This window comes from Melozone crissalis, unplaced genomic scaffold (genome assembly GCF_028551555.1).
Source record: "Melozone crissalis strain CALT ecotype California unplaced genomic scaffold, PUWL_Pcris_2 ptg000008l_1, whole genome shotgun sequence".
In the NCBI taxonomy this organism is placed as follows: domain Eukaryota; kingdom Metazoa; phylum Chordata; class Aves; order Passeriformes; family Passerellidae; genus Melozone; species Melozone crissalis.
The window spans coordinates 455,134-599,312 of NW_026535786.1; the positions used below are offsets into that span (position 1 = coordinate 455,134).

The following is a 144,179-nucleotide window of genomic DNA, read 5'->3' on the forward strand; positions in this document are numbered from 1 at the left end:
TTCTGAAAAAGATAAAGGCTAAGTGGGATCTTGTAAGGGAGGGGGCAGTGTGTGTGTACACATGTTTATGTGAAGGGAGTAGGATCATCCCTAGCAGTCCAGCAATAATGATGCTCCCAGAAATCTCTGGGTCCCCACAAACTCGAGTCCTGAGTTTGTGGGTATAAAAGTTCTGGTAGGAAGACATCCTTAAATTTTTTCATTGAAGACCCCACTTCTCTTCTCACTCTTTTGCAGTTCAAAAATCCTTCACTATCTCTGGCCCATGAACACCCAAGAGTGGTTTTAGCCAAGAATTTTTGAACAGCTTTTGAATGTGTTTCTGCGATCCAGTCCTACTGCTCTCATCTAGCTCACCAGCCATCTATGCCTAACTCCTCATCAAGCTCTCCTTTGAAGAAAAAAGCTTCCTCTGTAATTTCTGACTGAGTGATTAAAATGTGCACTTCAGTTTCATACATTTATCCAGGCAGCGTTCTGTGTGAACAAAAGGGGTACAGCTATGAGAGCCAAGTCACAGAACCATAGAACAGTTTGGATTGGAAGGAACCTTAAAGATCATGACGTTCCAAACCCCCTGCATGGGCAGGGACACCTTGCACTAGACCAGGTTGCTCAAGGTCAGATCCTATCTGGCCTTGAACATTTCCAGGGATAGGGCACCCACAGCCTCTCTGGACAACCTATTCCAGGGCCTCTCCATCCTCGTAGTGAAGAATTTCTTTCTAATACCTAACCTGAATGTGAAACAGCAGGTTGGATTGGGGCCAGAAGAGACTGTACAAAGGAAGAATTTTAGAAATGGGGAAGGGTTTCTGGTAGGCACAACATGATTCTGCCCTCATTCACATTTAAAGAAAGGCAGAAGGCAGCTGGGATTAGAACCAGTAGTTGACAATGGTTATTCCATTTATCTTATTCAGAGAAAAACAAAATTGCTAAGTAGTAATGATTCCATTTTCAGGCTTTCTAAAAGCAAGTCGAGAGTTCTGCACTATAGAGCAGAGAAGAATTCCAACTCCAGGCTGTATAGCATTCTTCTATTCTTTCCAAGTGATACTCACACCCACAGCAGTGACACTGCTTAGCCATTGCACTGCTGAATTGACTTGCACCTTTCCTGGTTTATTCAACTGTGGTTTTGATAGTATTCCCATGGCAGAACAGAAAGCCACAAAACCAACTGTGGCATGTGCTGGAGTACCCTTGTTATGTTAGTGCTTTCCAACCAGCTTACACAACAAGATTTTGGTTAAATGTGAGCAATTAAATATCACTGTATGAATCCTTGAAAATTTCCTTGGAAGTGGAGGTTGATGTTGCCACTTTCTCTTGTTGCTGAAGAGGTTTAGATTAGTCTACAAGTTAGCAATACAACTGCACCTATATATATTCCAATATAAATCTTTGTAAGTTATGCAGTGAGGCTGAATCATGGTACTGTGCTGTTCTGCATGGCATCTTTTGCAGCTTTCATTGCCATGGCACCCAAGTGACTTGTAGTAGTGCATTGAGCAATGTGCCTGTCACTCATTAGGCAAGCTCACTCCATCTCTCATCCTTTCCCCTCCCAGGAGCTTTCAGCTTTTGTTTTGCATCTTTGTGAGTGATATATCTCAGTCACTAGACTTGATTGAGTGAATGATGATGGAATAGTTTGTAACTTGCTGTCTGTAAGAAAACCAATTAAACCAACTCTAAACTACACTTACACTTCACATTAATTCACCAGTTCTTTTTATCTGAGAAGACAGATGTATTTTCTGATAATGTACTAAAAAAGGTGCACAAAGGAAATATGAAGCATGTCAATGCGGCAAATTTTTTTGGTCAAGGTTAGGTATTTTTTACCTCTAAAGCATGAAAGTTTAATACGTGCAGGTGGATCTCTGCTCCACCATGAACCTCCATGGGCTGCCTCACCATAGTCTGTGCACTAAGGGCTGCATGGGAATCTCTGCTCTGGCACCTGGAGCACGTCCTGCCCCTCCTTCTGCCCCAACCCTGGGGTCTGCAGGGATGTTTCTCTCACATACTCTCACTCCTTTCTCTGGCTGCAGATGTTCTTGCTCAGAAATTTCCCCCCATTTTTAAATCCCTTGTCACAGAGGTGTTCCCACCATTGCTGATGGCTCAGCCTTTGCCAGCAGTGGGTCTGTCTTGGAGCTGGCTGGCACTGACATTATCTGACATGGGAGAACCTTCTGGCAGCTTCTCACAGAACTCATCCCCACCAAAACCATGCCACACAAACCACATAAAGACTCAGGAAAAACAGCTGGGTTTTCTAGTTCAGTATTCACTCTTATTTTACATATAGATATATACACATATTTACAGGAAATAATAGAGTGAAGATCTGATAACTTTCTCCAGAACAGCAATTTCATTGTAATTCAATTTACAATTTAAATGTCTAATAGATGACTGCATAAATATCAGTAATGGTAAATTCATTAAAAAATGGCATATGTTCATCTTTTCAACAGAAATGCCAAGTCATTAGGAAAGCCAGAATAATATTTAAATGTCATTTGGTGTAGGAAAGACTTGCACAAAGCATAATGAGTAGTTAAAAGTTAAACTCTCAGCTAAGAATCTCTTTTCTTCTCTCTCACAGAAGGAAAGGACCACACCTTGCTTCTTCATTCCAGCATTTTGGCATCCAAAATAATTCTCTTTAACCTCAATAGCTTTCAGACAGTTACAGAATAGGTTATCATCCCTAGCCTAAAAAAAGAAAAAAATGCAAGTCCACTCCCATATCCTGAACCATTCCAACACAAACACATCAAAAGGACACGCTACCTTTAGCCAGTGTTCCCATCATATTGTAATTCTTGGAAAACCCACAGATTTCAGAACATCTGTGCTTATCTGACCTCTAGTAGAAGTATGGCCCGCTCCTATAGCGCTGCGTGTTTTCACCCTGTAACCAGGCAATGGAGACAGGGCAAGTATGTTGAAAGATGTCTTTTTATAATATAAATCAGGCTGAAAAGATTCAGAATTTCAGCTCAGCATCTTTTTTTTTTTTCCCTTTCAAGGGCATTGAACATTTTTTGTTCCTATAATCTATCTGTCCAATATTTCTGGAAAAATCACACAGCTGTGTCATCACTGTATCATCAATAACACCTATTGAGTGCACCTTCAGGATTTGTGAAAGTTTTAGGATTGGTGAGAAAGTAAGAGTGCCTTGGGAAATACCAAACTTATGAGGCTGAAATAAGAATGAAGACCAAGGAACGTTTGGCATCTAGGAAGAACACCAACTGAGAAAATGAGAAATGTCACCTGCAAGCTGAGAGAGAGGAGCAGGTATCATGTGGAAGATGGGAAATAATCTAGGGGCATTCAATCGGTAAGCACAAGACTGAAGGAAGCAGCAGAATGAAATAGAGATAGTGGCTCTTTTGGCTCTAGTACAGACTGAAAAAAATAATCAAGGGATATGAATGCCCGTCAACAAAGTAGGATGGTACTCACTTTGAGAAAGAAGAAAATATACCAGAGGGGAGAAGAAAAAAGAACAGAGGGAAGAAAAGGGAAAAAACAAAGGTACCTAAAAGAAAACATTTGAAACAATATCAAGCCTAATATCAAATAGACTACTTGAAATAAAAAGTAACTGCAAGGATTTGGGAAATATACGAAAAGCACCAAGTGGAGAGGTAATGTCTCTTCATAAAAAAGTAGAATAAATGAAATTAAATCGCTACACACAAGAGCAGTGGAAGACATCAAGATTCCATCACAAAGTATTCTAGAAAGCAATTTTCTTTCACTAAAAATATGAGATATTATCAACAACATATTTCTCAAATGCAAAGCCTGCACATAATTTTGTGTTATCTGTTTTTATAGTAATATGAAAGAAGTAGCAACATGAGAATTACAAAATACCCATAGTATCATTGGTACTAAACTTCCTATTTAAAAAAAGATGTCCTTTAACAGAAAAAAATGGTTCGCAAAGAAGGGAAGATTTCCAAAACTCATTAGAGTGTAATTTTCAGAGCCATAGCTAGGACAAAAGAAATTTTAGAAATTTGACTGCAGGTATTTCTGCACCTCCTCTAAAGACCACGTAAATGTAAATGAGCAGCAGGTTCCTTCACACAGCTCCTGCTCTGGCAGTTTCAGTGGGTGAGCCGATCCCAGCGGCCCAGGCAGGCACTGAACCCACGGGCTGGCTGGGGCTGCTGGAGAGCAGGGGCAGTGCCAGCCTGCTCTGCAAACGACTCTCCTGGGGCTTGCCCAGTTGTTTTCTCAGCACATCACTAAATCAGGGGAAGGTGTGCATGCCTAGAGAGTACAGGGCTGTGTGCTACTCCATCACAAACACAATTCAACATGCGAACATGGCCAGGAACGAAGGAGTGATTTTATTTGGATGCACTAATGTTTTAGCTATACATTTGCAACATTTAATTCTAAATATCCCCTTATGAAATAGTAAGTACTATGTTTAACGTGGAAGATACCTAAAGGTCAGATGTTAATTCTTCAGTGCCATGCATTTTTCCTAGAAAAGTTTGTAATTACTTATTTGCAAACTATCATCAAACAAAGTGCTACCAGTGAAGCAGGATTCAGAAATATAAGTCGACTGAGTTTCGCTTAAGTGCTATTACTGCAAAAATATTGTGTTGTTTTGGGGTTTTTTTTTACTATGATATTTGATATTTTGCCCCTGCTCTTAACTGATGTTATTAGAGGCGATTAAAAACTAGCTCTTCTCTGAAACAGGTGAACAGAGGATGTTTCGGAGATGAAAGAAAGAGCCTGAAAAGGAAGTAGAATTTCCAATGAAATTTTCCAGTTTATGGGGAAGACTTAAAGTTGCAGATTTTCTGGGTGTACTTGACTAGCATCCATTTTCATTGATGCTCTTCCTCGGCCACTTACACGAGGACACAAGTGCAGCGCAGGCTGTCCTACCAAGGCACTGTAAATCCAAGCAGGAGTTCTGTTCCCAGCCGCGGGGAGCCACCGCCAGCCGCGCCGCCGCTCCTGCCGAGCTCCCACGGGAGCGTTCGGCGGGGTTCCTTGCCGACCACCGCGGGCCGTGCCCGGCACAAGCGGCGGGAGGCTCCCTCGGTCCCGGCGGGGGGACATGGCCCCTGCCCGGGGCAGCGCTGCGGGCCCCCCAGCGCAGCGGGGCCGGTGCCACGGGCCGCAGCGAGCGGCGGCGCCGGCGGGGGAGGCGCGCAGGGGGCACCGGAGCCCCAGAGGAGGCGAGCGGAGCCCGCCGCCCTCCCACCTCCCGCCCCTTCCCTCCGGCCGGGGACAGCCGCGCCGCCTGACGCGCCGCAAACTTTGCTGCCCCCGCTCCGAGCTGCGCCTCGCCCGCGGCGCGGCGGGCGGCGGCTCCGGCTGCCGGGAGCCCCTCGCTGCCGGGGCGCGGAGCGAGCGGGGCCGCGGCGCTGCCGGCGAGAGCCCAGCGCGGCCCCGAGCGCCTGTGCCTCCGCGGCGCTGCCGGCGCGCCCCGAGGGAGCCGCCGCGCAGCTCGGCCGCGGGACAGCATGAGCCAGGCGCAGCCCTACGCCCCGCGCAAGGGCAGCTCCCCGGCGCCCGGGGCCCGGCGGAACGACAGCCAGGACTACCTGCTGCTGGACGCGGAGCTGTGCGAGGAGAGCGCCCTGCCGCCCTACGCATTCTACCCCGTGTGAGTCCCGCCGGCCGCGCCGGGGGTCGCTCCGTCCCTGCGCGGGACAGGGGCGGCGGGCGGGGGTCGGCGCTGGTGGGCAGCCGTGTGGGGACCTGGCAGCTTCCCGCGCCTCCCTGGGGCATCAGCGGGATAGCTGTGCTTGCCGAGGCGGAGGAGCAGCGTTGGCACCGCCGTGCCCGCGCTGGCAGGTCTCCTCAGAGCACGGCGTGGTGCCTGCCCGCTGGCAGGGAGGCGAAGGGTGGCTTGGGCTCAGCTGTGGAGAGCAGGGCAGGAGACGTCGGGTGTATGTAGAACTGATGGTGTCTGATGCGTTTAATGTAATTGCAGAAATTTTAATTCCAGTGATCGGTTGCTCCCACCGAGAGAGCGCACACTGAAGGTGTGTGCATAAAACCATCCTCCTTTCATTATTGCAAAATAATTACAAAAAACCCCATCCTCCTATCATTACCTTTGTCAAGGCCGCGTAGCCTTGTGTAATTTCATTATGTGAGTTTTGGCAGGTAGTTATCATTTAAAGCAGAGTGTAAGAACATATGCAATAAAAGCTGAATTATGTAAACATAAATTACAAAGGTTCCAGGAATCACAACTTAACATCCACGTCTATTGGCGTTCAGTGTTGGCAGTGTCCCTTTGGTTATGTGCTGTCAGCATGACTACTGTAATTACCACTTGTTAATGCTTCTGAGGAGAAGCTACCCAACAGAGGGAAAATGGGTATTAAGCAATGCAAGATGAGTCCTAAAATCTCAGATGATTGCCAGAAGATGCATACTTTCTTTTTTACAAATTATATTTTATTGCTTAAATGGTAAATTACAGTTATCAGGCTCTCCTAATATTTGCTGTTTTATCTGTGAGCCACCTACCAGACACTTGACAGCTACCTGGATATAGGAAAGGAATAACAACAGTGAAACTGGGAACACTTACAGTGCTTGAATATTTATCAACTCAGCTAAGAAGAACCAGAGTTTTCAAAATTTACTGCTGTATTGCTATTCTTGAGTGTCTTTGTGGATCACTAATTCAGTATGCTCATGGAGCTGTGTGTAACAGCATATATTACTGCACATTGGACTTAAACCCTGCATATATGAATGCACATATCTAATGCATATATCTAATGAATCCCTTCAGAAAAAAAAAAGTTTGTGATGTTTATTCAGATTGGTTCTCACTAGTGGACTAAAGCTTTGAACTAATATGGCAATTCTGAAGTTCTTTTGCCATCTACTCACTCAGAGTGGTTGTGCAGATGTGAGAGGATAGAGCTTGCGTGAAGTGTTTCAAATCATCTCTTCGAACAAAGTCTGCAGGTCTGTGGGGTGCTGAAAATTTCCCTTCAAGAATGAAGTGAAAGAAGTGCCTGTGCCTGCAGCTCCTGGTCCAGCACTCTCTCAATGTGGGACTGCTTCTCATCACCTCACAGTGGCCATAGGGACAGCCTGCATCCTAGTCCAGTTGCTTTGTAGAACCAGGGTAGCACTAACCACAGGAAGTTATCAAGGGCTTGGTTTTCACATCGACGTTAGGCATGGAGAAGTTGTTCTTTGGGGTTTCTCTGGATGTGGAAAATAATCGCTTCACGGAGATCCATAGGCAATGCCTACATGTGGCCACTGCCAGGACTTGGCTGGCAGGAATGAATGCAGTGAGTGAACAGGCTCCTCTAGGCTACAGTGGTTACCAAACAGTTTTTGAATTTTTCTGCCTAACTTCCAGCTATATCACATCTCAGGTACATTTTGTAGATATGCCTTTTCAACCAAAAGTCACTGGTTTTGCTAGAGGCCTTCACATGGCCAAGAATTTAATAAATAATAAGCTGGGCCGTGTGTGGCATGTGATCCTTATACTCTGGTTTTTTTAATCCTCAAATTACTTCTATTTCCTGGTGCTGTTATGGTGATTAATGGAGATCAGTAATGCAGAGTACAGCTGATAGCCAAAAAAAGCTGAGTTTTACCTCCTTTTAAACATTACTGAGAGGGTAACACACTTACTGGCATAATATGGCGCATGACTATTGCTTGAAAAGTAGCTTGATACTAAGGAATAGTTTTTCTCAAGTGGTGATTTGGTGCTAATGCTGATATTACTGAGGACACTGTTTGTAGCACATGCTTTTCATGTGTTGTTTTGTGACTGCTGTTAAGTGCTGTAGCTTCTGGATGATAATAATAACCCAAACCATTTACAGAGATATATTTCCTGTATTTTAGCTCCTCTTTCTGGAGAACAGCTTTACTGTATCCAAGGTATCTTTACTGCAAAAAAGATTTCAAGAAGGTACCTTGAGTTTATCAGCTGTGCCAAGTAGGGTCACACAGTCTTTTGGCAATGGATGGAAGGCTTTTGCCTTTATATGTGGCATGATGCAAACCAAAATTTCAATGGAATTTTGTGCTGAAAAATTCTGCTGTTCTTTTGAATTTAGAACCTCAAGCGGGAAATCTAAAATTTAGGCAATCTGTAGAATGTGCAAACTAATTATTTCCAAAAGATTACTTACTTACTTACTCCAAAGTCTTACTTTTTAAGACTTAGACTTCTAAGATGTGTTAGAAATTATATGCAAGTAAACACTTTCTTCCTAGTGCTATTCCATGTGGTCATTGAGTCCTGCCTCTTATGTATCAAGAAATACACTGCAATATACGTGTCATTAGATTGACTATTGCAATACAAAAATGTGTCTATGTTGGGATTTGTCCCTCCTGTGCAAGTATTTCATTGGCAAAAAGCCCAGTTTTGAGGTTTAAAACAGGATGGAAAGTGCATTTTAATGTCTAACCCCAAGTCTGAGCACTGATGTGCAGTAGGATTTGGAAGTGATTGCACTTGTATGTAAACTTCCCTGCTGGAAAAATGTTAGTGAAGGACAGATTGTCAGTGTACTAAGCTAGTGAGAAGACACTAATTCAGTCAGACATCTGGTTAGAATGCTTATTTATACTTCACAATATTTTGCACTGTGAAAAATAGATGTTTTCTTATAGATGTGAGGAGGAATAATTGTGTATTAAAATGTCAGTTGTAAAGTAAATGAGGCACACAAGTTATCAGATGAAAACATGGGAAAAGGGGTTCTGATGTGCATAACTGCCTTGAGACATAGACTGTTCCTCAACTTTTGTGGTTTTCCAGCTAAGTGTTTCTTGAAATTATCATACCTAGTACATACATAAAAACCTATTCTTTGTTAAATAACATGTTTAATGATTTCTTTCCTGTCTGCAATATAATGGTTTCTGCCATTGACATAATGTAATTTTTATCTCTAGTCTCAACTGTCTTGCTTGAAATGACCTGTAAAATTATTTTCCAGACTCTTCATTAGACATAATCTCTTCAGGGAGTACTGTACAATGTGGCAGCTGTGTTTCCGATTGTCAACCTCTTTGATGAGATGCTTTGTCTTCTGAAAATATGTTGCAATAGTCTCGTTGAAATCAAAAAGGTAGAAGAGTTGGTATGGAGGGGGGTTCATTTCCTTTTATAGCCTAGTGTATGGAACAAATGCACAGATCACCACGTGATTTATGTTTGATGGATCTAATTCATACTGGGCACTGGAAAAAAAATCATATCTGAATCTCTCATATTCTGGGTGACTGAATGTAATCCCTTGGGTCTCGAGTAAAAGGACAACAACATTGTTATCAAGCCCCCCAGCTTTTAATTCGCTCTGTGTATCCTGCAAGCAGATAGAAGAGAATGCTTCACTTTCCACATCACACATATCCCTATTTATTTCATATTAAGTAGACTTTTCCCCCCACATGTGTTCATTTTTGGTGCAGGCTCGTGGGATTTCTTGGGTTTAGTTGTTAGGCACTCTTGTGTTCACTGTGTACACTCAGTAATTTAACTGGGCACTTCTTTGGCCACCTACAATACCCAGTTTCCTATGCTATGATTATGAATAATATTTTTTTCTTGAGCCATTGCGATATATCTGTAAGTTTATTTATACCCTAACTCTCATTTAGTCACCGAACAAATGAAAGTTGCCTCCCTGGGGGACATAATTTTATAAAACTGTAAGATTTCCATAAAAATATAAGTAATTTGTTAAATTTGCATGAGGAAGGTGGAGTAGTGATTCAGAAATGTGTGGGATGTGTATGGCATACTTTTCAATGCAAATGTAATAACCAGCATGCTGTTTGTCAAACATTGTCCCAGCAGCATTTCCCACCACAGAAGCTGAAGGTTATAATAACTGGCTACTTGAAGAATTCTTGCCAGTATTGGTATCCCCAAATAAATGTGATTTGGCATGGTGGGTCTGCGTCATCAGGCTGTGTTAGACTTTGCAGCTCTGCAAACATGAGCAGAAGAAGAGTTTGGTGGTTAAACTGTGTCCATCAAATTGTTTTGCTTTCATACCTCAGGCTGTTGTGCGGTGTGAGGCAATGCCTTAGCAGAAGGCCTTAAACTTGAAGTGCACACAGTGAGTTTTATATACAGGTTTGTGCACTTACTTGTGGGTGTAGCCATTGCTACACAGAGTCCACTCAACAGGAGGCTTAAAGGATTTGTGTTGATAATCAGTGTTTAAATCTAAGTTTGGATAATTGAATGTGGACAAAAAGCTTAATGGTAATTAAATGACAGGCAGTGTTCTCTGGAATGGATTAACATTTTTGTCTTGAAGTAGAAAGTTTATTATTTGTTTAGCACTGACATACACAATCAAGTATACTATTTTTAGTAAAATAAAATGTGTGGAATATAATGTGAAGATGACTGACTAAGGTCTGGGTCTGGGCTTACCTTCCATATCCATTTCTGTCTGACTACATTTTTTCTACTAATAGTGCATTTGTCAGCACAGCTCTATTGTAACCCTTAGTCTGATATGTTTGAATACATTTTTGTCAATATTGGAAAAAACAGCCAAAAGGCAAGCTTTGGCAATAAGAATAAAATGTGAGATTTACTACAAGAACCCTGAATAAGTGAAATAATGGCATATCAAGTATTGTCATTTTTAGGTGCTTTCTCAAAGCTGTGTGGGAAGTAGATAAGTTGTTTCCTGAAGAGTTGAATGTAGTTCCCTTTTGTTTAAAAAAATTACTAAAATATCAATATTGTGGTTGTGAGCTCAGATTATGCCAGCTCAGAAGAGCATGACTGGAGTTCAGTTTGGTCTTAGAACTTGATTAAACACTGGGTTTGATGTCAGTATTTACCTTTGTGAAGAGAACAGAGAAGTGAGGATATTTAAAAAATATTTAGCATCTGTGAGGCCTTTCAAGCAGGTAGAAAGAAGGATCATAAACCAAAGGATCATGGTTGATCTGTAGAAAACAATGCGGACCACAAGGCCTGGTGCTGCTGCAGCACTAACAATTTTGCAGACTATTCAGTCTGGAGAATTTCCATAAAGCTTTGTGCTGTGTTACAAAACCCTAGAAGGGTTTGGTATGGGGGAGATCTTAAAGATTGTCATCTAATCCCAACACCCCTGCTATGGGCAGGGATGGCACCCATTAGATCGGCTTGCTCAGAGCTCCATCCAACCTGGCCTTGGACACTTCCAGGCATGGAACATCCACAACTTCTCTGGGCAACCTATTCCAGTTGTCTCAGAACCCTGTGAGTAAAGAATTTCTTCCTCACAGCTAATCAGCTCTCTCCTGTTTTAGTTTAAATTAAAGCCTTTTCCTCTTGTCCTATCCCTGTCTGCACATGTCACATCAGCTTAGCTAGCAGCTAGATAAGTGAGGGCCCAGCAGACTGGAGGGGTGGACTCAGAGCTGGTCTGGTGCCTCCTGTCATCTTCTGTCAGCACTGGGGTTAGTTCAGAGGAACACTTGGTTGTGCTGATTTTCCTCCTGGCCCAGCTTGGGTTTCTCCTGTTGTGCACATTGACTGACTTCAGGACTGATGACTGACTGCTTAGCAGCTTTTCAAAGGGGAAGATTCCCTTATCTTTAAGGAGTGATTTGTGTTTTCTTTTCCTTCTGTAAGGTGTTTGCCTGCCATCAACGTGTGTCAGCTTTGTAAAGGCTGAGTAAATCTGAAGTCATGATTTTCCCCCTTATTTGGAACAACTGGCCAGGCCAGACTGATAAACTTTGTTAGTCCTGTTCTGTCTGCATCTACTAGGCCTACCAAGTAGTAATAGCCCACAGTAAACTTCTATGAGAATTTTTCCTAAGCAACTGTTTTTCATGATAGAAAGTTATAAACCAATTTTCTTTTTTGCTTTTCAATGCAGTAATTGATTTTCTGTACTAGTTTTAATTCCACTATGTTAATCTTTAGTTATATGCTTTTCTTCCTTAGGATAACTTAAAATTACTTTCAATTTTCAAATATTATAAAAAATGTCTTAATGAAAGAAACACGCACTAGAAATTTCTAGTTTATTATCTTCATTTGCTAAGGTTGAGACGTTATGTTTCTTGGAGTTTTTTTCCGTCTGGATTTATTAATTTATAGTTAATTCCAGTGAAACCACAATGATCAAAGTATATTACATGCAAAAAGCTTTTGAAATGGTAATTGAAAGGTTATAGAGCTTTATTTGGGGATATGTGGGAGAGGAGTTTTTGAAAGTTACATGTGTGCTATACTAGTGGTGCTTATTCAAAGAGAAATCCTGTGCTCTGAGAACTCTCAAGCTTCTCTTATCCCTGAAGGATAATTCTGAATGCTGGGGGATCTGCCTGTGCCATGTCCACTGCTTGTCTTTTGCTTTCCTCTGTCCTGCAGGAGCACTCAGAGTAGGGTGGTTGCTCACAGGGTTCATTCAGGCTCTGCAAAGGATCATCCTGCTTCACTGGAGAGTGGGTTACCTAGTTATCCTGATGAATCTGTGGTAGGCTGTGGGAAGGCAGCAGGAACTCTTCCTCTCTGTAGATTTTATATTCCTCTCCCTTTAAGAACTCTTCCTCTCTGTAGATTTTATATTCCTCTCCCTTTAATTACTCAGGACAGTTTTTGAAGACTGCTGCTATTGTGGGTCTTGGAGTGAATCTTGTGCGTCTCAAGTGAGTTTTAGAATAGTACTTCTCCCCATACAAGAGAAAAATTTGTTTTCTCTCTTCTAAGTGTGGAAATCTGAGTTAAAAATTGCAGCAACCCTTGATAAAAATACAATTGAAGTGCAGTAGCACTTAAAAACCTTAGCTGATATGACTTCATTTTCAAGCAGTAAGCACGGGATGAAGCTTTTCAAGGATACTGGGTATTTGGTGTGGCTTCTCATCGTGAGATGTTCTCACTTCAGGATCAAAAGCTCTGGAAAACTTGGGCTGTAATCCATATTATTGTTCAAGTCCCTTGGCTGTCAGTGGGGCTGGGAGTCTGTAGCAAGCTCTTGCTGCCCCGGGAAGACTAAGGAGTTGCAACAACATGGCAGATATGGTGGAGCAAAAATAGCAATATCTTGAACTGACATCTAAGCAACAAATAAAACCACCAAAAATTAGGAGGAGAGAGGGACTTAAGTTTCTGAAGATAGAGTTTAGATTTTTTGAAACATTTTGCAGAGCACTTCTAACAAAAATGTCAGCAATAGCATTATCCCCAGGTCTGCAGAATGCATGCTGAATATGGTACAAAGCTGAAGAAGTTAATGTTTCCTACTTTTCTTCAGGAAAGAATTTCAGAGATTTAAGTTAGACAGCTATTTAATCATTTAGCAACATCTGATGTGAGCACATTTGTAGGTAAACAGCAAATGATGTGACAGTGAAATTTCAGAACTTCTTTGTATGATAAAATAATAATGATCTTACCTAACAAGTTGATATATAAAATATACACTGGGATTTCTTACCCCACAGCCACTTCCATCCTAGAATCAGCAACACCATTTAATGCATAACAGGAAGAGAAACCAAAAAAAAATAACCAGGGCAGGGATTTACAGAGACAGCAAGGCTAATGCCTCCCATTTTACAAAGCTGACTGAGGATCTTTCATGACCTGAGGTTTCTGTTTTACTGATTTTACATCAAATCTAAAAACCAGCAGAAATTTCTCTAGTTATCAGTGATAATGCCTTGGAGGCAAAGAATATCCTTTGTGGTTTAACTAGCTTTGTGCAGGGCATGGCTCAGTGAGGAAGGTGCTGGAAGCAGCACTGCTGGGTGTCTGTGTGCCTTTTTCAAACTCTATGACAAGATTTCTGACTGCATACAAGTCTTGATATCTCCAGAGGGCCAGAAAAGGCATGGAAGTACACATTGAGGAGGAGGGGAAGTAGAATCTCTGCAGAGGCATGTGGTCCAGTTTCTGTATGTATTTAGAAGCCTGAGGACACTTTTGGGGAATCAGAAGTGCATGACAGATTCAGCGGGAAAGTGTCTTTTGTTGAGTGAGATGTAATTTCTGAATAATTTCTATGTCTGGAATAATTCTTCTGAGTCTATCAATATTATATTGGCAGAGGGGGGATCTGGTTGCCCCAAATATGAATTTCCAACCAGACAGCCTCTTGGCAGTGGCACAGTCAGCTGAGTGCTCTTTATTCTAAGAAATATGGAACAAGATTAGTAGTGCTGAGTGCCATCTGAAAATGGAAATGTGCCCATCTGTGCAAGCTCTCATCCAGACTCAGCAGCAGGCTGCTGCTGGTGAGGGGCATGGGGTGGCTCTTTTTGCATGTGATGCAGGGTTGGGATCCTGCCTCTGCCTGCTGGGTTTGTACTTCTCTGCTGTGTTGTGATAGCAAGCAGTCAGGATCATTCCAGCTGTGTGATCATGTCACACTGCCTGTTTGTTCAGGTAAGCACAGCTTTTTGTCATGCTCCTTGGGCTGCTTCTCGTGTTGCTGTAGTCATAACATTTGTCCTGAGTATAAGCCATGGGTCATTGGTGGAATATGTTCAGATATGCTAGCAGGTGTCACTGTCCTGGCTGAAGAGTCAGTGATTGATGGGATCACCTTACCTCTCGCTCTGCTCAGTAGCCCCTGAGCCCAAGACTGAGACAAAAGTTAGAAGAAAACATCTAGTATTATTCCAATATTCTTCAAAGTACTACTTCTGAGAATATAAGAGGCAGTAAATATGAAATTATGACTGCTAAATACCTTACAAAAAAAGGCAAGGTGCTAAAAGCTATGTAACTGGAGGAGATGTTTAAAAGGAATCGAAAAAGTTATGAATGTACAAAATAAGACTGCCTTTTTTTCCCCACCTGTCTCCAGTCGTCAATTAGCATCTTCCTAGAAATTCAAGGTAATTTCCAAAAAGCAGTAAAGACAGATGTGGCTGCCTTATGTTCTTGTGTACAGGAATGGGACATTGCAGAGTGGTGGAGAAGGATAGTAAAGCTATTTTCATGACACTTTTCATGTGCAGCATCTAGAGAAATGATATGTCAACTAGAATAACTTTATATCCCAGACATTATTGCTGCATGAGAGCATGGCCCTCTGCTCATCACACTTTTGCACTTACTGCTGCTGCACTTACTGCTGCTCCAGAGCGTACATGGCATAACACTTACAGGAGAATCATGAGGAAAAAAATCCAATTTCTCAGTAAATAAAAATTTTAAGTAAAACTCTGAAAGTGTGTGTTCTGTCTTTTGGGTTTATTTCCTTCCCCTTCCCTTCTTCTTGGATGTCACCTTTTATGCCTGGCAAAAAAAAAAAAACAATTTCATTTTTCCAATACAAAATATAGAGGAAGGCTGTGTTCCCATTTCCCAAGTCCTATGTAAAAATGAAGGCTGAGTAAATCTAAAACTTCTGCTCATGTGGAATATTACTGGTGTAGTATCTGTTTTCATGGTTTAAAAAATCACTTTCATTCTTTTTTTCCAAATAAGTCTTGACAGCACTGTTCTCAGAAGTATTCTCCATTGGCTTTTTGATCAAAAGTGTTTCAATATGGCTGAAATAAGAATGGTTGCATTTGGTTTGTTGAAGCCACCATAAATCATGCAGGGGTTGATCCAGTATTAACTGCTTTTGAATCCCCCCCTGGGATGGCTGTAGAGGGCACAGCTCCAGCTCTGCTGAACTCTTTCCCGCTCTGCAGACGTGACTTGAGTCCCTGGGCAGTGCTCAGGCTGTATCTGCTTGTCGGTGTTCAGCTCATGGTGTTTTCTCAAGAGACCAGCCCAGGCAAAGCTATGGTGACCAAAACTGCAGTTCTGTCTCCCTTCAGTGGGAGAATGTAGCTGATTGTGCTGTGGAACAATGCAAAGCTCTACATTCCAGATCAGTTACAAAGCAACCATACAAATGCTTTCTTCTCCTCTACAGTGTAAAAGTTTGGATTCAGGGAATGAAGCCTTCCCTCGTCCCCTTAATTTTAATGTATTTGGTTAAAATCTGGTAAGTGAGGTTAGACAGTTAGACAAGCAAGATGAATTCCTGATGAGGTTTTTTTTTTCAGAACCTGTATACAGCACCAAATAAATGAAAAGGCCACTTTGATTCTTATTTCTCCTGATGTACTTTATTTCTCCAGGAGGAGAGTTCCCTTCCATGCCAACAAACTACTACTGTATAAGTCTTAGCTCTGCTGGTGCCCATGCAATTTCATGCTAAAAAATGGTGTACATTGTTATTCTGCTTTGATTCACTGGATTCTCTGGATGTTAAAATCATCATTCTTTATCACTTAACACTATTTAAATAAGGAAAGTTTTAATTAAATTACAGTTCTTCTCTGAAGCATGTTACAAATCCAGTATAATTTGATAATAAGTAGGACCATGTGAGAACTGGTTCTGATTGGTATTTACCATTGTACCCGAAGGTAAGTGCTCCAAATTCTTACAGTTTGAATCAATCTGTCAGTTTGAATAAATACCTCTTAGGAAAATTTCTCATGTCTATATTTCAGTGTAGTGAATTATTTAGCAGTAAGGTAGGTTTGTAGGGTGTCAAAGACCAAGTTGCAAGACCAGTTTCAACTCAGGAAAAACAGAAATCTCAATCCACAGCAGCTACCTGCCAGAAAAATATTAGCAAGACAGAACTCTTCTTGTTTCTCTTCCTTATGTTTTTTTCTTGAAGATAAAGGTCTCAAGGTTTTCTCTGTATAGTCTGAAACTTTATTTTCTACCTGTGAAAGCAAACTTCTTGATTTTAGCTATAATAACAGTCTTTGTCAAGTGATTGTAAAATTCTCCCCATGCTATTCTATTATTATTACCTGACTGGAGAGCAACAACAGCTAATAACATTGTCATGTGGCTAGTTAGTTCATGGATTTTTTCTGTTCTGTGGAATCAAAAGCAACATGGTGTTCAGTGGAGGCCAGGGAATCTCTTCTGAGTGACAATGTTTGCAAATGTCACATGTTCTGCAAAATATTCTGCAATTCTAAAGTAACGGTAGCTGTTAAAGGTCTCATTCTATGCCTTTGATCTATCAAATCTGATCACAGCTCTTTTGTAACTTGTGCTCTGTGCTGCAGTCACCATTACATCTCAGATCTGAGAAAGCCAAATTATCATTTCCTGCTGGAGTTGTGTGTGTGACTTGCCACCAATTCTGTTTTCTCTAAAAGTGTCACTGAGGTCGTGATAACAAGTACTTGTGCATATCAGGGAACAATAAACATCATCATTGTTTCTTTATTCTTATAAGGTAATTAATTTGCATAACAGTAATTACAAACATTATAAGTTAACCAAAGTAACTCCCTTTTTTCGTACTGCTTTCCCTTTTACATATGCACACATTGAAATGCTAAGATCTTCTGCAGGAACTCCTATTCATCCTGAAGTTGCACTGCTGCAGTTTTTATTGCGTGCGTGTGTGTGTTAAGGTAAATTTAATGCTACTGCATGGATTCTTTAAGTAGAAGTATATCACATATACATGATGAAAATGGCTTATTCCTAACAGAGATGTGGGAAGAGCATCAATAGGCACGCTTCATTATTTTCCTTCAAACACAGCTGTTAAAAAAATGGTCTCCTGGACATGAGCATTGTATATTGTGCAAATCTTTACTTTTTCTAGGTAGGAAAAGTTTGCAAAGATCTAATGTTCTCTCTAAAGTTGAATTTAGTGTCAGCCTTTCATCATTGGTTGAGTTACAAATGCAGCTTCTCAGTGAAATTTTAATTTTGTAGAAATACGAGGTCAGATCCAGATTCATATTAGATGATGGACATATTTTATTTTATATGGAGTATATGGAAGAACAAATGGATAGGCATGTGAAGTTCCTGAATCAGTTCAATGTGACTGTTGAAATAATCCTAATCATTACCTTTTTCTCATTTGTACTTGCTATATTATTGTATATCTCTGTTATTTGAAACATTATTATCTCTAAGTTGCTCTCTTTAGTATAATTATACTCTCTTCTACTTTTTTTGCAAAATAGAGACAACTCACTGTTCCTTGTTCCTCAGATGCCAAGCAGAAAATGCACATGCTGCTTCTGCAGAAGGAAGCAGCTCTGTCACTAAACCCCTGATGGCTCATCCAATTCCAATAGATTTTCCTATTGCTCTTTTCTATTCAGATGTTTAAAAGATCTTTAGTACTTTTTCCTGTACTCTGAGTAGTCCTGAGGTTGTTGCTTGTCATTTTCCTAATCAGTTGTTTACATGTTGTTCATTTCATATCCAGTCCCTTTTATTCACAATTGCATGCACTCATAAATTATTCCAGTTCTCCTGCAATCATGAGACATATATTCAGCATGGAGGATCCATGATGTTAAAATCCCTATTTTTCTCCCATCCTTATTTTATTGGCAGTTTTCTTCAGTTCAGAGCCCTCACCCATGACAGGTCGAGATTAGTGAGAGATACACAAAGGAGAATATATTGAAAGATATTATATTTATAAAAAGGAATAGCATCTGAAATAAAAAAAAACGAATGTACTCTGAATAGTATTTCACCATGAAAGATTCTGAATGTGGAGACTCTACCTAGGAATTTGATGAGATCTCAGGGCTGTTACATTTCATATTTGCAGTTTTCCTCAGATTTCAGTTATGTTTGATATTAGTAGTCAGATCTACAAGAAAGAAATACAGACTGAATAGATCTTCTGAGGGTAAAGGAAACACTCAATTTTTTATTACAACCCGGAAGCTGACTAATCTGATTAAGGCATAGTTTATTCCTGTGTTGGAGTGCTAGTTCAGTGCTGACTGGAGGGCATGTTGATCTGCACTGTTACAGACTCACTGTTTTGTGTCATTCACTGTAGGCTTAATGGTTAAACCATGTAGGTGTGTTCCCCCTCATTCAGTTAGCAATTTTTTTTATTTTGTTCCATTCTTTTCTATCTTTACTTGCATTGCATGTGGAAATATTGGAGTAATCTTAGTTACCATGTTGTTTCCTGTCTAGGATTTGTACTTCGCAACTTGATGGGGTTTTGTTGTGAACTCTGGGTTTTCTTATCCTTACATAGGATAAGAACAATCCTACTGAGGCTCTTGTGCATGTTTTTCTTAAAGGATGCCCAGTAGTCTTGGTTTAGGACAAGCAATTAAAAAATGTGGCTAGCTAAAATTAATAAACCTTTATAAAAATAAAGTGAAAGCAATGTATTTAGACTTGTTACCTTCTGCAGCATTCCTCAGACCGAGTAACAGAGGAAGCAGCTACCTGAAGAGGTGTCTTTTTAAGGTGTTTTGCATTACTTTGTTTATTCTTTTTCTAATCATTTCCAGGCCTCCTGTTCAAGATGGTTTTTGTGTTTCTCTGACATTTTTTGCTGATACCATACCCTATTGCCTGGAACTACAGCTGTAAAATAAACTGTGCTAAAGCTATTGGTGAAAATTGTGTCTGACTCATGCCAGAAGTAATTCATACCTCTAGAAGACCAGGGAAGAGGAATAAAACAAGACATTGTGAGTTTGGTCTGAATTCTGTTCAGTGCTTCAACTTGTGCTTGTATCCCCTGATGCAGTTCCTGAATTGCTGTATTGCAATTGGATTTAAATGCATTCAGTGTCTAGGATGAGCTCTGTTATCTCTACTATGTGATAAATGTTTGTTTTCCTTCCTTTTATAGATACGTATGTAACATACGCATGTGCTCATATATGTTCTCCCTTTTGAAAATAGATGGCATTAATTGGAATTAAAGGAAATTACCCCCTATCATTAAATGATCAAAGTAGAGAGTTCAGCAGAGCTCTTGACACTGCCAGCACAAGCTTGTGTTGTTATCCTATCACTGTATTGTTGTGTTTATCCTCACCTGCTGAAAATTCTGTGGGTGGATGGTTTCTGGACCTTACATTATATGAATTGCACAAAGGCAGGCAGTCAGGAGTTCCTTCTCCATCCTCATCACAGGGGATTAAGGTCCCTAAGGGACCTTCTGAGCTAAGGAAATGCATGGCCCTTCTGGCTGGATATCCTTCAGTAGGCTTACCCAGAGGTGCAGAGAGAGTCAGGGAGAAGACAGGACCATGTCTCAGTCCCAAGGTACATAAAAGGGGTGTCTGAAGTAGGCAGCCTTGTGGGGTGCACTGGCACACACAGAACTGTTTATCTGGTTTTGCGTCCAGGGAGGTAAAATCCCAGACGTGGGCAGCAGGCAAGCAGTGTTACAGAAGCTGCTGCTTCTTCTGAGGCTGGGTCTGAGTATAGGGGCTCCATTCAAGCAGAATATTATTAACTTATGACCAGCAATGCATGAAAGAATCGCTGTTAGCAGCTTAAAAATGAAAGGACTACAAGGCACTTAATAGCTATTAGTTTGTTGTGACAAATGGGATTCTCTGTGCTTAAATTGTAGTTCTTTAAAATTCTGAATTAATCTGTGCACAAAAGATATGTAGGGAGCAGTGGAAGTAATATGAAAATGTAAATTATCTAAGCCTACCCATAAATGTGTATTCAACCTTAAGACCCCTATAATTCAGAAAGCACTTTACCCTGTGATTAAATCTTAATAGTTCTAAGGCAACTAAAGTGAAAAGCAACAAACTACTTTTATGAACTTAGACGTTAGTTAAATAAATGGAAGTGGAAGAAACCCACCCTAATACTTTACTATTCTTCTACAAAAATATTTTTTCTAGTTTCACATATTTAGTATATTCATCTTACTGACCTTAAAAAATGGACTTTTAAATATACGAAACCAATTCATTTAACTTTCCTAGTTCACATATTGTATCACACCCCTAAACATGATTCTGGCATTCTGTGCTTCTAAATGTTTTTAATTATTTTTATGGGTTATTACATTTGGAAGCAATAAATTAAATTTTGTCTAGTATTTAATTGAATATTAATGAGTCATTTAATGGAGTTGATAATAATACGAGTGAGAAATTTCGAAAGGCATAAAAATTTAATTCAGGCATTTAACATTAGTGAACAGTGCTTATATGATTTGACAGAAGGATGGATAGGCATGGAACTATTTTACTTTTATTGAGCTAATCTGTTTCTCTGTGTGGATTTTATAAAGCATGTTATAAGGCATTAATGCCTTGACTTGTCACTTTTGCAGATTTAAAAGGGTTAAAACCACAAGATTATTTGCTTAAATGAAGATTGACAAATGATCTGGCATAGATGAACAGTAGGATTTTTATCTCCTAAGAGGTTTTATTGACTGTAAAGTATTAGAATGAGAATTAATTTAACAGTGATGCTTTTTTCTTGCTATCTGACAATTTAAATATGTCAGCCCTGAGTAGTGGTGTTAACTCACAGTAGAGTCAGTGCAGAGAATCATACACAATGTTTCATGTCTGGTTGAAGAGCAAGAAATTGAGAATAAGTCCTGCTGACTACAAGGAAAAAAAATCAGCTACTGAATTAATTTTGAAGCACAAATTGCAGTACTTATACACTTATACCTGGATATATCTGAGAAAGTCATTAAAAACATAGAGTGTATCTTGGCTTTACAGAAATTGTTGAAGTATCTACTGACAGAACTTCAGATATTCTTACAGATGACAGTCAGGATGGGAGAACAAGTGCTGTTGTACAGTTCTCCTGCAGTAGCCTTCAACCTCTTAAGTTTCAGCTTTGTTTATCCATCTCACATCCCTGCAGATTGTTTATTGAAGGTGAAGTGTATTTGACTGGGTATTGCCGGATTTATGTAACACTTTCATTTCTAGTTATAAAAATTGTGCTCTGTTTCCTGCACTTCTCCAGATACTGACTGGTTGGCTTTTCCTTGTGCAGGCTGAAGGGCTGTGTGGATTCTCAATTACCTGGATGACTTACATTCTTACTGATTAAACTGCCTTTTGTCTGTGTCTTGTGAGGGGTGTTGTGTTTTGATTTGACAACCTTAAAAATTTGCATTTTTTGTTGTTAAGTGGATGACTGGATGATTTTTAATTTGCAAAACTACAAAAAATAAGTTCACTGTAATCCACTTTCTTTAATGTCAGTTCAGGCCTCTTTATGTTTATCTTTGGAGTTCCTATCATTGACAAAAACAATTGTTGGGAATCATGGTACCAATGATGTCGTAAATGCAATTGAGACACAGATAAATATAATGGGAATAATGGGAATTTTTGCATGAGAGCATAACTGGGAAAAAAAGAGTGGTTTTGTAACAGCTTGCACCATCTTGAGATCACTCTTATTTAAGGCATTGACTGTGGGAAGGGAGCAGTGTTTGTGCAAAGTTTATATAGATGGATAACACTGAGATATATTTTATTTGAAGACTAACTTATGATGAACTTTAAAAAGCCATTTTTCATACGTGCAAAGCCCTCCAAATAGTAAATTTATTTTAGGAAAGTGAAGATTAATTTTTCTGATTATGGGTGCTCAGATTGTAACATCACTTACAGAATGAGGAACTTACTGCATGGGCAACTATACCTACTGTGAAAATAAATGTCTTTGATTATTTTTATCTGGCATTGGATTTAAAAGATTTTGTGACTTTCAAATTAATTTCCTAATGTGAGCTTCAAGGTTTGATAAAGTTGCCTGTGGATGATTGTGGCAGAATGTTTTTATGTTATCTTACTGAAAAAGTACTAGGTTGTCAGCGACTCAGTACTCATTTAGCTGTATTTTTTCCAGTTACAAGTGTAAAAACTTCAAGGAAAGTTAATGGTGACCTTCAAGCCTGAAAAGCACTGAAACATTCTCAATTTTAAAGTTACATCTCAATATGCATAGTACACTATCAGGCTGAGAGCTTTCATTAGAGACTTCTACACTGTGAGTTGATCACATTTTGATTTTGGGACTTTTTGAACCAGATAGAGGTCATGATTTATTTTTTTTCAATAGGGGTAGGTTTCCAACTCAGGGCAAATGGATACTGTGGCTTCCATATTGTAGGGCAAGTTTAGTGAAGCAGATTTTAATCTATGCTTTCTTTACTCTAAAATGTACATTTCAATGACCAAAATTCCCGTTTAGAGCCGGAAGGCATCATTGCACTTGACACAATAATTCACAATAGAAAGACTCTGTAACTTATTCTCATGTGGGTATTGAAATGTCAAAGGGTTGTGTAGATCACCAGCTGGAGTCCTTAAAATTTAGAAGCCCTTTCACCTTCACACAAGCTTAGGCATCCTAAATATGGCCAGTAACTAGAAATTTATGAAATACAATTGGTAAAAAATAAGCTACATTTCAGTCAGATAGATGCTCAGAGGAAGAATTAGAAGTCTGTCTCTTGAAATGAAATTTCATGTTTGTAGAGTTGATTCAAAATGCTATAAAAGGAATATGGAAAATATTAAAATAATTTTTTCAAAGCCTATCAGAAGCTTTCAGTTCTAAAGGCAAGCAATCTTTTCTTTGCCATTTCTGGTTTTAATAGCTCTATCAGATAGGGGTGATATTTTGTGACTACTGAATGGTAGATATACCAGCCCCATTTTAAGAACAGAATAAAAAGTTTTAGACAGAAAATTGAAGAAAGGAATAATATGACAAAATTAAATGTAGCAAATTGCCAGCTATTGCAAGATTAATTGTATATTAATAAGAAGGACAGTAAGAGTTAATGTACCAGGACTCAGTAATCTATTTGATATAATGTCATATAGGAATTTATTTGTTAAGTTAGGAAATACTGTTGTCATTGAAGAAATTGCTTGGTGGAAAGAAATTAGAGTTGAATTCTAGTTTCCAAATGTTTAACTTCTACAGTTTTTCATGATATAACTCCTTGCCTAGTTCAAGGAAATATTTTTTTCTTTTGTCTTTGAAGCATTGTGTATTTAGAAATTTTTTGTGCAGTGGAGGTCCTTCCAGATCAAGAAGCAGCAATTCAGTTCCTTCAGTTTTTTTCAATAGCTGTTTCCTTGACTTTTAATAATTTATTACCATACACCACACCTTTCTGGTGATGATTTGGTCCATATTCAAACACTTGTAACATAGTTGTCTCTCAGAAACAGTTCCTGTTTCTTATGTTTCTCTGCTTCCAAAATATACTTATTTATTATTCCCAAATATACTTATTTATTTCCTCAGAGAAGATCCAGCTACTTCATGTTGCACATGGTATTGTTCAGCTGAGTTTGAACAATTTCGGTCTCCAGCAGTGGAGACTCCACAAATTATTTTGTCAGTCTGTGCCACGGGGGAGCATTTTTTCTTTAAACAAAGTCAGAATATCCTGTGTTGCAACTTCTGCTTTTTGCATCTTGTCCTTTCACTGAGATGAGTCTGGCTCAGGTATTTTCATACCCTTCCAGCAGGTCTTTATAGAAAGCAGTAAGATCTTTACCTCAGCTTTCTTTCCTTCAAGGCGGTTAACAACAGTTTCCTCAATCTCTTCTTTAATTTCTTGAGCTCCAGCACTGTGGAGCACTTGCTGGCCTTGCCCTGTTATGTTCATGTCTTAATTTTGTCGTGTGAGTCCAGAACTGGACACAGTACAGTACAGTACTCCATATGTGCCCATCAGAGTCTCAGCAGTGCCCAGGAAAGGCTAAGGACGACTTCCCTTGATCTGCTGGTAGTGCTGTTACTGATACAGCACCGTACAGGGTTCATTGTCCTTGCCAGAGGGGCACATTGCTGAGTCTTCTTTAACTTGAGGATCTTCACATCTTCTGTGCAATGCTGTGTATTCTCCAGTTGTTCTCCAGCTTGCTGCATTGGTTTAATCTGTCCTGGATATAGATTTCACAACTGCCTTTGATGAAGATTGTAATGCTACATTTGGCCCATTTCTGTGGTCTACCCTTTAAACAGCAGCCCTACCTTCCAGGGCTCCCACCATCTTCCCAAAGGTGTGCTCTGCCTTGTCATCCATGTCACGCATTAAACACTATTAAATACTAGTGTTGTTCCAGGAGGGATGCTCTACTAACCAGCTGTAGCTGGGCTTTGTAGTGCTTGTCACTACCCTTTGAGCCCAAATAGCCTGGCATTTTTGTGCTCACATTATCCTGTCCCTCTCCAAACCATACTGCATCAATTTGTCTACCCTACTGTGGGGTCATATTGAAGGCCTTGCTAAAATCAAGGTCAGTGACGCCATAGCTCTAGCTTGGTGCAGGGAGACCAACATCTTGTCATGGAAGGAAGTCCAGTTATCAAGTGTGATTTGCTGCCTTTTCCACCTTGTTATCCTTCATGTGTGGCAAATGTCTTCAGGGAGAATTTACCACAGACTTCCCGAGATAGAGATTGGACTGATTCACCTGCAGCTGTGCACTGGTTACCTCTGGGGAAGTCTTTTTTTGAAAATGGGTGTGACATTTGCCTTTTTCTGCAAGAATCAGGAACTTTTCTCAAATGCCAAAACCTTTGAAAGATAGTACATGACAATCTTGCAATGGTATTGGCAAGGTTCCTCAGCAACTTCGCATGTGTCTGATGTGATCAGTTGTACTTATGTATATCCAATTGGTCCAATTTAATATTCTGGTAATGTAGGTAATGCTTTACTCCCCTGCACTCTGATATTTGGCTCACAGACTTGAGAAATTTTGCCTGTCAAGGCAAAGAAAACAAGCTCCTTAGACTTACTCATTCCAGTAGGTTCACTGCCACATTGAGTAATGGACCTATCTTCTCTTCATCCTTCCTTTTTTTCTATTTGGTTTCTCTGAAAACCTTTAGAGTTGCTTTTAATTTCCTTTGCTAATTGTAACTTTACCCAGACTTTGGTTTACCTAGCTCCATCCCTGTGTGGTTGGACAGTATCTTTGTATCAAATCAAATAGTTTCCTCCTTCTTCCACCATCCCTGTTCTCCCTTTTTACACCCTGTGCTCAGTCAGGACATTGTTGTTCATTCATGCTGGCTTCCTTCAATGCTTTTTTAATATATCACAAAGGGCTCTTTCCATACTTTTGAGGAGAGTGTCCTGAAAACCAACAAGTCCTCCTTGACTTTTTGCCTTCCTACAGGATGCTGTTGAGTAGCTTTCTAAACAAGGTCATGTTTGCTCTTGTGAAGTCCAAGATTCTTAATTCTGTTGTTTGTCTTGCTGCCTTCTTTCAGGGTTTTGAGCTGTACAACCTCACAGTTCCTGATGACAAGGCTGTTGATGACCTTTGTATCTTATACCAGTTCTTAGTTTGTGTGTAACAAGTTGGAAAGTTCCTTGTCCTGCTTTTTGCATAATCCGTATAAGTGTCTCAAACAATTCCCTTCATGGTTTAAGAATTGAGAGTGTTTCTGGACCTGTTTCCAAATGTTCATTTTCATGGAGCCACCCTGTTCTCAACAGTGAGAGAGTTTACTGGAACTGAGCAGAGTGGCTGTAGTAAAACATTCATTTTAACCAGTGCAGAGGTCGATGAGGATTAGCCTCACAAGCGTGCCATGCAAACAGTTGACTAAACTTGTGAAAAACGCTGTACCAGCTAGTGCCAATTTAAGGAACACATTCCTTTGTTCTGTAAAAGAAGACTTTCTTTAGCTCTAAAAAGGGGAGAGATACAGAACAAATGATAGAGAAATTTAAGTGTGTGTCTGGATGTGTTCTCCCAAGCACTCAGCCAGTCCCAACCTGGGAAAATTTTAAGTAGAGAGTTTACTGATAGTAAGAGACAAGTGGTCTCTTAAAACACCCTCTGCCCCCCATCTGCTATATTGGTTTTCTTTGCTCTAAGAGTCCATTTCCTGCTGATTCTAGAAGGAAAGCCTGAAGATGTAGCTGATGCTTTTTGATTAAACCTGTCCATGCACACTTCCAAAGCCCTGCATCTGACACATGCCCTGGAAGCTTCCAAGATCACAGTATCCATTCTCCATTTCCATCTTTCCCACTCCCTGCCTGTCTCCATTTGGCTTTACACTAAAGAACCTCTCATATGCAGGTTGGGAGGGAGTCGTATAACTCTGCAGATTTTTCAAAGCAGATTTTGGACTTGATCCTAATAAATAAATCTTCTCTGACAGTTTAATCTAGCTGCATATTATAGCCACAATGTAATCATTGAAAAGAATCTTCTCTGACAATATGCTGGAAGGCAGTATATTTATAGTTATACAATAGAGGTATAAATGTGTTCTCAAATATTTCTAATAAAATCAAAATGGGTCATAGTGGCAAAAAGAAATTGGCTAGAGCAACACTTACGAATTTATTGTATGATAGTATTTAATTGAATAGTTACTCACAGTGTATGGGGTTTTTTATGTTTTTAATTCTTTTTTTACTGTCTACAGTGTTTCTTCTGGGTGTTTTGCTTCCATGAACTCCTCTGGATGGTACTTCTGATCAATTTATTGAAATGATTTATGAAGGTTTTGTGTTTGTAGGGGTGGAATTTAAATCTGTGTATTGATGTAATTCTGCAGTGATGGGCATTTCCTTCTGGATGGAGATGTCATGACTTGTACTGAACTGGAGCTCTTCAGCCGGGACAGGTCAAAGGTGTCTCCTGCAGAATTCCCATCTCATCATCAGTCAGCGCTGCTGGAGACACGAGGTACTGTGGGTTGTGTCTCTGCCAGCCCACGTGTACTCCAGTGCTGCAGTCAGTTGTTCCTCATAATCCCAGAGTGATGGGACACTGCAGGAGTCATATGGACTCCATAGCTGCAGTTTTTTGCCAGCATGGTGGCTGTAGGCTGTTTTGTGCAGTGTAAATTCACAGAATCACAGAATATGCTGAGTTGGAAGGGCCCCACACGGATCACTGAGTCCAGCTCCTGGCCCTGCACAGCACCATCCCCAGGAGTCACACCATGTGCCTGAGAGCATTGTCCAAACACTTTCTGAGCTCTGCCAGGCTGGTGTTGTCACCACTTCCCTAGCGAGCCTGTTCCAGTGCCCAGCCACCCTCTGGGTGAAGAACCTTTTCCTGATACCCAACCTAAACCTCCCCTGACACAAATTCATGCCTTGGGTCCTGTCACTGCTCACCAGAGAGCAGAGATCAGTGTCTGTCCCTCCACTTCCCCTCACAAGGAAGTTTTAACAGCAATGACGTCTTGCCTTAGTCTCCTCCAGGCTGAACAGACCTCAGCAGCTTCTCATATGGCTTCACCACCAGCCCCATCATCATCCTCATGGCCCTTCTTTGGACACTCTCCAATAGCTCTGCCTCTGCAGCACACTCCCACTGTGTATGTTGTCTCAGCTTTTTCATCATCTTTGTAATCCCAGAGTGCTGATACACTGCTAATGAGAGTTTGGGTGCACTAACTATGTGGGAATATTGGTTTGCAAAAAATAAAAATGCTTATATGCCAGTAATCAGTGAATGAGATTTCCTGAGGATTTCAGTAGGAGCCAGTTCATGATTGAAAGAGGCATCAGCCACATGCATATAAGCCTGATGAATGTTTTTTTGTGCGGGGGTTACGGGACATTTTTCTTACGGGAATTTTTGTTGTTTAACACAGATTGTTTTCTTACTGTAGTGTCTGATATGTGCTTTCCCCACATTAAAAACAGGTGGAGAAAGGACTTAGTAAAAGTGTGCAAATAGTTACAGCAGAAAGACTCATCAGCCTAAAGCTTAATTCATCCTGAAGAATAGAAAACCTTGCTAGATGAATAGTGGTTTCTTTAAAAGCTCCTTACATTTTATCAAAATTGCCTCCAACATGAGAAGTCACATAAATTCCTCTTTCAATTCCTGTAGAAGAGATTTTTGAATATTTTATTAAATACTTAGAGTCAGTTTATTAACAGTTTTCTTTAGTTCCAACCTCAGATTTCAAAAGTAGGGTTTTTTTTTTAGTTTATAATTTTCATAGGTATTTGGGATTGAATATCTTGGAACTCTGGTTTCAGCAGATAAGTATGAAGAATTTTCATCAGAAAGTTGTTTGAGATTCCTCTTTTCATATAAATAATTTCTGTTTCATGAGGTTGTATTTGAGTAAATATGTTCGATGTTTCTTGGTAACGTAAGAACAAGCAGCATTCCAATAAATTGTGAAAACGAGACAATGAGAAAATTAGGAATCTTTCACTCCTCCAGTAAACTCACATCTGAAAAGTGAAGACAGGTTTCTTGAGCATTTCTCAAAATCATTCCCTGGATTACATAACACCAATGAGATTCCGTGGTGACAGGATACAAGGACTTATACTTGCGTACAACAGATTCAAATCTACTTTGTGCTGTTATAACTGAGGGGAAGATCCTTGCCTAACTAAAAATGGCATGCCTAATTGAACTTCAAGAGTCCAACTTCAAAATTATTAGTAGCCTTTTGCTCTTTGTTCATAAGAAATTACTTGGCATTCTCATTCTAATTCCATATATATTATCAGCATATATGCACTTAATGTTTCTGGCTGTCTACAAAAGCAGGTATTTCATATGGATTACATAAATAGCTTGCTGTACCCACAGAGAACCTCTACATGGATATGAATTCACAGTCCTGCCCAGGAGGATGCCAGCTTGGCCTGAACTTGCCCTTAACTCGTAAATGCCATTGGTATGGTGCAGCATTTGGGTTATGCACCCAGCAGATGGCTCAGGCTGAACTTGTGGCTTAGCTGTGATTACTCAGCTTTGCACTTGGTGGAGGTTCACATCAGGCCAGCGTAGAAAGTCAGCAGAATGAAACCTTGCCTCCAGGCAGGGATTCTACAGATGTCAGAGTGTAATTTTTATGTCTATTTAGTGTATTTGCCCAGGAACTTCCATTTGACTTTCTGCTGCATAAGGGAAAAGGAAAATCTTGCAGTCATTACAAGTATATGATCTATTCTATTTCTCCCATTGCCTTAAGTGTAATTAAGATACTACACTGTTGCTTATCAATAATATATTGATTACAATGTTTTGCTTCCACTAAAGTATTTATTTTAGTTTTATTTTGATTTCATATTTCAGAACACTTTGAAAGTCTTCATTTCTTCCCACTGCTCTGTTTCTCCATTTATCTCAGTGCTTACCTTCACAAACAGGTAAAAGATTGCAAATTATCTACATAGAAGGATTCAAAAGACCCAGAGGATCCTGATATGGCCATTAATTATAATGAAATTGATATGCTGCCCATTTTGAATTACTTTAACTCACTTTGTTTCATTTTCTAGAGAATATCTTGATGTAGCATAAAACAATTGTAGTCTTAGATATATCATGGATTGAAATGTCAGTTTCTTTCAATTGTTTTAGTTTTCCATTCTTCAAACTCCCTCCTGTTTTGGATTCACATAAGCATTAGTGCAGATCCATCCCAAACAGCTTCTAATTGTACAATAATATTTACATTTTTACATTGCAGACAACATGTCCAGTGAAAACAGATGGCTTATTTTTTTCTAATAGATCTAAGTCTGAATTGATTTTTTAAAAAAAGAGTTAAGGAAAACTGGGAATAAAAGCCTCTGCTTCTTGTACAAGGGGTTTTTTTGATTTTAGGAGCATCATACATTTGTAATGGATGCAAGACCTCAGGAATTTTGTCTCCCTCTCCTCCCTAAATTCGTCAATAATGACACAAAATTCTTTTCTTCTCTTTTTTTTTGTTACATCCACTGTCCTTGGAAGTATATGGGGGAAGGGAAATCTTGTAATTCAGCTAGCCATGTTTCCTGGGATATTCAAGGTTTATTATTTGTTTTGGAAACACAGGAGCTTTATTAGGGTTATTCTTGGGCATTTGCTCTCTACACATTTTTCTTTCAGGACCCAGTGTGCTATTTCCAACTTTTTGAATGTGCCCAGCAATTTCACACAACACCTGTAAATGGAATCAGTAACTACTAGGAACTGAATTGAAAACTTGTAGTTTTGTCACTTGTAAACCTGTTGGTCACAGAGGTACCGTTTTCTTACATGTCTGCACAGCATCTCACACAACAGGTTTCTGGTCAAGTTTTAGTCTCTAGGCTATGTCTGTACTAGTAAATAAGTGCCAGGGAATGTTCCTGGGCAGCAGATCTCGCTCTGTATGGCTAAATTATTAGAATGGTCCCTGGTATGTTTTTGGGATAAGCCAACTAGCATTCCCAAATATTCCCACGCACCACTCAGGAGTTAACCCAGGCCGTGGAAAATTTCCATTAGGTAGTCTGAATGCTGCCACTGTGTTTTTGTAAATAACAGGGTTTAATAAAGGGTCAAGGGTTGTTCAGCACCAGTTCACATTTTGGTGCAGATATACCAGTTCCCTTATGTGTGTTTCACATATACTCTAACTCATCATTTTCTTCAGCTTTCCTTCCCATGTCTTGAGTATTCCAAAGAAAGAAAATTAAGCTACTGGCTGAAAGGCAATCATAGCATGCTCCAGATGGGTCTTCAGTATCGACTGGGGGACAGGACCAGGACAAAGGAGAAAGGAGCAGAGAGCACCTGCAATTAATTCTCTTTCTCTATAACCATACATGATGTGTCCTGTTCTGAGCATAGAACAATTATTTTGACTCGTTTCCTGCATTAAAGGGAAGAGTCTATATTTTCTTGGGAAATTAGTTGTATTGCAGGAACGTGAAACCTTCAAAGACCCAGTGTGCCAGAGGCAGCTCACTAGCCTTCCCTCACTAGCAACTCATGGCACCTACCATATGAGATAAGAAGAGTGAATGAACAAAACAGAGTGGTGTGGTGAAAGCCAGGGAAATGAATGAGCTTCATCCTCTCTATCTGGGATTCCATGTGTGAACATTTATATCTTAGTTATAGAGTGAAGCTCAAGTACACACAGAAAATATGTTATGCAAAATTTGTTTGTATTTACGTAGGTTAATTTATATCCTACATCCTGCAGCAAAGCAGAACTCATTTTTTAAGAGGTTTCATTTTGATATACATACAGCCAAGTCATACAGTAAAATCCCAGCCTCATTAAAGTGAGCAACAGAGCTTTATATTGTCTTTGATCAAGTAAGAGTTTTATCCCTGTACATTTTTCGTGGATGTTTGTTCACTTGTTTAGTTTTTCAAAGACTGATGTTCTCATACATTGTGCTAACTCAAGTAAGATGGTGGCATATTTTAATAATGATTCATCTCTTCCAAATAGATAGCATTATTTCATCTCATTACAGGAATTTTCTGATCCTTTTGAACATTAAAGGTCCAGACCAGTTCCCACACCAGTCAGTAACATTTGGATCAGATTCAAGGAGATGTTTGGCTTTATCTAGCTTATGCTGCCATGGTGAAAATGCAACTGCCTGGGGAATTTTCACAGCATTATTTGACCTTTTGCTAGAGCTTAGATTGAATATCAGAAAAGTGTGTTTTCAAGAGGGCATCTGTTCTTACATAAATCTCTCAGATCTATGCTTTAAATCTGATTTCTGGTACAACTTCTAGCTAAATTCCCTGCATTCTGCTTTACAAAGTGGCAGAGTTTGGAAAAAATGGCATGCGTTAATTTACAGACAGTGTTACAGTCAGAATGATTTAAGGATGTTGGAAAGATAAGGTTTTGGGATGAAGGCAATACCTTCCTTAGACCAGTTAGTGTAGACCTGAATCAGAGCATGAAAAAGTTGTAATCCTCTCAGATAATTTTAGTGATGTATATGTAGGTATCTCCATCTCAACTGGCTGTGCTTAGCTCTTTTACAAAAAGTGGAGATAAACAGGCACTTCCAATGTGCAGTTCAATTTAGACATTTACTTGGGGCATTGAGTCATGCTGTGGAAGGGCTTATTTCTGTCCATCAGCAGCGTGGAGGGTTTGGGATGCCGAGTTCAGTTGCAGATGTCTGCATTGTGTGCATCTATATTTAGTCAAATCAATCGTGTCTGATTGTGTCACACATAATGGATATGATTAGATATTATCTCATTTCCCAAGTCAGTTCTGGTGTCAACATGAGTATACCCCATTAAAAGCATCAGATTGTTTTCTACTGTGCTGAGTGACTCATGTTTAAATTTTTTTAAAAGAAAAATAAACCATTCTGACATACATTGTCTTTCTTACTGGTGGGTTTCTTGCGTGGCTAAGGTCAGAAAGATCTTGTGTAGTGAGGTAAACTGTGCACAGCACGAGAGTGACTGCTTGACAGAAGAGTTCCTCCAGATGTAATTAGCGATAGAAATGTGAGTGAGTCGGTGTTCTGAGTCATTTTTCAGGAGTATTTGGAAATGCCCAGGGTGTTCCGCTCAGGTTTGTTGAAATCTTCTGTGCAACAGTATGAGAATCAGTCTAATTTGATCCTTCTAGGCAGAGTTGTTGGCATTCAAGCAGTCCTGCAAAAAATTCTGCAGCCATTCAAAGGAAAGTGATTTGCTTACTAACTCTGTCAAAGAAGCATTTAGGAGTAAAATTCAAAATAAGAGGTGGTAAGGAACCTCTCATTCTCTGAGTTGTGATTAAAAACAAAGTAAAACATAGAAGCATTGATTTAGAAATTAAAATTATAAAGTTATAGACTTAACCGTACCAAGCTCTGCTAAATCTGTGTCTTGAATTTGATGGCATATTTTGATATTTCTTACAAGTCACTGCCCAGTGTCTGAAGTTCAGTATCTGAACAATTACAGTACTTGTTCCTTAAACACCAGTTATTATATCCTGATTCCTTCAAACCCTGTTATCCACAAATGCATACACATCCCTTCCTTGCTCATTTAACCTATCTAAAAGTGTCCCTTTACGAGCTGAGCCACAAATTGGCTTGTTATTTTGAAAATTGAGATGACCAAACATTGTTATGAGAGAATGTTCTCTGAAACCTCTCCAAATGAAACCTACAGAGGGGCAAGGTCATTAATGACCATATGAACCCTGCATTTTCATACATATTTAGCTTTGCCATAAAATTGATTGAGGTGACAGGGCATGTATAGGGAACCCACAGACAGCTGTGATAGTTAATTACTGTGTTTGATTGTCAGGTTGCCATCTTTGAAAAAAGGTCATTATGACAGATGGTGCTCATAAAGGTAGAGCTCAAGATTCCTCTAAGTTCTTCTGAGGCTTCCTGGGTGTCTGTGGAGTAGCCAGAAAAATAGGGATTAGAAGAATTAGGAGCTACATCAGTAAGCAATCATAAGGGCAAAACCTTTCTTATAAGATGGGTGCTATTTATTTAGTTTTGCCTAGTATTTTCAAATAACTCCTGTCACATCACTGAATTCTGGACACATGAAATGGATGTGAGGTTTTACTCTGGCATAGTCTCAAAGGCTGTTTTGATGTACACAGTCATAACCAGATATGGGTAACTCATGCAAAGAGCTGTGGCTCCCTGTAACAAAAGCAATTTCAGAAGCTCAGAAAATAGAACACAAAAAGTGATGTTTTATGAAACACAGGACATTTATTAGTTCTTTACCAAGGGCATAATTTAGGACATACTTCTTAAATCCTAGCAATACAGGTTATTTGGGAGCATTATTTAGTTTCTGACAGCATTCAACACAAAAACACCCTAGACATAACAATGGCTACTGTAAAATGTGTTGTTTTATTCCAGATCTATTTTATGGTATTTATTATTCAGTTCTTAGTAGAGTTGGTTTTGCAAAAAGCCATAGTGCTCAGGGGTCTAGTGACACAATTATATTCTTTCCAGAAGCAAAAGCAGACAGAAATTAATGGTTACATCTTGGGGCCACTGACACCAATCATAAGACATAAGCAGTTGTTTTTCCTTTTAAGGCACAAACCCTACAATTTAGCAATTAGCTTGTGACCTTGAAGATCAAGATTAAAACGTGTCCTTTTGACACTAAGCAAAGCACTTGAGGCCTCTTTTGAACTTTGCACTGATTACCCTGCAGAGAATCCCAAGTTAATATTTGGGTTTTGCTCCATGCCTGAAGTCACTAAAACCTTTCATTTCCTCGCTAATGAATTTCAGAACAACTGAAAAAACAAGTTTCCATAGAAAATAAGCTACTTCATCCTTTGGTCTTACTCCAAATGAATTAACATCTAGGGGAATGTTTTCCTTTGTTGTCATCAGGTTTTGAATTTGAGTTTCTGCTGTTTTGAAGGAGGAGGACTGGGATTGAATTGTTACCTTTTTTAGGGAAACAGAATCAGCCAGCAGATATAAAGCCAAGTAGGTTATGGATGTTCAGTGTTCCACGTAGTGACATCTACAAGTGTCTTACTTGGAATTTACTTTCTTTTTACTTGCCCTGAAACATAAGCTCAGTTGGGAGATCTGCTGGCAGGTTTTCAGTATTTCTGTGGAATTTATAATAAGTGTAAGAAGCCTTTCCTGGGTACTAGGTAGCATGAATTTGTCAGTGTAAGACAGCCACATTTTCACATTGTTTCTTTATTACATTATTGATGCTGTCCATAATTTCATGTGAAAATAGTAATGAAAAAAATGCTTCACCAGCCGCCATTTCACTGCTTTTGGGTTTGGATTTGTTTTTCTGATTTTTTTGTTGGTTCTTTTTTTTTTTTTTTCCTACCACACAGACGCTGAATAGTAGCCGTTCACCTGGGACTAGAGCTGATGTAATCCTGTTATGGCAGACCAAAGCCTCAACCAGGATCTGCTGATTTTATGATGCAGAAGGAGAGGTGACATGCAAAAGAAAGGGGTGGGCAGCACGTTTTTCTGGATTTTGTATAATCCAAATTCAGGCTGCCTCTGACACCCATGGATTTTAGTATTGCAGAGAAATGTCCAAAACAGTGTCCTCTTTCAGGAAACAGATTTTGTGTTCCTGAGTAATTTCGTGACCTGAATTCCTGGTTAACTTTTCCTTTAATTTTCTCATGCTGTTTCCTATTCAAAAAACCTCTTTCCCCTTTGGATCAGCTGGCTGCCATCTTTTAATTTCTTAAAGTGCCTTAAATAACCCAGGTGCCAACATGAGAAGTATGTTTATGAGTCAGGTTTCTTGCATAATATTCTTTCTTGTCAGCAGGGCTTCCTGGTAGAACTGTGTTATGATAACACAACCCTTTTAGGTCATTCAACCAATTTTTTATGAGCCGGTTCAGTTAATCCTATTCAGAAGTTTCTCAGACTTCATTCAGGTTTTCTTTTCTCTAAGAAAAAATGTACCATTGAGAGTCATATTGTTGATGACTTTCAGTGCTATTGTTTGATATTTGATAATATCTATTTTGATTGCCTTTTTCTAATTTTAACTATTCTAAAAGTATTTTAATGTTTGCTTATCTTCTTTTAGTAATGGGAATTAGTCAGAAATTTGAGAAATTATGCCCCAGAGTCAGCAGAAGTTAAAGGAAACGTGTATTCTCTGTCATGGTATTGTTTTTCTTCTCTAATAAATTTGCAATAAATTTAGCATTCTTTCAACAAGTTCATTATTGCTCAGTATTGCCCAGTTCAGTATTTTAAAGCTGTTGTGATGGCTCTAGAAATTGCATAATACATGAGAAGTTATGCAAAGGGACACTGAAGAGCTAGAGCATGATAAATAGACTGTTATGTTTGATGACGCAGACAAAGGGAACATAATGTATTAAATTTATTTTTTCCCTGCCATAGCAATGAAAGCATTGATTTTCTTGGAAAGGATGAGACTGACACAGCAAATACTTTTGCTGTTACTGACCTGTCTAGAGAATGGTATAAACTAAAAAGAACTAAATCAAATTCTATTAAAACTTCTGGCCCAATTTTCAGAAGGTTTGTAAGACTCAGTTAGAGACCAGTGTAGAAACTGATGAAGAGGGGACAGGAAGAAATTGTACAACGACTCATACATGAAAACATGAGAGGTTTTGTATTTGTGTTTAATTTGGGGCACTGTTATTTATCCAAAATGCTTTAATCAGGATAAAGGTAAAATTGAGTGGTTTTTATAAGGAACATTGAATAGTCAGCTCTTTACATCTGTTTCCACTTTATTTCATCTTTTTGTTTTATTCAGTTTTGAAGCTATTTTTCATTTGCTCTGAATTCTTTAAATGTTGGTTTAAATTTTCTTGTTATGGGTAAGAGAAGTCTCTTCTACATAATTCTTCTCAGACTCCCAGAATGCCTGTCCCTTTTCCCCAGTAGTATTTTTCATGACTAAGAAACATATTGAAAACACAATATCCAAAATGCAGATCTCAAAAAGAAAGACTGAGATAATCCACCATATTTTTCATAGAATTTTCAACATCTGCTAGTGCCAGGCATTTATGGAGGCACAAAAGGTGCTTCAGTAAGAAATTAATCCATTCTGAAACTAGAGGTAGCATTAAATGAATCTGTTCATTTTTTTGGATAGTTGACCTAATTTTTCTACACTGAACTTGGCCCAGATGCTTCGTATCACTATTACTTATTTATAGGTAAAATGCAAAGTATTTTTAGAAAAAAAAGTAAAAGCTCATTCTTTACTTACAAGAATTTTTTATTTAGGTCACACAGAAAGAAGACAGTGGGAAATTTAATGTAATATAAATGAAATATGAATGAGGAAATCTGGTTTTGTCTGTGTTTCCCACCAAAGCTACCACTCTAGAATCGAGCAGCAATGACACTTGTGGCACACTAAGGCGAGGGTAGCAGTCACACCAGCCAAAAACCTCTTCGAGCTAAATTCTGAACAGCTTCAGGATTATTTCTGCTTCTGCAGATGAGATAATTTGATTATTGTTTTGCCTTTAGTACTAAGCACTGGAATGCTCTCACTCTACTCACAGAGTAGAGATCATTCCTGTTGCTTGTCTTGTATATGGAGATATCAGGCATCTCTGTAGGAGGTTTTCCTTTGGGCAGTGTGCAGTTTGTCTGTGAGGACATTTTGATTATTGGCATAATGGGCTGAGGACTAGACTTTGGGATACATCACTTTCTCTGCTCACTGGTAGAAGAAGCACTTCAGGGTGACTCTGGGCTATTTACCAGCTTGATTAATGTTGAAAAAGCAGGGAATAGGTTGATTGGATATCTTATAAAACAGTCCAGTACATTTGCCTAATATTCTTTATCAGTGTGGAACTAAAGCACTGCACAAATGCTCCTCTCCTTAACAGGTTTTTCAAATGTTTGAAACTCTATTTCATGACAGCTTGTGTGAACACAATTACCTTACTTCATCCCAGTCTGGTACATTTTTTTCAGAAGTTGAGAATTTATTTTCATCAAAACTGGCCACAGCATAAGTTCACAGTTTTTATTTATTCCTGAAAGATCAGGATTTACATAGATTTTAGGTAGATTCATTGTTTGCATTGAGAGACATTTTTTGTGCAATACAAGGTAAATCTCCTAAGCAGAACAGAGCTGGAGGTAGACAGCAGTTGTTCTCAAGTACAGTTGGAGCTTACACAGCCTGAAGTACTTCAGCACACCTTTTCCTTCCAGAAACAATTTCAGTCTGGTTCCTTTCAGCTTCCATATATCTACTTCATCTCTATATTGATAACAGTTGCATGTTTGTGAAGTGTATTCTGGGTAAAATCAGGAATTTGCATCAGGACAATCCAACTAAGAACCTGTGATGTTCTGATTCCCCTGCATCACCAGTGATCCCTGAAATCTCAGTCAAAAAAAAAAAAAACCAAAAAAAGAGCAAGAAAATGGTAAGGAATACTATTAAAAGGAATAGGTAGTGATTGTATTAAGTTTAATTGAGCAGTCTTCAAAAGTAAATGCTTCAGGTGGTTAGTGAATCTAATGAAGAATGATTCCCTTTTTTACTCTGCTGAAAAAGTAATGACTGTCTGGACTCAATACAATGCCCAACTTATCACTTAAAACAATGATAAGTAGCCCTAGAAGATGACCTGCTCTTTGTACAGATTTAGCACTGTTTACTGTAAAGTGTGTGAATGGAAATTCAGCATTCTGGCAAGTGGAAAGTGAATCCAAGCTGTGTATGACAGGACATATAGTTGTGTTAGTTCCTTGTTATTTCCAATTCTTGTTCTTCAATGACTGCCTTCCATTCTATTTCTGAGTTCTAAAATGGTTTGTGGAAAAGCAGGTATCTACACTGTGTATGACTATAATAATGACTTGTTTGTTATATGAACCCTCGGAAGTGTCTATGGTTCTTGGAGTTGGAGAGTCCCTGAAAATAAATTATTTGTCCATCAATAGCAGAAAGATTTGAAAACAAGGGAGCACCCTTTGTTAATTTTCTGAAGTCCTTTCTAAGCACCATAAAAATGTTGCATGAGATAAGTGATATGCCTTATGTTTTCTAAAATCACTTGACAGGATTCCTTTCTGGAGATTATGATCTGTAGTAAAATAGTGTTGAGTGAAAGATGAAATAGGATATTGGCCAATTTCCAGAAACCAAGAAACAGCCATAGATGGATCTTTTCCTAATGGAAAGGAGCTAAGGTTGGAGTAATCCAGCAGCCTGTTTCTGTCACAAGGGAGATTTATTATACTGCTGGGCTTCTTTATGTCTCAGGGGTTAAAGGAAGTTGAAGACTGGTAATAGCACAGACAGGAGAGACAAATGCTGTCCTACATCCTGAAAAAAAATGGTACCATGTTTTCTGGAAAAGTAAACATAGCTTCTGTATTTTAGAGAATCAGAAATAGAAACGGTAGATGAGCTTTTTTTATTTCATTTTAATTTAATCTGTTTTGGATTGTTGTATTTTAGGGGTAAAACTTCTACATTTATTCTATACCATTACAAGGCAAAGGATTTTGAGCCCTGATTATTTGAGTAGGTAATTGTCTGTCTGCTGGAATCTGGTGTATCCCCCTGAAATGTTTGTGCAACATTTTCACTGTATGTATTCCCTGAAAAATTTCTAAGTAGGATACCTTTTCTGCCTGATCTGGTTTAGTTGATTGTTATTAATAGGGATTTTCTATGTTCAAACCATGTGAAGTGCAGCCCATCAATGCCTTAAATACCTTTAATTTTGCACATGAAACTAGAACCCAGAGTATTGAGAAGAATGTTGTGGTGTTTTTCAGGTTTTTCCCTAGTATATTAATTTCATAGTATATTATTATTTACAAGAAATTTATTAATATCCTGTGGCAGGTTTTGAATATGGATAAAGTAGATGACAATGTTGTTTCTAGTAAGTGTTGGTTTAAAAATAAATGAAGGAGTTAAGAAAGTGCTTGGGGAGAAGCATTTCACAAATGAGGTTAATTAACACATATGTCAGTAAGCAGCATTCAGTTATGAAAAAATTAATGACAAGCAGAATGAAAATGGCTGTGGTGAAAGGGCACAGTTAAAGTATAGAAGAATAGCAATGCTAGCAAGTGTGTGGAGTTTCTCTGGTTTTAAAATTTCTTCCTGAATGTGACAACATTACGAGTTGAAGTGAAATTAATTTTTAAACATCTTCTGATAGCAACTCCACTGCTACGAGAAGACTAATGCCTCAGGACTGTAAAAGGGCATCGCTTCATATCGGAGGCCTGACTTAAACATACCCTTCCCCAGCATTGCTGGAGTTTTCTTTCTGTTTTCCATTTTTTTGGTCAACAAAATTCAACCAGAATCTTTCCTGTACCTCTGTAAAGCATCTACAGATCTGCCCATTCTAGCAAGCAAAACAGAATAAAGGCTGCTAGGTCAGGTTTACTCATTGTTTCACAGATTTAGGCAGTCTTTCACATGCTGCACCTATCTACTGTGTTCAGCTGTGGCCATCTGGAGTCCCAGCCCCTGCAGTTCCACAGCTGGGATTTTGCTGGAGCTCATAAATGTGTAACTGTGCTTAAGGGCCCTACCTCTCCAGAGATTATTCTTTGCTTTGGGAATATGAGCTAGTGACTGTGGATAGTGTCACTCCCCTGACTGCAGACAGCCTGAAACCATAGTTTCACAAAGTATGAACTGCCCAGTTATCCTGAATTAGGTATCTGAGGTTTCCTGCCTTTAATTCAAAATCACCTGGTCCCAGCAGTATTAAGCTTTACAAGTAGTGAAGCACTATTAAATGGGATTAAATCCTATTAAACTGAAACACTGTGTACTTGCATCTAATGTTTTTTCCCCTCTAAAGGTCAAGAGACACTATGCAAAGTATGTTTCATACATTATGGTGTGAACTGTTCAGATAAGGGGAGCTATTAGAAAAAGGTTCTGACTGTGCTGCCAGGTACTTTAAAGAACTCGAGGTTCAGGCTTGGTTGGCAGAACACAGGGGGAAGTTTTCCTCACCTGTGCTTTTACAGCCAATTACTCATGTAGGAAGAAGCTGATCATCAGAACCATGAGGCTTATATGGGTGTTGTTCTCCAGCTGTGAGCAATAGGTGAGTAAGATTTTGCAAAAGCAAGAGGAGTGAGATTTAGAGGAAGGTATATGGCACCAGTAGAACATGCACCAGTGTTGCTGGAGAGTCTCTAGACTCTTCCGGCAGTGTTGAGAGCTTGTGCCATTGAACTTTCACATTTCAGCCCTGGAATGGCTGAGAAGAATGGGCTGCTACAGAGCTAATCAATTAATGGTTGATTCCCCATCTTTCTGGAACATCATGCACAGATGCCTTTTAAAGCTGTTGTTTAATTTCAGACATTGATATTTATTGTAGAGGAACTTAAGATCAGCTGTCTGAATGCTCAAGTTCTTCAAATTCTCAGGAAAGGCTACAGTCAGGATAGTTTCTATTCCTTAAATTTATTTACATTAACAATTTTTTTCTCTTAGGCGTGAAGTGATTTTTATAAACATGAATCCATTAACTCGAAATTACCACTGTATTAAATCAGATTCCATGTCTCTCTGATAAATTGTGGCTTTACTCAGAGGAGCAACACAAATGTAATTTTGTCTCTAGTATATCGATGTACCTTCCTGTTGCCTAATTTAATAATCTTTATCCATACTGAAGTTTACATAACAAAATGTCCATAAACATTCAGCTAAATTTTTACAACATCTATGTGATACGAATATTAAAACTATTGGGACTGGAATAGATTATAATAGCAGCTTTTGGAATGTGCTGTAGGCTATGCAAACACCTACAGACATGAGAATGGTTCAAGAAAACCTTTTCAGGTAGGCAGCTATATGCAATTATATATATTATTTGGTACACATATGATTCTATGTCTAAATATATATATATAAGAGGAAATTCAATCCCAGCAGTAGATTTTTGTTGGCTGAATTTGTCTAGTTGCCCCTTGAGCCTGTTGTTAGATTTTATCACCTGTAGCATTGTGTGTCACGTTGCGCATGCTGACTGCACAGTATGACAGAGCACCTCCTTTGCCTTGCTTTGGATCAGTAATCTGCTAATTTACTTCCTGCTCCCTTTTCTTCAGTTTCTTTTGTAGGGAATAGTTACAGGCTCTGCTAGTACTTGTTCCTGAAAAAAAAATATACAAAGGGAACAAGGACAGGCAGAATAAGTGATCAGCTCTCCCTCCAAGTGCTACTTAAAAACATGCCTATTTGTGGTCAAAATTGAGGAAGACATGGCAGAAGGAAAATGCACACTATAAAAAGGGTGATGTTGTGTCTCCAGATAGGTCTGAATGTGTTGTTCTGTCAGTGCATTGACACATGTTCTCTAGATAGGGGGGGGGTGTGTAAATGGGTTTCTGATCTTCGTCAGCTCCCAGCCAATCTCTGGGATCCTCTGTAGCTCTTGATTAGTGGCTCTGTGATGACTCAGAAATGTGAGCAAGAGAGCCGTGCATGAGCAGCCCTTGGGGCAGGGGGTCAGAGCAGGGTGCCAGCTGCAGGCATCCTGTTTGTGAACTGCAGACAGTGAGTGGACACAAGAGCATTAAATTCTGAGAAGATAACCTGGCCCTTCTGGACTCATATGTTTCAGCCTGTTCTCTGTTTACGATTCACTAAAACTAGAGATGCAGTGTCTTTCAGGTTTGCATTTTACAGTTTTTTCAGCTAAAGGTCCACTATTACTGGTCTAAATATGATTAATATGCCCAGATTCTGTTTATCTGGTTGTGAAATGGGAAAGCACAACCCGAAGCTTGATAGAGAAAATCCACATGAAATTGTATATTCTGCTTTTCCCTTGTCTTTTAAATCATCTATCATCATCATAGATAGATCACTTAATGAGTGAATACAAAATGCTGGTTAAAATAAAAATCCCCTTTATTTTGCATTGTAACCTATTGTTTTGAGTAAGAGTTCACATAGGGTGGTTCAACAAAGGGAAAATACAAGGGAAAATACACAGTTGTATCTAAGTGACTACTGTAGACAGTAGTCTTTGTGGTACAGACTGGTGTTAGAATCAAATCTTCTCTCCTCACTTCCTGCCAGTGATTCCTGTCTTCACTCTGCCTCCCACCAGGGGACAGCACAAGGGTTCACATCTGTGTGATAATCTGGGTTGGAGAGCTGGGTTGGTTAGAGCAAGCATTTTTTCTGGAGAGGTAGGGGGAGAAGAGGAGTTTGCTTATTTCAGAAATGTTAATTTTCATTTAGACAGCTCCTTGCTTCTAGTCAGCCTGGAGATGTCCCAGTACTCCTGCCAGGACACTGAGTGACATGCTGCAACAGTAACCATGAGCAGCCGAAGCAGAGCAGAAGGTTTGGAGTATTTCTGCAAGGATGCACGTGAAACAGCATCCTGACCTAATTTATGAAGCAGTTAGCAAAACTGCTGCACTGTATAAAATATGGCAGTACAGGAATTAACCTGTTTAGTTGAATAGAAATTAGGCTTTATCCTTTTGAAATTAAAAAAAAAAAAAATAAATTCAGTTTGTCCCTCCATCTCTATGGGATCAACATTTTGTGTAAAAAGAGTTGGAGAATAAAACAATGAACCTTGTCTTTAGTTTATTGTTTAAAAGATATTTTCTCTTTAAGAATCTCAGCATTTCCAACAGTTGAGGGCCAGCATCAAGTTGCTTGTATGTAATAGAAGTTTGCTTTGTTTGTATCCACTTTTAGCATTGGTACAAGTATCCACACTCTATTTAGAGTACTTTTATTTATAACCAGTGGGACACGGCACTAAAGCACGTGCTACACAGAAGTACAATGTTCCATGAGATATAAGAGAAGTGGATTTTGCTTTTACTTGCTTTCTTGTCACTTCATTCCTGAAGAGCTCTGTGAAAGTATGAAGGGCTATGGTGTTGATGTCTGCTGTTTCACTGCTAATGTAATAAATAATGTTCTGTTTATAGAGGCATGTTTGTCATATACAGACAGCTGTGTTTGTGTTACAGCTGCTATATTGATTGTGATCCTTCTAACTGAACAAAGTTTTAACCTCATTAAAAAAAAAACAACCATGACCTGTTAGCTTCAGTGATCTGGTCTACAAATCATCAGAATAGTCTTATGATACTAATAGTGATAAGAGAGTAATGGAAACTTCAGTGGTGACTCTAATATGAACTGGATGTACTTTTTCAGGGGGCTCCTATCTAGATAAACAAATGGTTCTTAAATTGTCATGTCAGATAACGTCAGACCTGGAATTCTTAAATTGCTAACTGCAGTGGCTTATTAAGACAGAAAGGCCAGTGATACTTAGTGGAGAGGAGAAGCTGGCTTGGGGCAAGCAGGCTCCTGGCAATTGTTGTCTACAGTGATCTTCCTGACAGTCATCTCTCAGTGAGGTGAGTAATGAAAGCCATAACTCACTGTACAGTACTGATAGCTCTGCAAAAGGTGTGCCTTGAAATGGACAGAAAGCACTTGAGCAGGAAATGGAGTTTCTGAAAGGGGAGGTGGCTTCAGGGCTAACAGGAGGAACCTCAACAAGGACCATCAGCTGCAGTGACAAAGTTAGGCATGGCCAGGTTACTGGGGCGTGAGCAAGGCGCATGACATTACAATTTAGAAAACATGCAAGCTCAGATAGACCTATATACTTTGTTTAAGCCCCAAATACAAAGCCATATAGAAACCTTCAGAAATTACGAATTATTTGCATAAGACTGTAGGAATGCAGAATTTAACATATCCCTTGGCATATGCAAGTGAAATACCTCTATAAACATGTGACAATGAAGACTGTGAGGTACTTCAGGTATTCATATAAAAGCCACAAATTAGCAAAATAGCCAGCTGATAAAACTATGCTAAACTCATGCTTTCTATTTCATGTCTTCTAATTTTCCTTTTTATCCCCAGTCCAGAGGATAAAATGCACGCTTTAATTTGAAATATTAAGACTCTTTGATCTTTGTTTTACTATTCTTAAACAAGTGGACTTTGGATGGTCTGTCTCCAGAAGGGCAGAGGATGTAACTAACTTATAGAGTAGGCACCAAGAGGAACTTCCTGAAAATCATGTAAGGAATGTGGAATCCTGTATTTTTTATTAGATGCTGAGTATAGAGGAGAACAGTGGTGTTATCAAGTGCCAAACTTAATAGTGTTTCATCTGGTGGGCACACACCAGTATTTTTTGCCACCTTCTGCAAGAAACAGTGCAGAAAAAGAAACATTTCCTATCTTAAAAAAACCTCAGAGCTGAGGTTGCACATTGATCAAATAAGCTGTGAAAAATAGGCAATTGAACTTTAATTAAACTGTGTTTTAAAGGGTGAATGCATTCAACATTTTTTTACAGTTGAGGAAAAATGTTTGAGCAGGTGTTACACAGAGAGGAACTGATTTTGCAGATGGAGTTAGACATCATTCTGAGCAAGATCAGCTACTGGAAAGTAGGAATTCAGTTTTTCAGTAATGACACTAAAATTAGGCTTTAAAAATTGTATTTAGAGTTTATTGTCAAATATTTTCAGCAGCCAGAATGAAATTATCAGTATGCCCAGGTGCATCTCAATCTTCAGACCTACACAATCTAGATCCATAGAAGTCTTTTAAACCCTCAAATGATAGTAATCCTCAAAGAAAAGGATGATATCTTTTGACACTCCATACTTAGCAGTCTCAATCCATTTCTTCATGTCATCTGCCTTGCCTTACCGTCCTAGGCTGACCCTGAGGGTAGCTCAGTTGGAGTGTCAGAGCATGGTGCTAGTAACACCAGGGTTGTGGATTTATTCCTCATATGGGCTGTTTACATCAGAGCTGGACGCAGTAATCCTCGTGGGTCCCTTCCAATTCAGAATATTCAGTGAATCTGTTTGCTTTGCTTTGCAATTGTGGTGTATAAAAGCCTCTGGGCTGGTAAAGCACTCTATTCTCTCTTTTTTTTTTTCTCTTGGGGAAGAATTTAAATCTCACACCCCTCTTTAAAAGCTTCAAGCAATCTGAGTGCTATAACCTTTTGTGTGTTGTTGCTGATAAATCTGTAAGCTGACTCGGTTACAGCTTTCCAGGCTACTTTTTCTCCTTAGGCCGTTTTTATTCAGACATTGTTTTCCCAACCATTTCCTTAAATGCTTCTGTTTACTTGTCATTCCTATTTCTGTGGCTGGAAGCTACTTCATCAATAATAAACCACTGTTTTATCACTCAACTAAGGGTAAAAAATTAGGGTTAATGAATGACAAGTGAAATAAGGAGCCTGAGAACTGGTTGTTTGCCTTATGCTGGGTGCTTTCTCTCCATCAGCCATTAGATAGCCACTAAACTACTTTTCAGGAGAGAAAGAAAAACCTTTTGTTATTTCCTGAAGAAAGTGTTTGTCAGACTATTACCCTTCCAGGTTCACAAACTGTGACTGATGAAACACACTCTAAAACATAATTGTTTTTAACTGCTTCTGTACAAAAGCATTTGCACAACATAATCAGTCAACTTGGGGAAAACACTTCTCAGCAGTCTGTAAACAAGAAAGCTTTGACAGTCCAGGTCTAAGAAAGACCTCTGGGACAGTTGCAGAAGGCAAATCAGTTTTCACCAAAATTTCAAATAAAAGTCTTAAAGATTTTATATTTCGTACTGTATGTTACATGTACATCTGATAAAAACCCCACAAGAGTAAAAATACTCTTTCTTATACCTTTCATTTGCTACAAAATTAAATACTTAGGGTTGTTCATTGTGGGGTTTTCTTACTTCTAAGACAGTCACTGTCACTGATTATTTGTAAGCTTTATAGTACATGTCCACAGGTGGTTTTGTCTTGTTATTTAAGGTGTTTTTAAGCCCAAGCTCACTTACAATTCACCACCAGCTCCCAGGGGTTATAGAAGAACCTTGGACCCTCATGCTGGGGATGGAAACTTGGGTTTTCCTTGGGATGGAAAACCCAAGTTTTTTCAGATACTTGTTTTAAGACATTTACCATCTTTATGTTTAGAATTTCAATTTAATCTTAATTTCTACAACCTGTCATTTTCTGTGCTTTAGCATGGTATCATTTAGAGGTCCACACCCTTTGTCTGTCGAAGCTCCCATCCTATCTCTAGTTAGATGGAGTTTATATTATTTAATCTTATATATGCTGCTATTATTTTATGTATATCAATATATACGTTAAAAAATATATTTGACAGATTATATATAATATTATGTTATATGGTACATATTTTTTTTTATATAGAACTATGATAAACGATAGTAGAAGAACAGAACATCTAAATCCAAATAATTAGATAGTTTCAAGCTAATTTATTATTGGGTGTTTGGTGCTGATCATTTTGTTTGGTATTACTTCCTATCTGATCTTCTAGCTAATTGCTAATTATTGACAGCTTACCAATAGCATAAGATAATTCAGTCTGAAAATTACTGATTTAGTTTAGCTTTTTTCTTCTCTTTGGAAAAATGAGCTCACAACCTTCAAAGTTTTCTGGAAGCTTCCCCACAGAGCTGATTCAGAAATGATTACTAATAGTTTCAACCTTGTTTGAGCTGTGTACTTGACTTTGAACAAGCAGTGGAAACTATTGTCACAGTGATTGGACAATTTTCAGAATTCTTGAGCTTCACACGACTGAGGAGTTTGTGATTAAACCAATGTGTCAACACAACTTTCTCCACTTAGTTTGCTCTGAGAGCATTTGTGTCTATGCCTTTTTTTTTTCTTTAAGATGCCGCCAGTAGTGTCAGCCTCTTTTTTTCCTTGTTGTGCTTCCAGCCTGTAGATTTGCATTCCTGGCAGTGTACACGAGTACACATTTATTTTGTTCTCATGAGAACAGCAGGCTTTATGTCTGGTTTTATATTCATATATGCAGATCAGGGACTTCAGTGCAGTCTCTTACTAAAGCATGGTCCTGAGGATAGTAGCAAAGTTGGATTTTTTGAGTTTAATTTGTTCTAATTTCTTGAGAAAGCCAGTCTTCTTCTAAAGGTTAAAAACTTTTGAAGGAAAGCCAAGCCTCAAGTTTAAATGCATTAACAGATTACTCTTATAAGGTAATTTTAAAGTATTATAAGCTCTTTTAAGTGATTAAAGGAAGATGAGGACTCTAACCTGTCAATTCTATACACCAGCTTGTTCAATTTCTAGCAGATACTGCAGAATTTCTTACAAAACATTTTACTTTGGATTCTTATGCTATGGATACTCACATATGTTTCCCATGGCCAAACTTTCCCAGCTTCACTCTTTGTAATGACAGTTCATATCCTCAAAGGGAGGTGAGGGTCAAAATCAGATCTTTCAGCACAGCTCTTTCACTTCATAAATCTGAGATTCATTGTCTGAGACCTGATTAAGAAAAGTCAGCAAAGCCAGAATTCTCCCTCACGAGAGAAAACATAGTGCCTAAATGATTTCTTGGATGTAAGTGAACCTGAGAGATAGCTAAAGATGTACTGCACCTAAAAAGGTGTCTAACCATTTTACTGCAAACACTTGACACAAGAGATTCCTAAACTATTTTAAGTTTAGGAAGGTGTAATCAAGAAGAGTTTTGTTCTATGGCAGACTTAACCTTATGGATGTAGCAGGAAATGAGAGGAGCTTAATTTCACTCAGCAAGATGAAGGTTGAGAGGAGACATGATTCCTATGAGTTCGTGTTTTGCAGGTGACACTGTAGGGAAAAGTGATACTTAGTTTGAGTGAAATAGATCTAAGTTGGTGATTTTTAAATTTAGGCTGAAAATTAAGTCAGTGTTTCTGAGTACTACAGCAGTGAAATTCAAGATCAGTCATTCCATGTGATTAGTGACAGACAATAAAATTTCATCAAGACAGCAATTTCCTTCAAGACAGTCTGATATTTTAATGGGAATTGTTTGAGGTGATACTTGTAAGGGACTTTACTCCATCATCCTTCTGTGGTCTATATTCCTGTTAAATTCTATGCATTAAAGGAGGCCTCTCACCTAATCTGCTGGGATTCTCTTTGAAACAATGGAAAAATATAGGTTCTCCACTTATAAAGTAGGTAGGAGAAATGTCTGTCCTTTATCTACAGAGAAGATAAAAATGACTAATTTATACTAGAATTCTACTGATCCTATGGTGGAAGTGAGATGAGTGGAGTACCATCCTCTATAATTCACAAAATCAATCTTACTGTGCTTCAAGTGGAAGAGATGGTACAGACTGTGTGACCTTTGTTGCTCTCTTGCATTTATTTTCTAATTTTGTAGAACTCCTTCCTGTAATATGATATCAAAAATGATGACAATATTCCAGCCTGATCATACTGGTTCTTCAGTTCTAAGGAGTAATGAGTATGGTACTTTAGACTGCATTTCTCCAAAGTACATTGGGGAAATGTCTTGCAACCAACAGTCACAATCTGAGAAGGATGAGGTTTCAAGTGGCTTTAAGATTTATGTGGCCAGTACTATGGCACAAGCATCTATTTAAGAAAAAATGAACTGGGAGGAACTTATTGAGTGTAAAATAAATGTAAGAACATCAGACTAAAACAAGACTGAACATACCCTTCTGGATCGCCAAATTCCTTTCCCTGTGCTTCGAGGCAATCGAGTGTCTTATACTTTTCTAAACAAACTCCTGAAGTAATGTTTACTTCTCTGTCTAGTCAAGCAGAAATAATAAAAAAGAGAATTCAGCTTTCTGTGTTGCAATTAAACATACTTATAGCCTTGTGCTACAAGAACCAGTTTTAATGACAGATCCTTAAATTTAATTTACTGTAATTGCAAGTGGACTAACCAGGACATTAATTTCATACATATGAAATGCATTGATGCAGGAGAAATTTGTTACATTGAGATTCTAGAGATCTGCATCAGACATGTGGTACAGGCCAGCAAACAATGAAAATATATTCTATTTCATTCTGTAATGAGTTCTAATTCAGTTGATGAGCTACTGTATAAGGAATGTATGTATTTAATTTCCCATTTAAGCAATGATTTTCTTCTAAATGCAGGCAAGGAAAGAGGAAGTGGTACTAGAGAAAGACACTAATTCAAAGTATTCTTCACTGCAATGATTACTCTTTGCTTTGATAAACCATACTGAATGTATTGCTAGAATAGAAATAGAATCTCTTTCCCTTATTTGAAAGATGGAAGAGGAAGTGTTTAATGAACAGCAGTTTTTGGCTGTGGGCTGTGTCAGTTCACCACCACAGACTGATTATGCTGGTGGACCCAGTGACAAAGGACCCAGGTGAGGCTGAGGTACTCAATACTTCCTTTGCCTGTTTTAAACAATCTGTCCCCACAAGCATTATATTGGGTCAGTTAATCACCCCAGACTGCTGAAGCTGATGCATCTCAGGAAAAAATAATGACCAAGATTCTGCTGAAAGGTCTAGTTCCTTGTTCAAGGATCAAATACTAGCAAAATAATCTTATACAGGGTTAGTTTTGCAGGACACATAAAGATACATATTTTATATCAATAATGTTGTTATTGACAATATAACTAAGATTTTAGTCTCTATTGAACACGTCTTTGTTATTTGGAAGAAGTTTAAAAAATATGTTCCAATTTTTTTATGGGTTGAATTTTTTATCTGTCTATAATCTGTTGAGAGGAGGATTAAGTTAGACATCAGGAAGAATTTCTTCATGGAAAGGGTTGTTAAGGAAAGGAGTGCCGAGGGAGGTGATGCAGTCACTTGGTGCTTGATACTTAGTGCTTTGGTCAGGTTGACAAAGTAGTGATGAGTCAAAGGTTGGACTTGATCATCTAGGAGGTCTATTACCAACCTAAATGATTCTGTCCTTCTGTGAAATAATTTCTGTATAAATTACTTAAATTATGTTCAACAGTAATTGATTGCTGCACCGAAGAAAGAAGCAGTTCAAGATAGATAGTGAACTGCATTTAAATAATCAGTTTACTCAAAACTGAGAAGCCAGTGTGGAGCTAAGAAAGTTGGAAAACTTGGTGCACTTTAAAGATGGTAGAGAGCAGCAACCTTGCCATGATTTCTCCCTCTGCACCCTTGGATGCCAGGTCTCAGGACTTTGTGTCTTGTTGGTTAAATTGAAGCCCAGGTCAGTTTACCTTAAATGTAGGTAATGCCTCACACTGCTAAGGACCTTCTCTGGTACAAAAGAACAAATCAATAAAAAAATGTATATGAAAACTTTGCCCTGCTTTTCAGACTTTCTACAAATGTGATGTCACAGGAACACACTGCACTGTGAAAATACAGCAAGCTTACAAAATTCAACATATACACAGGAAAACTAGGATAAACATGAAATAAAGTTTATATAGCTTTTTTTCAGAGCTACATTTCTCAGTTCATAGGATTCACATTTCTCACTAGGAAAAAGCTTGCTTTTGAAATGAATTTAAACATAAAACTAAACGTTTCTTTGCTTGATTTAAATATTTTATGCTTCCCTACTAGCAATTCTGAATAACTATTAACAATATCAAATAATGAAACTAATAATTATAGTTAATAGTTACTGTTGTCAGTTGTGATATATTCTCCATTCCATACCTATTATTATCGTGCAGAAAAATGGTCCTTTTATATTTAAGACTTTCACAGTTCCAAGTATTTCCAGTGCTGCAGAAGACTGTATCTCTCGAACAGAGAGGGCAAGAAGCAGAAAGGAAATTTATACTAAAGCTAAATCTAAACAACCTAGAATAAATTTTCCTTTTAATGTTACTTTTTGTGAAGGAATTTTGAATCACAAAGGACTCATTTTTTTTACTGAAACTTAAATTCATATTAATTAATATTTAATGAATAAAATTTTGCTTATGGTTATTTTTTGTGGGAAATACTGAATGTAGTAAAGTGTATTTGAGCATATGAATGTAAAGAATAATTAAGCTATTATTCAATAAAGAAAAAAGATGAAGTTGTGGGGAATATTAAGTAGTTTAGCAGAGTAATTCTAGATGAGAAAATTATTTGCAATTTAATTTATATTGAAGATTGGAATCTTAAGAGATTGAAAAAATAAGATTGAATTAGTGAAATAGATTTCCTTATTTTTAAAGACAATGTAGCATATTTTGTAACATTTCTCAGAAAACTTAAGTTTGCATGTTCACTTTATAATAATGACTAAATAATTATTAGTGAGGTATTTAATAATTATGGTTGTAAATGGCTGAGGATTTCAGTAGTAGCAGACTGGACAACATTTCAGGGCTATCATGAATCAAGAATTAGCAGGATTTATTGGCAAGCCCCTGAGTGAAGGAATAAATAGCATATCAAGATTATGAACTGCAATAATGAAAAGAATGGTGGAGATGGGATGTAAGAGATGCCATGCAATGTATTTGATGTGCTTTTATCATGTCCAGATTCAGTTAATGCCTGAGCACTCCATTATAGATGTGAGAAAAACATCAGCAGGTTGAAGAGGAGAAACCAGAGCCAAAATATAAGTTAGATGGTTGCTGAAGTAGAGAGAGTAAGAAAGAGCAAGGGAAGTCAGCCTGACTGTTTTTGTGAAGCAGAAGGGAGTTTAGACATTTTCCATCTTTGTGTGCCCTGCTGTCCTGAGCAACCCCTCATTTCCCATCCCATAACTGCTGACTCCTCTCACACTGTGGCTTATTTTCACTCTGATCTGGGAGGACAAAATAAGGGAAAAAAGTGTAGTTTTAGATGATGATTGATGGCAGCTTTTTCTTCGTGTTCAAATAAAATGTAGCTGGCTACTGATTCTCAGGTCATGTAGTAACAGTGGTTACAAAACGCATCAAAGGCAGGGTTTCTGGTGTCCCTGCTGCATTCAAAATACACAGCAGATAAAGAACCAGAATATTTTTACTAATTATTATTCAAAATGCCCTTGCATAAAGAAGAACTAACAATTTAATTTCTCTGTGTGCACACAGCCGGGGCAACGAGAACAGGCTGGCCCTGCGGCGACAGACCATCCTGCGGGAGAAGGGCAGGAGGCAGGCCAGCCGGGGGCCGGCCTACATGTTCAATGACCGCTCCACCAGCCTTTCCCTGGAGGAGGAGCGCTTCCTGGACGCCGCCGAGTATGGCAACATCCCGGTGGTTCGCAAAATGCTGGAGGAATGTCCCTCGCTCAACGTCAACTGCGTGGACTACATGGGGCAGAATGCCCTGCAGCTGGCGGTGGCCAACGAGCACCTGGAGATCACCGAGCTGCTGCTGAAGAAGGAGAACCTGGCCCGGGTGGGGGACGCCTTGCTGCTGGCCATTAGCAAGGGCTACGTTCGGATAGTGGAGGCCATCCTGAGCCACCCTGCATTCGCCGAGGGCAAGAGGCTGGCCCTGAGTCCCAGCCAGTCGGAGCTGCAGCACGACGACTTCTACGCGTACGACGAGGACGGCACGCGGTTCTCGCACGACGTGACGCCCATCATCCTGGCGGCTCACTGCCACGAGTACGAGATCGTGCACACCCTGCTGCGCAAGGGAGCGCGCATCGACAGGCCGCACGACTACTTCTGCAAGTGCAGCGAGTGCAGCCAGAAACAGAAGCATGACTCTTTCAGCCATTCTAGGTCCAGGATCAATGCCTACAAAGGTCTGGCCAGCCCTGCCTACCTGTCTTTGTCCAGTGAGGACCCGGTCATGACTGCCTTAGAGCTCAGCAATGAGCTGGCCGTGCTTGCCAACATTGAAAAAGAGTTCAAGGTGAGTAGAGGGACACTGGTTCTGGCAGACACAGAACTGCAAACTTTATCCTTCATAAATCAGCAATATAACGTGGGAAACTATACAGTTTTTTACTGAGTGGAAGATTTAAATCTTAGTGAATGTCTTATTGCCGTGTGCCGATTGTAATTCATGTTGCTTATGTAGAATGTGCCAATGAACTAATTTTCTGCTTCCTACCAGGCAGGAGAGTGAAGGAGGTCCTTCAAACCCATGGCCGAAGCTGGTCTAGGGCAGGGGAAAGAGGAGTCTAAAGTGGTACATTTTAGTCACTCATGTCACATAAGTTGCATGATTCTATCAAACCCTCATGCATTCTCTTTAGTTTCTTGTATTTGGACTTGAAGCTTTCATACTGACAGTGTATTGCGTTCCTTCATGAGGAGAATTCTAAGTAGATGTCCTCCTTTTTTAATGTGCTATTCTAGTATTTCTGTTCACTCCTTCCTCTTTCTTACTTTTTTGTACTTAGTTATATGTAAACTGTGTAGAGTTAAAAGGCTTTTTCAGTGTTAAATAGAAATTTTTTTATTTCATAAATGGATGTTTTGGAAAAAAAATATTAGTAGTTGAGACTCTTGAAGCATGAGTTAAGGAGTAAGAATACAAGGTTTTATCTGTCAGTAAATGCAAAGTCAAGCCTTGTGCAAACATTGCCAATGTTATTTATGACCTGGGTTAGCTAAAATCATTTAGTGTGGGTTTGCCTCATGGGACCCTGTCAAAAGCAGATGCTCCTGTGACAGAGCTCTATATATAGACTTCACTAGCAGGAGATCAACATCCTTCCAAAGTTGTTACAGAATAATTTCCAACATTGTGTTAGCAAGTGTTTGAAGTTATCATGATCAATATTTAACAATAATCTTGGCAGTAGTACAGTTCACAAAATTGTGAACTGTCTCTATTCAGCCAGCCTGAGCTGAGGTGCTGCAGTTCTGAATGAATTCCCCTGGACTTGTGCTCATAGGTGGCACCAGTCTATTATAAGAAGCTGAAATATTTATTGGAGAGGGAAAATGAGGAAGAAGAATGTATAAGGTGATCTTAAAAACAGCACCTGAACTGCTGAAATTGGAGGGAAGGAGAAAAAACCAAAATGCTGGGAGGACCATTTGAGACTATTGCAGAGAATGAATATCTGCCCCATGAAGTCCCTGGCAGAAACCTTTAAGACCTCAGTGGGCTGAGATTTCATCCACTGATTTCCTGTGCAGTTCAGTGAAGAGTATTGAAACCACATACTTTTTTCTCTTCAGCAGCTGCTGATGGCAACAAAAGGACTTGATTAACTTAAAGCAGAGTAAATTTAGAACAGAGCTAAAACCCATTTTTCATAAACCATAAGTGCAGCCTGTTAAGTTCACAGCTATGTTGAGATAAATAGCTTGTCTGATTTGTAGGAACTGCATAGATCCCTTTACCACAGTTGGAGTGACACAAGCTAAGATTATTATAAAGATAAATAAACTCATCATCTGGTGCAGCCAAAAAGAGGTGCCCTTCAATGTATGCTACAGAATACAATCAGTGAGATGAGTGGGAGGACTGTACCTGTCCATGGCACCACCAGGCAGGGAATGGAGCTCACAGGTGAGAGCCCAAGTAGGCTGGGTCACAGGAAAAGCTTCTGGTGCCAGCTCTGAAGTGCCATGAGGAGGTCCTTCTTTGGTGGCTTCTGTTTTTCCAGTTCCTCTTTTGTCTCAGTTGCTGTCTATAAAATGAGAGCTTCACTTCTAGTGTAATGTTGTACAAAGAATTTTGGATACTGTCCCTCAGCAAAACAGGAGATTAGAGACAAAGCAGCTCCATGCTGCTGGGCATTAATTATCCAGACTCTGCTGGGAATATGCATACTCTTTGGATAGAGTGGAGTGGAATAGGAACACTGAGAAGCACAAGGCAACGTGGAAATTTAACTCTCCAATAATTAAAGGTTTCACCAGGAGCTGGCAGCTGGCAACATAAGGTCTTTTGGGAATGTTTTTATAGATACTAAAACCATGTAGTGGTTCTGGATAAATATTAAAGACTGTGAAGTACATTTATAACTGAATTTATGAGAGCTGACATTTACACTATTGATAAGTAGTGATATTTACAATATCTAGACAGGCCAGAGATTTGACTGCAAAATACTCTGCCTTAAGTTCAGTGGAGGCAGTACAAGTGTGTAAAAGTTACAAGAAATGGAGGCTGTCAGCTCTACTGAGTCTGGGCTTGTTTGCACTCCTGCAAGCTTATATCCCTGGTTGCAGCAATTGATCTAAAAAAAAATGTTACCCTTGCTTTATTTCAGGAGTTTTCTACAATCATTTGAAGAGTGTGGTCACTGCATAAAAGTGTGGGTTTGGCAAAAATGCTTAACGTGTGTTAGTGTAATCAAAACAAGTACATTTTTAGTGCATAGGTTATGGCACTGGACTTGGCAAATCTTTAGCTCCACCTACGGTTAGCCTGAGCCATTTAAAATATTTCAAATCTTACCTAAATTAAAACTGAGCTTTCTGGTTACACACCCTTTTAGGTCACCTGTTTGAAAGTGCTGATAGGGTATTGTAGCAGGGAAACTTTCAAGTGGTTGCCTACAGCAGCCAGTGACACAGATAATTTCCAGGTCTTCCTCAGAGGCAATTGGAAGGATCAGTGCTAAACTGTGGTGCTGGTTGTTTTATGACTGTCCTATAAACTGCTTCTCTCTTCTAACATTAGAGAGAACACTGGCCATGAAACTGTGATTCATACAAATTAGGAAATTCCACAGTCAGGGGAAACCATTATTCTCTGGAATAAACCCCTTTCTTTCTACAAACCCATGCGGTAGTGTTATCCAGCATTACATGCATTTTGCATTTTGTTGCAGGTATTAAAAGTGTTGTAGTATTTAAGAGTGTTTTGGAGAAAATACTTTATTAGGCGTAAAATCAGAAACAGTAGATTACTTCTGAAGGAAGAATAACTGGACAGATGTGTAAATCACAGTGTAGAAATATTTCTGTACCAAACAAATAGGTAATTCAAGCTTCCTAAGTAATTCTGAGATCTTCAGGTATTTCTGAAGACCATTTAATTTAGTTTTGTGTCATAGAACCATAGAATGGTTTAGGTTATAAATGACCTTAAAGATGATTTAGTTCCAACCCCACTCCCAGGGCAGGGAACCTTCCATTAGATCAGGTTACTCAGACCCCCATCCAACCTGGTCCTGAACATCTCCAGGGATACAAAGTACTCTAAGGACAACCCATTCCAGTGCCTTACCACTATTTTTGCCTAATATGTAGTCTAAACCTATGCTCCTTCAGCTTAAGGACATTGGCTCTGGTCCTGTCCTGCCAGGCCTTTTTCTGAAGTCCCTCTCAAGCTCTCTTGGAGCCGCTTTAGGTACTGGAAGGTTCTGTAAGGTCACGCTGGAGCCTCATCTTCTCCAGCCACAGCTCTCTCAGCCTGTCTGCATGGGAGAGGTGGTCCAGCCCTCTGATTGTTTTCGTTGGCCTCCTCTGGACCTGCTCCAACAAGTCAACCTCTTTTTTATGTTGGGGACTGCAGAGCTGATGCAGCCCTGCAGGTGGGGTCGGAGCAGAGCAGAGGGGCAGAATCCCCTCCCTGGCCCTGCTGCCCACACTGGATGCAGCCCAGGACACAGTTGACTCTTCAGGCTGCAGTCTGACATTGCTGCCTCATGTTGAGATTTTCATCCACAACACTCCCAGTCCTGCTTCCCATGGTTTTTCTTGATCTGTTCTCTGCCCAGCCCATGCTTGCACTTGGGATTGCCTCAGCACATGTGCAGGACACGGCTTAGTGTGCAGCTTTACAAAGTTTGATATTATAGAGAATATTTTTTTTTTTGGAGACGGTGTTCATGTTTTCTGTCATCTCAGTGGTTTGCCCACCTAAGAGCTAATATATTTACTATACACATAAAGATGCAGATGATATATGACAGAGGTTGTCTTGCAGAGAGATGTGACGTGAAGTTTTAAGAGGGACACTTGTGGCCCAGTGCTGTTCAAAATAGATAAGATTAGCGTTTGTTAAAAAGTCCACTGCAACTATAATGGCAACTGAATGATGAAATAGAAAATGTGTTTTTAAGTTAAACATAGATATATTACTGTTTGCTGTACAGTAATTCCCCTAATAAAATCATCCCAATTTGCTTTTCTGATGAGAGGCAAAATTCAGTTCAACCCTCTCAAAATCTAATTTTCTAGGGGTTTTTTTGGGTTTTTTTGTTTTGTTTTTTTTTTCATTTATACAACCCCCATTACAGAAATGGGACCCCCATCTTCACTACAGCTGTTGTCAGCTTTCCTAAAGAAAAGTAACATTACTTGTTAGAGGAGGAGGGAAGCACTGAAGGCATAAGGGCCACCTTTGACAGGGAAGTAATATATTTAGGTATCTACTGTGACACCTAAATTCAACATGACATCCCACTTTGAAATCCTAAGTTCTAGTATAGCAGTATCCATATTTCTGATCTTGTCCTCTGCAGTTCACTGAGCAGAGCCAGGACATGGTCTGGAGCACTGCTCCATCCCATCCATGTGGTTCATTGTCATCCTGCATGCTGAGAGCATTCTAATCCCAGGCACAGTCTGGGGGACAGCAGGAGCCTGTGACTGGTCACAGGGAACCATGTGAAAAAAGTCTCTTTTTTTGGGAGATACAGCTGTGGTGATGCTGTCCTTGCTGTGCTCTCCTGTGCAGGGTCAGAGGTAAAGCAGGCCATGGTCGGCTGAGGTTTTCAGAGTGACAAGAGCCTGCTTGCTCCCTTACTTGGCACCCCAAGACAGTCTGGCACGTTTAGGGCAGGTGACTCCTCTCAGCAATGCCACTCTCACTCCTCTGCCACCAGCATTGTTCCCTAGTTCCTCATCCCCCACAGTGCTGCCTCCCTTCTGCAGGTGGGAGCAGCTGGTACTTCTCCCTCATCCTTGGGAAGAAATTTGTGAAATCTGGCACAATTTGGTTTTTTTCCTAAACTGCTGAGGAGCCCTGAGCCAGTGTTGTCACATGCAGAGAATTAAGCACACATGCTTAGCTGAAGAATTCAGTGCTGATTCTTTTTAGAGCCTCCAACTGTAACTTAGTTTCTAACTACCATCTAAAGTTTCTCAGGAATGGGCTTTTTTAAAAAATCACAACATTTACAACATGAAGTAAAGGAGAACTCATTATTCATGCCTTTGACCATTTTTGAAAATAAATTAGGCCAAACAAATTGCCCCACTCCCTTGGCTCACATAAATGGTAGGAGACATGTGGGACCCAGAGAGGGGGACCTTTATTTGTGTGTATACAGAGACATATTGAAAAGTGTATCAATCATTTTTGCTGTCATTTCATTTTTTGTTCTGCCTTCAGCTGACTTTGCCTGTGACACAGCAGAGGAGGAGGCAGTGATGGGCAATGCTCAATTTCCCAGTTGAGCAGTTGTTTGCCATAACCTGACTGCTGAGAACTTTTCATCTTGGCTACCACCACTGGTCACAGCTGTGGCAGTATTTCATGGGAGGGGGAAAAGTTTTATTGCATTTGCAGATGAGAAAATAAACTGGTGGATTTTATGAATGAATTTACAGGACACTAATACATACTGTAGTACTGTGTACAAACCCAAATTCAGAAGGGATAATTTCCCTGTTAGAGTAATGGTCTCCTCACATACAGTTTTGAAACTCCATGTCTGGTGTCAGTCACTTAAGCTGGAAAATACTTATGGAGAGTGTGTATGAGTGTGGATGTATATACCTATCTTCAACCAGAAAAAATACACATACTAATATATTAAAATGTTTCATAAGTTCTTATGAAGGCTAAATTATATTTTTTGTATGTTTACTGAAAGTTACTTGGTTTTTTGTATTGGTACTCAAGGGTCAAATATCAGTTTGGAAGAGTTAGTACCTAATCATAGGTGGGTAGTTGCCTCTATGTTTCTCCTTTGTCTGTGAATTTGAAATGGCTAATTTTCCTTTCATTTGGAAGAGAAAATTAATGTGTTAAAAATACAGAATAGTGAATCTTAGCTTCTGCAGAGAAATGAAAGCCAAACAGAAGGTGAAATATTACTCTCAAAAAAGTCTTTCTGTAGTGTCAGAAGTCAGGATTTTGGTTAAAATCTCCTGTTATTCAATGAATGGAGAGAAAACAAATAATGCAATAATAAATTATTCAGAATGACAGGAAGTTATTGCTTTTAGTATTTAGCTTCTGTTGTCTTTGTAGATAAATGGCATTGAAGTGCCTTTTGCTCTTAAAAGAGATAGATCTGAGTTACCTTGTTTATGTTATATTATTAAAAAAATAAATCACTAGCAGTTTTATGTAGATGTCTGTAAATATTTGTCTGTGAATGTTTGCATCCATCTAAGCAAAGTGCAGTGTGAAACTTGGATGCAATCCTTTAATATATCCAAGTAATAAACTGCTGTTGTAGTGTTGTGGGTAATAAAGCACAAAGATGCATGGAGTACACCCTCAGCAAAGAAATTAGGGTATCCTGTATGCTCATTCTCTTCTAGGATGAAGTATTGGATGCATTAGATGGCAGTTAGTATGAAGGAAGTATTTAAAGAGAAGGGGCTAACTCAAGACTGAGGGTGGAAGAAGGGGAAATACCCCGAAGAAGAGACTGGAAGAGGGGGAAATGTGTCTGTGTAATAAAGCATTTGTAGAAAATTACTTTGAACATGCCACAGAGACTACATGAGCAGTCCTGCATGCTGTGAGGTGGTGGGAGGTGTCTTCCATTCTTTCATTTAGGAGAAAATTCTACAGTAATTTCATCTTTTTGAGACATTAAAATGAGCAGAAATCAAAAAATAGCAGAAGTTTTTTGACACATGTGTGACTAAATCTCTTGTGAGATTTTTTTTTTAGCTTTAGATACACATCTGTACCTAATTCCCAGCTATATCCAACTTTCATGACCCAAACACAGCTGCATGTAAGGAGTGGTTAATGAACTGCAGATTGCAATGATCAAAATACCATTTCCTGTTTTGACTTCTGTCTTTTGGAAAACAGTGCCCAATGACAACACTTGTTAGCTAAAGCAATAAGCAACTGAAGCTGCAGTTGCAGTGCAGCATTTTGGCCCATGTGCTGAAGTCTCTTGAGAAGTCCTTGAGCTAGAGCAGAGCTGCAGTCAGAGATGTGGTGTCACAACACAAGCTGTACCACTGCTAGCAGTGTTGTGGAGAACAGCAATCAAACCTTGTGTTTGCAAGCTAGAATAGATGTTGGAAAAGGTGAAAGACAAAGTTTACAAGAATAATTCCAGGCATTAGAAATTTCAGTATATTTATGCATTTTGAAAGAAGGTTGGGAATTTCTTTAGATGTATTCTGTGTAGGATGCTCATCTTGGCTAATTGAAATCTCTACAGTGCAATTTTCTACATCTTTTCTAAACTTCTGCAACAGTGGATAGAAAAATTTCCCCTCTGCTATACATCTCAACTTGAACTGGTCATTAAAATGTGTCATATGATGTTGCTGAAAATGTTTTGGTTTTCTTTTCCTACTTTAATTTCCTCTAAAGCATGTCTAGACGAGTGACTCAGGTGTGAAAATTGATAATGTAGATGTACAAGACAACCAAGGTGAGATGAACTCCATTCCTTGAACATTTAGGGGAAAAAAAGCATAACAAGATGCAGAGAAGCTATTCACATTCACAGAGGTGTAGGTGGAGTGTAGAATTGCTTCTCTCATGTTGGATCTAAACACCAAGATTTTTTTCTTTCTGCTTCTCTTTTCTAGAATGATTACAAGAAACTGTCTATGCAATGCAAAGATTTTGTAGTTGGACTGCTTGATTTGTGCAGAAATACCGAAGAAGTGGAAGCTATTCTGAATGGTGATGTGGAGATGAACCATAATAATGGAGAGCATGGTCGTCCCAGCCTCAGCCGCTTAAAACTCGCCATCAAGTATGAAGTTAAAAAAGTAAGCAATTCTGTTGATCAAAGAGGCGTGTCATGATGGTGGTATAAAATTATGCTTTTGTTAAATTTTATGTTTCGGTAGCCTTTGACACTGAAATGAATGTTTGGGCCCTTTGGGCACAGTGGTTTTAACAATCTAAAGAGTCCTTGCTTGCGATGTAAACAAGAAGCAGATATTTAAGGTGAATACTGCTCACAATGAGCATGAGAGCAGATTACTCTAAAACAATGTGTAGCTATATGCAACAATTTTTGATATACATTTTTATTTTAAATCTCTTTTTTACAGAAAAAAATATGGAAAAGTTTTGCACTACTTCTGAAGCCTGGAAAAATGTAAGATCTAATAAAAGCTAAAAACAGTACATCAGACCTAGTGCACTACATAATGAGTGTTAATACAGATTTTTGTCAAGCTGTTGTGCTTTGCTCAGGAACTTGAGAAAACCTGGAAAAATTACATGTCTCACAGAAACTGTGTTTGTGTCTGTGCAGAGGGATCAGAGGAACAACCTAGGAATATTAGTACTGTGGTTCTGAGTTCAGGAGAAAGCAGGCTTTAGGCAGTGCCAACTACAGGAATTATTGTCCCTTCTTTGGCTTGCTTTTATTTCTACTGACAGTTTAATACTCTGTTCTCCATCTGAACAGTGATCAGTGAAACCAGCTGAGTTTGTAACTGCATAAACATTGGAGTTTCCCAGGAAACTTGTCTTGGATAATATAGGTTGTAAAATTCTAGGTGACTTGTGTCAGCCAGGGAGAAATGATTTGTGCAGTGAAGTTTGTACGACCAAAGATCAAGGAGGCACAGATAAAAGGTATACTTCAAAAGCATGTTACCCTAAATTTTTACAGAAATTGAATTCCCGTGCCTGGGGGACACACAGAGATTTATATGTGAGAGGTGTATTTATGTGTTCACAAAGGGAAGGAAAGACAGAAACCCTTTTGGCTTAACCAGTATATGAGCACAACCTGCAAAACACTTCCAAGCTACAGTCACTAAAGAGATCTGAAGCAGCTGTTGAAGAGAACAGATTACATTGAGCTTGGGTACTTTATATTGTTTGAGTCTTGGTGCTTCTGCACATGTGAACTTTCTTGCAACACTTTCTCTTATCTCAATAAAGACATTTCTTGTACTTTCAGCCAGTCATCTTTTTAGTATAGAGAAAGGACCTAGAAAAAAATACTACATTCAAATAAATTTTTATTTTATTTATGGATTTGGATTTTAAAATGTACAGTGCACAAGAATCTACAGTTTTTTAACATCTACCTTTGTAAGATGCTTCTTATACTGTCCAGAGGACAGTATAAGAGCCTTTTAGGACAGACTTCTCAGTTTTGCAGTTTGTCCAGTTGGTTCCAGAACCAAGTTATAAGTAATCCTCATCTGATTTCCTGCAAATGTGACAGCTGTTCTCTCATGCCAGCTGAAAAAAAAAATGGTATTTTCTGTGTAATTATGTGAAAATAGGATGCATTATTTCTTTCCTTAGTGAAGATTACGTAGCAATTTTTGCAGAACAGAAGACTCAAGGTGTTGGAATTTCTGAAGCAGTAAAATTAAAATTATAAATGTCAGAAACATTTAGAGTTTGCCCAGATAAATCAGCCTTAGATGAAATTAATAGTTTCTGATGGAACATAGTGTTAATAAATAAGTTTTTAAGTTCAGGTATTTATTGCTGATGGCAACATGCATGTCTGCTGAGAGATTTGGCTTATCAAAATAGATTTTCTTATGCCCCTGTTAATGCTCCTTTGAGTTTAAGCTGCATTTTCACAATTCCAGCATTCTTAATCCACTTCCTATGGCTGTATTTTAAGAGAAGTTATTCTGAAAGCAGTATCATTTTTGTGCTCTTTTTTATTTTTATTAGTTTGTAGCACATCCAAACTGCCAGCAGCAGCTCCTCTCTATCTGGTATGAGAATCTGTCGGGTTTGCGGCAGCAGACGATGGCAGTGAAGTTTCTGGTTGTCCTCGCGGTTGCGGTCGGACTGCCCTTTCTCTCCATGGCCTATTGGATTGCTCCTTGCAGTAAGGTCAGCCTGGGAAGCCTTGTCAGGGCCTCCTAAGAACTCCTCAGCCTGTAAATTCCTGTATGACAAAGACACACTTACACAGCACTTCAGAAACATGTTGTTTTAAAGCCAGGTTAGAGTGGAATGGCTGCAAGGTTGCACGTTCAGGCAATTGTAATTAAGACAAGCAAATGTGTTGTGTTAATTGCAGTATGAAGGAAACTAAGTTAAAATGGTCAACCAAGTGTTACATTGAGGAAATCCTGCTTTATAAACCAGTCAAACAGTTTTTCATTTAATTCTTGCCTTAGTAGGCAGGTGCAGAGGATACTCATTTTCCATTGATTCAGATGTAAGCTAAGCTCAAGCTGTGGGTTGATTCCAGTTGCTTCAAAGGAAATTTTCCTTTTAATTATCAAAAATAGCTCTATAAAAGTCAAGACAATGCTAGTATTCATCATATTTTGTGAGGTCTTCAAAGCAGTTGTACAACCTGCCCTGCATTCACTTGGAATGCTCTGTCTGGGATTAGGTGCTACAAATATATCTGGTTTGGTTTATATATAGTATGGAAAGCCTTTCCAATAAAGATAGGTTGCAGTTTTTGACCTCACTGAGCTTTTTGTTGAATCCCTGTTTCAGTTGGCCCATATCCCTTTTGAGTGGACACTCACGGAAAATTTCTCTCTAAAGTATGTTAGAGGGACAAATCCTATAAGGATTATTCAACATGTTGCAGTACAAGATCCACAATTCTAGCAGGTTGGACTCTGTAGCCTTTTATGTTTTGCCAATTTTTTTCATGTCTTTCAATCTAGACAATAAAAATCAGTTGCATTATTTTCACTTTTTAGTATTATGCCTAGGGGGTTTATGAAGAATTTTCTCTTAAAACACCTTGAGATACAACACATTTCAGTAATTGAATTTTTGCTGTAGCAGTGACTTACCTTGCTATTTTCCTTAAATGATTTATTTGTCATATACAAATGTGGTCAGTCTAAAATTTAAAAGTACTTTTCTGGAGTTGCCAACTAACTGGACAAGCTAAGACTTTTAATACTAACACAGGCACTCTCAAAAATAAAGAATTGCTAAAAGTTCAACTTCATGTGAGTTTGTATGGAGCTTTCAGGTTTTAGAGTGTTGCACTAAACTATTTTTTAAGTTGTTCATAGTGATTACAAAGCTGAGAACTTTTCCTTTGTACAAGTCAGGAGGAAGTTAAGACTCTACAGAACTACAAATACAACTTTTTGAGATGTCACGACTTTTTTAAAAAAAGAAAATAAGTTGGGAAAACTGCACAATAACTGTGCTAAATTGAGTATCACATCAGTCAGGAAAGGGAATTCTTTTCTTCATAATTCACTCATAATGATAATGCTTTTAGTAAGTGTGTCAAAATCTTATTTTCTGTCTTGCCTCACAATGAAGCTAGCTAGTATTAAAAAATTCAACAGCTGTAATAGATTTTTCTCTTGATGATCTGTAATAGACAATAATGACAAAAAATAATTACAGTATTATTTCAAGTCACTGAGTTAAAATATATATTTTTTATTTTTCATTTCAGTTTCACTTTTAATCTATTGCTGATACCCTAACAGTGAAACTGATGGATTATTCCTCTGAAAATAGCAAATCAGTAGAAACTTGTAAAGGTGACTGTGAACAGGACATCACAGTATACAAATGTTTTCAGATATTTTTTCTTCATATTATTGAAATATATGATTATCTGTGTTACTGCTCTTTTTATATACATTTTATTTGGAATCAGTCAGTGCAATAGCCTTGTGTTTGTTGATCTCTTTTGCAGCTGGGGAGGATAATGCGTGGCCCATTCATGAAGTTTGTAGCCCATGCAGCTTCTTTCACCATTTTTCTTGGTCTGCTTGTCATGAATGCAGCTGACAGGTTTGATGGCACGAAACTCCGACCCAATGAAACAACAGACAACGTAAAACAGCTTTTTAGGATGAAAACATCATGTTTCTCATGGATGGAGATGCTTATTATTTCTTGGGTAGTAGGTAAAAATTTTTGCTTAAATTGCTATGATTACAAGTGAAGCTGAACCCAACTAAACCCTTTCCTTTTAACGTTTTGTGTAAAAATTGCAACAAAGGGAGTTTATTCAGCTGTCTGCATTCCCACGTGGGCCTTGTGTTTTTTATTAGATGGCAGCAGGATTCATGTGTCTGGTTGATCACAAACATACAGACTAAGTACTTCGGTGACATCTATATTATCTGAAGATTAATTAATTCAGTATTATGAATATCAAAGCAAAGTGTCTATCAGTTTTTGGGGTGGTTGAGTCTTGGTGTGAATTTCCAGGAGGAAAGATTTTTATGTGATGAGACAAGATTTATTTGTGTCCAATTGTCTCTTAATCTCTTATTTTGCAAGCATGCCTGCAGAACTAATAGTGTTTAGCTGAATATATTAGTGACAAAAGAGAAGAATATAGATCCCAGAAGATTCAGTGGTATATTTTTTCCATCCCGACACAGGAATTAAATGAGTTCTATGAACAATACTCTGAGCAGACCCATTCAACTTGGTGATGTAGAACTCTTCAGCATCAGAACTTGAGCATACACCTTCCAAAATATATTAGCTGTCAGATTCTTACTTACAAGTCTACTACCTTTTAGTCCAGTAGGGTTTAGATGTCCAAATATTTTAAGGATCTGGTTGTTAGTTATGCCTGTAAAAAGGGAAAGCTAAATTCAAGCTATCCATTCAAGACCTTATGCATTTAAAGTATTTTGCTTTTATGATCTCACTGTGATTGAAATTTGTATACCAAGTGATTATAGCTTTAAAAGACCTTGGCAGTATTTATTTATTTAATTGTAAAGCTATTCATAAATTATTATAATTTTTTATTTTAGGAATAATATAGCACTTAGACTTTCAAAGTCTATAAACATCAATGTTTTCATCTGGTAATAAAGAAATAAATCATAAATTCTCAATTTGAAGTTCTACTTTGCTAATTTAATCTATTTTGTATCAGTGTCATGCATAAGACAGTTTATGAAAAATTGATTCATGCATACAGATGTAACATTGACTGTAATTGACATTATTATTGTCCTTATCTGAAAATGATGAAAAGTGCTTTCAATTTGATAAGTGTAAAAATTAGTGACATTATTCCATTTAGTTATTAGCTCTTTAGAATTTTACTTCATAATTACATATTTTTTACCTTGAAAAGAAAAAAGGGTTTTCACAATAAAAAAAGCTGTCATAAGCTGATAATGTACTTCCACTTTATTACTAAGGGACAGTAGTTAGGAATCAGACAGATACCTGTGTTCTATTGAAGAAGAATTATGTCTGAGTCTTACTTTCATGATCATTTGTCACATATGTAAAAGAGACTGTAGCCAGGAAAATGGCAAATAAGAAATTTTGAGTTATGCTTTAGCTCTCCCACCATTGTATGTTCATGCCAGAGCATTTCTGCTCTTCTCATCTCATTCTGTGTCTGTAACAGATGGTAATACTCACATCCCATTCCTCTCTTGGAAAGCTTTTGTAGTTTTACAGGAAGAAGCAGTCTGAAAGATTGTTATTATTACTTAGATGAGAAAGAAGTCCCAGAATGTATATAAATTTGGAGGTCCAAGGATTTAATTTTGTGTTTGAACTCCCACTGATCAAAATAATTTTGAATATGACTGCCACCAAGAGCATGTCCTGTATATAATAAAAATATGAAACAAGCATGAGGAATAAAGAACACAGTGTTTTCTCTGTTCTCTCTTATACAGGCATGATATGGTCTGAATGTAAAGAAATTTGGTCCCAAGGTCCAAAGGAATACCTGTTTGAGTTATGGAATATGCTTGATTTTGGTATGTTAGCAATTTTTGCAGCATCATTTATAGCAAGGTTTATGGCATTTTGGCATGCATCCAGAGCCCAGAACATCGTTGATGCAAATATGAAAGATCTGACAAGTCCAACACTGGAGCCTAACATAAAATACTACACCTTGGGTGAGTTGATGGCACAATTATTGGGCCAAAACAAACTGATTTTCTTTTAATAAGTCTCCAATGCCATAATTTCACAATATAGTACTGAAGAAATTTCCACAGCTTCACTTCTTTATCTTTATGGCTAGTTGAACGTGAGCCAGCAGTGCCCTGGCAGCCAGGAGGGCCAACCCTGTCCTGGAGGCATCAGGCACAGCATGGCCAGCTGGGCAAGGGAGGGGATTGTCCTGCTCTGCTCTGCTCTGGGGCAGCCTCACCTCCAGGGCTGGGGGCAGTTCTGGGTGCCACAACATAAAAAAAGACATTAAACTGTGGGAGAGTGTCCAAAGGAGGGCAACGATGATGGTGAAGGGCCTTGAGGGGAAGTCATGTGAGAAGCAGCTGAGGTCACTTGGTGTGTTCAGCCTGGAGAGGAGGAAGCTGAAGGGAGAGCTCACTGCAGTCTGCAGCTTCCTTGTGAAGGGAAGAGAAGGGGCAAGCACTGATCTCTGCTCTCTAGTGACCAGGGACAGGGCTCAAGGGAATGTTCTGAAGCTGTGTCAGGGGAAGTTTAGGCTGGATGTCAGGAAAAGGTTCTTCATCCAAAGGGTGGTCAGACACTGGAACAGGCTCCCCAGGGAAGTGGTCACAGCACCAGCCTATCTGAGATCAAGAAGCGTTTGGACAACACTCTCAGGCACATGGTGTGACTGCTGGGGATGGTCTTGCACAGGGCCAGGAGCTGGAGTCAATGATTGATCCTCATGGTTCCCTTCTGACTCAGGATATTCTATGTTTCTGTGATTCCACTATTGATCATAGGTCCCCTGGCTGTGTTGGTACATCTTTTTGTAGACTGTTCTAGACAGCACTGAAATGAACTAATATCAAAATAAATTCACTGTCACCCACCCCTTTTCTAGATAATTTTAATCTGTTCAATTATACAATACTGTCCTGCCAACCAGTCTGTGGTGGTGCAGCTTTGAATGGAATGTATTGTAATGCAGGGACAGAACTGAGCAATGAGGTGCAGGAAGTTCATAAACCTATTTTGCCAGAAAAAACAATATATCTTTTATATATTATTTGCTCAGAGACTCTATTATATTTCTTTAATATTTTTCAATCCTTGCTCTTTACCAGTAAGAGATAAAAATGTTAAGAAACTTTCTTGGGATATTTGGGAAGTCCTAGAAGGTATTTTGCCCAAAAAATTAAGCACTGCTGACTTGTGTTCACTCTCAACACCACCGCATCTCACTTACCATTATTAGATATTTTTCTCTAGATACTAAATTGCATCAGTTTCTGTCTTTATTCTGTGCTTCAGATACTGTTTCTGAAAAGGTTGCGTTTTTGCACTATCCAGACTGCAGAAAAGCAGAGCAATTAAAATGTATATATTCTGAAACACATTAAATTGTAGTCTTATAAATTTTACTTGAAAGTTATAAATTTCACATAAGTCCTAAAAGCAATAGTTGAGGCATTTTTTTCATGTATGCATGTACACTGAAGTCTGTTTGAAGAGCATCTGTGTATGGATGGTATTAATAGTGAGTATTTAATGCCAGGTTTTATCATAGGGTAGCAAACATAACTTGATGGACACCAGGTTGAACATGAGCCTGTGCAGCAAAGAAGGCCAGTGGTACCCTGGGCTACATTAGGCAGAGCACTGGCAGCAGGTGGTCCAAAGAGGCCTTCCATAGATAATTACACGTTTTACTGAGAGGAATTCTCATCTTTTTTCCAGCCAGAATAAACTGGGATCCGTCTGATCCTCAGATCATTTCTGAAGGGCTGTATGCGATTGCAGTGGTGTTGAGTTTCTCACGGATAGCCTACATCTTACCAGCTAATGAAAGCTTTGGGCCACTGCAGATATCACTTGGCAGAACCGTGAAAGACATCTTCAAGTTTATGGTCATATTTATCATGGTGTTTGTGGCTTTCATGATAGGCATGTTTAATCTCTATTCCTACTATCTGGGGGCAAAACAAAATGAAGCGTTCACAACGTAAGTACAACTGATTAAATTGGAACCTTTATTTTATTGGAACCTTTATTTTATTAACAATAACTCAGTAAAATACTACATGTTCTTTGCAATGCTAGTGTATTTTTGGATGTGGGGAAATGAGATCTCTTTATCAAAGCAAGAGAAAATAAGTCTTCAAAGAGATGGAGATAAATAGGAAAAAGTACCTCAGAGGTTTGGACTTATGTTATTTATAAACTAATCAGGAGGAAATACATTTATTTAAATAAACTAACCTGAAAAAAAAATCACTATTTCCACACCATGACTTTACCCTGGAATTGTGAAATACTAAAAACTCAGCTGGAAGATTATGGTCCATAAGACTAATTTTTTTGAAAATTGCTGATTTGCCATCAGATATCCTGTCTTCTTCATAGTTTATATAGTTTAGTTTCATGTTAATATTTATCATGTTAACAGTGAAAGGATTCTCAGTAAGTGAACTAATGATGCAATTTAAATAAAGTACAGGTTAATTACTTTTAAATTTTTTTCATGTTAACAGCAAGCTTGTAGTATATAGATTAAAGTAGTTAACAAGTGAATCATTGTAATATTCTTTTGAGGATGGATATATGATTCCTAAAACCATCTGATCTGAATCAGATGGTTTTATAGTTAGTTCTGTTAGGAATTTTATGTTATGAAACAGCCTGTACCCATGAAATTAGACAGTCTACTTTTATGTACAGAGGTGGAGTTCAACATTATGATAATGGAAAAATTTGTACACTGTATAAAATTGATAACTGGCAATTTCTACAGTAAGAATATATAGCTTTTCTTCAATAACATATGCATGTGTCCAATTTCTCCTTTTAGTGTTGAAGAAAGCTTCAAAACATTGTTCTGGGCTATATTTGGACTCTCAGAAGTTAAATCAGTTGTTATCAATTATAAACACAAATTTATTGAAAATATTGGTTATGTTCTCTATGGAGTCTATAATGTTACCATGGTCATCGTCTTACTGAACATGCTTATTGCAATGATCAACAGTTCATTCCAGGAAATTGAGGTAAAAAGTCCATTTATTATGAAATATCAACCTATTTACTGTTACAACTAATTGTCTCTGGCTCCTGGAAAATTTTCTTGTTGACATCAAGACAAGTGCCACATAAGCTTTTGGGAGATTTCAGAAGAAAATACTAATGCCACTGTTCATTTTTATTATAAAATACCTGTCAATTACTTGGCTGCATGTGCTTGCAATAGTAAGAACCAGACTGGAATAAGAAACTACTGGTGAATTGTGTTATGTTCCTGAAGAGTATGGGCTACATGTTGTGACTTCGTGAATCTTTCATTTGCCTCATTTGTAATTACTTGCCAAAATCCAGCATTACCTTTTGCATTCCATGGAAAACAGAGGGCTAAATCATTACCACTGTTTAGAAAAAAAGTAAGCAGATCTCCAGGAGCTGGGCCATCCCAGACTTTCCTAGGGATTGCTCTTGCCAAAGCATCAAACTTGGGTTTGACTCCACTTTGGTCCCACATTCTGGGCTCTGACTGGGACCTGTAGCATTGTCAAGCTGGAGCAAGAACAACACATTCTCTAGGGATGTTCACATTCTTCTGGATCAGGAGGCCACAGGGAAAATCTGTCAGCTTTATAGCATTAAAAATACAGTGACTGAACAAAACAGCCTCTAAAAACAGGTGCAGCAATATTGAGTCATGACCTTGAACTGATGTCAGTCCTTTCTGCAGAAAACCCTCCTAAACTTTACAGGGGGAAATAAAGTGAGTGTTTTGGTGATCATAAATGATAAAAATAAGCAATGATGATGATAGTATATCTCGTTTAATCATGTATTTCAGAAAATTTAAGGAATTAGGTAAGAATCACCTCATCTTTTTAAAGTTTATGTTTAAAGTAATAGAGTCTACAGACTAGTAATAGAGTCTGTCATTGTGGTCCTGTATCACAGACTATTAGCACTTACTCTGGAATAAACAACATTTAAATTAAATCCATTCTGTTCTTCTGCAATTGCATTATTTTAAATGGATTAAGAAGAACATTTCCATTCACTGAAATTTTGGTTTTCATAAATCTTGATCTGTTTGAGATTTACTTCAGCCAATTAACACTTGAAACACACATGAAGTTTAGCTAGAGCATCTTCAATAGTCAGAGTGGTAGTAACCGTGTCTTAACAGTTATGTTTCTGTTTTACAGGATGATGCTGATGTAGAATGGAAATTTGCAAGGGCTAAACTTTGGTTTTCTTACTTTGAAGAAGGGAGAACTCTTCCAGTACCCTTCAACTTAGTGCCAAGCCCAAAATCTTTGCTGTATCTCCTAATCAGAATCAAAAAATGTATTTCTAAACCATTTTTGTGCCAAAAGAAAAGCTTTCAGGAAGATGCAGAGATGAATAAGGTAATTTTTTTCTTGTATATACTGACTGCTAATTTTAGAAGATAAAGCCAATTTTAACTTTATTTTTATTATTGCCCTGCTTTATTCATGAATTTCCCTACATACTTAATGCATACTGAACCAGTCACTAACATGGGAGAGTAGAATAGAATAGAATAGAATAGAATAGAATAGAATAGAATGGAATAATTACAATCCCTGCTGAAGTTCAGGTCCAATGACATCTCCTGCTTTCCCTTTATCTGCAAGTCACTTTATCTCAGAATACCATCTAGATGGTCAGACAGATTTTACTTTTCATAAATACACACCTGCTTTTTCCAGTCACCATCTGTTCTTGCATGTGCTCCAAGAAGTTTCATTTTTCTTTGCGTTATTTTGCCGGTTACTGAAGGGAGGCTGAGTGGCCCAGGGTTGCTCAAATCATAATTTTGACCTTTTTTGAAGATGGATCTGACATTTGCTGTTCTCCAGCCTTTGGGGACCTCTCCCAATACCTGTCTGTGGTCTTTCAGAGATGATAGCATATTTACAAGGGGTGCGTCTGCTCTCTCAGATGCACCTGTGGATGTAGCGCTCTGGATTTGCTTGGTTCAAGTTCTTCCTGTCTCCTCGAATTCCTTCACTGAGGGCAGAGGTCTGAGAAACTGTTGATGAAACCTGAGGCAAAAAAGGCATCAAGTCCCTCATTCTTACCTTCATCCAGCTGTCACTTAAATCCCTTTCCCCACTGCCAGTAGGCTTGCATTTTCCTTGTGCTGCCTTACGTTGCTGTTGTAGCAATATTTCTTACTGCTCTTGCAAATGTCAGCTTAAGGCAATCTTTGTCTTTCCTAATGCCACCCTCACATGCATGGGCAGTCTCCAAAGTCCCCGCTTGGCACCCTGTCTCTGCTTCCACTGAAAATGCCCTTTGCTTTTATTGTAAAATATTTTGTTACCTGTTTTACTTACACAGCTTCAGTAAAAAGCACTTGAGTTGATGCATTGGACTTGCTTAGTTTGTAGCAGGTGTATTTTTCCTGCACTGTCTTGGTATAGATCATTTCAATTGCTTGAGAAAAACATGGAATGTTAGGTGGCATTAGAAATGTAAAGTCTGGCACTATTCTAGCACTATTTTAACATTTTAGGGAAAAAGAGTTATCCAAGGCAGCTGATCAGATGTAGTGAGTAGAAAGGTGAGCATATGCTAACATACAGGGGGAAAAAAAAAAAAAAAGTAAGAATTTGTCATGTTGGAAAAACAAAATTTTCTTCAAAGGAAATTTAAGTATGGAAGAATCTTTGTTAAAATGGGCTGTGGTCTGAGCAGAGGCCTGTTCAAGGTTAAAAGTTCTTGAATTTGTTGTCAAGAGCCATTAGTCCTTAGTCTGGGGACCAGTAAAGAATTTACATGCATCTGTCAGTTCTCTGTCACCAGTGTGACCAGCACATTTTTCACACTTATTAGTTGAAGAGTTAAAGAGGAAAAAATGCTCACAATCCTTGAAAGAAAAAATGGACTTTTAGGGAAAAATCCTATGCCTCTGGGTAAGTTTATACAAACACTGTTATCTAAGTCAAAATTGCTATTACGTTCAAGTGTCTCATCTCTATTACCAGTAATTTTTCTAGTGTTTCACAGATCTCACTTCATTTTGTTTGGAAAATCTAATCCTAATGTATTTAGGACCTAATAGGAATGACACATGCATTTGCTCAGGTTTTTAATGAATCTGACATTTGCAAAACTTTTCTTCAAGCTGCATGATGCAACCCGATTTTAAAACCTCTGTGAGTGATAAAGTCATCACTAAAATATTGTGCATTTGAGGAGATGCATATAAACTTAAAATTGAGTGGTGGTGGAAAACAACAAATGGTTCTTTTCTAATTCACTTACTCTGTGAATTTGAAAAGCACATAAGTAGGTTATAAGCTTGTGTTAATGACTTCTTAGCATGAAATTTATGTTCCCATAAAACAGATACTCTTAAAAGTCCCATTTATACAGACTAAGGAAAGAAGATGTATTTTTATCACTCCATTCAAACCTAGCAATTCGTGTTTTCTAGCATGTTTCTGGAAAGGTGCATAGTGTAATACTAACCAGTTCTACATAAAACAGTAGCAGATTTGTCAGCTTTTACAGCAGTCCCTCTGAAAGAGAGCTGTAGGGATGCAAACATTGTTTATCAGATTTTTTCCTAGCCCTGAATTAATTTTAGGTCTTCAAATATTAATGCTTTTACACTCAGTTCAGATTTTAGTATAACTAATCCTAAATGAAATGTGCATACTCTGCCGCCAAAGCAGCTATAAAAATGCAAATCAAATTTTAAAAAAGCATATTTTTACATTGAAAAACATAAAGTGTCTTGAGTTGTATTTATTAATTTCTCAGGTTTTGCAGCAGATAGTGGCAGATGATTGCATTTTCACTTACCTTTTGGGGTTCTACATGCTGAATTTATCTGAATCTATTGCCATCCTGTGGACTTCCAAGAAGTAGCTAAAGTGGTTTTGTGTAACCTTTTGATCCACTGTTGGCAATTCATTATTGTTGAGGCTGTCATGGCATCTTCTCAAGGGCACTCTCAGGCTTTTGGGATTTTGACTTTTGGTTCCCTTAGTGCTGAGTGGGTTGATGCTGCTGTGACTGCTGAGCAAGGAGCTACCTGTGCAGGTATATTTATAGTATAAATAAAATGAGCTGTGGAAAGATAAGGAAAGATTTGGCAAGACCAGACCCAAGACTTGAGGGCTGTGTTTGTGCTAGTGTAACTTGGGCAGCTTATCTGGGTATGGAGGCCAATTCAGGAATGGCTTGTCCCTATTCAGGTAGTTTTCCTCACACAGTAGGAAACCTCTTGTCCCTCAGCCATTCCAGTTGCCAGACTGTGCCTAGGAAGACAGAAGGTTGCTCTGGTGTGAGTCCTACCTGGGAGGACAGTGAAAGTCTACTGGTGGGAGACATTGCACTGCAGTGCCCAGCAATGTTAACACACACTGGGGTTCACTGATCCAGACCCAGCCTGTGGGTTGTTCTGCTGCAGAGACTGCATCTTCTCTCTGCAAAAGCTGCTGTAGCTTCAGAGTGAGTGGGAAGACAAGAATTAGGGTGGGAAGGAAGGAAATGCTACTCCTAGCTCCAGCTCTGCCCTGATCATTGCTAGCAGAAAACGAAGCCAGATGCTGTCAGTGCTAAACAGCAAGTAATTTACATAGCTGTGTTCAAAGTATAGTACACCAGAAATTAATTTCCTGAGACATATCTAAATGCAATACTAAAGACTGTGAAGATGTTTTCTTTCAGGCTGTTGATTAAAATCCACAGACTTCTTTTTTCAGGCTAGAATTGGCATTTTAAATATCAAGTGAGAAACTCAAACCAATAAAAAGAAAAAAGAAATGAAGGAAAAGGAGATTTTTTAAAAAAAACCTACTTTGACTACTGTTCTAAATTTAAAATTGCCTTGGGATTGAGAAAATTTACTGTTCAAGTGTCACAGAACTTGTTCATCTTCCTGAGCTAAAAATCAGCAGTGAGAGATACTATATTTAAATTTTGTTCATTAAACATGGCCCTTCAGAAAAGAAGTAGGGGACAGCTATTTATTGAAGTAGCTTTAAGCCCTCACTCAAAAAGAAAAAAATGTTAACTTTAACTTTCCTAGTGTAAAACAGTATTTCTGAAATTTTCATGAGTGACGTCTGCTTATAGGAGTACAAACTGAGTCACTTTCTGGGAACCCTCCTTTTTGATCCAAGAAAGTGCAATTTTTTGGAATTACAAGTTGACAGTAGTTTCTGATTTAAGACATTAATGAAGTGCTGAAGAAACCAGCTATAACAATTTCATTACTATTCTGATTGAATTTTACGTAATACAAGAGAATAATGAAATGAGAGGCAAGTGTAAAGATGAAGATGTTTTCAAAGAACAATGATCCATATATCCTGCATTTCATATTTCACCCCCCACTCTAGAAGAAGAGTTATTTTGGTTGGGATTTATATCATTGTTTTATTTAATTTACATAATTTCCTCTCTGGTTACTCATATTCAATAAATGGTAACTTAAAAATACGGATTCTAGGTCAGTCACCAATGTGGCAGGTTGAGTGCACTCTAATTTTGGAGAAAGAAAAAGCCTTAAGCAGGAAGCTTAAACAGAGCTTAAAGAGAGTTAAAAAATGTTAAATGTGATAATGAAATCTTGGCAGTCTCTGCCACCAAGTGGTCATTCAGCAATTTACAGTGGATCTTGTGTCCTGTTACTGGTACACATAAGATCTAAAGTGTCACACTTCTGATTTACCTGCCAACTTTCAAGGTGGCTAACTAAAAGTAAATTATTATCCTAAAAACTGTGCTGGAGGGTGAAGGTTAACATAAAGGCATTACAGTGTGCCTGGTTTTACAAGTTTGCAGTGTCATAACTCATGTCATCACATATTACCAATTTTGCTATTTCAAGTGAAAATCAAATTGTAATTGAGCAGTAGATTAACTTTTGAGGTGAATCAGTGTAACATAAGTTTGAAACTGGTAACCAGCATGACACTTCGCTTTTAAAATATGAAATAAAATACATATAAATACCCAAGGCAACTTCCCTCTGCTGCTGCAGAGGAAGTGTGATCTTACACTTTTTCAAAAAATGGTGCATGAGAAATCCAAGAGCTGAAATAGCAGGAAGATTGTTTTTCTCTTTTAACCCAGTATTGTAGATGAGTCCCAAGAAAGTATAATTAGTTCTAAAATCCTGAAAAACATAGCGATTATATAGTGATTGTGTAAACTCCCTAGTCATTATTTTTTATTATAAATCAGATACCTAATTTAAGTGAAAACATTTTGATAAGATTATACTTTTTAAGATATATTCAAAATATCTGAAGTAGCTTTATTCAAGCATGAAAAAATAATAACTTGCCCTTTCTATACAGGTCTGTGCATATGTAGATTAATATATAAGAGAAATATAATTTGTTTTATATGTTTTACATTATTTATCTTTTATAATTACTTTTGCTTAGTCAAGTAAACATAGACTAAATAGATAAATAATGGTTTTTTTTAAAGTATGGACAAACAGATTTGTGAATCTTTCTGAAGAACCAAAAATTCCCAAATTCAGTGTACACTTTATATTGATTGCTAATGAATGTATTTTACCAATAGATTTAATCAATTTTTGTATCAAAATACAAGCCTGATCTAATAGAAGGTGTCCCTGCCAACTGCAGGGGCATTGCACTACCTGTTTTTAGATGTCCCTTCCAACACAAACCATTCTGTGATTCTATGGAATGCTGAACAAAATCTAATAGTATTTAAATTATTCCCAGTGTACAGCTGTGTAAGCAGCAAATCCTGCCCCATTTTTGTCAACAAATTGTTTCCCAGCATATCCCACAGATCTTTAACAGGCTTCAAAGTGCCCCAGTCTGCTTATCAGTAGATGCTTGATATATTAGGGCACAACATAGAGAGGTTCAATGGAAGTACAAAACATCTAATGGCATTTGAGACACTGCTCTGATGGTCCCATCCACTGAAAGAGTAAAATTTTGGTTGGACCATGTATAATATCAGGAAACTGAATTTTTAGTGGTACTCCCACTTATTCCTCATCCAGATCCACCATGACTTATATTTCTTGCACTGCTATTTGTTGAACCCACCCCACTCTTCATCTAAAGCAGTACCATTTGGTTTTGCAGTTTCTGTTCACTGTTACTGCAGCCCAGTCGTTCAGCTTGAGTTCCAGTTCACCATTTTGTGATGCCTTAGGTTTTCTGTCATAGGATATATACATGAGATATACATATTGATCTTCTATTTATTTTGTACTATAAATAATGATTCTGTTTCAGCTTGATCAAAGGAAGCAATCGAGTATCAGAAGCTCAGATGAAATCCACTTGAACAGTTTAAACAATCCTCCAAGACAATACCAGGTAAAAACCAGTTTATTTTTAAATAAAATCAAGAAGTAGTAGAACTGGCAGACTGATGGCATGAGAACAGTTTTGAATTTATGCTAAGTAACATGAGTCAAGGATAAATCCACAGACCTTGTATATTTCAGAAATAAATGAAATGGTTTAGGTATTTGCAGTACAATTTGAGGGTGTTTTTCACTACTCTTTGTTTCTTAAATAGCACCCTTACAGTGCAATTTATTTATGTGTTTTAGAAAAATGTTCTTAATTTTAGAGTTGAGTCGTCAACTGCACAGTGTGAACTGAGAAATCCAAAAATAAACCCCAAATCTTTCCATTCCATTTGCTGAAGCAGATCAGCTTATTGTGGTACATCTCTACATACAAATGCCTCAAGCACTGCCAGTATCTGTCAGCCTTTATCCTATCAATGCAGTCTGGTTTTCCTTTGCCTCCTAAACAACTGCAGTGAGCCTTTGTGCAGTTAAGTATAAAGAGACCCAGCACAGTCCTCATCAATCTCAGCTTTTCTGGTCCAGAGACTGCTTCTTTCCTTCTTGTAATACTGCAAAGTGGGTGGAAAGGAAGAAGCAAGAGCTGCCTGGGTAATATAAAAAGACAATCTGAATGAAAAAAGGTACAGAAAATGAGTATACTTTATTGATCACAAGAGAGATTTTCCCTTGGGCAGGCTAGCTCCGCTCCACTTTTATGTTATGCAGTGTCTACAGGAGTCTGTTCCAAAACTCCCTCACTTTTTCACAGCCAATTTCATTATGATGCAGGGGTAGATACTAAGATTAAAAATCTATGCCATAAACATGTAGTGTGGCTTTGTATTTGAAAGATTCTTGGATCATTGTAATAAACAGTACAGCTGCTGACCTTGCAGGCGTGACCACGGTGATGGCCTGGGACCACTAATCTGGCATGACTCACCTCAAAACCAGCTCTATTATTGTGGAGACAGAAGTAGAAATATAAATCTATGAAAATTTTCTATCTTAAAATGGAAAAGAAAAAGTATTATGTTGTCATGGACTACACCCTATGAAAATATTAAATCCAAAGGCAGAAATGCATATCCTAAAACGTACTTGGATACCTTGTTCTTTTTTAAGTAATTTGAACTGTTGGGAGAATCAGGACCAAAATTCATTTTTTTCCTGGAAAGGTAAAATTTGCAATAAATTTGCTGGCCTAGATTCCCCTTATTATTAGCAGAGAGGTTGGTCATTCTCATGGTATAAGCTATTTGGTCAGTTTTAGTTGTCTCAGATGAGCTGTGCTCTCAGGTTTGCTCATTTTATCCATAGAAGGAAATAATACATATATTTACCTTAGAAAGTATCTGTCTTTGGTTAGATGAGTCCCAGCTGAGACTCACTTAAATGACTTCGAATTTTGGATCCCATTTTCTCTAAGCAAGCCCTACACTGGGAAAACATAACTTAGCAAATATATCAAAATAGGTTCAAATAAACTAACAAACTAAAAGATTTACAACTAGCAATGCTAAGCAGGGTCATTATCATCTTTGGGTGGCAATAAAGGCCAGATGGCTTCATCTACTTGGAGATCAAAGATGCAACTGTATTAGTAGTTCTTACAGCCTCCAGTAGTAGGTTAAAGCTTATGAATTATAGCATTCATAAGATTATCTTTAGTTCTCTAACTTTCAAAAAAAATATATATATATCTATATATATATATGCAGAATCATGAAGGTTAAATATCACCTGTAGATGAAAGCAGAGATTTTTACATTAAGTTTCTTTAACTTGTCAAGTTCTACACTGAAGTATCAGAATGCAATAGACAGTAACAGAGGTGTCATAATTTAACCTGTGTGTCAACTAAGTACCACACAGTTGCTTACTCACTGCCCCCACACTGTGCCTTCCAAGTTCATGGGATGAGGAGGAGAATCATAAAAGGTAAAACCTGTGAGTTCAGATAATGATACTTCACTAATTTAAGTAAAGAAAAAAAAAAAGTAGTAGTAGTGGTAGTAATGAGAAGGAGACATAAAGGAGCAGTGATCACCCCTCAAGGCCAAGCCTCCCCAGTGTCTATACTGAGCATGATACTCTGTGGTATGAAATATTCCTCTGGCCAGCTTGGTTCAGCTGTCCCAGCCATTCTCCCTCCCAGCTTCCTGTGCCCCTGCTCAGCAACAGAGCATGAGGCATTGAAGAGTCCTTGCCTTTGGGTAATCACTGCTCGGCAACAGCTAAAACACCAGTGCGTTATCAACACTACTCTCATACTAAACCCAAACTCACACTGTACAAGCTACTAAAAGGAATATGAACTCTGTCCCAGCTGAAATCAGGACAAGAGCTCTTACTTTGAAATGTCATAACAATACTAGTCCAACTAAGAAAACTCCCCTTTCCTTTCTTTGTTTCTTCTCTGCAGAAAATAATGAAGCGTCTTATTAAAAGATACGTGTTGAAAGCTCAGATCGATAAGGAAAGTGATGAAGTCAATGAAGGTGAGTATGTTGATGAATTGTATGTTTCATCAGAGAATCAAGCTAAAGTGATTATATATTTCCAAAATACTTAATCCACTTCACATCTTTGCAAGTGCAAGAGGTAAAATTAACAAGCTGTTGAAGAGATGGGATTTATGTCTCTCCTCTCCCATCAGAAACTGTCACTGATCTGACAAGTGTTAAAATGTGTTGCTACATTTAGAAATAATAGAATCATAGAATAGTTTGGTTTGGAAGGGCCCTTCAAGATCATATGGTTCTTTAAAGATCTGGTGGTCTGGGCAGTGATGGGTTAATGATTGGATTCAGTGATTTTAGAGGTCTTTTCCAACCTAAATGATTCTGTGACTGTGATTCTGTGATCTCTCTTGCAGCAGAAAAGCATCCTCCATCAAATAGATCATGTGAGTTTTGTGAACTCATGGTCTCTCAGACTTTTGCCTTTAGATTTGTTTGATTCCTGAACTGCATCTTTGTATTCCTATCCCCAAGACACCATTCCACTGAGGTTACCTCAGCTGGTCAGAGCATGATGCTAATAACAACAAGATTTTGGGTTTAATCCCTACATGGACCATTCACTTAAAGCTGGATGGTCATTGTGGGTCCCTTCCAACTCAGAATATCCTATGATTCACCAATGGGCACCAGAATATCTACTTCTTCTGTTTCAACAAAGAAATACAAGAAAAAACCATAATTTTGAGATATTTGGGTGTTGTTTTTTTCTTTTGTTAATATTGTGATCCTTTAAAATCTGTTACAGGTGAATTGAAGGAAATTAAACAGGACATCTCAAGTCTCCGGTATGAACTCCTTGAGGAAAAATCTCAGAATTCTGAAGATCTGGCAGAACTTATAAGGAAACTTGGGGAAAAACTGTCACTTGACTCTAAAGAAGAAGAAAGCGAGAGATAACCAAAATAAGATATGCAACAGAATGTTAACAATTCACTTAAAGCCATATTTCTGTTTTCTTCAAGTCTAGCTCACATTTCTAAAAAAGATTCAGAAATTAAATCATTCCAATTCTTTATTGTGGCAAATCCTCTAGGTCTACAGTCGGGAGACCATACTACTTCAGTAAAGATATTTATTCTTTACCTGCTGAAGAATAGTTGATCTGAGATAATTTAAGTACTCAATTTACTGTCTAGAATTCCAGTGGAGTCTTGATGAGCTCAGACACGAAAGATTAAAAGCATAGATCGAAACTTTTCCTATGTTAACTGTTTGTTTTTTGCAAATTTCCCTTTGTAACCATTCTTACATGTATTTTAGTGAAGCAAAAGAGAAAAATCCAGGCTTTTATATATATATACATATATCAAAAGCTATTTAATTTTTCCAGCATTCCCAACTTGCAAGAAAAGAAAAAAAAGCTAACTCTCTTTCTTAAGAATATGTAGGATATGAAAATAAACCTATGAATGTTTCCATGTAGAGGTAAATACCAAGACACTCAGAGCACTGTGTTGTATTTTCCCCTACTGATCCCTGTCAGCACTGGGCTATCCTTTGAGATACCTAGGTTCCAGTGGGAGTTAGTGCATTAAGAAAGAAATATTTTTCACCAAGTTTATTGAAAAGCTATTTCTGAGCCTGGGAGGCTAGAAGAAAACCTTCTTTAACCCAAAATAATTAACCCTTGATGTTCCAATCTGTTTCAGAATTCCCAAATTCTCTGGCTTTTATGTCTTGAACTGAACCTCCCAAACTGCAGGTTAGGGGTTTGAATGCAACATTTTTATTTGAGGTGGAAGATACCAAAGTGTTAGGTCCAAACCTCTCTTTGAATTCTGGGAATGTCATGCATGGGGGACCATCTTTCTCTATGTTAAACCTGTTTAAATGATTAAATTTTCTGCAGACATAGATAGCAAACAAAACAATCTTGTTGCAAAAAATAATGAAATCTTTTCTTCTCTGGATTTGCATCCCTCGTCCTTTTTTCCACTGGTGACAGCTCAGCTCTTGTGCTGTATTCTTTAGGACTCTTTTAATGAAGAATCTTCACTCCACGTGGTAAAGAAAGCTCCAACATTTTCACCCTGCCCACTGCAATAGTTAAAAGTCTCTTCTGTTGAACTGCAGATGAGCTATCCCATGCTCTGTCTGGCTGTTTGTTGTGTAACAATGTCCATGCAGGACAGTCAGATGGTTTCTGTCTTTCCAGATAGAAACAGCATAAATTCCATTCCATAATTTTTCCCTTGGTTAATACAGTAATTTGTGTTTCTCTCTTTGGACAGTCACTAATTCTGGAGGTGTTATAAACATATATTACATTGGGCATCTCTGCTTCTCTTTAAGCTTTTTTTTTGAGATTAGTGAAAGGGCTGTAAAAAATTATAACATGGCATCCAGGTGTATAACACACCTGTAAAAGACTTGTATGAAACAAGACTTTAAAAGGCTTGTCAGTAATTGCTTTAAAATTAACTTTGTGAAATTTATTTACTGTGGAATGTATTAGAATGTTTCTGCCTTTCCCTTTCAGGCTGGAGATTATTTTTATTGGGTCTCGATTAGTTTCCAGCTGGATTTTTATTGATAGTTCTTCTTTAAAAAATATTGATGGAATCACTGCGTATTTTCAGGGAAAAAAGACATATTAGAATGGGTTTTGAAATCACTTGGAGACAGGTGGAGGTAGGGGACTGAGGTCAGCTTGCCCTGTGAGTGTTTGTCACGCTTTGGAGGAAGAGCTTGGCACAAAAGTTTAGCCACAAATGGAATATGGGGAGCAATGTGTGTCCTGTGGGCTTCAGGTGCAATGAACTCAGGGTTTAGAAACTTCTAAGGCTTCTTCATCTGAGGGAGAAGAAGGAAAGTGAGGGTTCTTCATAGGTAGTGAAGCACAGGCAACTGGTGTGACCTCCTTAGGCCGGAAGGCAGTGTGATGGTAACTTCACTGTGTTGTGGCTCCTGGATGGTTCCTGGCCATCTCTCTTGGCCAGGACTGGCCTCTGAGTTGAAGTTCCACCTGAGTATTTTGGACCTGGTTTTCTGAAACAGTGGGCAGTTCATTCAGCTCCACCAAAGGGCTGTGTTAGAGGCCATGCTGCTCAAAGCACATCTTCCATCTGAGGGATGGCTCTTCAGAAAATCTATTGGTCAGGATCGGAGGTAACAGGGACAGCCAGCGTTCACTTTCAGTAATCAGAAGTCTTAATTTTTGGTCATTGTAATACACAATTTGGATCTGCTGTAGTGCTCATTGGTGGTAAACCCTCACTCTCCATAAACCCAGAGAGAGGAAATACATATACACAGTTTGAGATCCAGGCACTTCTAAAGTGAAGATTTTTATTACAGAGGTAAAATGTACACTGTGAATTTGTTTAAACCCAAAATTTGATGTACCTTAAAACTATAAGATCATAATGTATATATTGTATTTCATGAAGAAAATGCATATGGATTTTTTTAATCATTGAAGATATTTTATATGTAGTTATTACTCATGGAACAATTTGTTAAATATATTTGAAGAGGTCTATTGCCAAATGTAGTGTGACAAGCAATGTAGTATTTTAAATGAGCACAATACCAAATATATTATGCTGATTAAAAAAAATTAAATGTACCAAACTAAAAATGCCTTTGTGATCCATTGTATGAAAATTTTGGTATTTCACTTTGGAAATTCGGCTGCTCCTGCTTGGAAGACTGATACAGTAAAAAACCTGGATTTCCTAACAACACTAATATTAAAAAAAAACATTTCAAAGAAGTATTTTCATACTTAATTAGACTCAAGGCCAAGTATTTTGTCTCCTGTGACTGTGCCTGATGCTAGATGTTTCAGAACATCTGCAGTAACAGAATTTTCACCTTACATAGTTCTCCTTTTGGTTTCTAATAAAACAATAATTTGATCAGAAAGTATTTCCATATTTGTTTGTTAATTATTAGGATAACAAGATAATCTTGCTACCTACTTAATTGTGTCTTTAAATCTTGTTAATTACTTGAGTTCAGCAATTTTGTTTCTGTAGCAGCAGCTTCCACATCTAAACCAGACCTGCTTAAACCAGACCTGCTATGAAGTATTGCCTTTATATACATTTTTCCCCCTGAGTATTTCTTGAACTTCAATTATGAAATATGGTGAGTAGATTTCATCATCCCTTAGAGAATCTCCTTCCTGTTTCACTCAAATGTATTTCACTAAAAGGTATGGAAGGACTTGAGAACTTCTGAAGAGAAGGCAATGGAGTAAGAGAATCCCCAAATCAATGTCTGTGCAAGGTTTTCTCACACTATTCTGGATGAAACAGAATCACATCTAAATACTGAGAGAAAGCTTTATACGTCATGGAGGAATGGAAATTTTATTAGAGACCAATCATGCAACACAAGCCTAAGGTACCCAAGATTTACATTGACAGATGCTGAGAAAAAGCTATGGGATTTCCAATTACAGTTCTGACATTCCAGGTAAAAATCTGCTGCATTACACCATATTTAGAGCACTGACAGGCCAAGCGAATGAATGCTGCTGGTTATAGAAGAGGCATCTACAGATTCATCTGATTTTAGATGAAAGCCATGAAGACAAGCAACTGAGCTTGTCTAGTCTTTCTTTGTGTTCAGTGGATAGAAATGGTTAAAGGCATGATTTTGTGTCATAAGGTAGACAAGTATTCCAGGTAAGTCATAGAGTAGAAGTGACCATTTATCTCCTGTTACTCTGAAGAAGCCACTCTGGCTGTTGGCAACATTTCTGTTAAAGTGTGAGAAGTCCCAGCTTGTCAGAAATTAGCACTCAGCTCATGAACGCTGCAAGGCCAATGCGCCGTCACAAATGATCATCTCATTGGAAGGGCTTGAACTGAAGGGGACAGTCACTAAGAGGGGCAGGATCTGACTTGCCATCCCAAGAACCCATCCCATTCCCCAGGGATGATGGGTGAGTTGGGTTCTTCTTTGCTCTGCACCAATATTTTCATTTTTTCTTCTTCATTATTGTTGTTTTCATTTTTCCTTCTTCATTAGTGTTGCTGTGGGTCAGCATAAACAAAACCACCCATTAACCAAATTATCACAAATGTGAGAAAAACTCTGTTACAGAGCACATGGCAACTAAGTTCTTGCTGCCAAACCAGGACCTTTATGACAAAGAGAAGTTTATGTCTCATGTTCTAGTACATTGGGGTGAGCATATATATTCAATGATATATTTTCAAAGCTTAAAATACCATAGCTTGATCTTGGCAGTACTTCAGCTATAGCAGCTGTATCCTGTAATTTACTAAGAACATGTTCTCATGACATCTGTGTCCCAAAATGCAGTTTAGTACAACAAAATCTTGCATTTGCTTCTTAGAGATTTCCCTCAGGCTTGAAATTTCTATCTGAACACTGTAATTAATACGTTACAAACCACATAATCTGAAACTGTACTCATTTGCAGAACAGAAGAAATTGTTCTTACAGTGTAAATTGCTAGTTTTTCATGTAAATATTTAACGCTTTTTAAAATTTGTTGGAAGCTGCTTGGTGTGAATAATCTATCTAAGTACTTAGGTTCCTGCTTAAATTTTATTTTGGGTTGTGGAAAATAGATTTCTCAAAGTTTGTGCTTGGAAAACTACTTGTGCTTCAGAAGCTCATCTCAAAATAGAAGTTAATCGAGGCTGAGGAGTGTACCTTTAAGCTCCATGCTCTTAGGAGGCCAAGGAATCCCATGCACTGTTCTTCCCTTGTGTATGAGTAACCTCAAAATGTTTCATTTGTTCTGTTGTACCCTGGTTATCATAAGTACCTCAAAATATTTCATTTATTCTCTTGTTTCAATTTTTGCAAAAAGCCACCTTTCCTGTTCCTCTTTCTGTTCTTGTCACCATCTTGTCACCATATGACAGTGCAGTAGGGACCAAAAAGTACAAATTTTCAGTGCTTTCTCTGTCCAAGGAGATGCATTTTCGTAGTATTTGGTTTTGTTTTAAGATTTTGAATATTCTGTGCTTTAGCTCCTTGACATTTACACTTTGTTCCAATGGAACTCCAATCAAAGTAATTGAAGAAGATCAGTTCATATTGCATTCAAAGTAAAATTTAGCAGAAAAATCGTTATCAATGTTAATAGCAACATTTTATGCCCCTTTATATATGAACATTTTTATACCATTCTGATATTTAATTGTGCTTTATAAACAAGTATATTCTAGTAGGTTTGCAAAGGAAAAAAGGGCATAAATAAAGTGACAAACAGTCCAAAAGCTTTTTGTTAGTAGGCAAAACCTACTCACTCTCAAATACAAATAAATGTATTTTCCTATGACTCTTGTTGAACCAGCTCAAGTCTCTGTTCTTCAGCTTCTTCATTTATGCCAGGAGAAAGTGATACTAATTGATGTCAACATGTTCAAATAAGTAATTTCATGAATTGAAGAGAAAACTTCAGTTCTTTCTCAAAGGGAGTACTTTTACTGTTTTCAAAGAAGATTTTGTGTAACTTTAGCAGAACTCCAATGATGTAATCAACTTCAACAGAGAAAACCCATGAGATTTCATGGGTTAATGTCTTCACTGCACTGCTGTGGGTTTGTTCTTTAGAACTGCTGTTCTAAAAGTTCCAATTGAGACACTCACTGAATTTGTCCTGTCTGTAGCCCAATTTATTCAGTCCCCCCATCTCTTAATGGTAAACTGAGGCTCTGCAGCTGGCTCACAACATCCTCTTTTGAATGGAGAAATATCAGTGACACAGTGAACTTTTTAAAATGCATACAGCAGGGGCAAATCATTCTGGTGAACCCAAGGTAAGGTAGGCACAGTATCAGGTTGCTATCAAATCCTGTTGGCAGTAAAAGATTCAAGAGATTACTTTATGTGGCTGTGCTAGAGCACATGTGGTCTCCCCTGACATGTTCATTTTGTTTCTCAAAAGAAAATGTTTCTTCTAGAAATGACTTTGTGCTTCAATCTGTCAGAATAATTTTAGAATTCTGTGAGTTACTTCCCTCTGAAGTGGACATCACATTTTATTTGAGGAAACTGAACTGCCTGGTGCAGCAATATCAGTGGCTGTAATCCTTCAGCAGGGGCTTCTCTTACCCTACAGGAGGCCACTGACCTAGTACCATCAAGAGTGTTAAAAAGCAGCCCTGACTATACCAAGAAATATTTCTCAGAATCTATCCAGAAAGAAATAAAGACAAAATAATTCCCAAAGTGCCTTGGGGTCTTCTAATGTTGCAAGATAGCCTGTATTCACTCATGAATGTTCCACGTGTCTGCAGATTTTGTCCCTTCTGATTCAGCATCCACAACACACATTGCAGTAGGACATCCAGGCTCCCCTCCTAGTCTCTGAAAACTCTGAATGTTGTTTCAGAAGTACATATTTACTTTAAATGGAGGCACAGCCTTGGCCCAAGCTTCTTGTAGTTCAATATCTTGAGAAAGTGTAAATCCCTTACTGGGTCAACAATGAGGTCCCCATGGAGTATTGAGCTAACAAGAATTGCTGGCAATTGCCCATAAAAATATGCCAAGTGCTCCTCTCTGCAGAAGTTTTCACAGCTTCAAACAGAGTACTTGATTTTAAATAAAATGTGAATATTACAAATTAACCCCCATAACACTTGTCTTTAGACTATAAAGTGCAGTCATTCCAGTAGATTTAACAGCTTGCAGAATTCTTATTCATTAAACCTGAAATTTGATTGTTGCATTAGGCAAACACTGAGATATTTTTATCTAATGTGGGTGAATTTTCCAATCACCAGCCAAAATTTAATATGAAGGAGATTGTTTAGGGAACAGGATCCATGTTGATGTTCCCAGTGAGGTATCCTCATCTCCCTGCTCCAACATCATCTCATAGGATGCTGGCCTGCCATGGTCCTTAGGGGTTACCTTAGGAGCTTGATAGGCCAATAAAGTTACACATAATTGAAAAGAATGGAAATTTATTTTACAGGTGCTCCAGTTGTCAGGCTTGAAATTACTTCAAATGCATGTGTTCCTTTTGGTTGATTTTATATAGAGAGAAGTACCTGAGCTGCAGAACAGCAGTCACTGTACTACAGTAGCTCTGGTGCAAATAATTCTAGCTCTTCTGGGAAAAAAAATAAATTGAAAAATTTGGAAGCAGTCTTAGGAACTGCAAGGTCACCATGTACATGCCTTCCAATAAACTGTTTCTGCTTACTTATCCCTTCCTTTCATCTAAAACTTATTTTGAAAAGTAAATTAGCATTCAACTTTAAATGGATTTCAAGTTATCATTTTCAATTTCTATAAATTTCATGGTGGTGTTCTAGCATAGCCAACAGCTCCTAGCCAAGAGTTTGTCATCCTGTGACTCCTCTATGCACAATGAATATCATCAGTTGATGCAGCAAAAGGTAAAGCTGTCTGTGTACCTAAAGACCCAGGATGCAGATCAGAAGATGATAGGTGGTATTAGATATCCGTCTTTTTTAATAGACTATAGCAAAGAGAACCTGGAATTCCTGGAAATTGTGTTTGCATTCACAGGATACATTGTAGACTCTCAAATTAATCCATTCCAGTGACTTAGAATGAATTTTCCTTCCTGTACACCTAAACAATTTAAATTAACTTTATAATGGGACTGAAAAATATTTGTATGCACCCTTTTCTGCATGATACAGGCCTGTAGTTTCTTGTCTAAAGTAAACTCTGTCTAATAGCAAAGATGAAAACAACCTGGAGAAGTTAGTCTGCAAATGAAACCTCAGGTGCTTCTTAGTTCAGGGGACTTGGTAGGTAAGGGGGAACAAGAGGGAGCTGTAACAATGGGGATTGAGTTACAGTGAAGTCCCTGCAGGACTGTGGGTAGGCTCCCAGAGCCCTGCAAGAACCTGCCTGGAATCTCTAATGAGAAAGTTCAGTGACTATTGATAGTTTCTAGGCCCAAAAATTGTAAAAATCTAAGAATAGTTCCAATGACTGTCTGAAAAACAGCTTCTAGCAACTCCTGAGGTTTATAGTCTGCAAGACATTCTAGGAGAGTTGAACACATAATTATTTCCTTGACAAAAAGCTGCCCACTGGTAGGGGGTGTCCTCCTGTGGACAGCAGGAAAAGAAAACATTGGCAACTTCTCATCAACTTAGCTGAGTTGCAACAATGCCTTTTTTTGTAGTGCTATTCAAAATAAATGTAACTACTCTCTGGATCAATGAGAAAGTTTGCTATAGTCCAGAAGTATATCAGCCACATTTTCTTCAGTCTATGACAACTACATTCCCTCTTGCTGCACACTCACTGTCTGCAGCAGTCCCATTAAACTCTACCTTCTGCTAAGTCTACCCCTGTAAATGTCTTAACTGGCTATACATATATATATATATTTATATGTATATATATATATATATACTGTCCATGCTGGCCATATATACTTCATGTAAATGCATGGAGTATCCTCCTCTTTCCAATAAAGCAAATATTTTAACAACATTTTATTTTCCAACCGTATTTCTTCATTCCTTCTCCCCTTTTTCTTAATAACACTTCTAAGTGAGCTTGAAAACAATACTGTCCCACTGTCCCAATACTGTCCCAGCAGTGCCTTGGCAAACATAAACTCTATACTGTGGCCAGAGGTTTGAATTAATAATTAGAAAATAGATGAATTGATTCAGTAATGATTATAATATAAACTACCTATCTTTCTGCAGTACATTTATTAAGTTATGACTAATTGAATTTACTGCATCAGGTGTTCAGAAATATTTCTACAAAACCAGGAGGAAACACAAAAGAAATGCCCTTGTCTGAGCAAACCAAATTCTGGAAGTCAGAACCACTGTCCTCATTTCTTGTTTACCTTATAACAGGATTTGAGTATTACAAACAGACCTTAAAAGCCCAGTTTCTGCTGGGAGAAGTTATCATCAGCACTACAAATGGCTGTAAACAACCGTAATATAGAAAAATCCCCTTCAGCATGTTGCAGCCCTATAAAATTCAAGTCCTATATCCCAGCTCATATTTTACCTGCACCCTCAGGCTGTAACAGCAGTCGAATGCAATGTATGTTCTGTTTGGGCATCACAATAAGTAAAACACATGGGCCATGGTGGTCTGGTGGCTCTCTCCACCTCTGCAGCCATGAGCTCCATCTCCCTGGCACTGTGCCTGTAACCTGCCTGCCAAGCATGGCCTTAACGCCAGCTGAAACCTGGCTGCCATTGAGATGGTTTGGATGGAAGTGTTCAGAACAGGCCTGACATGGAGGCTGACTGAGCCCATGCACACCTTCAAAATTGGGTTGAGATTATTCCAAGCTAAAGAGCATATGGAACTGATGTAGGATTGAGATGTTCTCCTGGCCTGAGGTCACTCTTGTAGTGCCCACAGCATTGTCATTTGACTTCATATGGCTCCCTCAGGGTAATCAGATTGGTCTGAAAGCCTATAAGTCAGATACAGTAAGGCCTCATCAGCTATACAGGTGCAAATATTGCAGCCATCTAAGGGCAGCAGTGATGCCCAGAGCCTCTCAGTGCACGTGCTTTGGGAATATGGGAAAATGCATATTGGAAAATGCAGTGTGAGTGGAGCTAATACCTCCACGAGGCCTCTCCAGGCATGAGCAAGCTTGTTGACCAAACCAAAGGAAATCCCAAGGAACACACCACTTCCAATAAATGTTCTAAGCAATCTGTATTGAAGTGATTATATTCATTTGCAGTGGGGGTTTTTTTGTGTGTGTGTATGATTTCTTAAACAAAAAGCACATTATGTCTCTTTTGGAGCTGCCTAGTCTAATAGCACCCCTATTATTTGAGGTTCAGGGAAACTGAAGTGAAAATTGAAACAAAACTCTGAATTTGTATCAATGAGGCAAAGCTTTAAGGATCAAAGTGAGAAAAAGTTCAATGAATTCTAGGCCTGCAATTTTCAAGGCACTTGCAAGAGCACGATCCACCACGCTGGGGCAGCAATGCCCTGGGTTTGCTTAAAAAGCAGGAGATGGAGTGGCTGTGCACAGTCCTGCCAAAGCTGTGCTCTCATCTCACTGAGCAGTGCTAAAGGCTCCCACAGTCACAAACACACAGTCTTTGCACTATCCTTATACACGTTATTGTAAATGTACACCCATCACATTCATGTTCATGTGTATGCTTGCGTATACTACATATCTGAATGTATTACACATGCACAAATATTATATATATAGTATAACACATATGCACATACTATTAGACATGCAAACACCAAACTTATCTGATTTTTACAGTGCATTGGGCATGCTCATACAATATTTCCTGCAAAAGAGATGATCAAGTGAAACAATGATGGCAGTGAAATAACTCAAAGGCTGTGGAAATCATTTCAGGTTTACAGTTACACATCCTGGTCACACGAGGAGAATAAGGGGCCACTGACACAAGGTGCAAGGCAGTAAAGCTGGGTCAGATATTAGGAAAAGTATTTTCCCACTGGACGTGTTCAAACACTGGCACAGGCTGCTCACAGACACTGCATACTCTTAATATGATCAGATTTTAAAAAACTGAGTGGACAAAGTTTCGAGCATCTTTAACAGGGTTTGGATCAGTTTTGACCAGGAGGGTGGTCCAGATGATCTATTGCACTTCCTTTGAAACTAAGATATTCCATAATTCTATAATGCTTTGATTATTGTGGATAACTTTAAACACATTTACAAGCCTCAGTAATTGAATGTGTTATTACCTATATTTAACCAAAGCAACTATAAGCCTCTGGCTTGTATTCCAGAATGGATGCAAGAAATCTGCTAAGATTTCATAATTTCATTTTTCCCTTGGTGAATTTGTGAAATTTATTATTTTTTATGCATGTCTTCTATGTCTATGATTAATCACTTCCCTCTCATCTAAACACAGCAGACTTACAGTATTTGTTTATTTTATTTTCCCAGCCAGGGAAAACAACCAAGTAACAATCAGCCTAGCAAAAGCCACAAAAACACAAACCAATATAGGCAAACAAACAGGGCCTATCCCTACTTAGAAAGTCTTACATAATATAAAATTTGTATGTAGCAGAAAAATATTTTTATTCAAATCTGATGCAGCAGTGTTAGAAAGCTGCCTTGAAAATTGTCTTAATAATTAGTTAGAAAGATATTATATCATCAAAATGAAGGTCTGTAAAAAGTTGCACCCCAGGTTTTAAATCTCTGAAGACAGGAACTTCTAAGTCTTAAAATATATCTGCTATCACTGCTCAGGCTAAGATTCCAAGCATGAAAACTACTTCACCTATTTTCACATTATCCTCTTTCTAGAAAAATGACTCCAGATTATTTTCTCTCGTTTCCTACCTTGCACCACTTTTTCCCAATAAAGCCTTGGTCATCAATGCTTGATATTCATTTTGGAATAGCTGCTAGGAGGTGAGAGTTTGACAGAGCTTGTTTGGCACAGGAGAGCTGAGAGAGGGAGAAGCAGACAACCTGCTCTGGATTTACAGCAGAAGGTCAAATGAGTTGGATTTTTGGTATCTTAAATGCCATGGATCAACTTTTTTAGGTTATAGGTAAATATGAAATGCATTTGATTCCTTCTTCATTCCTGGATTTGTATTAAATGTATAATTTAAAAAAAAATCTGTTTTACTATGATGTCTGTTTTCATTCATTATTTTCTCCTTAATGCAAATATTTCCCAAATCCAATAGCCAGCCAGTGTGGTAGCTTTGTACAGGGCTTGTGCTGTACTTTCCTCACTCAGGGTGGAGCCAGAAGTTTCTGAGAGAAGCCCATGAGCAAATGGCCACTTTGGGCATATATGATACTTGGAGATAGAGCAGAGGATTTGACCCAGCAGCCCTGGAGCTCAAACACAGCTCAGGGACCAGGCAGGGCCCTGGCCTCTGACCCCGTAAGGATGGAGCTAGCAGGCAGTAAATGAGTGCTGGCCCAATGGAGAAGGCATGAGGATCAGGAGCAGGGCCCCTTTCAGCTCTGCACATGCCCCATGGCTTGTGCTCCTCACCCCAGTTCTCATCTGCGCTGGCTTTACAGAGGAGTCATTGGGAATAGAATCCTCAGCTCCATGTTTTTGGCTCTCCCATGTTAGATTTGTTTGCTGGCTCACAGATGGCTCTCATTGCAGAATAGCCCAGAGGCTGTCTTCATTTTACTCACAGAAAATAAAACATTCCAGCCACCCATCCCACTACCTTGAGGCAGCACAGAAATCCACAGTGGTGGCACAGTTTGAACATGTTACATGGTTTTGGACTCCATGTGTTTCCTGGGGTTGTGCTGCAATAGTGGAAACTGAAAACTGCAGTTCTGTCAGGCTGTGTTTTTGTACCTCTCATCCTCACCATCCCACACCTGCTAACTGACTGGCTGTTGCCTCGTTTATACACATGAAATCTCATTTTAATGGTTACTGTCCTTGTGACTTAGGTTTATTTGTCTTATATCTAATTTCTTCTCTTGGGACTGGCACATCTCCCGTCCTAGCAAGGTCATGAGGGTTGAATTACTTCAGTGCCTGGATTTTATTTTGCAGAAAAGTGATGATTACGTGACATGGCCTTGTGTCTATTCATTTTCTCCCCTTGCTCTTAAGCCTTGGCAGGCAGGGGAGTGAAGTGAGTAAATTGACCATAGGTTTTCTATGCCTGCTAGAAGATGAGCTGAAACTGCTAGTTACCTGGAAAAAACACAGCCATTTATTGCTGTATACGCTTCTGGTTTTATAAGTAATTTCTGCTAAAGCCAGTGCTGCAATCTGCATGCTGTGGCTCGGAAAGCAACAAGCAAGCAGGTGACCTTTGAGCAAACTTTATGACTTATGTCTCCCCAGGAGTTCTGTATCTAGCCACAGATAAGAAAGTTTGGGAAATTATATGGGGTATAAGAAGGACTCAGAAAAACAGAGTAAATGCATTTCACTATTTATGGTTGAGAAATGTTCTTGCTTTTAGAAGGTTTTTGGGAGGGCACATAGACAATAAGGTCTGCACAGCTGCTTTCCAAGTCCTAAGTGATGGGAGTTCTATGGAACAAGTATATGACAAAGGACTTGTCCTCCCACTGGGAAACAATGACCAAATCAGTTTGCCTGGTGGAATTTTGGAAAAAATACATCCTTTCAGGGAAATCAAGGCATGAGTATCTCATTGCTGTATTTTCTGCATGACACCAGTGCTACGTAAGGAAACACTAAATCACTCCCCACAGCTATAAACAGCAACACTCTTCTCCAGGAGATAGAGCTGACTTGTGTGTATTTGCTGATAATGCTTTGTGATAAGCAAAATAAAGGGCATTAGAAGCCTTTCACTGCTGGGGAAGAAGGAGATCTTACTACTTTTAAAGGCAATAGTAAGCTCCATTTACATGGAGTGTAGCCTAAGGTATGGCGCTGCCACCAACTCCTATACCATTACTGCTTGCATGGCTGTTGGGTCTCTAACACTGAAGAGCCCCTGTGGAATTAGGAGTGCATTGGGAAGAGATCTGTGTTTCCTTACTGCCCAACAGGACCCCCAGAGCAGTCTTTGCCTGCAGGAATCCACCCAGGACTATCAGAGCTCCAGTTGCCCCTCTATGGGCTGCTCCCAAGAAGTCTAAAGGTCTACACCAAACTTCCATGTTCTGTATTTACTAGGTATAAGGATCAAACAAAGCATATTTTAATGTTAAAATTAGTATTGCTTTCATTCATATTATTACTCACTGCACTTTTACATAAAGATCCTGGAGTCTGACCTCGGAAAGCACCAAAATGGCAAAGGACTGCCTGGAGTGACGACCTGTCAGTGCTCTAGAAGCACTGAGCATGTTTTTTTTCCCTGAAAATGGATAGCATAGGCAGAAATGGGAGAGTGAAGGTTTATTATACTCTTCATGTCAGTAGAAAGCTTTTTTTCCTCCTCTTGACTAGCACTACTTCCTATTGTTCCTGTGTAGTAAGGGTCAACTATATATTACATCAAATTCCTGATTGGGAAAAGTTCACCTTTTTCCAAACCTCATCTTCTTACATCATTTATATATTTGAGAATTTGCATTTGCAAGAAATATGCAATATATTGTGAATATATAATATGCATATCTTCTATATGTATCTATCTATATAATGTAATTCATGTGTGTATGCATCTATATTTGTATAAGGACAATTTTGCATACAATTCTATATAAGTATATATGCTTGCACACATGCATGTACAAATGCAGCCTTTGAGTATAATCAAATGCCTACTGATCTCAAAATATTAGGTCATAATACTCTGATTAAAAACCACTGGACTTACCTCAATGGTTTTCAATGCTGAAATAGCATAATTTTCCCTTTGTGGTCAATCCAGACCAGGAAAAGGAGGCATTTGGCCTTTATAGTGTGAACAAAATGAACTGTGAATTTAGTCTTGTGTGAGGAAAGGTTTGAAAAAATATTTGTCTTGTAGACTTGAAATGGTGATGTGCTTTACTGTAAGTTAAATCTCAGAAACAGAATCCCAACTTTCTTCTATTTTTCCAATATAAATCAGAAATGGAGTTCTATATTCCAGGAGCAAAATAAATCTACAGTTAAAATAAATCATCTTTGTGGGTATTTTTTGGGGGGGAGGGGTTTGGTTTTGTTTTTTTTTTTTTTGTGATTAGAGATTTATTAAAACTGACTGGGACACACAGGATATAAGATTATATGTTCCGTTCAGAAAAAATATAAATAATCAGAAAAAATTTCATTATTCCAAAACAGACACAGCATCTATATTTTGTGTACTGAATAGGTTACACTTTGAGCTATTTCTAAAAGAGCTGCTAGATATACTGCAACTGGAAATTCAGGTGAGAACACGTTTCCTCTCATCTGGAGTTCAAATCTTGTAATTTTTTAAAATATCTAAAATCTCTTAAAAATAAAGATATTTGCTGGGGCTAGGATGAGGGAGTCACTGGCACCCACACCAGAAACCCCTCTCAAGACCGATCAGAGAAGTTATAAGCCAGAAAGAGGAAAGCCTGTTTCCTCTGTCTAATTTGTTTTCTGTTCATGTATTTCCTTTGGGCTTTATTGGAGGAGGTGTGAATGCAAGAATTTAAAATAAAATGTTGATTTCCAATTTTCAGACCTCCTCTAGAATCCTTACTGGCTCTTGCTTCTCTCTGGGTGAATATAGGCATTATCTTTTTCTCTGAAATCTATAAGGAAAATCACGAGTTTCTGAAGAGTTCAATGGGAATATGACTGGAAAAAGTCTTTGATATCTACTAAAATTCTGCTCCACTGGGGTCAGACTCCCACACAATTTTTATGTGCTGTGCTGCTCATCAGCTTTGCCTTAAAACTGCATATTCTGCAAAACAAACCTGAAAGTACTTTAAAATATTGTCATCATTGATGGGTCAACAAAAGCAGCCAGGACTCAGCCTGGTCTTTTGAAAACTCATAGACTGGAAGTCTGTAAAGGTATCTGAAATTTTCTTGCTACATTGTCAGGCCATACTGTCCCAGCACAGATCAGAGCACATTATTCTCTTCCTCTTTGCCACAGTCTCCATGTATTTGAGGAAAACTGGCATTTCAGTCTATTCTTTCAAGCTGAACCACAATTCTTTTCCTGAAAAGTTATGCCTTTTAGACACTTCTCATTTAAAATAATTTCTTCTGAATTGCTTTATGTCTCATAGTAGTTGTGACTGTCCAGCTGAGGCCCTGCCAACACAAAACAGAGCTGTAACATGACTTCTTTATCCAAGCTCACCTTCAGATTGTGCTAGTCTTTTTCTTGTAAACACGTCACAGGTGACATTCATTTCATTCCTGATCTCCCGTAACCCTTGGATACAATTTTTTGGGCAGAATTCCTGTCTGTTAGGTTGCTTCCAGAAGGATTCTGCAGACAAATGTAGATTTCTGTTCACATTGTAATTGAATTATATTCTCTTTGGAGTTTTCCCCAGACAATTCCTCTAATTTGTACTTATATGATTCTGTATTTAGCTTGCCTTCCAGGGGCTCTGCAGTCTCTGCCAAATCTGGGAAAGGACCCTGCTGAAATGAATACTCTGCTCTTTTTCAGAACTGATGCCTGAGGACCTTCCTGAGTCCAGGGAAATCTATTCCCTGGTATAACACCTTTAACTTCAGCTGGGGCCTGCTGTTCCTCACATTGTCAGGCTTGGAGCTTGCTGCACATAAATCAGGTTTTGTGAGAGGTCTGATGACGCTGCTGCCCAGCTTGCCCAAGGAACTCCTCCATTCCCTTACAAGGCTGCAGTGAGATAACACTGCTCTGGCTGCCTGAAGGAGGATCTGCTGCTCCTGTTCCAGCCTCTGAGATGCCCAAGGTTTTGTGCAAAGGGATGGCAGCTGTTTGCACACATTTACGTACTGGTTTGGCATGGTGGTGAACACTGGCACCTGCTGCTTGAGGCTCTCACAACTTCTGCCTGGCTTTAAAGAGAGCATAGCCCTGCCTTTCTTTCTGTGTTGGAAATGCTCAACAGTTCCTGAGGGGACCAAGTGAAGTCTTGGGCAGGATTGTGGACCACTTATCTCATTGAGGTGTAGTTATCTACACACAGAATAACTTCACTAAATCAAAGGGGAGTTTTTTTAGCTGTATTGCTGCAAGAATGCACCATGAATTTTGAAAGTTTTCAAGGCTTCTCTTTAAAAAGCAGCTTGAATTAACATTTCCAGCAGCACAGTAGAAATGGAGGGGTAAACACACAACATTTATGATTAGATACAATTTTTTTTGTATGTACATAAATAACATATTACAAAAACTCTCCAAGTGATCTTTTCTCATTTGTAAAACTGATCTAGCTCCATCCCCTTCCTGAAAGAATTTGCTGATCTACAAGTGTCCTTCTTAGACAACTCAAACTCTTATTATAAAGCTCTGCTTGGCTGATGCCTGAGATCTCCAGGTGCCTAAAATCACCAGATTGACTTATCCTCTGTCAGCAGCTGAGCATACCTGGTGAAATTCACACTTGACAGTAACAGCAGTGGAGCATTTAATGGAGTTTCCTGTTTAGATTGGAGTATTTTCTGCCCAGGTAAAGAGAAGAAAGACTGTCTCCACTCCACAACTTTAGTGGTGCGGTGCAGACAATCTTTGTTTGCCTCCTGCTTTGGGTGATGAGGAAGGTGAGGATGCAGGAACAACATGGGAGCCAAACCAGCTGCCGCTGAGTCTCCTCCCTGGCATTATTGGTGACCATGAGAAGGACAGCTGGAGATTTCCCTGGCACTGATGTCACCAGTTAACTTCATCTGTTGTCTTTCTCAGTACTCCTGCAGGTACTGGTACAGATTATTTCCTTCAAATACATTTTGTAATCTTCTGCAGTATGGCCTGGCCTCTCCTTGAAGCTATATTTAGAGCCATTATTCCATTGTGTTCTACACTTTTTCCCTGTGCTCTCCATCCAACTTGACCTGAAAGGAACCAACATAAGACACTTGTTTCTACCAGTACTTCTCAATAGCTTTGCCCTTCTGTGCACATCAAATTGAGGCCAGTAGCTCTATTAAGTTGATACAGCTCTAGCCTAGTTAGGTTTTTACAAATCCAGATAATTTCCTGGCAGAACAGACTATAGAAGCAGGGCCACAGAAAATAATATATAATTTAAGGCATGAGATGACTCAAGAAGAGCTAAATATAGCACAGTCTTGAGAAAAAAAATCTTTGCAGCAAATCTGGTGGTTTTGTTCCCTACTACGCAGCACTGAGGATTCGTAATTTGGCAGCAGACTGTGGTCTGTTGTCTTTTTGTCTTTCTCTGAGCAACATGCACTGATTTCTTGGTAAATTTTTTTATAATCTTTCTGAGGACTTGGGGAAGTGTTTTTCTCATAATCCCTCATGTATTGTGGGGGGGGGGGAAAAAAAGAAGCAAAACTACTTCCATAGCTCACAGTTTCCCTTATCTGGTCACACAGATGTTCTGTAATAGATTCATGCTCTTTTATTAGTTATCTTTATCCAGGTGAAACATAGAGCAGTGTCGCAGAAATATTTTATGACCTTCATCTTTTATTGTTTTGGGAGGTGACCATGTTATTGGTGTGGATACCGTGTGATCTCTGTGGTCTCCTGCTTTAGTTGGTTGACTGGGCTGGGTCCCTCACAAGATCTGTACGTTGTTTTTGGTGAAGGTTTTGTGTGATGTTGTCTGCTAGTTAGATGTGAACTCTGCATATTCTACAGGTTTTCTCCACTTAATTTTATGAATGAGAACTAATTGAACTTCAACTGACTCCCTGTTTTCAAAGCCTTTGGTAATTGTTCAGGTTGTAAGCTTATTTCTAAATTTTCCATAACTATTAACAGGGTACAACATGTCCTAACTGTTAATAATTTATTTTTTAAGGGTCTTGATTCCTCCAACAAATCACGATATTGATCACTGAGTTCTAGGGTTAATTTAATTTTCTTATAACTGGAGAGTGAAAATGTTTGTGGCTGATGTCAGGTAAAACCATAGAGGATAGAAGTATAATTCTGGAGTTGTCTTGAAATGTGAGGAGTGATACTGACACCGTTCTCTCTTCAACCACATACCTGAGGGCTATCAAGTGAAGTGTCATGAACACAAATGTAAATTTCTATTCTCATGTAAGAGCTGTATTATTTAAAGAAGAGGAAATCTGACATAACTGTCAATGTTTCTACACTTTTATACCTTGTCTGACTTCAAAGAAACTAGAACAAAGCAAGCTGGACATATGCAGTGAAAAAAAGCATAATTCTCTTGGAATACTAAATGTGATATCAAGTATCTCCTAGAAATCATGTACCTACTAACTGGAAACTAACTGGTGGAAAAGGACCTGGTTGTGCTGAACAGTGTGTTCAGCAGGGGCTGAACATGATCCAGAGTGTGCCCAGGTGGCCCAGAAGGCCGATGGCATCCTGGCCTGGATCAGCCAGGTGTGGCCAGCAGGAGCAGGGCAGTGACCGTCCCCCTGTACCCAGCACTGCTGAGGCCACAGCTCCAATCCTGTGCTCAGTTCTGGGCCCCTCAGTGCCAGAGAGACATTGAGGGGCTGGAGTGTGTCCAGGGAAGGGCAACGGAGCTGGGGAAGGCTCTGGAGCACAAGTGCTGTGAGGGGCAGCTGAGGGAGCTGGGGGTGTTCAGCCTGGAGAGAAGGAGGCTCAGGGGGCCCTCAGCACTCTCTGCAGCTGCCTGAAGGGAGGGTGCAGCCAGGTGTGGCTTGGTGTCTTCTTGCAGGTAACAAGTGACAGGACAAGAAGAAAAGGCCTCAAGTTGTGCTGGAGGAGCTTTAGATAGGGCATTAGGAATAAAAATTGTGGAAAGGGTTGTGAAGTATTGGAACAAATTGCCCAAGAAAGTGGCTGAGTCACCATCCCGGAAGTATTTAAAAGGTGTACAGTCAAGTTGGTGAGGTACAAGGTTTAATAGGGGACTTAGGAGTTCTGAGTTAATGTTTGGATATCATGATTTTAAAAGCCTTTTCCTACCTAAATTATTTATACTAATATATGATTCTGTAGAAATGAATCAGCTGGACCATCTTAAGGAGAACTACTAATCAAGTCCTACCATCTCTCTGTCTACTTAAGGTCCCTGAGCCCAGTTTTAGCTGTATCCCCTAGTACACAATAGATTTCTCTAAGGCAGGAGGATTACAAGATATTAGGAATCCATTCTTTGCCTGCAGCCTCAGCCCTTCCAGCTGTTGTTCCTTCTTGGCCAGTTGGATACTTGATTGTACACATTCTACTCCAGATAACCTACTCTGGATTTCTTAGCGTCAGCAGATTCTCTCCAGTACAGCAGTCTAGAGATATTTTCACCAGAAAGACAAAACTGAAAAGAAAATGTCTCTCTAGTTCTGTTTTCTTGGGCATGGACATGATAAGGATGATATGTTCAGAAGTGTTTAGTAAGGCAAAGACAGCTGTGGAAGCCATTCTTTCATTTAATGGATATGAAATTATTTGACTTGCGTAGCATAGCATGAATGAATTTCATGAATACTGAAAACCTGTAAATATGTCACCAAAAGTCTTATTCATAACTTGCAGATAATTCACAGTATCAAAGATATTGGAGAAAATTAATGTTTTTTTTTTTTAAAAACTAGGTCTCTAAAGTCATCTTCTTTCATTATTAGGACAAAGTATTTTTGGCTTAAGGCTATGAAGGACGTATAAACATGTGGCCTCTACAGAGGTATCAATACTATTCTCAGATTTCTGTTACATGATTTAACAAAGAAAAACCCATCTGGAGACCATGGCTCCATCAGTTCACACCAATAAATACTGAGAAAGAGACACAACTTCAGTCAAAATGATATCTCCTTCTCATAACCTCTACTGGCACAGTTAATGAGGTAAAGGCTCAGGAATGAGGTCATGTTAAAGAATAATGTGGAGAAGACCTTGCAGCTGTAGACTAGGGACATCTGTTATCTCTTTTTATGCATCAGTCCAGTTAGGAGCCATGATCTGAGTTAGATGATCTGAGGAAAAGCTGGTTAGCCCCCAAACCCCTGAAGTATCTGAACATCCCACATATCTAAGGTTCTACAAAGCTACTGTGCTAGGAGCAGTGGTGCAATCCTACAGCCCATGAGCTGCTATGGGCCCTCAGAAACACTTAACCAGAAATCACACTAAGTGGAACTACTAGACAGTCACTGGGGAGAACATGGGCCTCCTTGTAGGTAAGGTAGATCTGTGTGTGGTATGTAGAAAACCTGGTTTTGATCCCTCTTTCTGTCTAATTAAGTGCTTTCAACCCAGGTTTCCCCCTCCTATGCTGTAAGCATAGAATAAATTTTCAGATATTTGAGATAAATGCAGTCCAATAACTTATTTTCATCACATCAAACATCAGTACTCACCAGAGCAGGAACCTGCAGGGCATTCTAGTTGCACCTCCTCCATCTGAAATCAAGTCTTTAATAGCTTCAGGGGTTTTTCAGGATCAGTTGCACAAGTGTCCAACTCTCCTCAGGGCTGGCTGACCTGGAGATGAGAATATCCCAGGCTCAATCTCCCTCTGAATGTCATTCATCTTGGTGTTGCAAGTCTGAAGGACCTTTAAGGTTTAGCCCTTAATTTGTCTTCTCCATTCATTCCCCACAGACATGATGGATTTCCTACTTCAAAGCCCCAAGGTGTTCTGAGGAACAGTGGATTCTTCTATGCTTGTGAAGAGCTCAGCTATTGTAATAACAAATATAATAACAGTGCACAGACCAGATATTGCATAACCATTTACTCCAATGGCAGAGGGCACTGTGGACATGTTAAAAAGCACTTTAGTTTATCTGGTTATGAAACCACACCTACTGAAAATTCTAGCACAATTCCCTAACGATTCCAGAGCATCCAGTTTCATATCTGATCAGGTTAGCTTGACATGCCTTCTAGAAACCAGAGAAAAATATATACTGATCAGCTAGAATGAAAGTTACTTAAGAAGCTCTTAGAGGAAAGTTAGACTGACAAAACCAGCAGCAGGATGCTTGAAATCTCAGAAGTGGACTGTGAAGCCTTACACCTGTCATGACTGCAAACTTCAGTTAAGAATTTGAAATGCTTGAAATAATGCTAGGAAAAAAATTGGAAGTTTTTCTGATTTTCTTGAATACAGAAGTGTCAAAAGCGAGATTTTGGCATGGATCAGCCTCAGAAAAAATATAACTGTTTTTGAGTCTCTGAATGGAGGTACAGGTTTCAAAAATTTAAGCTGCAGGCTATGGATATCTTTAGATAAAGATAAATGTGATATAGCTTGTGGCTTACAGAGACGAATCTAGAAAGCAATGATCCAGGAGTGACTTTGTTCTGGACCTTAGAGCAATAGACAGCCAAGCAACAACAATTAACCAGCTTTATATTACTTGTTTTGATATCAGCGGCTGAGACTGAAAACATTCTAAAAAATTCCCTGGAAACTGGAATGTGTCTGTTTTCATTCCTCATGTCTTTACAGGGTCTTGATGAAATGCAGAAGAGTAATCTGCTCCACAGACTGACTGGCTTGGGCCCAGGCATGACACTATAATCCCTCCCAACCATAAACATTTTGTCAAAGATGAGCGTGATCAGGAAACTTGCCCACTAGAAAAGATGCCTTCTGTTTTCACATCTCCATGCATGTGGGTGAAGGGTCCAAATTGTAAGCCTTAAATCTATGGTGGGAGAGAAGAATCCAGCAGGTTACTGCAGCCCTTCTTCCACCTGAGAATTTTTTATTTATTTACTTGCTTACATACTTATTTACTTATTTTTTATTTATTTTTATTTACTTATTTAATTTTTATTTACTTATCAAGGAAGACCACACAAAGTAGCCCCTAGGGCTTGTGGGTCCCAGTGGGTGTCTTGATCACTGAGAAGCCAAAGAGCAAAACATATGTTTAGTTACCTAGGACAGGGTTTCAGTGAAACCTGAAGTTAAACCTGATTGTTGAAGTACTTAAAGATCTAGAGTCTTACAAAACAATCAAATTTAGGAATGTGAAAAACATAGTTTTATAGTTTCCATGCAGACAACAAGCAGGAAAAACCATAAAAAGAGCAAGGGTGAGTAAATTGCATGTACCTGAATGTGATAAATTGTGATAAACCATGTCTTGTTGGCTTTCATTGAATAATATCTGTCCCCATCACTGCAGAAGGATAAAGTTGAGTATAAATAAGGATAATTTTGGTACCTCACGGCTTTCATTGCAACATTTTTAGGATTTCATAAATCTGTGGTGGCTCAAGAAGACAAACATAATTAAGGGTAAATGTTTGCTGTCCAAATGCATAATTGACCATAGAATACAAATGGAAAATGGAAAACTAGCTTATAAAAAAGTAATTCATTGCTTCTTAGCTTATTTTCTGTTAGTAATATAAGTTATTGCTGGGCAATCATCTCTGAACTTATTGCCAAACAATCAAAGACAGTGGGTACTTCAGAAAGCTCATTCTCTGGCTGACAGTGATGCACAGAGGCACAGTCAGGCAGAAAACTCAGAATGAGAGGAACATGTGCATTTTAAAGGCAGTGGCATTTAATGAGCCACAAATCTATTTCCATGCTCTCCTTCTTATGTCTCATAAAGATTTCCAGCATTTTTTTTTAACCTTCAAATAATGATTCCTCTGGAGGAGAAACAAAGAGAATGTCTCTGACAAACTGAACTCCACTGGAAAATTTGTTACCACAGCATCCTGGCTTTGTCCCTGTGTGCAGCTGGCCTTGTCCTTACCTGCTGAAACTGCAAGAGGCACCCTTGTGAGCACAGCTGCAAGTGTGTGCAGGCCAGTACCAGTCTGGGCAATTCTTGGTAAAGTACAGCCTGCTGGCCTCCAGAAACTGCTGGAATTGCTTTGGTTATTAACTGCTTCTCACAACACATCTTCTGGGAATCCTACCTCAGTGGCATAATCCTAATAAATTTTTTATTTTATTGCCTAATAAAAGGGACTTTAAAGACCATGTGGATCTGTAATTGAAGATTCTAGGCTTAAAGAGAGAACAATTTTATAGGAGCACAAGGGACATTGTGTTTATTATGAGAGCAGAGCCTACCCACATCATAATTTCTGCACAGCAGATGTGGAACAAATAGATACAGAGGAATGGCTGGAGACAGACCCCAGCTAGCCCTGCACCATGCTGAAGAAGTAGGAGCAAAAGCAAGTGAAAGGAGACTTTTCTAAGTTTTGCCCTGTGTGAGGCCATCTTCCCTCCAGCCCTCACACACCCTGACTCGCCAGCCCCTGTCCTGCAGCCTCAACTCAGCCGCTTTGGGGCAGCACAGGCACCTCACAGACCAACAGCGGCCACAAATGGCTCTTTTCAGCCCCAGCTCTGACAAACTGAGCTGAGCAGTAGCTTGAAGCTGGGCCCTTTCCCTCTGCTCACACTGCACATTCACTCTGACTCCAGTGGAAAGAAGATTCCCCAATATCCTGCTGCTGGGCAGGGGCTTTGTGCTCACCTTGGCCTGCCCAAGACTGAAGCTTAGAAAAGAACAATTTCATCATGAGCTGAAGGTGTGTAGACTGCAGAGTATGTGTTACATATTTTTTTTCAATGCATCAAAATCAGCCCATCCTGGTTCTCTTAATTTGTAGGTTTTCACATATTTAAGTTCTGCAAACCAGTTGAAGCTGGTTGTCTCTGAATTTTGGTTGATTGATAAAGTATTCCTGAAGTAATCTTCTGCCACTGAATATATAATAAAGTATACTGCACATGTATATGACTGCTCCAAGGAAGTAAGGTAGTACTGTTTCCTTTTCAAAAAATAGTTTTATAATTTTCTTTTTTTTTTTTTAAATAACTTCACACTGTGTCATCCTATGTTTAATTAAACAAATATGGACACATAAGCATCAGGGTAGATTTGTGTCCATGATCATGTATCTGCAATACTTTTCTTATCAAATCTGCTTTGTCAGTTTGTATTTCTCCAAAATTTCCTGATCCCACTCTGTTCTGGAGGAATCCTGACTGATTTGCCCTCATGGGCTAAAAGAGCACAAGTTAGTGTTTCATGGTGGCTTAAATAAAATAAATTTGCAACTAGATATCACTTTGGGTTTGTTGTATTTCTGCCATCTGTAAAAAGGAAGTATTGGAAGGGAGAAGAATGTTGCAATCTCCTCTTCATCAAAATCTGCTAGCCTGCTGATTTTATCCAAAATCAAGATGATAATATGCCACAAAGACAGACTACTATGGAAAAGATATAGATCTTCTCACTGGTTATAAAATGATCAAGAACTAACTGAAGTGGAGATTTTGTGGACTGGGCATCACAGTTTGATTGCAAGATTAAGAGTGGCTAAAGATTAGATCCTTGAAGGAGTTATTTTAGGATCTTTTTTATCAAAAGCTCAAATTATTTTTTAATATACAGGAAGAAAAATATGTAAAGAACAGGAAGAAATACTCTGAGAAGAGGAAGAAAATTTGCCAGAAGAAAAATACAAACTTGGGCATGAAAAAGTCAAGCACACAAAAGTTTGCTGAAAATTGGCAATGTGTTGACTAACACAGAAGGGAATTTAGAATATTACACATATTCATTTTAATGAAATATTAATGTGCTTTGCTGGAATCAAAGAAATCAAAGGGTATCCTAGAACATATGAAAAATTGAAATTTTCAATGTCTGTTAAGATGTGTGTGCCAGTCTAAAAGTCATAGCTGAGGAAAATGGAATCTTTATTGACTTGAAAGAAACACAAAGCTGATTTAGACAATGGAAAGTCTTTCACAGATCAGGAACTAGAAGGGATTAATTTATTAATGCAATTATATAAGGACTGAGGGAACACATTATTGTGTTTTACAAATATAGTTTAGAAACAAACAAGATAAATGGTAATATTTACACAAGAATGCATAGGTATGACTTAAAAAAAAAAAAAGTTTCAAATTAAAAGAAGGTCTTTGATCATAAGACCAGAGGGAATCTGGAATAACCTGCCATTTGGAGTAGTGGAGTCAAAAAAATATACACACCTAAGCATCTGAATGCTGTTTTAATAGATACTGTCTGCTGTCACCTTCACTAAGTGAAAGTACCTTTTCATCTAGGATGGCATACAGCTGCTTCTTCCCAGGACAACAGCAAGATTAATCATTGAATGTTTCCTCTTTTTGGCATTATTCATTATTCCTTACTGCCTTTTTCTGGCAAACATTAGCTTTATCATTTCTTCTGTGCCTCACACATTTAAAAAATGCCCTTAAGTTGTACTCAGCCCCACCAGCACATTTTTCTACCTGATGTCTTGTTCCCCTTCATAATTTCTAATTAAGAACAGTTATGACATTTTTATTGTGTCCTTATATTTTATGAGCTGAGCTCTCCTTTTCCTTTGTACTTGGCTGAAAGAAGGATCCCCAAAGTTGTTTTGTGAATAAATTTACTTCCTAAAAAAATAGACCAGCAAAACATAAAAGTGGGGTCAGCAGGAGGAGCAAGCATCCACAGGCTGGAGCTCCTGTTACTAACATCACTTTTCATGTGATGTGTTGTAAAACTATTTGTGGATGTTTGTTGCTTTCACCATGAATTTTCTCTCCTGTGCCATGGAGACGAATAAAGACAACAAATTGTGTCCCCTTTGCCTGCCACTGCACAGCAAATCATGATGCCTGCCTGAGCATTCAGGAAATTACCATAACTCGCCTCAAGTCAGAATAACTTTTTCCAAACTGTGCTGGTGCCAAAGCCACCCCTTCTGTTTCAGGCCAGATCGAGTCCTTGAGTGACTGCCTGTTTGTATTTACTGACTGTGAGAATTGTTTTGTACAAGTACTACCTCTCCATAAGCCTGGCCTTCCCTAAAACTGTCCCTAGGAGCCTTAGAAATGAGAAAGCAGCTAAAGGGAGCAGAAATACACTTTTGTGTGACTATGTAAAAAAACCAGGAAGACAGGAATTAGTACTTAAGTTATCACTGTCTAAAAGAGTTGGCTGGTTGTCCCACCTACCCCCACCTCCCAAGGCTCTAATGGTATTTAGGAAGTTCCTGCTATTCCTTGCCATTTAGAGCAGTGTCCACATTCCTCCCTTCAAATGAGAGCAACCAAAGCTACAAAAACAGTTTTGAGGCCAAACATGGTGCATAGGTGAGACCCACAACCTCCCAATGAGTTCTGATAAATGCCTTTTTTGAAGAACCAGAAGAACAGCACCCCTCACACATTTAATGCAAGATGTTACCAAGGCTGGATTCACTTGCACCTTCCACTCAGTTGTGCTATGCTTCATGCCTGTAGCAGCCTTTGCAAAGCAAGTTTGATCAGTCTTACATATAAATCCACCTCCAACATCTCATGGGGGTTATCACTTTAAAAAGACTCAAGTTGTTTGGCCTGACATCATTAGAGTTTAGAGTCTACTTACGAAATTATTCTAACCCAGGAAATTTCAAGTGGTGAACATGAAATAGAAAAAGCCTTAAGAATTCCTGCTTAAGGAATCAAGCAGAACAAGATGCTGGGTCCAGGTGCTGTAAAATGACTTGCCCTCAGAAAAACAAATAATCCAGTGTTGCTTACATGACTGATTTTCAGCAAGACTTCACTATTGTCTCTGCCTAGTGAGCCATGTGACATCAATACAGTGAGTCAAATGTGAGGGACCCTGCAAAAATGTAACCCCTTCAATTGAATAAGCCATGAAACTTGCTGTTTGTTCGTCTATATTTTTTGGCACATGCTGTAGCTGTACCTTAAAGCCAATGATCTATTTGAAGTTTTAAATTGTACATCCAGGTGATTTGCCATAATCCCAACTGACTGAAGTGCAGTACATTTCACAAGGAAAATATGGAACACATTGACCTGTAAAGCTTTGTGTTGGTAGCCAGTAGATCCTCATGTCAAAACATTAGACAGAGTGGGTGTTGTTTTTCACCTCTGTATTGGCAGTATTTTATTACCTCTCGCAGTTCCTTTCCCAAGCAATAACAGGGAGACAAAAATGACAAGTCTCAGCTATTTTGAAGCAGCATCCAATTGCTGTTTCTGTTACAACAGTTTTTATTAATCCTCTTTTTCATTTTTTTTATAGTTAAAAGTTGTGTTCAAGTCACATGTTTCTTTGGGAGTGGGGGCAAGCACTGCACAACCGTCTGTACATATCTGTGAAATCCTTCAAGGGCACTGCCCTGCCTTGCCACCCCATTCTCACTCCCAAAGATGCCCTGGGAGGAAAGCAGCAATGCTGTTCAATGTACCCACTGGTTAAGCCCTGATACTTCACGGACCAAATGGAAATCAGCTGGATTTCCCTTTCCCTTATGATCAAGTCCAGCAGGAAGACTATAATCACTAATCTGGATCTAGTTGCTAATTTTTTGGTAGAGCATGTGGTGAGAATTTTCCCATCCTCTTGGTCTCTGGTACAACTGTGTTGTGTACATCATGCTTTAACCCTGAAGGATTAATCTCCTGCTTTACAGAGGATGTTCAGGAAGTAAAGTTGGCAAAGAGCAAATGTCAAATGAATTTATCTTGCCTACTTACCAAAGCAAGGTCAGAGAAGGATGAGAAAGTGATTAATTTATATGGTCTCTGAAAACAGAGCTGCCACTGTAATTCATTGGTTTAATGTGTTATCTTTAATTATACAGCTATAACCACCTGTACTATGAAAGTAGAAATGGTTGTAAATGCAAAGTCAGGGCACCCAAGGAGCCAAGTACCTTGATGTATTACAAGCAGAGTGGAATGCCTGCATTTTGACAGAAGTCTGTCAGTTTGCACAGAGAGCTAAAACCCATCCCTAGTCTCCTTTCCTACTCCCTTTCCAACTGCATGATCTATGAAAATCACATCATTTTGAAAACTGTCTTTTCATCTGAGTGCTGATATACTTTAAATGGATATTACTTACATACTGCTATTACAGCTTTTATTTTTCTGCAGAAAAACCTTAATGTCAGCCTTGACTCATCAGCTCCTGGGCAACTGACACGTACTTGTGTCTTCACTACCTTTCATGTAGCTATCAGATTTGCTAGGCTAATGACCTTTAGGGGATCTAAATCTAATTTCTAAATGACTGCTCATTTGATGCTACTGCATGGGTAGTTAACTGTATCAGCAACAGGATATCTCTCTTCTAGGAGGAATACCTAACCTCCAATTTTACATAAAGGCTTTAAAGCATTTGAGCATTTTAAAACTTTGTAAAAAATTAAAAATACCCAATTTATAAAGATTTGGAAGGAGAAACTTAGTTTTCTGATTATATTTTTTTTCTATTTCTAGATTAATTTCAGGACAGATAATTAGCACAATTTCATTTTTATTAAAAATAAAGCAACCTCCAACAAAGGAAAAAATATTCATTCATCATTTACCTTTTTAATACTTCTCATATTTTTCTTGCAGATGCTTGAAAAATCTTTGAAGTCACCCACCCAACACTGAGTTTAACCACAAACATCCTGTTTGTGTTCACTCTACACAGTGAAGATCTCTGAAATCACTTTGTCCTTAGGTGCTGCTTGTATTTATTTTGATGTCTCAGCAGTTGGAAAATCAGTGAGTCACTTCTCCACAAATAAAGCAACTTTGTATACACCACCATAATCTGAGACAATACAGGTCTCTTGTCTCTGACTGGGGAAATTGGGAAGTTAAGGGAGGATATCACAGCTACACTTAAGATGACAGTGCTTTAATGTAATTTAGATTTGTAGGCTGTTGTACCTAAGAAGTGAATAAACTTTTGTCTTGACTTCCACTCCTCTTAACATCCAGGCTTTTGTATCATGTAGCTACTTGGGCTATTCTCTTTCCCCATGGTCATCCCTCAGCACTTACTGGCTTCTGAACTCATCAGAATCCAGGACTTTGGGCATATCTCAAGAGAGATCAGCTTTAGAGATTCTTGAAGGAGTCCTTTATATGAAAAGGGATAAGATTTACCACCCCCAAAAATTCATTGTACATATGTACCAAGGCATACATAACAACACTTATTGATATATCCAAGTGCTGAAAGGGTAAACTACACAGGAAATAGATAATCATATTATTGTACCAGATATCTGCTCAGCACCTGTCAGAATGGTTGGTAGCTTGGGAATGAATACACAGAAAGCTGATAGCACTATTATGCCACTGTCTACTGTTATAGTGCAAAAAAATTGCGTTTCAGTGTGAGAGGTCAGACAAAATGTCTGCAAAGAAGGCACACATATCTCCCAGCTTCAAAAGGTTTTGGAAGGCAGAAATTTTGGGGGAAAGCTGTATGTAGTGTTAGTGAGACCATTACTAGATGATGCTGCAGTCAGACTAGAAGGTCCCACAGCAGGGCTTCATGCTGAAGTCTGACTCTTCTCAAAACACACAGCTGGCAGCTGCCAGGCATAATGCAATGTAGGTATGCCTTGCTATAATTGTCTAATTCAGTCAGTAGTCTGCAAGAGAAAGAAGGTTTCCAAAGTACACTTTTTATTTTTTAAACTTGGTGAATTAGCCAGAAGAATAAGACACATTGTTCTATCTCCCCAGTCTAAGCAATTCACACGTCACATTAGAAAAAAAAAAAAAAAAGAAAACTTTGTACAGATAATTACTTAAGAAACTCAAAGAACAAACAAAATAACTGTATTTTTCTAGTATTGGTTTATTATCAATGCAAGAAACAAATAACACAAATTATAACAGGAGTATATTTGAAAATACCCCTTAAAGTGTGAGACCAAACTGAAGACTGAGGACCGGAGTTTCTAGATTTGTAGAAACTAGTTGTACAGATAGGGTGTACAGATTATCTGCAACCCATGATTTGTTTTCACTAAATTAGATTTGAAAATAAATTCTTATTTTTGTTTTTACTTTACAGTAGGTGCAGGAAAGCTTTTCAAACTGAGGAAGATCATGTAAACAATGTCCACATGCTTCAGGGACTTCAGACAAAGGCCATAAAACAAGGGTGGGGACTGAAGAATGTAATACTTTTGAATTTTTGAAAAGGAAGTTGAGAAATAGTTTGGATCCTACTTTATTAGGGTTTTCCCATGGATTATGTAGGAATTTTCAACATAATTAATAGAGCATAATGAAAAGCTAGTTTTAGATGTCAAAAATAGAAAATTGTGTCTAGAAATACAGAATAAGTCCAGGCTGATGAATTAACCATCACTTAACTTATAAAATAAGATTAGATTTTCCTAAAAGATTCTTCTTCTGAAGGAAATTCTGTGTCTAATATGTATCTCCACAAGTGTGTGTACTCGCTAGCTGAGGTATCATGATGCCTATTAAACTCTGTTAAAAACATGTTTTTAAGCTTTGGTCATCAATATGACACTTAAATTAGTTCTTAGGTTTGGGGGTTGGGAAAATCCCTTCCTCTGAGAGATACTGAGGGACTTTTGTTTCCCTCTGTTATTGATCTGTCATGAGCAAGGTGGAGTTTATCTGGTGTGTCCAGATCACCCTATGCCAGTAGCACACAGTTCTTCATCCTAATGACTGCAATTTTAGCCTGTGCAAGCCTTTGCAAAAGAATATTTGTGCAAAACATAGTGACTTACAATGGTACAGGTCAGAGTAGAAGAGACAGTACTCCCTCTTGGATGTAAACTGTGTGTAGTGAAACATCTCTGTGTATTGTACTGAACAAGTAGCTTGTAGATTTGAGTAAAAAGGTTAAGAAATGGCTTATGGCATATTTTTAAGGGGCGGCATGACATTTGTAGTTAATGAAAGCCAGAACAAATATTTTTTAATTTGATGTACATTAAAAGAAAATACAAAAATAGATGAGGGTGTACTGACCCCACCACATGTTGTTATTTTCATTGAATGGGCTGCCTCAAAAAAGAAGGGGAAGATTTACAAAACCAGCAATACCCATACAAATGATACATCTTAAAATAAGTAGGTATAAGTAATCCATGACCACTTCGTATCCTCAAAGTACAGTATTTCTAATTGTACCCTGGCTCTAGTAAAGCACATTCAGGCATCATCTACTTCCAGCACATTATTATTTCCCCAAATATCTATGCTATCTTATCTAATAATTAGTCAAGAGTCCTTTCTCTCAGTACAAAGGAATGAACTAGAAATAATAGGGCAGATGAGAAAGTTTTTAAAATCTTTTATTATTCTAAAGGATGAAATTTGCTTAAAGTACTTACTTTTAAAACAGGCAAAGATTTGTGTATAGCTGAAAAAAGCATTCAAGCATTCGACTTGTGGAGTTTCATATTAACACAGGGAAAAAAATCCTTGTCTAGAGTCATCTAAGCTTTGAATCTGCTGAGCCCATCTGGCAGAAATAGAATGTTATGTAGCAAACACTGATGATGTGAGAAGCAGTGTAACACCAGCAGGAACTGGGGATGGTGCTGTGACTGAAACCACTGTCCAAAATGGGGCTGACGGAACACCGTCGGGGTGATTACGTGTTTGACGTAATCCCCATTGAAAAAAAAAGACAGGAAAGTTTAAGACTCTGTCATGATCCTATTCAGACTCAACATTACCCAGGGATGATACCTAACTAATGTAATTAACTAATTTATTCTCCCGAGAGAACAGGAGTTATCTGCCCAGACTGTAGAATCACCCAATGGGCAAGTTTTTTTGGTAACCTATTTTCGTCCATGTTACATTGACTGCTTGACTCTATCTCCACCTTTTGGGGGAGCTAAGCCACCAAACTCATCTGCAGCCACTTACCTCCTCACACCCTCACTGTGGTATTTTGAGAGTGGAACGAACCCCAGCCAAGCAGTTCAGTTAAAGCAGAACCAGAGTCTTCCTATGACATGAAAAGGCACCAAAACAGGTTCGGATAAATAGACAAGATAGAAGTTGTCTAAAGCCACTAGGTTTCTGAAGGGTAAAAGAAGATACACAAGGTGTGACTCAGGCAAGGACAGGGAAGAATTAATGAGCTGGTGAATGTATTAAACTGTCAGGCTCCAATAATTCAAAGGAAAAACAAGCAGTTACCACTGTCCTGCAGCTGTTTGGAATTGATGGAACTGGGCGTGGACTATTCATCTGCAGGAAGAGAAACAAAATTCTACCTTCAGCACTACCAGCAGTTTGAGCCCTGTGCAGAGCTGACAGTGTCAGGCTGGGTTGTAAACTGCTCAGCTCCTCTAATAACAAGTCTGACAAATAAACTTCCTGCTGATTTTAATACCATAGTAGTAATAATGTAGGGACATTTTAATTAAGGAGCCACTTAGCTTTCCACAGTCCCAGCCTTTCACAGGTCCATAATTTCTGTTTTCTTTCACCACCTTGACACCAGGGGGAGGATTACACCACCATTTGGGTTATCCTCATCACAGTAATTTAGAAAACTCATTAGCACAGGGACAGCAACTGTTCCCTTCAGTTTTTCTCCCTCTGCTACACTAGCCCAGATTATTCAGTGCAGTGTCCAGTACAGCTCACCTGGACAACATAGCTCTGTGTTTATAGGAATTTGTCTTTTGACCATTGGTTCCACCCTGTGTTTGACTCTTGATACAGCATGATAAATTACCAGCTTTGCTCACGTGTTCAGTCGCTTGCCAAGCTCCCCTTCTTCTGTTTAGCTCCCACACTGAGAAAAGCTGTTAGTGATAATTCACAATATGTTTTCCTGGTGATTGTTCAAAGCTAGCTACAAACACATAGCACTTTGCCCAGCATTTAAAACATTTTGCAGCTGAGCCACAGTCCACCGAGGGATCTTTGCCCTGTTCCTAGACAAAACAGATAGGAAGAGACAGAATTGATGGCCTGAGTGTGGCATCAGCAGGACAGCTTTGGCCTGTGAGTTGCAGAAAGGATGTCCCTACACTCCAGGCAGCATCTCCCTGGCTGATGTGGTGAACCTCACTGGGCAGAGGTTGCAGGCAATCCCAGCAGCTGCCTGGCTGCCTGTCCAGCAGCACCAGCATCCCACCTGTGGGCCAGCTGAGCTGTCTGCATCGCTTCTGTGTGTGCAGTAGCTCTCAGTCCCTGTAGGTGGGCTGCTGTTCTGCCTGTCCTGTGTGAAAGGCACGGCTTCAGCTGCCTGCTGAGCGCCTGAGTGCTCCTCACCTCCCCCTTTCTCCAGCTGCTGCCTAAAGTGCAAGTGTTGGCACTAACACAAAACAATGAGGCTTTTTACAAGGTGGTTCACCCACTTGGAGCTGAAATATGAAAAACCGTTTTTCTGATTTTCTTCTTCAATTTAATGAAACATTTTTCAAGTTTTTGGAAGACTTATGTAAAAACACTTCACAGGATGCTTTTGTGCTGAAAATCCAACAAATAATGACTATATGTCAAGCTGAAACAATCAAATCCTCCGTTATGTAATGTTGGTTTCACATGGTTGCAATTAAACTGTAATCTTTGTTCACTTGTACTATTTAACATTGATCCTAATCTGCCTGCCTTGTCATTTTTATAACTATTGATTTTAGGAAGAATTGGAGAGAATAGCTTGTCCAGCTGGTCTAATGAATTAATAGTACTAATAAGACTGAATATAAATTATGCAATCAACAATTTTAATTTTATCAAGGCTGTAATCAATCAGCCTTATAAACTTACATTTTTTTGCAGTCAGAAGAATGAGGCCTTTTGCAGAGCTACAACAATGTGAATGAACAGAATGAGATGACTTTAATGTAGTTTTAATGAACTCTTATTTATAATTCCCTCATTTATTTCCTCCAGTTTGAAAACTTTTAGATGCTATGCAGATTTTCTTATCTTTGTGTCTAAAATAATGAGCAGATTTTGGAGCCATGAACACATCTTTTTCTGGGCATCTTTTACTATTGCCTGTATATTGTTGTTTTGGTAATGGGTCTATGTCCAACCAGCAGCATCAGACTCAGGAGTCTCAGTGGCTCGAGTGCTAATGTTCCTTTGGGTTACAATTTAGCAAGGATGCAAATAATAGTTATCTAAAGAAAAATCTTAAAACTATATCAGGATGGTGTAACATCAAGTACTTTTGTGATTTGAAAGGAAAAAAAATAGTCAACAAAAGCTTCTGAACATTTTCCAGTACTATGACTATCAAACAGGATCCTATAGAGAGATAACGGGTATGGTGGAGACAAGTCGCTTTGAAGAACAGTAGATTATTCTACATGCTTTTTCAGGGTGGTGATCAAACTATTCTGTGCAGGCTCAACCCATACTCTTATTCCCATTCAGGTCAATGGATGTCACCTCTGAAAATTTTGAAAGGGGAATATGACTTAATGATAAAAAAAATATGTTGTTCAGCAACATTCTTAAACTCACACTTATTTCTCATATAAGTCAACATAACTAAAAGGCTTAGCTAAATGGGAGCTTACACATCTGGTTCCCATTCTCATTCTTTCAGAGGGATACTTATAGGGTCAGACCAACTAAAATTGTGTCAGCTCACCCTTAGCTGAGTACAATTCAGGAGCAAATGTATGGGCTTGGCAAGATCTGAATCCTTGTTTGGGAGCTTCACATCTCCCAGGAAGCTGGCTGGGGTGATAGCTAAGATGGATGGAGTATTGGGCTTCTCAGAACACTTACAATATTTCCTGAGAATTAATGATCGTCAGGTTTTTACCAAATGGACTTTTACAAAGCCCAGGGTCACAGGTGGATTTAGCACTTCTGTCTCCACTGCTGTAGAAGAACTGTTAGTGTACAGACCAATTTTGCCTTCCACTGAAATGTTATATGTTTGTTCACACAAAACTGCTTTAAGAATTGGATTAATGTAGATGGTAGAGTGAACTCACAGCAAATATTTAAAGAAAATTTCTGGACAAGGCAGAGCAAATTGCAAGGCTGTTAAGCACGGATTTTCCCCCTGGAACTGCTTTTTCTACTTTACTTCTGAGATAGCATAGACCACTGTCAGAGGCAGGATGCAGGGCTGGATGTATCTTTGACCCAGTACAATTGTTTTTGTGTCTTCATGACATCCTTAGAGAGCAGAAGAACTGAGCAGGTACATACCAACACTCCCCAAATGAATGAAGGCCCCTCAGCCATCTGTTGCTGGAACAACAACTGTTGCTGTTTCCACAGGACTGAAGCCAACATTTGCAGCTGTTTCATAATTTTCAGTAAACTTTTTGTTGCAGTTTCGTGACCCATGTCAGGTTCTCCTCAACTTCACATATTAAAAGCCAAATTTGGAAATGTCCAGAAACAATAACTCAAGCACTTATCCAAACCTGAAAGCATAGACCACAAGTTAAGTTGAAGTCAAACTAATTCACTTCCTGACATTTGTTCTTATACTTTCATAGGTACTTGTTAATAAATCACATACAGAAAACAGAAGAGATTAGTTCAAACCTCCTCCATGCTAGGACTGTTCCCAGGCTTTCAATGCCCTCAGTGTCAAATTATCAGGAAGTCACACATATTCCCTGTTTCCTTTTCTTTTCCTCTACCACGTGAAATCAGGAGAGAGCTAATCCTGCAGGTCACAGGGCAGAGCAGAGGTGTGTGAGGTAGTTCTGAACAAACCAGCTGATATACTGGAAGCATTCTTGCTACAGCTGCACTGAACTGTGCACAGCTTGATTTAGCTTTCTGGTTCTCAGTGGAAAGCCTGATAGAACTGTCCTCAACAGCCAACAGAAAACACTTCACTGCTTCCTGAAAATGTCAAACCATGTACAAGTATTTGAGACAAACATTACACACTTTGAAGACTCTGGTTTGCAGAATTTGATGAGCAGAGCTAGAGTTGTGGGTACAACTCATGACAAAATTTCTACAGTCACACAGGAACTTAAGATCTTCTATTGGACTTGAAATGTGTATTGGGTTTAGTTGCTACTTGAGCTTGACTTGATAGAACCACATAAGAGAGAATATTGATCATCAAAATACAAAGTATTCTAACAACAGGAATTTCATTAAAATAATAATTCTATCAAAGGAGGAATTAATAAGTTCAATCTAAAAATAATTTGGTTTGAGACATGGCAAGTATAATATGTGTCTGTAGTCTGTCCATAAAATACAGTGTACACATATGTGTCAATTATTTTGTTATGCAGTAACCTCAACAAAACCCAGATCAGCATACCGGCATTTCCTACAACTTAAATTAGTTTTACACAGAGAAGTGCCGTGGCATTCCGCACAATATTACCACAAACAGGAAAAGAATAAAATTTATGTTTCTCAATTTACTGACTATGGTTAGCAGCTTCAATAAATGATGAGATTTTCAGAACTAGTGGTGCCTTTTGAATTTCAGTGACTTAAACCTGCATAGTCTGGGCACAGGTACTTAAAAATTACAGCCTCTGGTCTAAACAGGATCTACATTAAATTCCCAGAAAGGCCTTTGAAATAGAAAGTGTTCTTTTTTCTTAACTTTACCTATCATTCTAAATGGAAGAAGTAGTCAATGGCTGAGAAGAATATTCTTGTTTCATGAATCTCTTTCCAGGAATAAAATGTATATTCATTATGTAGTATCTAGTATATGTCAATATGTAGTCCCGGGCATTAAAATCCTTTACATAAACAATAGACTGCTGTAAGCATTGATTCTTGAGAGTCCATCTATTTCTGTTATAACTTCACTACAAATATTAAAAAAAAAAATCTAGCATAAGAACTTCCACATAAGAGAGCTGTGGTTTTCAGATGTGCATATAAGTTAAACTAAGACCAGTTCTTATGCAAATACATCAAAGAAGATGGTGCAAATGTCCAAGTCAAGGGAAATTACGGTTGGTAGTATAATAACCAACCCATCTTCTCTCTCTGATCTCTTTTCCCACTTAAATAATTTCTTCCTGGCAATGCCATCCCTATTCTTATCCCTGTCTCTTCTATTTCCTAATCATTACTTGCTTCTGTGTAGTTAGATTATTCTGTCACCTGCCTACTGCCTTTTCTACCTAGTCACTCTCCTTTGTATTCCACCTCTGATTTTTCACATTGTTCTTTCCCCATCTTCTCTTTTTTTTTCTTTTTCCAGAGAATAAACCCATTTCTTTTAGTTCATTTACACTCTGCTTTTCTGCCTCACTATTATTTTTAATTTTTCCTGCCTTGGCTCATATACTTTTCAAACTCAGCAGACTTGTTTACAAGTTGAATATTCTTCTTCAAGACATTTCACTGGCACTTTTCCTGAAATGCATGGCAGAAGTAAGGCATTACCCCCAGAAGTGTGAACAGGAGCACACTGCCCCATGAGAGATCATTTGGTTTCAAGGCAAAGCAAACAACTGAACCATGCAGACATACAGAAATATTTCACTGCTCACTTGAAGAAATCAGAAAGCAAACAAAAAAGAATGAAAAAAAAATGTAACAGAATTATTAAAAATGTCATCTACTAGTCAAGAAATACCTAATTTAGATGAAAAACAACTATATCTGAACTTGGTACTTTCTGTAAGAGGAAATAAGAGCATAAATGTGACTGCTCAGTGAAATAGTTCAGAGTCCATGACACTCACATATTCTTTCCAATGCAAACTCTCAAGCTCCTTTCATTCAAGAATTCTTCTCCCTCCCCTTTCAACTGCTTTTCATTTTCCTAGACTTAGTCCAGCTGATGCAACCACTGTCTGCTCTGTCCTCCACCACAGATTCATGCAGATTGAGTGTTCAGAGCAGCAGCAGCACCCTGAAGAGAGCACTGGCATACAAGAGGGATAGCTGAGCTGTGCTTACATTCTTTAAAATAAGCACACAGGTGGTGAAAGTGCCAGTAAGATTAAACATTTAAATATATCTCATTAAGGAAAATTAACACCAGAGATATCAGTTGATTTACCTGTATGGGGCTCTGTGAAGCTGCCAACTGCCATGGAAAGGTATTTTACATAGGTATTTTATTACTGCATTAGACAAAAATTCACCAAAAATTACATCTTAACACCACTGGAATGCAGGGGTCACAGACATGTTCTGACACACTCCATTTGTGCTCACCGTGGTGAGACATACACCATGAAAATACCATGAATACCCTGAATATAGTCTTCAGAAAATGGAAATACTGCTGGCACAGCATTGCAGCATCCTCCAAAACTTTCCTAAGCAGTGCCGTGGCTGGGCAGCTTTGGGCTAGGCTCAGCCAAGGATGAGTTAAGGTTACAGAGACAGAGCCTGAGGCTTCAGTGGGGGTAAGGCTGCCAAAGGCAGGGGAGGGGGTCCAAAAATAAATAATTTTTGGGAACTTTTTCGAGACCAGCTTAGAATAGGCTATGGAAAAGTGCACAGTTGAAACCAGAGGCCTCCTGGTGCCAGCAGTATCTTTGACTCAAGACGCTCAAGAGTTGAACAAGACACCAGTGTTTAGCCCACACTCTTTCTCTAGCAAGGCTGCTGCAGCCCTACACCAGCAGGAGTTATGGGCTCTGTCTCTGTACTAAACATAACTTTAACCTAAAGCCTATGCCTAACCTGAACCCTAAGTCCTAAAATGAACCTATGAAATGTCAGAGACGGACCCTCAGTCAAATTTCCAAGAGTGATTTCTTTCTGAAATCCGGCCCCTATTCTGGCAGGCTTTTATGGTCCTACTCTCTCCATGCATAGCCCCCCACACATGAGCCCAAGGCTTTGGGTTTCTCCTAACTCCAACCCTAAATATAACCCAGCTGGGCTGGGCTGAGCTTTAATGCAAGACCCCTTGAATTTGTTGGTTTAACAAAGTTCTAAGGGGAATTTTGTTTCCACTTATTATTATAAATTATAAATTATAAATTATAAATTATTTAAAAAATTATAATTTTTTTTGCCCATACCTTTTGCAGCCCAGGATCCCCTTTGCACTGACACTCCTGGAGCCTGACACATGTTCTCTCTCACAAACCTGGCAATAAATATCACTCTAGGTCTTGGATTTGGCTGATCCTTAGTCATAGCCCTCTTGAATGAGGACTCAAGAGAGATTTTCTGAGACCTTGCTGTAGACTCCTCCTTCCTTTTCAGCCCCTTTGAAGTTTCTGTTGCTGAACCTCGTTTGTAAACCTAACTTTTGACAACAGCAGAGCCTTAGCACCAATCCTCCAGCCAAAGCCCTCATTAACTTGCTTTTATGGGAGGGGACTTTTCACAGTCCACCTTCCTCTTGTGCAGTTTGATTCTAACCCTACATATGTTAGGGTTAGAATCAGATTTGGATGAGTGTTACAGTCACAGCTGTCACTGACAAATCCTAGGCTCCATTGAAGTGAGATTGCAAAGGAGATGACCAAGGGTTGAACTACAAGATGAAATCTTTCCTGAGAACTTCTTGGCAGTTCTCATGGCTGGGAACGTGGAGAAGGCTCGGCCAAGGTCAAGACAAAGGCCTAGTGATATGCTTCGGAAGAGGAGGGACACAGAGCCCTGCACTTGTAATGTGTAAAGGTGGAAAAATGCAGACAGGAATGACAGTTCTGATGTAGGCTGAGAAGCCTTGGTCCACCAGGCTGCCCGTCAGGAAATGCTTCAGCCATGTCTGCATGCCACAGAAACAAAATCCATCAGATCCTGAATTTCAGCCAGTCAGGAAAGTACACAGTGCCCCAGCTCTGGGTACTTTCATCAGATTTTGAAAGCAGTGTCAGCCATGAAGGGCTGCAGACCCAATTCTGGGGACAGAACAGGTGAAGGGGGCACAGGTCCCTGGCTGTGCTGACCCATGCTGGGTCTATGGGAGAGGCCACAGGTATGGCCATGCCAGGCAAGGACATGCCTGAGGGACTGTGGCAGAGCACAGATACTCCTGGGTCTGAATTTATTAAAAAAACGTACAACTTCTAACCAAGAAACAGCCAGCTTATTTGTCTCTAAAAAGCACAGTTCCTTGATGACAGCAATAATATGACCCATTTCCTGAGGGCAGCATTACCACAAGTTTGTTTCTCAAGAGCAAATGGTTTCAGAGTCCTCATTAGGTGGCACTTTGTGTTGCAAGTGTCACCATGACAACCCAGGGAAGTCAGCGTGGCTGTCGCCAGGCAGCAGGACACCGGGTAGGGTCCCCTCCCATCTCAGGTGCCCTCTGGACCAGCTGCCCGGGATGCTCAGTGATTGTGCCTCTATGGAGGTGTCAGAACACAAGAAGAAAATCTGGATGGTGCATTTTTAGATAATTATTCAACAGCTCCGGTGGGTTTACGAGCTCTGAAGCTGACAGCAGTGTGAAATCGACCACTCAAGATGAACAATAATCTTGTAAAGATGGGCTGTGGGGAAGAAAGTGTTGCCCTTTCAAAATTGAATTTTCCCATTTGTATTTACAAACCGTTATTAATATAGACAAGAGTGAAATGGATTATATTAATATCCTTCAGCAAGTGGTGTGAGGGTTGGAAAATGAGTAATTATTTGCATGTAATTACAGCTCAGGCTGCCTGTAATACAAGCAGCTGCCTGTAAAAGCAAGCAGCTGGCAAGCAGTGGAACTGGGCATTGCCAGCTCTTTCATCCCCATGTGAAATGCTCCACAACATCATTACATTTCCTTCCAGTCTCTATGGAACTTTATACATGACATCTGTGACAGTAAGTTAATGCAAGAATATTCGGCCCAGAAGAGTTTTTCCTTTCCCATGAGCTCCATCTCTAAGAGGCAATGCATGTCGCCACCCCGAGGAAGTCACATCATTTTGGGTGAGTGCACAGGACAAAACCCATCTCACCATGCAATCAGCCCCTGCCTGTAGAAATAGGTGGAATATGGGGAAAACCTCTCATAAACCCCCTCCTGGCTTACCATGGGCTCAAGTGCCTGAGCAGTCCTCAGTGCTCCTCACATTGGGGCAAGCAGGGAGAGGACTGCAGGAAAAGAAAAATATTTCCCATTGCCTGTTTGCAGTGGGTGCTGCCTGGGCCATCTCACTTTGTCTCAGATAGGAATGTGCACTGGGACCTGTACCTTTGAGAGTGGCAAAACCAGGCAAGGACTGTTCTCCTTTAAAGGCTACTCCCAAACCAAAATGCTCTATAATTCTATAATATTATGATGTTATGATTCCCAAGTTTCTTCCCTCACCTTTATACTCTTCCTCCAAATTGTGCCACATGATCTCCCTCTCTCAAATAACTGAGTATGACTGTAAGTTTTAAGGTGTCATGTTACCTTTAGATAGTGACAAACCAAAAGCAAAGGCAGAACAAAGATATTTTTAACAGTATCTGGTAAGGATGAAAATGAAAAATGAGTGTTAAGGTCATTGCTGGGTATTGTATGAGCAAAAAAAAAGAAGTTGGTTTAGGACAAGTGATTTAATGTCTTTACAGAGTGTTTTTCCAAAACAATTCCTTGCTTAAAACAACATAAATTGTAATAAAAATAATATATCTGTAATCTGTAGGTCAAAATCCTTGCAGTATGAAGAATAAGAAATGAATTGTGATCAGGATCTGTTTCAATGGCTTTACTCACTATCCATCACCAGCTACATCTTAAAAAGCACTTGCAAGAAATGAGAAATAAATAGATTGGCTGTTTACCAGAGGATTAAAGAGAAGATCAGCAAAGCTTGGTTTTGCATCAGGCTTTGGCTCTGTCCTCACTGTTCCATGTGTGCCTCCCCACACTGTGTGTGAAAGGGTCAGCTTTTAGTTCGGGTGGGATTCATCTCAGTTAACTACAAATGGCACCAGTGGAAAAGCTGACACCTGAGCAACACCCCCCCAGCTTCCACACTCAAAGGAGAGAAGTTGGCATCTTGGGGGATGATTTGGTTATCCTGTTTAAGATTAGGAAATGTCCTCTCATCATTAGGGGTATTAGGAGTGTTTTGCCCTAAAAGTAGTTATTACTCAGCTTATGTTCCAGCAGATCAGATAAAACTGCTAGCAATTCAGATCTGAGCAGGTTAACCCTATCTTTACATATCCTTGTCAGGTAACTCCAGCCTCACTCCAGGTTTTTAAGGCATTGTGGCTGAACAGTTAATATATAAAATAAAAATGAGGAGTTTTCCAAGCTTTTTTGAGATTTTTCACTCTGACTTGTACACTTGTACACTTGAGCTCTTTTAAGCAGAATTTGTCTTTATTCTCTGCCTTGTAGAGTCTTTAGCACATACTGATGAGGTCTATGAAATTACCTCCAAAAATGATTTTAAACTTCTGATGAATCATCCTAATCTTACATTTTCAGAACTTGGAAAATGCCATCAAAGAAAAGAGAGGCTATAGGTCTAAAGTTTCTAGAGACATCTGCCAGCAACAATTATACTGACTGAATCTTAGAGTCTTCTAATGGACAGGAAAAAAATAAATGGTCTTCAGAATTGTTTGTCTCTTTGCACTCATCACCACTGTGAGGGAAAGTGAGCTCATCTCACAAACATGGAGTACATGACAAAACAAAAGTAAAAATACTTTAAATCCCTATTAAGGATGAAAATTTTGTTAAAAGACAATAATCCTGGTAATACTGAGATATGAGTAAGGGCCTGAGATAGGAGGAAAAGGGAACCTGTACTTGTGATCTAATCCCAGAATACAATTAAATGCCTGAGAAATAGATAAGGAGAGAAATTACAAGACTGATGGCCTGAACAACTTTTGGCCACCAAAGCTCCAGTTCTATGTTGGAACAGACAGACAGACAGACAGATGTATTTTCTTCCCTTTGGCCTGTATCTGCCTCTGTAGAATAGATTCTTTACTTATAGTAATTGTGTGAACAAAAAGTGGGCTGTCTGGTACTGCAACTGAGCACTGTAAGATTACTGGTGATAGCAGACAGTTGGATTTGTAGTCAAAATATGCCTTGGGAAAGTGAATATTACTGAAATATAGATATCATAATCAAAGTACTGTTATTTTGTAATGTTATTGGGGAATTCAAGATGTGTTTTATATAGAAAATATACATAATGTGTTATTACTTTCCTCTGAATTAATTAAAAGAGTAAAAAAAAAGGCCTTGATTTAAATTTCCAGTTTTGGGGGATAGTCTTAGGATCTCAGTAACTGGATTTTGAAGTGAAAATGCCTTTGAGGATAGACTTCGATCTTGTATAGATTGATAGAGAACAATCAAATTTCAATATAATTTCAATATAATCAGTTGTCCCTTTACCTTGACTCAGACTAGGAAAGATTAGAGCCATCAATTTTCTTTGTACTTTTAATTTCAGACTCCCCTATAAAGTATTTTAAGTGAAACCCTCTTCAGAGTTGTAGGGTTGGTAGGAAACAGGCAGTACAGCATGGAGATCAGTTTTGGACTACAGCAAGGAAGGCAATTATATTTCATGACTTCAGAAAGCTATGCCTGTTTCCTATCTTTTCTACCAAGAATACAGTCTACCACTTTTGTCCACAGTTATCAAATATTTCCTGTAAGACTGAAACAGAAGGTGTCTAAATTACTTAAATTTTCAATGAAAAATTAAATATATTTTACTCAGAATTCAGATTTTTCATTGTATCTGATTTACTCATCCTTTTTTAGGTGGAAGTAACATGAAGCAAAGAACCCTATCCCTTTGTTTGCACCTGCACCAAGAAATAAAAAAAAAATTCCATTTTCTGCACAAATGATCTGTAATTAAAAATCACAGGGGAAAAAAATGCTTGTGACTAGTCAAGAGCAGCCATTTATACATTTCATTGTTTTTGCTACAGGTTGCCATGCAGAACAAAAATAATCAGTAGTGTGTATGGGTTTCATATCTAGAAGACCAGCAGAACTACTGATATATGTTTTAGATAAATGTTTTGTTTTGGATTATGATTCCCAGTAGATGATGCAGCAAATACTGCCACTGCAGACTGCTGGAACAGGTCTGTGATGTTTTATTTCATTCAGTTGAATGTTTCAGCAGAGATTCAGATCTAGTTCATAGTGTTTTGTTGCAAAGAGAGAATGGCAAAACCCCAGATTTCTGACTAGGAAAAGGGCAGCTGGACAAAAAGTAGTTTAATTTGGCTAAGACTTCAGCAGCCTACAATGCACACATAAAATTCTGGAAGTCATGTAACCAGCCATCAATACTCTATATAGCTGGACTACCCAATTAAGGATTCAGTGAAGGATCACCATCATCCTGCTGCACAAAGCTGTAACCACACTGCAGCCCTGACAAACAGCCTTGCTAGGCTCTGGAACTGGCAGCTGAAAGCAAAACCTGTGTGTTTTTGAAATTTGCTTCATGTTATAGTTGAACTGCTTGTGCACAGAAAAACTGGCTGACAATCTGTACAGTGCGGGAAAGTCCTCAGCCTCTAATCGGAGAACAGCTTTTGGTTTTGCTTTTCCTATCAGGTGTTGGAGTGGTAAAAAGAACAAGCTGGTATACTGAATAAAGTCTCCTGAATTCTGTTTTAAAATAAAGGGTTATATTGCAGGAAAATCAAAACTGTTGTGTCCATTGGTTCTGACTGCTACCAAGGCAGGTGAGTACACATTTACACTGATGTATCATTCCCCAAACAGTACAGTACCTACTACCTTTGTATTTTCTTACTTCAATGTAAATATGGCAAAATAATTTAACAGTGAATATATTTTATCATTTTTATTACAGCAGTGCCTGGATAGTTCAAATAAAATAAGACTTTCCTTTTCAGTTACCATACAAACTCAGAATAAACAAGGACCATTTAAAAAGCAAATTCATTCTAAAAAGAAGGTGATGATTTAATCAACTCTAATTTAATGATTAATTTAGAAGAAAGCAGTCTGATTTTTTCTTCCTAATCATTATTAATTTGGACAAAGTGGTTCTTTCACTATCACCATGGTAAGAAGATCAGATTAACAGAGCACAACTGATTTGGGATATTTTTTTTTATGTTTAGGAAAAACATATATTTATGAAAAAGAAAAAAGAAATTGAAAACAGACAAAATAAAATTGTATTGTCATTCAATTTTTCTTCTTCTTCTGCCTATTTAGTCTTGTTTATTTTCTCCTGAGTGTTTCTTTGTCCCAGATCCATTCAAATGCTTGATTTGTTGGTCTATTCTAATATGAAGGCGCAGCCAAAATTTTGTGTCAGGAAGAGTTACATCGATCAAAGTCCACTGCAGTGCACACCTTGGATAGCCTCCCCCAGATGCCTCTCCCTTCTTCTGACACTGAACACAGAGTTCGTTTTCTCCTGGATATGAAATTCTTCTTCAGGACCAGAAACTACACTGTTTTGTGTTCAGACAATGGAACATCCCCCTGGGTTCAGGCATGAGTACCAAAATCTCATCTTTAGGCCTGTGTCATTTCATGGTTTCATAGGGTACAATATGTATGTAATTGTTGGCAGTAACACTACTGTCACTGTTAATCATAATCTGTCAGCATCAACATAATTATGGGTCCATAACATTGTCATCACTGAAAAGTGCAGTGGTGCATCAGAGAAATATTCACTGCTTCCTTAAAGCCATGGGAACAAGTTTTGTGTGACAGGGCTAGGGAAATGTTTGGGAAGATGCACGAACAAATAGCAAAAACACATAACTCTGTGATATTGGGTTTTTTTGCTACATCATTTCCTTTCTGACTCAGATGTGCCCTCAGATGTTGTCAATGCCTACCTTTTCCTGTAATACAGAGTTCACAGATACAGTAGTTAAATTATCACACTAAATTCTGGTTTCAAAGAAAAGGAAGGGAGAATAGAGATATTATCTAAAAAGACTAATCAAATGAGATTAAAAAGCTCACTTCAGTGTGCTGTAAACCCTAGAGGTTAAGGCCATTTTCAGTGTTACAGTGCTGTAAGAGTTCTGCTGCAGTAAAAATGTCTAAGCACAGCCCTGGGCCAGGATTTGACTTCTAGAACCACACATTAAACCCAGCCCCAGCCAGTGAGTCTGAGGCACAAATGAGCCTGTGGAAATCGATGCTGAATCATCCAATGTTTTCCAAGTTCTTTATTTAGCATCTGCAGGGCAGGCTAGACTTCAACCAGTGCAAAGCTGTACATCAACACACAAATGGAATGTGGCTTCGGCAAACAGGAAATCGTCCCAATTGAAATCCAGGTTCACCAGCTGTTGGCTATTCTTCTATTCAAGAACTTCATCTATTCAAGAAACATTAAAGGGCAAATAAGAAATTTGTATTTCCCTCTGATATATTCAAGTTTTAAGCAGTCCCTTATGATGACTCTTAATGCTGATTTCTAATTCACAAAAGGGAGACCCTATTTGCTCACACAGAAATTACATCTTTCAATTTAAGGACAGGGTCTGGGTCAGAAAACCTCTCAGAATGGATCCTACTCTTTCTCATTATACTGACTTAGCTAAATGGCAGTTTTGGAAACAGAGAGTGCCATAGCAGTACTTATGGAGTTGATAGTCTCTTGAGTTTGACAACTTCTGAACTTGTTGTTCTTCTTAGTATCTATGGTTCCTTGTATCTTCTGATGTCCATAGGAAAATTAGACAGGAATGAACTGATATTTTGGAATGGAGACGGGCATATGAGAATTTTGAGATTCTGAGTTTTATTTTTTGTTTTTATTTTGATTAATTGTTTTTCCATGTTTAATTCATGCTAAAAAAATCAAAGCATACATAATGTTGACTGTTTGCTTTACTTTTATAAACAGAATATAACAAAATATATAAATACAAATAGCAAAATTTTCAGGAGCTGGTAAGAAGCAAAAAGGAAACTGGAATGCGGGAATTTAGCATTCAAAGGTTTTATCAGTTTAACAAGTGAAAAAAATGAGCAGTATAGAAAATACAACGCTAACCATTGCCAGAGATGTTTTTGTGAAAGGATCCTGCAGCTCCATTAATGGAATTACTAAAATTGGAAAAACATATCCAAGGAACAGAGGTGTTTGATGGATGCCCATTAAAATATGAGTGTGATTGAAAGGGGAGAAGGTTCACTAGTTATTTTCTTCTTGCAGTATAAGAATAAGGGGACGTGAAATGAATCTTGAAGGATTCCCATTCAAAATGCACAGTGGTAGTTTGCAACCTGTGCCAGTGTCTCACCAGACTCACAGTGAAGAATCTCTTCCTAATATCTAATCTAAATCTATTCTCTTTCAGTTTAAAGTCATTCCACCTTGTCCTACAACTACACACCCTTGCAAAAACTCCCTTGTCAGCTTATTTGTAGGTCCCTTTTGGGTAGTCAAGAATCCTATAAAGTCTCCCTGGAGCCTTCCCTACACTGAATAGCCCAAACTTTCTCAGCCTGTCTTCGTAGCAGAGGTGCTCCAGCTCTCTGATTGTCTCTGTCACCCTCCTCTGCACTCACTCCAAAAGGTCCATGCCCTTCTTGTGCTAGCAGATCCAGAGCTGATGCAGCCCTGCAGGTGGGCTCCGAGCAGAGCAGAGGGGCAGAATCCTCTCCCTGGCCCTGCTGCCCACACTGGATGCAGCCCAGGACAGCTTTGGCTTTCTGGGCTGCAAATGCACATTGACAGCTCATGCTGAGCTTCTCACCAACCAACATCCCCCAAGTCCTCCTCCTCAAGGGTGCTCTTGATCCATTCCCTGCCCTGCCTGTACTTGTGATTGGAATTGTCAAATAGACAAACATGGGAGAGTTGTAAGTAGGATGTTGGCAAAGTTTTTAATAGAAGCATAAGTAAAGCAACAAGGGAGTTTGATGTATACAGCACTGAATTTTATGACCTGGTAGCTTGTGATCATCAAGTGTATGACCTGAAAGAGCCCCTCTGTTCCTCTGATGTGTTTTTAGGGAAATATATACCAGCAATTCTAACCTACACATTGTTGTCCAATCCTTTTCAGTCCTGAACCTTTAACTTTATACTTATCACAGCACAGCCCAGATGAATTTGCTGATTCTCTTAGATAAAAAGAGAAGCTGATAGTGAGAGAAAATTGCTTGCTCTCTTTGAAGAAAATAATGCTAACATTCCAGACCTTCTGTAAATCTTTAATGATGCTTTTAGTAATTTCTGAAATTTCATTTCTGAACCCATCTTAAAAAGAAATTGTTTCCAGTGACTTAAATGTTCCATCTACAGGGCCCAACTTTCCAATTGCTAGGTACAGCTCAATTTAAAAATGCCATTATCAATCCCTTCTGGTTTCACGATGCAATTAGTTACCACTAAGAACAAAAATTTCACAACAAGGTTACAGTAAAGACTGCCACATTTGCAGAATTTGGACTGAATGGCAGTAAACTTCTGATAAATGATGTTTCAGCTGATAACAGTAGAGCACTCTGCAGATTGGAGAGCTGCTCTAGCAATACGAGTTTTGTGACCATGGTTTCATTTCTTGAGCACTAATGTCAGCCTGGTTTTAGATTAAAAAATTATAGTCCTCAGCAGAAAACAACATAATGAAAAAAAATTTGAGAAGTCTGAAGCAGCTCTCAGAAATGCCAGCATGACCCCTACAAGGCAGTAAAAATGCTCAAAATAGAACTCTTCTTCCTAACTCCTGGAGAAAAATTCTATTCATTTCCACTCTTCTAAAGTGATAAGATGGAAGAGAGATGGTCTGGGTGCATTAATAAAGAACCCTTTGTAACATCTAATATTCTGAAATAATAAGAGGAAAGAAAACCTTTCTTGTTTCTTGCCTCGCAGGAGTACATTTTCAGGTAGGAAGGTTTTAATTTGATCAGAGCTTTGCAGTCTTTTGATGTGGCAGAACACAAATGTTATTCTGCCTTACCACAGTGCCATCCAAGTCCTGCAAGGGGAACATGACAAAAGAACATGGCACCTAACTCTGGCTAAAACTCCTGAGAAATAATCAGATATTTTACTACAGTTTTTGGTTCAAATATTTTAACATAACCACCTCAGCTGGTAAAATCAGTAGGGTAGAACAGTACTAAAAAATGACCATGTAATGAGGAAGCAAAGACTAGAGGAAGACTAAAGGAAGTCATAACAATTTGACTTGGGAGAATTGTGGAATATTGTGTTCATGTCATGACATACAGGAAGTCCATGGAAAGCTGAGACTTTTGTTGTTTGGGATACTTGTGGAAGACCCTGCCTACAGACTGCTCTTGCAAGAGATATTCTTTGAATTCCCCCAGTGACTGAGAGTCTCTAAATCTGGGCTCCAGGATAAGAATCAGGTCTCTGAAGACCTCTGCTTGCTTGGGTATCCATTTGAGAGTCACTTGACACCAACCTTGCCCTCCTGCAAAAGTTTCATGCTCTTTGTCCTGTCAAAGAAAATTATCCTCACTTATGCTCAGGAGGGGAATTCATTTTGATCAACTGCATATTTGGTAGGAAATGGTGTGCTCAAACAGTGTGTCTTCCTACCAGCTGTGTCACTATCACATCAGCCTGAATATCTTCACATGTCCCAAACATACTATGGGTCATCCACAAGTAAAATAACAAACAAAAATAATTTGATAAATGTAGACAAATAACAGTTTTATAACTTTCAGCTCTGCATCTGACTCTGGTAAATGAAGTAACACATGCTGCAGCTTGATGCAGGACAGATATTAGAAGCAGGTAGGTAACAATAACATAATTCCGATGCTTTGTCTGAGGCTGGATCTCAAAAACAAAAATCATATGTTAGATCCAAAGGTATGTCATAGGAAAGCCAGAGGTGAAATGCAAGTGGCATTCAATGTGTAAGTAATATGTATTATACTTTTAAGTATAATTACATTTCTGAAAGGACAAACTCAGTAGCAATATTCCCCAGTTGTCTCATTGTCAGCTAGCTGGATTTCATTGTCACATTATATGTCTGTATAACCCTATTCCTGTAAAACTACTGAGCAGTATAAAAAGATTAACTACAATTTCACATATGTTGCAAGGGTATTATCTTCTGATTTTAATACAACTCCTATTATATGCAGTTTTGCAATCAAAACAATATTAGACATTTTTATAAATCCTAGCCTTTAATTAATGAAATTGAATTTTTTCAGGAACTACCTGTTGGGTTAAAGGGAAGGAAGAAGTCAGGACCTAGAACATCACTTTCTTTTTTTAAAAAATATTTTTCAAAAATAAAAACTAAGTGATAATCTCAAATATATATATATTATGTAAAGGAATAAAATATAGTACTCTTTTAAGGCTTTGTCATTAATGGCAAGGTCAAACATGGTACTTTTTGCTCCATTGATTCAGCAACTCACAGCCCAAGTGAGGTCACTGCTTATGCACAGAGCACAATTAAATCAAGGTTAGGCAATCAGGATTCTGTAGGACAAGATAGTGTGCCAGCAGATTACATAGTAGTAGGAAATTTACATTTGAAACATGCTTTAGGAAGATTATTTATTCATTTTCATGAGTGAAAATAACGTGTAATTTTATCACTATAACTAGTTCTGTTTATAGAAAACAAGTTAATAACCGAAATGTCTGCCTGAAATCTAAGGATGGTTTTACATGTACTCTTATACACATGAAAACAAACAGAAGTGTTTTGTACACTGTTTTTTGTGTTGTTTACACACTCTCAAGATAGCTTCTATGTGACAAATGAGTTGGAGTAACTTCACAAGCTACGTAAATATTTTTTCTAATCAGAATTCTACCTAAAACTCAAAGGTTCCTTTGCACAGAAAGAATTTCCTATCATAATCCTTCCATAAGCACACAGTGTGCAATCCTCTGCATATATGCTTCAATAAAAACAAGGCCTTAGCTGAAGTATGACATTTAGAGAATGAAGTAAAATCATACCATCTGACATCAGAAAAATACTAATATGTGGCCTATTTTTTTTCTAACCAAAACCAAATTGATTGCAATTCAAGGCTGATATTTCACTGAGTGTAATTGGAAGATTTCCATCTGGAATATTTACTGAACACTGTCAATGAATTAGTGTGTTTAAGCTCCCAGAGGACTACTCAGGCACAAGGTCCACAGATCAAAGGCATAGCATTCAAACAACTCATGTAGTTTCTTTCAAGTATATTTAAAGTTACTTGGTTTGGGAAATGTCATCGTGGAAGAAAGGTAGTTTTGAGAAGTGACCTGGAAATAAAGGAGTTGTATCCATAAAATACACAAGTGGGAAGTGCATCAGGAGGATGTAAAGATGTTAAAAATATAAATGGATTTGGAGAGAGTTGACAAGACACAGGACAAGCATGTGGAAATCCAAGGCTGTACCATGAATGCAAGCTGGACTTACTTCAAGTCAGAAATATAACTTTTTGAAAGATTTGTTAGAATTTCTATAGGTAGGTGAACAAACAAAACTGAATGTATCAAATTATTTCACAGATTAATGTCTGCATTATTTCCTAGAGAAAAGGAGGCTTAGGGGACACCTTATCACTCTCTACAACTGCCTGAAAGGAGGGTGTAGCAGTCTGGGGGTCAGGCTCTTCTCCCAGACAACCAGTGACAGGACAAGAGGCCACAGCCTCAAGCCGTGCCTGTAGAGGTTCAGGCTGGACATCAGAAAGAATTTCTTCATGGAAATGTTTGTCAGCAATTGGAATGGGCTGCCCATGAAGGTGGTGGACTCGCTATCCCTGGTTCAAGAAACAGCTGGATGCGGCCCATAGTGCTAAGGTCTAGTTGTCAATGTGGTTATAGAGCTTGATGATCTTGGAGGGCTTATTTAGCCTAAAGTAATTCTATGATTTTGTGATTGCCTTCCCCTTGTACATCATATTTCTGCTTGTACAAATACACATATGTACTTACCTAAAATTTCCTGCAGACTCTGTCAATCGCGTTCTACCTCAAAGTATCCAGTTCAAGTAGCCTGGTTATCCAGTTCAAACAGCCTTGTTGGGCAACAAGCTATTTTAAAATAACTACGTGTTTGCCCCCAAAATTAAAGGAATGTTAATTTCTCTTTTTTCTTTTATTTTCTTTTTTTTTCTTCTTTTCCCCTACTTATAAATAATACCAAAACTCTAGGATATGAATCAGAAAGAATAAGAAGAATAAGGAAAAGGAACAGGCAGTTTTTTGGACACCCTTGTAAGTTGAATTTAATTTACTTGCTTTAAGATCCTCTTTGCTTTATACAAGTCTTTTGTCCTTTGCCTTAATTCATGCTGTTGATTCACAAAACTGATCAGGACAATTGATAAGTTTTATGACATTTTTTGTACAACTGCTTTATGACAAAAGACATAAAATGACCAGGTAGATGCAGAACACTCAAAACTTTAAAACAGAAACAACAAAATATCAGTGTATTATGAATTCTCCCTAGGACTCTCTTTTAGTTTGATAAATGAAAAAGAAAAATTAAGATAATCAATTTCAGTGTTGCTTTCTCTGCTTAAATTTACAGAATGTTTCCTGACCTACTGGCTGAAGACTGTTATGCTACATTCTTACATGTACAATAAACAGCCAAGGTCAAAGTGATGAAAGTAAGTGTGTAGATGCTATTGTTCTATGAAAACATAAAGAAGACTATCATTAGAGGCCTAAGTAGACTTGTTACTTTTCTTGTTACTATATCTTGTTACTTTTCACAGATATTGAAATATCAATATTATCTTGCAGTTCTAGATTTTTTTTACCACAAACCACATTTTTTTACCACAAGATATTTTTAACCACAATCTCTTGCAATTGCAAGATGTGCATTTCCCCTATGATCAGTCTTCTTTGGGCTGGAATGAGCAAACAGAACTGATGTAACTATATCTGGGTCACAAAAAAGACAATATATGAGCTAGTCATAGATTCAAAGATTCAAAGAGAATCTCAGCCCAGTTTTGACAATTAACCAAATTAATTGACAAATAACCATGTTTTCTTCAACATCTCCATAGCTTAGTGAGGAGTGTCCCTGTTGCTGTTAAACTGTTAGCACTATATCCACTCTGTTGCTAAATGAGGAAATACAAGCTTATGAAATTGCTACAGTGTTTATAACCTCCTGTTACAGAGCCAGAACAAGTTAGCAAACACTGTTCTTAAAGCCCTGTTGACATTGTCAGTGTTGTTAGTGCAGAAACAATCCCTCAAAAGAAACAAAGCCAGATTGGCCAGTGCTTTACCTCACTCTTCTGCCAAGTGGAACAGTACAGAAGCAACAGGAACCAAAAATTACATTCAGGCTTCTAAGCAGACAGCAGAATACTGGTGATGGGGAACAGTGTGGGACCATATTTAATATATTGTAATACTCCTGTTACCACTGATCTGTGGGCAAGGAAGATGTTAAAAAGCAGGAAAAGACTTCTTAGAGTAGTATATGTTTCTGCACAAACTTACCAGCTTTTGTTTTGGTGCTATGTATGTGGTGACTGTTGTCAACTTTTCCTCCATTCCTGGCAGGTGCCAGGAGCTTGGCCATGCTTGGATCACACGGCTTCTGTGTGTGTGTGTGTGTGTGTGTGTGTGTACAAGACAGTCCCACTCATCTCAGCAGCCAGAAGCAGAAGGGATGTCTTTTTTGTGGCACTTCTTTTAATATCTGTGATAAAATATTGTGTGTGTTCTTTTTTTTTTTTTTTTTTTTTTTTTTTTTTTGAGTAAGGATAGTAAAATAAATACTGGAACAGGTTCCCCAGAGAGATGGTTGAAGCCTCCATCCATGGAAAGATTGGAGTCTGGATTAGATGAGATGCTGAGCAACCTGATCTAGTTGAAGATATCCCTGCTGAAGGCATGGGGGTTTAGGCTGGGTGACCTTTAAGGTTCCTTCAGCCCAAGTTATTCCATGATTCTATGTTTGCAAGTAACATCCATGCTATCACCATCTGCTTATGTTACAAAACTAGTTAGAATAATATGTGGTTGCTGTTGTGAAATGGAGCAAACAGAGAAGTGCGAGCGGTGTGTAGAACTCCCATGTTTATGAGCAGACACAGCCCCAAAAGGGTCCATGCCAAGGGCTGACATGAAAAGCAAGAGACATATAGAAGGGGCAGAAAGCAACATACCTACCAACATTAAGTAACATAAACCTGGCAGTTTTTACCTTGTTGCCTAGTATTTCTCTTTCATCTCTCTGTTGCAAAAGGAAGGAAAAAAAATTCCCTGCCATCAAGAGAATCTGGAGCCCAGTGAGATTTATGATTGATTTTCTCAAACACTCTTCTCACATACTTTCCTTATCGTTTCCTGCTCAGAATACCTGAGGTTTTGCAAATCACTATTAGTGCCTGAAAAATTCCACTGAAGTTAAGGCAGTCAGGGACAGCTGCTGAATGCTGATGCAAAGGGCTGCCTGTCTGGGTGGAAAAAAGCCCCACCCAGAAGATCAGGAAAAAGACAAAGAAGAAAAGGAAAAAAAACTTCACCCACTCAGAAAAAGGTAGAAAAAGGAAAGAATTACAGTAACCACAGCAAACCCACTCGTGGTTGGAGTTTTCTATCTTTGGTAAGAACTAGCATTAATGCCAAAAAACTCTCCAGTCCCTATTTTCCTTTCAATAAAATCCAGTCACATTTTTACATTTTCCAGTCATGATACTGATGCTTTGGCAGACTCAGAGATGAAGGCATGACCTGGTTAACAGCAGTCAGAATGCTTTGTGTCATTCTGCATCTCAAAATGGGGTGAAAATATAAGTGACCTGGACTGATTGGCATAAAAATAGGAAAGTGGGGATGGTGATTTGATTTCTATCTGTGCAATGCTCCATTAAGAAAGCAGAATGTTTCACTGTATGCACGCTGCCTACCCTGTTCCAAAGCAGTCAGCATTGCTTTTACTTGCAAATATGTACCTTGCAAGCATTTATACCTTTATTTCCTATCTACCTGTCTTATCGAATCTCTCAGTTAGTGTTATCAGATCCAAAGGCTTTGGAAGACAAAGTTGCCATCAAGAAGCTCTGAATACAGCACCCCAAACACAGCAGCTGAGCAAATACTCCATCTTTTGATCTAAGAAGTACCTCACACATTTCAGTGAAGGAGGGTTCACTAGAAAACATCAGCCTCCAGAATTACAAAATATAGCCTACCAAGTGCTCTAAATCATGAGCATAATGGTACCTGAACATTTAGTTTTTCCTCATATATGAATAAGACAAGGGTGTATCATTTTTCTAGTTGGTAAAAATGAACAAGGGCGCCATCCATACTTTGTGTGTGTGTCCATATTGTGTACAAGCATATGGAGGTATCACTACAGCTTGTGCAGGTGTAATAAAAATAGCCCTACCTATCCAACTCATGTCAATAGTGCTGAAGAGAAGACAGTGATGGCTGCCAAGATGATCAAAGTTAGTTTTTCTATCATTAGGTTCTGTTGAGTATATCAGGACTTTATTTCAATGTTTATATGTTGTTTACGCTGAAGAACACTAGATGAAGCCTGTTCTTTTAGAGTGTAGTACTGATTTGTGGGCTCACACATGGTCTGGCAGTGATCTGAAGAATTAAAACATTGAAGCAGACAGGCCAAAGCTTTTCCAGTTAATGCTGCTGACACCCAGGAGACACAAGTGTCTACGTGTCCTGAAACACTGAGCCCTATTCCCTTGGCTCTGTTAGTCTCCCATCTTTTCTTCTCAACTTTCTTCCCAAAACTATATGGAATTCCTGTGTGGGACCAGGCAAGTCCTGGGAGGGCTTATGACCTTGGGCTTCATGGTGATGGAACTGTTGGCATTCCTGAAGAGCCAGGTTGCTCCCAGAGGCAGAGAATTGCATGTGCCTGGTGTTACACCCCTGTCCACGTCCATAAGTAACAAGTGAGCTGAGCATCCTGTCCTTAAAACTGGTGGATGCCTGTATAGGATTCCAGCTGTTGCTTACAGCACACTGTAGAGTCTGCAAAGACTAATGACATATTTAAAAAGAAAGTAAAAGCATAATATCAACCCTTAATAACTAATAGAAATTAATATTTAAAGTTAAATACCAAAGCAAAGCCATATCATAAAGACTGTGTCTTTTGCATATTTGAATCTTACTTCTATAACAAATGAGAGATGAGGGTAAGAACAGAAATATTTGCTTTGCCACACAGCAGTTTATTTAACATTTGAGCCTGTGCAATTACAGACCTACAACCAGGTCATGACACTTATCAGATGAGAGGATATGAGTCATCTGAGACTTATGGAAAAGATGCTGAAAGCAGAAGATCCTTAATTTGGTCAGATACACAAATGGAAAAAAAAAATTATAATGACTCCGAATGTACCTTTTTCAGATTCGAAACCAGAAAATGTTACAGGTTCATTTTATCTTATCAATCTGTAAAACACCTTCATACTCTCATAATTACACACACATGGACAGACTTCAAAACCAGACATAGCTAACACTTGTTGAGCTGATGACTTCTGCTCTTTCTACTATGAGCATAATTTAATTTGTTTGTTTTATGACTTTTTTCTACAGCTCTAACCAGGTTATTTTTCAAGGCCAACAAAAATAAGGGCAATATCAGATTGCAGAAATATTTAATCTCTAGGCTTTGGAAGGTCTTCTGTGCACAAGGTACATATGTAAGTGAGGAATTTGGAAAGATGGTACGCATCAGCTGATTATACACATTTTGAAAAACTGAAGAATTTGGCACATTATTTTAGGGTGTATTTTGACCAAATCTCTAGCAAGAAGAGGTGTTCTTGGCTACACGGGAACTGAAGCCCGGACAGCAGATCTCAGAACTAAGCTGTTTTATAGACTCAAGTGAGGAGAAGCAGTTTGCATAAAGCTTAGTACTGCCCTTATTTTCTCTTTACTGTCAGGAATAAAGTCCTTACGGATAACTTGAGATTTTATAAAAGAGAAAACACATCCAGTTCTGTAATATGTCTACAGACTTTCTATATGTGCTGTCTCAGTCTGTGAAAAAAAGAAAAAAAATTCTCAGTGGCTTTTATCATGTGCTGCTGAAAGCTGAAACAAGCTGACTTCTCTAATGCAGAACTTAACTGAGCAAAGGGTGCAACAGCAAAATCAGATCATCGGTACAAAGAAGAAGCAAAGGAAGAAAAAAATTCCAACTATTTCCTTTGGCAAGAGAAGAGAAAGGAGAACTAAATTTCCTGTTAAGCCACAAAAAGCTCTCTAATATTAGCATTAAAAAGGCAAAGATTCATATAATATTTCTTCACTTTTTGAGCAACTTATAAAGATCAAATTTAAAAGGCAGCAATCATTTAAAATGCCTGAGAACCTATTTATGAAAAAGTCTTACTACTTAGCAATAATATTCAGTGCATTGCCCAAACATCCATTTCTTGATCAAATATTTCAATCTAATATTTAAGATGCCTTTTTAGTGCATCTCTCAGAATTGTTTGTGTAACTTTTAAAAAGAAAAACAGTAATAGAACACTAGGGAGGAAAACCACCCTGGATTATTTTTATAGTCATAAATAATTCTGTTATCTCCCAGATTTGTCAATCACAATTTTATTACTTAATTTGGTGGCTCAATTCTTCCCTTAATTACAGAATTTTAATTTGTAACTTTACCAGCAATTTTCCGTCCTGGAAAAGAAAAGAGAAGAGAACTTTCTTGCCACTCCTCTTGCCAGTCAAAGGTTGATCATCTTTTTCTCATTCAGAAAAGCAGGGAAACCAGCTCCATTAATATCATCAGCAGGCCTCATTCTCCAAGAAAAAATATCTTCAACATCTGGATGGCTCACAAATTCTGGACACATGAGAGTGCAGCCAGAGCTTTTGAGTTCTCCCAAATACCCAGAGACACCCAGCAGAATTTAACTGAGCAGCATCCATTCTGATGTCAGAAAGAACAGGATCTCTCTGGTTTGCATTGATAGATCTGTTTCCCTTTGACATCTTGAGTTCTATCTTCCCTCCTCCATTAGATACACCTCCACCCTTGTATAGAATTTCTTGACAGAAAATAGAATGCTGCTTTTTTTCTAGAAACCTAATATGACTTGTATTATTGAAAATTTACTTCTAATTTGATATTTTACTTGGAGATATTTTTGAATGAAAAGAAGCACTCAGTATTTCTTACTTTTTTGTGGATGACAAAATCAAAGGAGCAGTCAAAATCTCCTATAGCCATTGACTAGTTTCAAAAACACAAAAGAAAACAATAATTCAACATATTTACAAATGTATGAATGAATATAAATGCTGCATGTTTGGACACATATCCAGGTGAGAATCATTGAGTACAGACTCAATGAAGGAAGCAATAGACTAACTTGGGACATACAGAATGACAAATAATGAGGCTGAGCCAGCAGATACTAATGTGAAAATATCAGGAACAGATTTCTACATCAGAACATTGCCCCATTATTAAACCTATCATAATCACCCTGATAAAACTTTGAAGTGAAATAAAGTTTCTGCAGTTATTTTGCAACTTTTTGCAATGTTCTTAAATCCCCAAATCATCAGGAAGCCTAGGCATGGCTTTAGTTTCTTGCACTGTATCAAAACCTGCCATGGAATGTTTGCTAGTCCTGGTTTCTGTGTCCTGCTGTGGCTCCCTCTCTGTCCACCTTGCTGTTGCTGTTTCTTCCAGCAAGGAGTGAGTCACGGCACACAGAGTTTCATCCTGACATGGCCTCAGGGTGTATCTGGAGTGCACAAAATATCCTGGAAGATTATTCTGTGCGCCACAGGTTAGGTATATCTTGGCTGATCAGCTGATCAACTGTTCACAATGGCCTGATACATTTCCCTCTATTGGATAATTTGGATGCTGTGGTCTATGCTGTGGACTTGGCACAAAATATGTCAGCTGATATAACAGAAGTGTGCTGGCATTAAACAAATCCTATATAGCAAAGAGCAACAAATTCTCCATCAGAGTGATATTGTGGCAATTGCATTTGTAGTGTATGCATTCTACTCATCCCACATCCTATAGCTGTATGTGTGGCAAAAATAATTGTATTAAATAAAATATATTCTATATACTCATACAGTACAATCCCTGCAAATAAAAGGATTTATAAAAAAATAAATAATTTATATTAATTATTAAATATATAATACATAATAATTATATAATAATTATTAACAAATAAATTTATTAACAATTATTATATAATATTCATTATTTAATAATATTTCTTATATTATAATATATAATATATATATTATAATGTATAATATATAATGTATAATGTATAATATATAATATATAATATATAATATACAATATATAATATATAATATATAATATATAATATATAATATATAAAATATAATATAATTAAATAATTTATATAAATTATATTATTATTTTAAGGATTTATAATAAAAAATTAACTTCAATTTATTTCCTTCCAAATGTATCTTATAGCCAACCCCTTGTAGGTTCCCTGCTCAGGCAGTTATAAAACCACAGGATCACAGAATAATTTAGGATGCTGCCTAATCCAAGGTCCTCAAGTTGTCCAGTTGAATTTTGAACACCTCTAAGAAAGAACACACTGTGTCTCAGAGAAAATATTCTGGTATTTAAAAAATAAAATGTCTAACTCGAATTTTTCATTATCATCTCTTCCAATTGTTGTGTACCTACCTCCAAGAGGAGTCCAGCTCCTTGATATCCTCTGATCAGGCAATCATAGACAGCAATGAGATTTGCCCCTTAGATTCTCTTTTCCGGGCTGAACAACCACGACTTGGTCAGTCTCTCCTTCTAAGTTCAGTGCTCTGGCTCCCTGACCACTGGTGACTTCCATGAGTCTCATTCCAGCACACCCATGTCTTACTTGTCCTGGGGAGGCCAGAAGTGGGAACAGCATTCCAGATGTATCCCATAAGTGCAGGTACAAGGGAAGTGGAAGAGTGATTTCCTGCACCCACTGGCTGCACTCATACAGCCCAACGTGATGTTGGCTTTCCTTGCTCCAAGGGCAGTATATTCCATGAGGATCATAGCAGTCATAGTTTTGTTTTGTTTTGCTTTGTTTTTTGTGAGGATTTTTTGTTTTATTTTGTTTTGTGTAGCTTTGGATTTGGTTTCAGTCAATCAAAGCATCTTGCTGCCTTTTTATCAAATATTTATCCCTGCCCACGTAAACTGGAGCTGTACAGAGCTGTGATGGGTCTTTCATATGAAAAGATCAAAGACATCTAGAAAGCTTTCTAGTTTGTCCAGGACAGACAGAGAGAGAGTACATTTCTGCTTATTACTTCAACAAATGGATGTTTCTTATTGAATATTCCTGGTTCTGTAATTTGAGCAGGAGTTTCCTGGATCTCAGTCTACATCCTTGACACTCAATATGTTCCACTAAAAGGTTTCAGACCTACTGCCAAGGCTTTTTTTTTCCCTACTTTTTTTTTCTTTTTCCTTCTGAGAAATAAAACATAGAGGAATTTTTAGGATTAGAATAATCCACTTGTACAATAATTCAAAAGGGAAAAAAAAATTCCATTGCAATACATCTATTTTTTCAACAAGTATTGAGACTCCAGCCACATTATCACTCATCTATGAGTTATGTTTCCATGACCAGCAGGCTGCTTTCCCATCTTTCCTAATGGATGAGCTGTAACAAAGCCTTCACACTATGAAACACTCAAAATCAAAAGGCATGTACAGCCTCCATGTACAGCATGGACAAACCAAGGTTTGGCTGGTTTTGTTCAGATTAACTTTGAGATTATTATCTTTGATAAGAAAGTTCACTTTCCAGTGAGATGAATTTCTTATCTTTCTAAAATGACATGTTCAGTCTAAGAATGTCACTTTACAATTGCCACAGAATATTGTAGGTTCAAAACTCAGACCATGGTCTACACTGAGCCATCGCTGGATTGGAAAAATAAGAAGGGAAAACTTAGTCTGCTTCCTTTGTGCATTTCCTTATTGTTATGATAGGCTAAATTACATCTTGATTGCTTGCTCCTTGTCCTCATAATTCTTGCAGTCTTGATTGTACAAGGCCTCAGAGTGATAAATATATAAAAATGAACTGTCAGACTTAATATTTTTAATTTTTTCCTGAAAAATTACTTTTGATACTCCTGTTCAGGTCCCTCCTGTACAGTGTAGATATCTATTGAGTTCCTATGTCACATCTTTAATATCAGTAATCATTTCAATACAGATAACAAATGCTGCTTTTGTATGGGTCAGGGCAGCAGTTCTAGTGCTGTGACCTGGTTCTTGTTTGGGTAACTGCATTCTGTTCTATTTGAAAGCTTTTTAATATTCTGGTGAAATGGAACATTCTTTATATCCTTTCAGAACCACTGCTAATGCTTTGGAACATTTACTGGCTGAGGCTTAAACCAGAGACAGAAACCTTTTCTGGGGAGAGAAATCCTGCATTAGTAACAAAGAGCAACAATGGATATATCAGTCTACAAGAGGCATCAAAACATGTCAGGATCATTTTCTGGTTTAAGATGGAATTTGCACTTATGATTTGCTTACTAAAAAACTGCTTTTACTTTGATTTCATAATGATGCATAAAACACAGAGCTGTGGCTCCAACTCAGATTTCCTTTAGGATCAGACATGGCCATTTTGGTCATATTAATTTTCCCTATTTCTTTATAAAAGGATGAATATAAGAAGACACATGAAGAAATAAAATATCTTGTAAAGATTATGTATTAACCTGGAAATTGCAACATTAATTTTCTGGAATACAGATAGTTTCTGATCATTTTCATATCAAATGCATCAGTCTTTCATTATGCTTTTTTTCCCCATCTCTTCTGATAGAGCACCTTCACCCAAATACACTGTTGATCATTTTTCATCACTTAAAAGTCAGGACAAAGCACTGTGTTTTGAAAGACAGGAGAAAGAGGATTGAACTTAGAAAGCAAACACACTAAAGAGATTGAACAAATACATTCATGGCAGAATGTTCATGCAATAAAACCCAGAGGCAAAAACCAAAGGAAAAGATTCCATTTACTGATTTTAAAAATATATCAATAACAGAATAGATACGAAGTCAAATAAGGAAAGCTTGAGTTATAGTTTTAACCTTAAATGGTCTCTGTTTTGCTAGTAGATTTAAAAAAATCGTTTTTTTAATATCACTCATATTTTCTGTCCTTGGGCCAAAGAGGAAAATTTTCTCTTAGCATTCAGAGGAATGTTACAGTTTGGACATCATTGGGTAGGTCAGGATGTTAAGAATATTCCTTAAATCTACAGTAATAATCTAGGAGACTTTAATACATTCATGTCATTTACATTAAATTGTATATAAACATTTATAGTAGACATGTTTGTATAATATATAATTTATAAAACTAAATAAAATGCAAGAACATTTCTATATTTAAATTATTTATTCTCCTCCACTTTTTTTGCTGGTGACTTCCAATAGCTCAAAACAAGTGTCTCATTCATTTATTGGTTGT

General features: G+C 38.5%; 1 protein-coding gene across 1 annotated transcript; it reads left to right on the top strand.

The window, feature by feature from the left end:
* The first annotated feature begins 5,528 nt into the window (after nt 1-5,528).
* On the top strand, nt 5,529-81,569 carry TRPC6 (transient receptor potential cation channel subfamily C member 6). Its single transcript, XM_054269903.1, has 12 exons — nt 5,529-5,671; nt 52,927-53,701; nt 61,498-61,683; nt 63,572-63,736; nt 65,538-65,751; nt 67,507-67,734; nt 69,473-69,737; nt 70,584-70,779; nt 71,950-72,153; nt 78,019-78,102; nt 80,509-80,584; nt 81,354-81,569. Exons 1-12 carry the CDS (start codon nt 5,529-5,531, stop codon nt 81,503-81,505), a joined length of 2,688 nt encoding a protein of 895 aa, XP_054125878.1. The 3' UTR covers nt 81,506-81,569.
* The last annotated feature ends 62,610 nt before the right edge of the window (nt 81,570-144,179 follow it).

Coding starts and splice junctions, on each gene's coding strand:
- TRPC6 (XM_054269903.1), top strand. CDS start 5,529: ATGAGCCAGGCGCAGCCCTACGCCCCGCGCAAGGGCAGCTCCCCGGCG. Junction 65,752..67,506: donor TATTATTTCTTGGGTAGTAG/GTAAAAATTTTT, acceptor TCTCTTATACAG/GCATGATATGGTCTGAATGT. Junction 69,738..70,583: donor CAAAATGAAGCGTTCACAAC/GTAAGTACAACT, acceptor TTCTCCTTTTAG/TGTTGAAGAAAGCTTCAAAA.